The sequence below is a fragment of the Pyrus communis genome, chromosome 7 (genome assembly GCF_041283825.1).
Source record: "Pyrus communis isolate YQ-2024b chromosome 7, ASM4128382v1, whole genome shotgun sequence".
Classification (NCBI taxonomy): Eukaryota; Viridiplantae; Streptophyta; class Magnoliopsida; order Rosales; family Rosaceae; genus Pyrus; species Pyrus communis.
The window spans coordinates 4480336-4624514 of record NC_142571.1 but is presented as its reverse complement, the minus strand read 5'-3'; the positions used below and the strand labels follow the sequence as shown (position 1 = coordinate 4624514).

The window sequence follows — 144179 nt, the reverse complement described above, 5'->3', positions numbered from 1 at the left end:
AACAATTATGTCACAGAATTGTTGAAGAGTATCAAGGCATGTAGACTCAGACATACCATAGGTTTCATCCATCGAATCAGCTGGGGAGCCATAGGCTATCATTCGAAGTGCAACAGTAACCTTCTGATGAAGTGAGAAACCAGGGCGGCCTTCTCTGTCCCGCTTCTGTCGAAAGTATAGATTGAATTGCTGGACGCTCCAAGACGTGACGCCTCATCCAGAAGCGACGTCTGAAATCCTCTTCTGTGTACACCGAGTTGGGGTTAAAGTAGTTGTTCATCAGATTGGCATGCGACATCGCTTTGTTTCGTGGTTTGTAAGAGCGACCAGCAATAGAGCCACCCCATTGAGGTTGTTCCTCAGTTGGCTGACACACTATGGTTGCAGCCATGGCTGCTGCTATGTTTTGTTTGTTGCGCTTTACTTGAACTTCTTCATCAAACTCCTCATCTTCTCATCTCATTTGTGCCCATTTTGCTTCCAATTTAGAATTGGATGAGGACCCCCAGTTGGAATCCAAAAAGGATCCAAAGTTGGAATTCATTGCAAACTTGAATTGAAAAATATTGAATTGAAACAGATTGAATTCAAAGTTGTGTGAATTATAGCCCAATATCCACCCTATTTATAGCAAAAGAAAAATTCAAATCCAACGGCTAGCTGACATCAGCATGATGTCAGCTACCAACGACTAGCTGACGTCACTTAGTCGTTGGATTTGAATTTAAGTTGTAGTTTTTAAATAATAAATTATGTTTGGCCCTTTGGTCCTCGGTTGGAGACGAAGGCAAATATGGCCATGTACTGTTCATTAAAATATTAATATCTTGGAGAATCTTAGAGGGCCAGAGGGCTAAAACGAGCCCTCTGGCCAGCCCTCGGTTGGAGATGGCCTAAATTCCAGAGCATATCCTCTTCCATGTTTTTGGTGTCAGCTAACTATGGAGGTCATTCACACCCTAAGTTCCAGGTTAGCTAGCTATAGAAGACCTTCCCTCCATGTTCTAAGTGTCAGCCATCTATGGAGGCGCTTCACCCCCATGCTCCAAGTGTCAGCAAGCTATGAAGGCCCTTCACTCCATACTTTCCGGTTTTAACCAGGTTTGGTGCCTCCAGACTAGTAGAATTACGTGTCAACAATTTCTAGTGTCTGCATTGGCGGAGCCTATCGTGAAAAAGATATAATCTTATATAATCCGAGATAGTTATGGTGAAAAAAAAAAAATTTACACATAATTTTCATTAATTTTTTAATGTAATCTACCATATACGTAGACACTAAGCCTAATTATCTTAGTTTAATTATATAAGATTATATCTTACAATTCATAAGCCATCTTTTTTTCTTACTTTTTTTCTCATTGCTTCTCTGCATATTTGTTTCAACTCGTTTAAATTTTAATACGTATTTTTTTTTGGTAAACAAATGCGGCTAAATGTCAAATAAAGAAAAACTAAAACAAAGCATCACAAGGTTTAGAAATTTCAACAGTATCTGACACCAAAAGATGTCGACAAGAGGCAGGATTTAGTGAAATACATTGGACCAAAAGAATACGACAAACTCAAGTTAGTCAATTGCTCAGCCACAAAATGCATCTCATCATAAACGTGACCAAGTTCACAATTCCAATCTTTGTTTAACAGTTCACCGCAAGCCTGCACCAACTCACCAAGAGGATGGTTCTCACTCACACCTTGAAGAACCATATGGACAACGATTGAAGAACTAAATGGACAATGAGAACAAAATCAAATTCCAATTTTACACGTATTTGTTTAATAATGAAATTTTTTTGCTCACCATGTGAAAATTTTATTATGCTAGCTGATAATGTAAAAAAATATTGTATGTTTGTGCATTTATAAAAATTTAAATATTTAAGTAGCCCACTCGGTAAAGTCTCTACCCTTATTCACCGTCATGTGACCTTTTTTGTCCAATAATGCATTGCCATGTGCAAAGTATTCTTCACATGACATTATATTATTAAATCTAAACGTTACGTTACAATAAACCAATTATATGTAAGTTGTTCTCGAAAATCATGTTAGTGAAGAGCTGATCGTGCCGCATACGCTTAGGCAAGTGGCTCTATTATTTGCCTTGTACTAGTCATCAAATTCCAATCTATTAGAAATCAACTTATTTATTTAAAAGAAAAAAAAAAGAAGGGGTTGACTGATTTATTTTTGGCTTTTTTTATTAACACCTTACATAATATTGAATGCACCCTACATTAAAAATTAATTTTAAATGACTTATGTAACCTCCTATGCAATGACAATTTCGACCCTATAAATGACTTATGTAACCTACTATGCAATGACAATTTCGACCCTATGAGGTTTAAAGAAAATAAGAAATTTCTAAATACACCCCAAATTACTTGTAACGTATTATTTATCTTCTTCAACTATCAAAACCCCCCTCATCCTCCATTCCATTGTTGAATATAATTCTAACTATTGAAACTATAAACACGTTGATTGAGAAAAAAAATTAACGAATGGAACACGATACCAATATTTTGGAATCTTCACATGAGGCAAAATTTCATATTTGTCATTTTTTTAATTATTCAACGACATCGGTAATTATTTAAGCATGCTTTTGCTTTCCATACCACCCAATTTCATAGAAGGCCAACCCATCAACGCCTTTTCCGTTCTTATTCATCTTCTGGGGTTTACTTTTGATCTGTTAGGTTTCTCCCAATTGCCATTTTTAGCAGAAATCCTTTTGTTAGCAAAAGGTTTAAAGAGACAAAGAAAAGGAGATTGGCTGTGATGACCCAATGAAATTTAAGCTTAATAGACCAGATTGTAGACTTCTCATTTTAGAGAATGTTACGCTTTTAATCGTAAGTCAATTTAATTTATAAAAATTGAAAATGAGTATTATAAGATTTGAAGAATTAATGTGGGTTGTATGTGGAAAATATTAGGTGTATGAGAATGTGGGGTATAAGGGTATTATGAGAAAGAATGTGGGGTGTATTAAGATAATTTTTAATTGAAAAAGTAAATATGGGGTTTAATTAACAATACGTGGGATGTTAATAGAATAAGCCTTTATTTATTTATTTATTTTTTGTTCATGCATACTTTATGGGTCATTTTGATGGGAAACTAGGATGGGATAGTGATGGTAGCACCTCTTCCAGGTCAATGGTAGAGTCCACTTCACTTGAACGTCTTGAATCGTTCAACTAATGAACACTTTGAAGCGAAACCTCATGGAAAGTTAGGGAAGACCTACGATAGTCTTTGAAGAAAGTTCTATGGTTTCCCTTCCACCCCACCCACACCCCCCCCCCCCCAAAAAAAAAAACAAACCCACCCTTCTGTTTTTTATTTTTTAATTATAGAAAACAATTATTGACATTTTAAAATTTTAATTGTATACTTTTCGTAAGAGTATTATTTCTTTTTATAAGAAACTATTATTGTTACTCTAATTCAGCAATAGCTTCTAACTGAATGTTTAGATTTCTTGCAGGCAGAGTTGTAATAGCTTCTAACTGAATGGCAGGCATGTAATCATCACTTCTCATGGCATTGAGCGAAAGAAACATTCGGGACAAATATTGTGATGATATATGGATTGTCTGATTTTAGCACCAATAATCTGAAACATATTCGTTTGTTTCTATAGCACTCGCGTGACTAATGTTATAACACTGTTTAGGTGACTAATGTTATAAAGATATAACTATATGAAATGACAAATTTGCTCATGGAGTCCAATAATGTCATAGACACAACAAGATATAACTAGATGAAACAATAAGGGCTCGTTTGGTATCCTACCCAAAAACTTTGATTGTTCCTAAAAATAATTTTCAAATAACATTGCTAAAAACAGTTTTCTTTTAAATCTCAAAATTTCAAAAATCTGTTTGGTTGAGTTTTTAAAAATAGATTTTATAGTTTAAATTCAAACTACCTTGAGCAAAAATTGGAGGAGAGAAAGACAGGGAAAGGGCGAGGAGGTGAGGGAGAGAGCAAAAAATTACGGTGAGAAAGTGAGGAGTGAGAAGAAAGAAAGGGTGATGAGACAAAGGTTGAGGAGAGAGAGAGAGAGAGAGAAGACAGGGTGACATGGGGAGAGAGGAAAGAGAGGGTTAGGAGAGAAGAAAGAGAGGGTTAGGAGAGGAAAAAGAAAAGGTTAAGAGAGAGAGCAAAAAAAAGATGTTGAGGAGAAAGTAGAAAAAACTCTAAAAACTCACTTTTAGTGTTTTTAAGAAATAGCCTATATTTTTAAGTTAGTTTTGAATTCAATTTTTAAAAAGAATCCTACCAAACAAGAATTCAACGCCTAAAACTCAAAAAGTGTTTTTCAGTTAAAAAAGTTGAACTCAAGTAGGATACCAAACAAGCTCTAAATTTTCTCATGGCCGGGTTCAATATAGGAGAAGAATTTATATGGAATGAGTTCACTATTATTTGCAGAGTGACATAAAGAGTACCATGGGATAAAGCCTAGGTTGCTTTTAGTGAAAAAAGAAAATTTTACATGTAATTTTCATTGATTTCCAAATGTAGCGCACAATATATACTTGGCCACTAAGCCTAATTATTTAGTTTGATTATATATAAAATTATATATTACAATTCATTAACCATCTCTATTTCTTACACCTTTTTTCTCATCGTTTCTCGTACATATTTGTATCAAGTTTGGCCTTGTTTAAATTTTAGCATGTATTTTTTTATTTTTTGGGTAAACAAACAGGGTAAAACGCCCATAAGAGAAAACTAAAGCAAAACATCACGAAGTCTAGAGATTCCAGCAATGTCCGACACCAAGATATGTCGACAAGAGGCAAGAGCTTGATCGAATAAACTGGACCAAGAGAATATGACAAACTCAAGTTAGTCTTTCCATCAACCAAAAAATTCATCTCACGATAAACATGACAGAGTTCACAATTTCAATCTCTCTCTAACAGCTCACTACAAGCCTACACTAATTCACCAAGAGGATGATTTTCACTCCCACCTTGCATAATCACATGAACAACGAGAGCATAATCAAATTACAATTTTAGCACATATTTGTTTAATAATGGAAAATTTCTAGCTTGCCCACTGAAAAATTTCTTAGACTAAAGAATAATGTATATTTCTTCGTTTATAAAAATTTAAGTCTTTAAGCTAGCCCACCTAATGAACATTTAAATATTTATGTTTACATTTATGGTCATTTAAGTTGTAACCGCAAGTCATTGGCTATTTGCTTCTTGTGTAGAGGAGGTTTAATAGTGATAGTATCTGCCGCTTTCACATGAGAATGTATTAGTACAGCAAGAAACCCTTATTTAATGCAAAAAAAAACCATCATTCAATGCCAAAAGTCCATTATTTTTTTTTAATAAATGATATTATCGACATTAAGGACGAGGAGGTGAGCTTAGCCTCACAATAGGCTAGTAATAATATGGTTCAAACTCGTATTTGGCAAGAATCGAACTTAAAACTTCTCACTTACAAATGAAGAGGAATACCACTAGACCGTACTACTAAACGGCTAAAAGTCCATAATTTTAAGACCACACACACACACACAAGGAGGAGCTATATTTGTACGCAAAACTCTATAAAGTTTCTTGTAGGTGTTGTTCCTTTCCAACCATGAATGTGAATGGAAAGCACTCAATCATAAGGCTCGCCAAAAGTAAGAAAATGTTGAAAAAAAATCAAAACTATTGGAAATTAAGGTGAACCTCCTCCATCCCAAGAAGATGCATTTGTATGGGATTCCAAAATAGTTCATTGAATTTAAAAGAAAAAGAAAAAGCATTGGAGTGGGATTCTAATCCCATGGAAAAGGCTTTTCTGAAATTCGAAAGGAAACGGAAAGTAGAAGCCAACAAGAACTCGTTGGTCCCTCCCCAACTGTCAAAGTTGTCTCCTAAGTTGCTAGAGGATACTTTGAGCTCAGTCCAAATATCAAAACTGTGGTTGCTCAAGGACAGGGAACATGCCGTGTTAAAACCTTTAATCATGAAGGAAAAGATGTCTTCATTTCGTAGTAATTACATGTCAGGTAATGGATGAAGATGACGAACTACAGTGCTATTTATAGACGTGAATGAAGGCAAGCATTCTGAACTCTGAAGTTGCAAAGAAGCAGCCAAACGGCTCCACCTCCTCCCTAAGTCAAGTCAATTGTCAGCTCCTATCTACGGAGTCATCGTATGGTTAATTCACACGGACAAGAGTCCCATTCCAGGAAGTGACGAACCGCAAGAAAAAGGGAGAAGGGGCCCAAAACTCAAAGTTTAATTAGTGGTTTATCAAAAATATCCATCAATTTTATTTAACGATGAGGTGGTATAAAACAGCTAAATCCCACACACACACATATCCCCTCTTTTATATCCGATCACAGGCAAAGAAAAATTTAAACGAGGAATGCAATGGATTAAACCCATGGTCCTATCAAATCATGTTATGGTGACAGAGGTTTCGAAAGCAAAGGCATACAACGCAAATGCCCATTAGTTGTATTTGAAGGATAATAGTGGTACAAAACCACGAAAGCTTTTGGTCAAACTCTCATAAAAGACTTTGGGCAAACCAAATCACCCATGAACTACGAGTGGCTTGATCCCTCGCAAAGGGTACGTGGGCAATCTAGGGCACGACCTAGGTGCAGCCGCAAAATCAAACAAGCATCCAAATCTCCAAATTACGATTTATTCATATTGGAATTAAAGGGTATTTCTTGGTTAACGAATGATTGTAATTAATAGATGCATAGTCTAGACATGATCGAACTCAAATTAATAAAACCCTCTTCGAAAAAACAAACGAGTGTGAAATCGTGTTGAGTAATTTATTTGTATACATCTTGTGTACAGTTTTTTTCTTTTCTTTTCAACATGGTAGATGGTGGAAAAACAATGGGACCCTACTAATCATGATACACATTTCATATTTGAAAAGTTTCACACACTAAGGTGTGGAACCCTTACCACTAGTCTATAAAAAAAACCTCTCCCACAACTTCACCATCATGCTAATATCGAAGAGTGCAGAACAAAACACAATGGGATTCAGCCGATGCTTGTTTGTGTCCAATACGTGTTATATACTTTTAAAAGTTGTGTTGTTTCATCTCATTGTTGTTTCATCAGTTTCCTCATTGCAGCAATCGTGTCACGACGAGGAGAGGTCTGCCTTGCTGCAATTGAAGGGAAGTTTCATCATTGACAGATCTGCCTCGTTTTCTCATGACGCTTATCCAAAGATTTTGCAATGGAAACTAGCTGAGGGATGAAATGGCAACTGCTGTGCATGGGATGGCATTGTGTGCGATGAGAGGACGGGTCATGTGATTGGCCTTAATGCTCTATCAACTCCAACAGCAGCCTTTCCCGGCTTGTTCAACTTCAATTGCTGAACCTAGCTGACAACAACTTCAGCTCCTCTCGAATTCCTACTAGCATTAGCTTAGCTCTCTCTCTCTTCCTTCCCTTTTCCTCTCTATCCTTTGTGTTACTTGCAAGTTGATTAAGGGCTTAGAGATTTGGATCTTATCAATAGTATGATCCTTCTCGAATCCTGGTTTCCCTCCTGTGCATGCCCACCCAACTCGTCTTCCTACCATGGATGAATCCCAATATCAGCAAGTTTCAAAACAAGTGTATCATTTAGTGGTTTCAAAGCACTAGTTGACATCTCATGAAGAGCTTGCACGATATAGGTCATTGAGTTATCATCCAGTGGTACAACAATGCCATCAAGCAACTGAACCTTGGTGCTTTTCTCAAGCAAATTCTCTACAGCACCCTTCACTAGCAATGACTCCTCCCCTGAAACAGAGTTGACAATTACACCCGTGGATTTCTTATCACGATCGAACTCAAGGGTTGCAATTCGACATTCAAATTCACTCCACTTCTGGCAACAACCAAGCAAATCCCTTCCATTTGATGATTCCGCACCCTTGGACTCTTCGGAAAGGGACCATCTTCTCAACTAAAAACTTTGGAAAGGGAATGGCAGTGCTCAACCTATGATATTCAAGTAGCAAATGTGTCGATTGGAGCTTATGATAAAACAGGGACCATGACTACAAACCAGATGGTAGTGGCAAAACTTGTAGCTTTGCGTCCTAGGCCTATTATACTACTAAAGTTTAGGGTGGATGGAATTACATACAATCCACTTGATGGTGAAATTCTTAACTGGCTAACTGGTCAAATGGATGCTAATCTTCAAATGGTCGCAAAGGTAGCTGATGTCTACAATAATGCTAGCATTGCATAAGCAGAATAGAAGTATGTTGACCATGGAATGCTGAGGCAGCTCCAAAGTTTTTAGTTGAGAAGATGGTCGTTTCTGAAGAGTCCAAGGGTGTGGAATCATCTAATGGAAGGGATTTGCTTGGTTGTTGCCAAAAGTGGAGTGAATTTGAATGCCTAATTGCAACCCTTGAGTTCGATCATGATAAGAAATCCATAGGTGTAATTGTCAACTCTGTTTCAAGAGAGGATTCATTGCTAGTGAAGGGTGCTGTAGAAAATTTGCTTGAGAAAAGCACTAAGGTTCAGTTGCTTGATGACACTGTTGTACCACTAGATGATAGCTCAAGGACCTATATCGTGCAAGCTCTTCATGAGATGTCAACTAGTGCTTTGAAACCACTAATGATGTGCCTGTTTTGAAACTTGCTAATATTGGGATTACAATGGGCATATCTGGAATTGAGAACATGACCATCACAAAGGAATGTGTTGTTGCTTTGAAACAAGTTCCCACATCCAAATTTTTTTAGCCTTGTGGACAAGGCTAATTTTCAAGGGGGGAGTATTGTTATGACCCAAATTATTACTGAGGTTTTATGCTTTATTACTGTGAGGAATTGTTAATATGTCAGCTAGCATTTCAAAGTGTAAAGGTTGTATAAAAGGAGCCCAACTCCCTCAAATGTGGTAGATCAAAATTTACACAAAAGAAATATAAACAAAAACAATTTAAGAGCGCAGCTCTCTCTCTTCCTTCCCTTTCCCTCTCTATCCTCTGTGTTACTTGCAGGTTAATTAAAGGCTTAGAGATTTGGATCTTATCATACCGATCAAATTCCTTATCTAGGAAATCTCATCCACCTCACAGAACTTGATCTGTCTTTTAATCAGTTAACCACTCTAATTCCTTCTCTACGAAATCTCACCCACCTCACAGAACTTGATCTATCTTGAAATCAGTTAACTGGTCCAATTCCTTATCTAGGAAATCTCATCCACCTCACAGAACTTGATCTGTCTTCGAATCAGTTAGCTGGTCCAATTCATTTTCTAGGAAATCTCACACACCTCATAGAACTTGATCTATCTGGGAATTAATTAACCGGTCATTCCTTCTCTAGAAAATCTCATCCACCTCACAAAACTTTCTCTGTCATCGAATCAATTAACCGGTCTAATTCCTTCTCTAGGAAATCTCATCCACGTCACAAAACTTGATATGTCTTCGAATCAATTAACCAATCCAATTCATTCTCTAGGAAATCTCACCCACCTCACAAAACTTTCTATGTATACGAATCAGTTAACCAGTCTAATTCGTTTTTTAGGAAATCTCACCCACATCACAAAACTTGATCTGTTTGGGAATAAGTTAACCGGTCAAATTCCTTCTCTAGGAAATCTCATCCACCCCACAAAACTTGATCTGTCTTTGAATCAATTTACCAATCCAATTCATTCTCTAGGAACCCACCTCACAAAACTTTCTCTGTTTGTGAATCAGTTAATTTGTCCAATTCGTTTTCTAGGAAATCTCACCTACCTCACAAAACTTGATATGTCTTTGAATCAGTTAACCGGTCCAATTTCTTTCTAGGAAATCTCATCCACCTCATAGAACTTGATATGTCTTCGAACCAGTTAACCGGTCCAATTCCTTCTTTACAAAATCTCACCCACCTCGCAATATTGTCTCTGTTTTGGAATTAGTTAACCGGTCCAATTCCTTTTCTAGGAAATCTCATCCACCTCACACTACTTGATCTATCTTTGAATTAGTTAACCGGTCCAATCCCTTCTCTAGGAAATCTCACCCACCTCACAAAACTTTCTCTGTATTCGAACCAGTTAACCAGTCCAATTCCTAATTCCTTATCCAATCTCATCAATCTCGAGGTATATGATCTACATGATAATAATCTGATTGGTGCAGTGGAGTTCCACATGCTGTTTCACAGTCACTAGGGCTCACCAAATTAGAACTATCTCGTAACAGTGAATTTTTTATTACAGAAAGTATGAATGCAAGCCTACTTCCAAAGTTAAACTTTCTAGGATTGGGTTTGTGCAACATAAGAGAGTTCCCAAGTTTCCTACAGTATCAAGAAACATTGGTGTACTTGGACCTTAGTACCAAAATGGATCTTGAACACAAGCACAAAGACTTTGAAGTACATGGACATTTCTCTCAACTTCCCTTCAAGCATTGTCCAGCCTTCAGATGCCTTTCCTTGGGTTAACCTACAAGTTTTATTGCTCAGGAACAACATGCTACATGGAGCAATTTCACCGTTGATCTACAATCTGACTTCTCTTCAGTTCCTTGATCTTTCCAACAACAATATGTGTGGAATAATTCCCCCGTCTCGGAAACTTCAGCGTTGATCTGCAAGTTTTATATCTTGGAAACAACTCTTTCAGCGGCTTTATTCCTGAAATATACACCAACAGAAGCAATCTGACGTTGATTGATGTTAGTCATAACCAATTGCGAAGGCAACTACCAAGGTCGTTGGGGAACTGCATGAAACTTGAGTTTATTGATCTGTCATACAATAAATTCAGCGATGTTTTTCCCTTTTGGTTGGGGGCTCTTCCAAAATTAAAATTTTTGGCAATGCACCACAACGCGTTCTACGGTCCAATTGAGGAACCTGATCAGGACAATGTTGAATATTTTCCTGAGTTGTGAATTCTGGATCTATCTTTTAATCGTTTCAGAGGCAAGTTTCCATCTCAAAACATCTTTTCCGGGAATGTCATGAGGGTGCCAACATATATGAAGGTAGACAGAACTATGGAGACTCCTAGTCTTGAGCTAATCTTTTATGAGTACTACTCAATCGCGATAACTAGCAAAGGTGTGAAGAGATATTATCCGAAGATTCAAGAAGCCCTTGTAGCGATTGACATCTCAAGCAACAAATTTGAAGGGAGTATTCTTGAATTTATTGGGAACCTAGAGGGGTTGGTGTCATTCAATATGTCTGGTAACCTCCTAACTTGTCCCATCCCATCATCTTTCGGGAATTTAAGAAGGCTTGAATCACTGGACCTTTCACACAACGAGCTTTCAGGACAAATCCCTCAAAGCCTCACGTAGCTTACATTGCTTGAAATACTCATTGTCTCTGACAACAGTTTGACAGGTCCAATACCACATGGAACCCAACTTATTTCATTCGGTAGCAGTTCATATGAAGGAAACCCTGGATTGTGTGGAGATCCTTTGCCGAAGAAATGTGGAGATCCTAAGGCTCCTCGCCTGTCGACTTCAAAAACCGAAGAAAATTATTCAAGCTCGTTTGAATTTGATTGGAAATTTGTTTTGGCTGGTCTCGGAAGTGGGTTGGTATTGGGAGTTTTTCTTTCTGATGTGGTGATCACCAAGAAGCATGAATGGTTTGTTGAGATTGTTAAAACCATCAAGCTGATGATAGGAAATTCGTAAGTCCACTATAAGGTTATGCATTTGGTGTTGTTTTTTGCTTGTTTTATATTATTTCTTTGTACTCCTTTTTAATGTTATGTCTTCCTTTTGTTTTATATTGTTTTTTGCTTGTATATTAGTTCCACAAAAGGTACAAACCCAGCTGAGAGGCGGCATTGTTCTGTAAGATGAAGTGAAACTGGTACCGGGCAGGATCGTTTGATATGTATGGAATAATAGAACAAGAATTCATAATTCTATCAAAAGTAAACCCAAATTTAACAACAGATAGATATTAGAAACAGTTTAACTGCCAAATATGCTAGTCAAGCAAAAACACAGCAACTCACATATGAAATATCTGAGTTATCTAATATGTATTATGTGCCACTAATTCACATATTTTCTTATGTGCCATTAATTCATTACAATATATTTAAGTACGGACATTTCACTATACTAACTCAATAAATTATGATACAAACGTTTAAGTACACTAATTAGAAGAAGTTAAACAAAATTAAAAAATGTATAATAATAAATTTGAAATTTATGTGACGACATTAAATAAGATATCTATTAAATATTAAAAAAAATATAATATAAATTTGAATTATGTACCCAATAAAGGACTAAAATGTATATGTACTCTAACACCAAATTTTTATTAAAGTTTAATCTTTTTTTAAGAATTAAAGTTCAAAAACCCCTAATTTGTTTTTCCAGAAGTTTGGGGGTAAAATTGGAAGAAGAGTGAGCCAAAGAAGGGTAATGAGAATGAAGAGAAGAACAGCAGCAATGAAGGAATACTTACCAGCAGCAACAAGTATAGCCAATGCAATGGACAGCACCTGCACACTCGCAGCCCAGTCAATCCGACAGCCAAGACGTTGTTAGGATCTGGGTCCAATAGGAGATCACCCCATCTCGTGTTGCCGAATAAAGGCTGTTGATTCTTCCCCAAATCATCGACATTGCCACCACCGTCGAATCCAGTTCATTCATCTTTTCCTTTCTTTTCTACCCTCTCCTTGGAATTCGAAACCTGCTCCAACCGTTGTCATTGTTCGCAAATACCACAAATCTTTTGGGCATTTTTGGGATTTGGGTTTTTGAGGGGCGAATCATAAGAGAAATTGAGATGGGTCTGCGTGTGAGAGCAGCCCTAAACATGTTTTCCCGCACATCCAAATTTTCTAGGAAAACTGGGAAACCGAGAAAGGGCCTTTCCTATTTCCCCACAATATTTTTCAATTTTTGTAGGTTGGGTTTTGGGTTGTATGTGAATTGGGCTGAAGAATTTGGACTCAATTAAAAGTAGAGATTGTGGACTTTGGACTTGGTTGCAAACTTGCAAGAGCTTTCCGCTTTATTAGCATTTTCCATGTCGGACTTGGACCAGAAATCGAATATTAAGTATGAAACATGAAGTGATCGCGTTTTCTAAGGTGAACTTTGGTCTGACAGCTACTAAACTTGAAGTTACGAATTCAATCGAACTGTGAAATTAATTTATGTGTGTGAAGAAGTACTTAGTTGGATTATCTTTGCTTGCATGGAAGTCATACCCAAGACAACTGGATCTACAAATGTCATATAAACAACAAATAAGGGCATGTTTTCAATCCCGTTGTTGGATGAATGCCTGTCTTTTTTTTTTTCTTTTTGAACAAACGACACTATTTACACTCTTATTTTGACTCGGGAACTAAGATATATATATATATATATATATATATATATATATATATATATATTTGGATTGGGAGAGGCCACATCACCTTTGCTACGAGGCCACAGACATGACCTTCTTTGAGAAATAGGCTGCCTTACATATGTAAGGACTAAAACTATTGTAATACACACATAAATACTAATACACCACAGTGGATGTAGCTCAATTACAGGTGAACCAATCTATCTCTTAGGATATGGTTCATCTGACCCCCTTCAACTACTTGTGTCCACACAAGTTCTTTGATGACTAACCATTTTCTAGCATCAATAGCAATAGCCAACTATTTTTTTTTTTTAAAAGATTTTCTTTTTGCTCTTGAACAACTTATGTCACGCTATATTATAATTAATGATTTATATATGAAAGCATCTTAAACCTTTAGGAGTTCCTATTTACAAAAGCTCAGGGAGTTTTGTAATAAAAAACAATGAATGTTTTGTGGAAAAAAACAATGAATGTGAGCGGTTATGTGAAATCTATGTGATTAACTATAAGAAATTTGTGGATAATTTTTTAATGATATAATCCATTTTTGGATGAAATTTTCACGGAGTGGGCTTCATGGAAACAATATGAAACTTCAAGGGGTATTATTATAAACCACAAGGGATTTGTGTGAGCATGGAAAAGGTAATGGTAAGGAGAGTAAATTTGTAGATAAAATTTTAGAAACTAAATGACATAGAAGTTGATGATTGATTTATTACTTAAGAGTTAATAAATGTGCTCATTCCTATTGGTGACATATCATTTAGTTTACAAATTTAGTCTCCCTAACATTATTCATAGAGAAAGCATCAAGGGATGCTAGTGTAATCAAATAAAAATTGTGAGGTATAGTTAGGGTTAATATTGTCACAAACCTGCCATTTTACGCTATGAAGATGATTTGTGGACTAAAGTTTCGGCGCATATCTAGTGAGACAAGCTTTTTCTTTTGGTAATTTGATCCAACGACTAAAACTGTTATAAATTTTAAAGTGGGCTCCTGTTTGTAGCCGTTTGATCAAATTTTAAAAGCTCGGATTTATGGCCGTGGTGGACTTGTTGGAAGGGATCCTGAGAGGATCCCTTTCCAATAAAGAATACATTAATAAATTAATAAGCTATCGATTATTGACAGAGAGAAAAAAACTATTAATTAATTGATTATTTAATATGCACTAAATTAATAGATTTTTCTTGTTCTAAACACCATTTAATTTAGGGAGTTTTAACGAAAAGCCTATGATACTATTCACTTTAACGAAAAACCACATTTTTACACTAAAAAGTCAATCTTGGTACTATTCACTTTACCATTTATTTTGTCCTTATCATTAAAACTCAAAGTTTTCAAGTCATTTTCATTAGTTTTCATTTTAACTTACGGAGGGTTTGATTGTATTTGAGATCAATTGATTATTTCATGCCGTAATACAATTTGAGTGGTATTTTTCTTTCTACAAAGCTTGATTGCTTAAAAAAAATGCAGGAGTTCCTGCTCTTACTCAATAACAACTTGACAAATATTTAAGTTGTCTTTTCGAGTTTTAATTTTTCAATTTTTTTTAACACTTGTCAAATGTTATTGGTTGAGACTTGAGAGTAGCAGCTCCAACATTTTATTAAACAACTAATCTTTGGTTTTTTTTTTTTTTTAACTCGTAAATGAGAAGTATTGAATTTGATATAGCGGTACAAACAAACAAACGAACAAACTAGAAAAGTACAAACGAACAAACTATATAGGGTAAATTACACTTTTATACCTCAGGTTTGTGGTCTATTTCAATTTCTTACAACATCTTCAAAACATTTTACTTTCATACCTTAAATACTATTTTATTTCAAAATAATACATTCGTTACATTTTCTATCCATTAATCCGTTAAGTACTGACATGGCTGCCACATATATGCCACGTAGCTGCCAAACCGAACCCACACAGACCATGACCCCCCCCCCCCCCCCCGACCTCCATATTTTTGAGGTTCTCAATGCGGGTAAGTTTCGAAAATACTTTGAGATGGGGAGTTTGAATTTGAGATGATTGTTGGACTGATTTTGTGGTAGATCCAACTAATCTCGGTTTGGATTTTTAGGGGTGGGTGATGGGGGATGGAAGAAAGGGGTGGCCCGGGTGGGATTTTGGGATGGGTGATGATGGATGGGAGAAGGGGGTGGGTCAGGGAAGACAATTTTTGGGTTTTATTTTTATTTTTATTTTCCTCCTCTTCTTCTTCGTAGGTTTTTGGGGTTGGCCTTTTTTTTTTCTCTTTCTCTCCTTGTTGTTGTTGTTGCAGGTTTAGGGATGTGGGGGTGGATGCGGGGAGATGGGATGGGATGGGATGGGTTTCAATTTTTTTTTTTTTTTTTTTTCTTCTTCTTCTTCTTGCAGGGGGTGCAGGTTTACGGATGGGTTTCAAATATTATTATTTTTTTTTTAAAGAAAATTCAGGTTTTTTAAAAGAAAATTAAAAAAATATTTTTTTGCCGGGATTTGGCAGTCACGTGGCATATATGTAACAGCCACTTCAGTTTTTAACGGAACAATGAATAAAAAATATAACGGGGGTATTATTTTGAAATAAAATAGTACTTAAGTTATGAAAGTGAAATATTTTAAAAATGTTATAAGAAATTGAAATAGATCTCAAACCTAAAATATAAAAGTGTAATTTACCCAACTATACAAGTATAAGTTGCTCTGTTACTAATTTTCTAGTAGCAGTAGAAACAAACAAACGAACAAACTAGAAAGCAAAATGCGATGGCGGCAATGAGATCCGGTGGGAGCCTGGCGGTGCTAACTCGAGCGTTGATCACTCGCTCCATGGAGTCGTCTCGGGGAGCCACTCGCTACTTGAGCGCAGGCAAAGGAAAAATCCTCAGCGAGGAGGAGCGCGCCGCGGAGAATGTCTACATCCAGGTACGCAACCCCAAGCTCTCTCTCCTCTCTTTTAATTTTTTTTTATTTTTTTTCAAAACTTTGTTTTATAATACTAATTTTTCAATCAGATTTGAATCTGTGTTTATGTTATTATTATGTTTTGTCCGATCAGAAATGATATTTTGAATTACTGTGATCGAATCAACTTGTTCTAGCTTTTTTTTTTTTTTTTTTTTTTTTTTTTTTGGTGAAGAGAAGGGAGAGGGAGAGATTGGAGAAGCAGAAGGCTGAGAAGGTAAAGGCCGAGAAAGCGAAAGAAAATGCTGATAAGGTACGGATTAATTCTTTATTGGGGATATGTGGATTTTGCACTGAATGAGACTGGCACAAATTTACAGAGATCTGTGATTTCTTGCGGTGTCTGCGTAATTACGAGATAGTTGAAAACTGTTGTTGCGTAATTACAAGAAATGTGTGGTTTCTTGCTGTATGTCGTGGTGAATTGTGCATTTTAGTAAGCAAGAACGCACACGCATATAAAAATGACATTTGGAAAGTGTTCAATTTCAGAAAGTGAGGCGTAGCATCGCGATGTTTGATCACTCGAGTTAGTGTTATAATATAATGTGCTCGGACATTACTGGAGGAAAGGACACGGTATTGAGTAAATGCATAATAAGAGAGTTCTGTCTGAGTGATCAAAATGATGAGGTTGGGATTGGAGGACTGGTATTAATTTATGCCGGCTTGAGGTTTAATTGAATAGTATCAATTGGTTGTCTAGAATAGACTGACTAGCTTATCAAGCTTTTCAAGGTTGTCTTATTTTTGGTCTCCTTGGCCCATTGGCACGGATGACCATGACCTACATCACAGTTTTGTCAATCTGTTTTTCATAACCAACTTTGAGACTTAGGCTTACCAGTGAGAACGTCTATACTTACCATTGAGGTTTCCTGCAATCTGATCTTAAAATGTCATTATTGAGGTACATGGCATCCATTAGGGAAAGCTACATTTTTCTCTGCATCTAGTTGCTTATTTATGAATGGGTTCAATCACTTAAAAAAGAATAATAAAAAGAAAGATAGATTGCAGCTCCTTCAACAAGCGCTTTCGATAACTTCAAATTGGTTGCTTATTCTAGATGAATGAGAGAGAATTGCTGGCTCTTGGGTTCTATGTTAGTCTTACAGATGACCTCAAGGGCAAAAAGTTACGGAACATAGGTTTATAGTGAAAAGTCTGCATTTTTTTGAAAACTAGATCATTTGTTTTATTACAAAGTGTAGAGTATCCTTGGGAGGCAGTCCTTTGCATAAACCTATGTGGCCTGTTTGATGGCCTATCGATTCTGCTTGAATACTAACAAATTACACAACATGTCCTTTTCACTTGATGTGGTAGAATATTTTGTTGTTGCATCTATCACAAAATTTTAACCACAAATGCTAGAGTAAAATGCATTTGTTTTTTAAAATAGAGATGTATGCATGTAATATCATTTACAGTTACTTTTATGTATGGGCCATGCTATAATGAGGTTTCTCTGATACATGTCTGGATATGAGATAAACTGTTACGTATGAGTTCATATAATACTTTTTTTACTCATGCATCTTCTTTAAATTTTTCATGAATATGGAGCATTTTAAAATCTGCCTTGATGATGTCTTGTTCTCCAGTTCTTGTTTTCGGGGAAGCTTTTGTTTCAATTCTTGCATTGAATCTGCAGTGATGAAGTCTTGGAACGAGTCTGTTATGTTTTCTTGTCCTTGACTCCCTTTACAATTTGTGAAGATGATAGCGTATCTGTTGGATTGATTGTGTATCACCTAATGTTAAAGTCTGTGTAATGTAATTGAAGTTTCTACTTCCCCATTTCAACTGAAGAATATCTTCTAATTCATAAAATGTTACTTCAAGCAGATACTTGTGCTAGGGATGAGTTTTGACTGGTTTATTCTAATTTTAATCAGTTATTACTTCTAAGACATTCTTCCTATAGTATGACTGGATTTCATTCATTATTTCAATTCCGCATACACGGTCGATTCTCTTTTGCAGAAGGCTGATGGGACACATTAAAAGCTGAAATGGTGATGGGCACTTTGGCAGTACTTGAAAAGTTTTTCCTTTGGAAGTAATCATGAATAATAACGGTGTATATAACTTCTATGAGAATCGCTCTGCGTTGAGTATCGGTGTTCTTCATGGCATCTTTTCTTAAACATTAATGGGATAACTTGGATTTTCTATGATCTTCCTGTCTTTTATGTGATTGTTTTTACTCAGTTCCATTGAGTCTGTTGAGAGTGTCATTTTCTGCTCGTATCGTGTTCGTGTTGTACTTTGGTTCATAAAGTTCCACATTTATGATGAAACTTACATATGTTATGCTGCGGGTAACGGAAATAGGATCTCATTCAAAATTCAGCTTGCATCGCATACTGTTTCTTAGTGATTTGTTTGTTTGCTTTTGGTTGATTTGCTTATTTTCTGCTGGAATGAATATTGACGAATTGCCTAATTGTTTCGTATGTAATAAAACGTTTTAAGCCTGCTAAGTTTTGGATAGTTTTGACTAAACGTAGTTGATCCTTGTGAATTTTATGTGTTACTGGTGCTATGGTTGAATTAGGTATAGTGATATCAATGTTTTAAAAAACTCGCCTCGGGGCGCGCCTAGGCGCCCTTGGAGGCGGGGCTTCACCATTTTCGCCTCTGTTTTGTGGGAGTGGGCGAAATACTCGCTTAGGCTCGTCGGGGCGTGTCTAGGCACCTGAGGCGTCAACTGGGTGCCCCTTTTTCTTTTTTAGGTTGCAGAAATCTGAATTTCTTTTAGTTGTAGGGCTGTTTTTGAGTTGCAGACCAAGAAACTAGCGAAGGAGATGGAGATGGAGATGAAGACAGTGGCTAGGGTTTTTTTAGGCTGAGTTTGTTTTTTAATTTTTGTCTTTAAATACCCTATAAATACTCCACTCAACTCTTTATTTTCGTCATTTATTTCATTTTAAATATCTTATAAATACTCTAGCCCATTTATTTCATTTTAAATACCCTATAAATACTCTACTCAACCCTTTATTTTCCTCAAATTCCCATAATTATTGCTTTATATCATTTTAAATACCCTATAACTACTTCACTCAGCCTTTATTTCCTTTTAAATTACTTATAATTGCAATATTAAGCCTTTATTTTGCTTGAAATTTTCCTATAATTGTGACCACGCATCCTTATTTTTCTTGAAGTTCTCTGTAATTGCTTACAATAAAATAAATAATTATAACATTTTGAGACTATATGACATAGTTTCCAAGTACAACTAGATTTAGTAATAAAGAAGATGATATTATCTTTGATTTAGTTATAGTTATATTTGTTTTTACAAAGTATTATATTGTTATAAATATATTTGCATATAATATATATTTAAATTTTAGGTTCCATAAGGCTTCGCCTCACGCCTCACGCTTTTAATACATTGAGTGATATACATGTCCTGTGTTTGGGGTTTTGTGTTGATAGTGGGTGTCGGTTTTTGTGAAATGATTAAAATTGGGAAACAATTTTCACACGCTCGTATCCTTCTGCGCAGCCGGTTTATTTATGTCCATTGATTCTACGGTTAGAAATAAACATAGTTGTGTAACGGAAGAAAAATTGTATGTGAAAATCACTTCTCTTAAACTTTATGGATGAATTGTTTGTCTTGGTATTGAACTCCTAATCAAATTTTTATTGTGGTTTCTGCATGAAGCTTTCAATTTTTAGGATAATTTTGTTCCCGAAGCAATGGTACCTGAACTCTAGCTTAATCAGAGCTTTAGTTCCTGAACTAACAATATGTGAGGTAATGTGAAGCAATGATTCGTTTTGGTAACTATGTTAGAACTTCCATTCAAAATAAAGGGTTTAGAGGGACAAAAAATGAATGAAGTTCTAACGGAGTTAGCCAAAATGATCATCGTTTCACATTATAATAAATTCAGGAATCAATACTCACGAGTTTTTAATTTGGGGACTATTGCTTCAATTTTTTCCTATTGAGTACCTTCATTAGTTCATTTAAGAAGTTTTTATTTATATATCAAGTGGAAATGATATTTTAATAGGAAGTTAGAAGGAATGTACTCAAGATCTTGTAGGAAAACATCCTGAACGATATTTGGAGGGTCCTCGTCTCAAAGTACATTTTTTCAACGAGCACCCTTCTGATATCGTTTAGGATGTTAAGGCTACTCCGTTGCAATGACGTGACACATGGGCAAATTCCACCTCCTGCATACGGAAAACCCAAACTTTTCTTGCACATGAGCTGCTGAATACTTCAGATTTAATTATGGGACCTCTATATATCTTCCTATTAAACGTTTCCTAATTGATTCCGCATATCCGGTGACTCCTAACATATGAGAAAAACGTTCAAGGTACATGTACACAAGTATTTATCAAATATAGCAAAAAATCGACTTGTAATTTTAAAAATATTTGTTTTTATAAAAAAATATCATATGTAGCCAAAAAGTCATTTCAATTGACACAAATATCCTTTAGTATAAAAGCAATGTTTTGGTTATATATGAGTCTTCAGTTGTAAATGATTTCATTGATATTTGGGTATTTTTACGGAAATAGAATAGTTTGATTTCTTCTTGTTTTGATATACATTTCGTCACACCAGTAAAAAAACAAGTAAAATAAAATACGAGACAAGCAAACAAAAAACAGCAACGGAAAGGCAGGTTACGTTTATCCCTATATGTTGTAAACAACTGATTAATTTAAGGAGTCATATTTCTACATGCGGTATGAACTCTACAACCAAACTATCGCAACCACAATCGGGTTACATTTTAACTCTATATACTGTCTCGTATCTCTTTTGCAGAGTGAGGCCTGATATTGAAAAACATTTCCTTTGTTTAGTAATCATGAATAATGATATTGTACATAACTTTGTGTGAATCGCTTTGCTTAGATTATTGGTGTTCTTCGTGACATGTTTTTTTAGACACTGATGGATAAATTTGAATTCCATTTAGTCTGTCTGAATGTGCGTCATTTTTTGCTCATATTATGTCTGTGCTGCCTTTTTTCACTGATCATTAATTTCCATATTTATGAATGAAGCTTTTATATGTAAACGTGTGAAAAACGCAAATAGTATCTCAACCAAATTGCTTCTTGTAGATCCGTTCTTGCAACGCATAGCGCGGTTCTTATTGATTTGTTGCTATGGTTTTGGTTTGCTTATTTGCTACTGGGAATCATATCGACGAATGCCCTAGTTGTCTTGTATACAATAGAGGATTTAGCCTGATACGTAGTATTATGTCTATTTCCTTTGTTCCGGGTTTTTGTGCAGATGGTAGGAGTGACTTTGTGTGAAATGGTTGTACTTGTTTAAATATGAAATTTTCCTTTCATCTGTGTTTAAGTTATCTCAGACTATGGTGATATTTGGCTATCACCCCAAACCTCTTACAACATTAGTCAGACATTGAAGTGTCATTGAACTGGTTCAAACCAATATGAATTTATGGGACTCATGGAGTTACGTAACAGAGGAAATCTTAATCTGGTGTATGACCTCTAGATCGGCCACACACGCAAATCCCCCTTCCAATTTTGCATCACCAAGGCCCACTCTCGTAGAAAAAGTGTGAAGTGTCGTAGGTCAAACACAAGAATCTCTATCGCTTACAAAGTAAGCCTACTTTCTTTGTCCTAATTGTGTGAAAATTGCATTATTCCAACTTGGAACCTACCACTCTTATTCCTTAAAGACTTAAAAAGTAAACTGTATGGTTTTTCCTCTATTTTAGGTCATGTGTCAATCAGTAACCCACCATTTAGACAACCCTTTTTCTAATTGTTACATTTTTTTTTGCTAATTGTAAATGAATGTCTCACTCCATAACTTCAAGACCGTTCTTCAAATCAACGTAACACATCAATCAAGATCCTCATATATATAAATAGTTGATTTTTCAAAATTGTTGAAATTTGATTAGTTCAACTTTCTCATCTTTGGAAATTTCTATGGAAGAATAATCCTCCGAATGCCAAAAAATCTTTTGGTATAGCCAACTAATACGACAATCTTCATTCCTAACTTATATTGTATGCGTGTTGACTGTTGAGTATCTCACATCCAACCAAATTGCTTCTCGTAGTTGTAAATCCGTTCTTGCGACGCATAGTGCGGTTCTTATTGATTTGTTGCTGTGGTTTTGGTTTGCTTATTTGCTACTGGGAATCATGTCGACGAATGCCCTAGTTGTCTTGTATACAATAGAGGATTTAGCCTGATACGTAGTATTATGTCTATTTCCTTTGTTCCGGGTTGATGGTAGGAGTGACTTTGTGTGAAATGGTTGTACTTGTTTAAATATGAAATTTTCCTTTCATCTGTGTTTAAGTTATCTCAGATTATGGTGATATTTGGCTATCACCCCAAACCTCTTACAACATTAGTCAGACGTTGAAGTGTCATTGAACTGGTTCAAACCAATATGAATTTATGGGACTCATGGAGTTACGTAACGGAGGAAATCTTAATCTGGTGTATGACCTCTAGATTGGCCACACACGCAAATCCCCCTTCCAATTTTGCATCACCAAGGCCCACTCTCGTAGAAAAAGTGTGAAGTGTCGTAGATCAAACACAAGAATCTCTATCGCTTACAAAGTAAGCCTACTTTCTTTGTCCTAATTGTGTGAAAATTGCATTATTCCAACTTGGAACCTACCACTCTTATTCCTTAAAGACTTAAAAAGTAAACTGTATGGTTTTTCCTCTATTTTAGGTCATGTGTTAATGAGTAACCCACCATTTAGACAACCCTTTTTCTAATTGTTACATTTTTTTCGCTAATTGTAAATGAATGTCTCACTCCATAACTTCAAGACCGTTCTTCAAATCAACGTAACACATCAATCAAGATCCTCATATATATAAATAGTTGATTTTTCAAAATTGTTGAAATTTGATTAGTTCAACTTTCTCATCTTTGGAAATTTCTATGGAAGAATAATCCTCCGGATGCTAAAAAATCTTTTGGTATAGCCAACTAATACGACAATCTTCATGCCTAACTTATATTGTATGCGTGTTGACTGTTGAGTATCTCACATCCAACCAAATTGCTTCTCGTAGTTGTAAATCCGTTCTTGCGACGCATAGTGCGGTTCTTATTGATTTGTTGCTGTGGTTTTGGTTTGCTTATTTGCTACTGGGAATCATGTCGACGAATGCCCTAGTTGTCTTGTATACAATAACACTATGTTTGGAGGAACAAATTTAAGATTCTTATAAGGAATTTTAAAATGATGGAAATTGAAATGACGGGATTTTATTTTCTAGAATTTGGGAATTTTCTTGTTGGTTAACCTAAAAGAAGAATGAAATTGAATACAAAATTTTTTATTTTTAAACTCTCAATCATAGAAATTGAGAAATGATACTTATTTACATGGAATTTAAACTTGGGAATTGGAGGTCCCAAATTCAAGTTTTTTTTTCTTTTCCAATTGGAAATTCTAAATTTCTATGTTTATGAATCCAAACAAGAGAATTGTTGTATGTCAATTTATAAATTCTTAATTTTACCCAAATTCCAAGTTTATTTCACTCATCCAAACATAGTGTAAAGGATTTAGCCTGATACATAGTATTATATATATTTCCTCTGTTCCGGGTTTTTGTGCAGATGGTAGGAGTGACTCTGTGAAATGGTTGTATTTATTTAAATATGAAAAACTTCTTTAATCTGTGTTTAAGTTATCTCATACTATGGTGATATTTGGCTGTCGCCCCAAACCTCTTACAACATTAGTCAGACATTGAAGTGTCATTGAACCGGTTCAAACCAATATGAATTTATGGGACTCATGGAGTTACATAATGGAGGAAATCTTAATCTGGTGTATGACCTCTAGATCGGCCACACACACAAATCCCCCTTGTAATTTTATATCACCAAGGCCCATTCTCGTAGAAAAAGTGTGGGGTGTAAGTCATACGCAAGAATCTCTATCGCTTACAAAGTAAGACTTCTTTCTTTGTCCTAACTGTGTGAAAATTGCATTATTCTAACTTGGAACCTGCCACTCTTGTTCCTTAAAGACTTAAACTGCATGATTTTTCCTCTATTTTAGGTCATGTGTCAATGAGTACCCCACCATTTAGACAACCATTTTTCTAATTATTACATTTTTTTTGCTAATTTTAAATGAATGTCACTCTCCGTAACTTCAAGACCGTTCTTCAAATCAACGTAGCACATCAATCAGGTTCCTCATATATGTAAATAGTTGATTTTTCAAACTTGTTGAAATTTGATTTTCTCATCTTTGGAAATTTCCATGGAAGAATAATCCTCTGGATGCCAAAAAATCTTTTGGTATAGCTAACTGATATGACAGTCTTCATTCCTAACTTATATTGTATTGTATGTGTGTTGACTGTTGGGTATCCCAGATCCATGAAGTTTCTTGATTCACCAAGCACCCATTCACGTCCAACTACATCCCAAACTATTGTGTTTAGTTTATGATTCATATTGTTTCATCTGACTAACATTCGAAACAGGGCCGGCCCTGAGAATTTGGGGGCCCTAGGCGAGCCTTCGAAGTGGGGCCCTAAAATTCTCTAATCTCCGGTTCTTTGTATAAAAAAAAAATCGCTAAATACATAAAAAGTTCTATTTTCACATCAAATATCATTAAAAATTAATATTAAAAAAAAGATAAATATACAAACATTACATGATTCATGTTTTTAGACACAAATGTACTAAATGTTTGCAGTCAAGAGTTTAAGATTGAGAGTGAAGAATAATAAAACTTGATAATTAAGAGAGTAAATAACAATAAAACTTGATTGATGAGTATAATAAATTCAACGCCAATTGTTTCTCTTGTGTTTTTTTTTTCTTTTAAAATCAACATCACACTAACGAATTGAATATTAAAATAATCCATTGAATAAAAAGTTATTGAAAAGAAAAATATAAAATTCAAAGTTTTGATTACCTTAAAGTACAATCTTTAAGACCATATGATAGTTGGTTTAAACATTCAATAGAAATGGAGAGAATGGGAAGTTAGTTAACTTTATATGCATTTGGACAGATGGATTGGCAGTAAATTTGAAAAAGAAGAAAAATCAAGAAAAATCTAGTGACTAAAAAAGGCAGCTTGGTGTTTCAAACTCAACACCCCAAAGAAAAATGAAGCCAACATTTCCACTGCACTAACAAATAAATTATGATATTTTTTTTTTTGTATTTATATGTTAATTACAGGATATAAAATTTTTATTGGGGCCCTTCCGAAGTGGGGGCCCTAGTCGGGTGCCTACTTGGGCTACCTCAGGGCCCGCCCTGGGAGGAGGATCCCTTTACTACCATTTGTACCAATATTCAAATTAATGCAATATACAAACTAACTTTTGGTGAAAAAAGAAAATTTTACATATATTTTTCATTAATTTTTTAATGTAGTGTACTATATACTTAGCCACTAAGTCTAATTATCTTAGTTTAATTATATAAGATTATATCTTACAAGGTAATTCTTATTAGCACTTTAAAAATTTTATTTTGAACTCTAAACTTTCTATAATTAGAAAGACAATACATATGTGAGGAGTTTAGAATGTGATTTTTGAGTGCTAATAACAATTCTCATCTTACAATTCATAAGCCATCTCTTTTTCTTACACTCTTTTTCTAATCGCTTCTCGGACATATTTGTTTCAAGTTTGCCGTCGTTTAAATTTTAATACGTATTTTTTTTTTGGTAAACAAATGGGGCTAACACCTAACAAAGAGAAACTAAAGCAAAACATCACAAGGTATAGAGATTTTAACAACATCTGACACCAAGAGATGACAAGAGGTAGGAGTTTGAGCGAAATAAACTGGACCAAGAGAATTCAAGTTAGCTAATTCCTCAACCACAAAATGCATCTCATCATAAATATGACCAAGTTCACAATTCGAATCTTTGTTTAACAGCTCACGGCAAGCCTCCAATTCACCAAGAGGATGGTTCTCACTCACACCTTGAAGAACTACATGGCCAATGAGAACAAAATTAGATTCCAATTTTACATGTACTTGTTTAATAATGAAAATTTTTGGCTCACCATGTGAAAATTTTCTTAGGTTAGCTGATAATGTGAAATTTTTTTTGTATGTTTCTTTATTTATAAAAATTTAAATCTTTAAGCTAGCACATTCGGTAAAGGCTCCGTCCTTGTTCACCATCACGTGACATTTCTTATCCAAAACTGCATTGTTATGTGTAATGTATTATTAAATATGAATGTCACGTGATAATGACCGGTTATTAAAAAATATATAAAAAAATTAAAATAAAAACAAATTGTGTTGACCGTGCCGCATACTCTTAGGCAAGTGGTTCTATTATTTGCCTTGAACTAGCCATCAAATTCGAGTCTACTAGAAATTGAGTTATTTATTTGAATAAAAGGAAGAAGGGGTTGACTGATTTATTTTTTATTTATTTTTTGTTGACATGCATACTGTAAGGGGTCATTTTGATGGGAAACTTGGATGGGATAGTGATGGTAGCACCTCTTGCAGGTCAATGGTAGAGTGCACTTCACTTGGACTTCTTCAATCATTCAACTAATAAAACACGTTGAAGCGAAAGCTCATGGAAAGTTAGGGAAGTCCTACTTTGAAGAAAATTCTTTGGTTTCCTTCTTTTTTTCTTTTTTTTTTAATAATAAAAAATTATTATTAGCATTTTAAAATTTTAATTGTACACTTTTCATAACAGGATTATTTCTTTTTATAAGAAATTATTGTTGTTACTCTAATTCAGCAATAGCTTTTAACTCAATGTTTAGATTTCTTGCAGGCGGAGTTGTAATAGCTTCTAATTGAATGATAGGGCATGTAATCATCACTTCTCTTGGCATTGAGCAAAAGAAACATTCGGGACAAATATTGGGATGATATATGGACTGTCTGCTTTTAGCACCAATAATTTGAAACATATTCGTCTGTTCCTACAACACTCGGGTGACTAATGTTATAACACTGTTTAGATGACTAATGTTATTAAAGATATAACTAGATGAAACGAAAATTTGCTCATGGGGTCCAATAATGCCATAGACACAACAAGATATAACTAAATGAAACGATAAATTTGCTTATGGCTAGGTTCAATATAGAAGAAAAACTTATATGGAACGAGTTCACTATCATTTGCAGAGCCACATAAAAAGTACCATGGCTTAAAGCCTAGGTAGCTTTTAGTGTAAAAAAATAATTTTGCATGTAATTTTCATTAATTTTCAAATGTTGCGCACAATATGTACTTGGCCACTAAGCCTAATTATTTAGTTTAATTATATATAAGATTATATATTACAATTCATTAACCATCTCTATTTCTTACACCCTTTTTCTCATCGCTTCGTGTACATATTTGTATCAAGTTTGGCCTTGTTTAAATTTTAGCATGTATTTGTTTTTTGGTAAGCAAACGAGGTTAAACACCCATAAGAGAAAACTAAAGTAACCCATCACAAAGTCTAGATATTCCAGCAGTGTTCGACCCTAAGATATGTCGACAAGAGGCAGGAGCTTGTTCGAATAAACTGGACCAAGAAAATATGACAAACTCAAGTTAATTAGTTTGTTCATCAACCACAAAATTCAATTCATGATAAACATGATAGAGTTCACAATTTCACTCTCTCTCTAACAGCTCATGACAAGCCTGTACTAATTCACCAAGAGGATGGTTTTCACTCGCACCTTGCAGAATCACATGAACAAGGAGAGCAGAATCAAATTACAATTTTAGCATGTATTTGTTTAATAATGGAAAATTTCTAGCATGCCCTGTGAAAACTTTCTTAGGCTGAAAAATATTGTATATTTCTTTGTTTATAAAAATTTAAATCTTTAAGTTAGTTCATCTGGTGAAAATTTAAATATTTATGTTTACATTTATGGTCAATTAGGCTATTTGCTTCTTGTGTAGGAGAAGTTTAACAGGGATGGTACGTGCCACTTTCACATGAGGATGTATCACTACAACACGTAACCCTTTCACATGATAATGACCGGTTATTAAAATAAAAAATATAAAAATATAAAAAAGTGCTGACTGTGCCGCAAACGCTTGGGCAAGTGGTTCTATTATTTGCCTCGAACTAGCCATCAAATTCGAGTCTACTAGAAATTGAGTTATTTATTTGAATAAATTGAGTAATTTATTGGAACATTTTTTCATTCTCAACAATTCATGAAAGAATAAATTGAGAAAAAACTTATGAATATATTGACTACAAGAAAGACCTCACGATAGTCAATATGGAACCCCACCACCAATCAATGATGGTGTTCTTGGACAAATCATTACTCTAGATGGTGAAGATGTAATTGAATGTGAACTGATATTGGATTATTTCCACCGAAAAATATAAAAAAAATTGCAAAAAAAATTGAATAATTGTACAATATTTACCTTATGTAACACGATCACTTTGTTTTCAATTGTGTGACTTGGCTCATGAGTGTCATGAGTTGGTGTTGACTGACTAATAGAGTCTCATTTTCACAAGTTCTTTTTGTGTGGCTTTCATGTCCATATTAATAACATGCATATGGTCTGTGCGAAAAGTCTGTGCGAAACCCATTTTTCTAGCTACTTTCCACCCTGAGTTGTCAGCACTGGTGGCTCTTCCTAGGTTCCTTTGTCCTATTTTTTCTTTTATGGCTATCATGATAAATGATAATAATATTTAAGGCTGTCCACCGTACATAAACATTACCGTTAAATCACTTTAATATTTTATAATTTTTTAATAAAAATAATAAGATAAAAAGTAAGCGTATGAGAAAAGAAGAAAGAAGAGAATATGAATGAGAAGAGAGAGAATCCCACTTTGTATGTTCTGGCGGCCAACTATGGAGACCTTTCACACCATGTTTTAGGTGTCGGCTAACTATGGAGGTCATTCACACCCTAAGTTCCAGGACAGCCAGCTATGGAGGACCTTCACTCCATGTTCCAAGTGTTAGCCATGTATGGAGGCGCGCCACCCCATGCTCCAAGTGTCAGCAATCTATGGAGGCCCTTCACTCTATAATTTCAGGTTTTAACCAGCTTTGGTGCTTCCAGTCTGGCAGAATTACGTATCAACCATTTGTACTGTCTGTAGCCACGTTAAAAGCTACCACGGGCTAAATGTTGAATGAAAAGAAATCACACGATTTGATTGAGAGTGATTCTAGCTTCTGAAATTATCAATTTTTGGGATAAAGTGATTGTGGAATGTAAATGTAATTAGCTTTATTATAGGTTCTATTTACTTAGAATAGCACATAGGTTTTGTATAAGATCTTACGTTGTGGGAAAGGAATCATTTTCGAATCCCTTCTTTTTAATCCACCAAATCAGAAGACTCGTATTGTTGAAATTTGATCAAACGACTACAAATAAGGGTCTACTTTAAAAGTTATAATAACTTAGGCCGTTAAATCAAGTTTCAACGATATGAATTCCTTAATTTAGTGGATTACAAGGAAGGGATCCAGAGAGGATCCCTTTCCTATCATTTGTACCAATATTCAAATTAATGCAATATACAAATTAACTTTTGGTGGAAAAAGAAAATTTTACATATATTTTTCATTAATTTTTTCTTGTAGTGTACTATATACTTAGCCACTAAGTCTAATTATCTTAGTTTAATTATATAAGATTATATCTTACAATGTAATTCTTATTAGCACTTTAAAAATCTTATTTTGAACTCTAAACTTTCTATAATTAGAAAGAAAATACATATGTGGGGAGTGTAGAATGAGATTTTTGAGTGCTAATAACAATTCTCATCTTACAATTCATAAGCCATCTCTTTTTCTTACACTCTTTTTCTAATCACTTCTCGGACATATTTGCTTCAAGTTTGGCGTCGTTTAAAATTTAATACGTATTTTTCTTGGTAAACAAATGGGGCTAACACCTAACAAAGAGAAACTAAAGCAAAACATCACAATATATAAAGATTTTAGCAACAATTGACACCAAGAGATGACAAGAGGTAGGAGTTTGAGCGAAATAAACTAGACCAAGAGAATTCAAGTTAGCTAATTCCTCAACCACAAAATGCCTCTCATCGTAAATATGACCAAGTTCACAATTCCAATCTTTGTTTAATAGCTCACGGCAAGCCTCCAATTCACCAAGAGGATAGTTCTCACTCACACCTTGGAGAACTATATGGCCAATGAGAACAAAATTAGATTCTAATTTTAAATGTATTTGTTTAATAATGAAAATTTTTTGCTCACCATGTGAAAATTTTCTTAGGTTTGCTGATAATGTGAAAAAAAATATTGTATGTTTCTTCATTTATAATAATTTAAATCTTTCAGCTAGCACACTCGATAAAGGCTTCATCCTTGTTCACCATCACGTGACATTTCTTGTCCAATACTGCATTATTATGCGTAAAGCATTCTTCATATGATAATGTATTATTAAATATGAATGCCGCGTGATAATGACAGGTTATTAAAAAAAATTAAAAAACTTAAAATAAAAAAAAATGTGCTGACCGTGCCGCATACGCTTAGGTAAGTGGTTCTATTATTTGCCTTGAACTAGCCATCAAATTCAAGTCTACTAGAAATTGAGTTGCTATTTTTAAAATGACCTCAATGCCCATGGTCAATCTCCATGTTCAACAATGTGTTGTGAGGAAGTTGTCCTCCAGTCGCGTATGAAATCAATAGAACCGTGACATCATTTGTCAAAATAGTGTCACGTTCACAAAGTAAAATGGAAAACGATTTCGCAACATGTTAAGAGAGGTGCAGAAAGGATGTGGAGTGATGTTTTTGTTTCCTCCAAACTCGTTGAGCACTTGGTAGGAAGGGTTGTAAGATTGTTTGATGAAGCGGCGCTCGTTCCATCACGATGGCGTGCATCATCCTTCACAACATGATTGTGCAAGATAATTGACTATTTATTTCATAGAAGTTTACGGAAAATTCTAGAAAAACGCTAACAATTACTTTCTTATTTGTTACAGAAAAATAAAATATGTTATAAATAATTATTTAATTGGTTGGATATTCAGGAGTCAAAAACTCATTAATTTATGAATGCATTATGAATTATTTGATTTATTAGATTTTGAATTTTAATGAACATTTTTTCATTCTCAACAATTCATGAAAGAATAAATTGAGAAAAAACTTATGAATATATTGACTACAAGAAAGACCTCACGATAGTCAATATGGAACCCCACCACCCATCAATGATGGTGTTCTTGGACAAATCATTACTCTAGATGGTGAAGATGTAATTGAATGTGAACTGATATTGAATTATTTCCACCGAAAAATAAAAAAAAAATTGCAAAAAAATTGAATAATTGTACAATATTTACCTTATGTAACACGGTCACTTTGTTTTCAATTGTGCGACTTGGCTCATGAGTGTCATGAGTTGGTGTTGACTGACTAATAGAGTCTCATTTTCACAAGTTCTTTTTGTGTGGCTTTCATGTCCATATTAATAACATGCATACGGTCTGTGCGAAAAGTCTGTGCGAAACCCATTTTTCTAGCTACTTTCCACCCTGAGTTGTCAGCACTGGTGGCTCTTCCTAGGTTCCTTTGTCCTATTTTTTCTTTTACGGCTGTCATGATAATAATATTTAAGGTTGTCCACCGTACATAAACATTATCGTTAAATCACGTTAATATTTTATAATTTTTTAATAAAAATAATAAGATAAAAAGTAAGCGTGTGAGAAAAGGAGAAAGAAGAGAATATGAATGAGAAGAGAGAGAACCCCACTTCATATGTTCTGGCGGCCAACTATGGAGACCTTTCACACCATGTTTTAGGTGTCAGCTAACCATGGAGGTCATTCACACCCTAAGTTCAAGGACAGCAAGCTATGGAGGACCTTCACTCCATGTTCCAAGTGTTAGCCATGTATGGAGGCGCGCCACCCCATGCTCCAAGTGTCAGCAATCTATGGAGGCCCTTCACTCCATAATTTCAGGTTTTAACCAGCTTTGGTGCTTCCAGTCTGGCAGAATTACGTATCAACCATTTGTACTGTTTGTAGCCACGTTAAAAGCTACCACGGGCTAAATGTTGAAGGAAAAGAAATCACACGATTTGATTGAGAGTGATTGTAGCTTCTGAAATTATCAATTTTTGGGATAAATTGATTGTGGGATGTAAATGTAATTAGCTTTATTATAGGTTCTATTTACATAGAATAGCACATAGGTTTTGTATAAGATCTTACGTTGTGGTAAAGGAATCATTTTCGAATCCCTTCTTTCTAATCCACCAAATCAGAAGACTCGTACTGTTGAAATTTGATTAAATGACTACAAATAAGGGTCTACTTTAAAAGTTATAATAACTTCGGCCGTTAAATCAATTTTCAACGATATGAATTCCTTAATTTAGTGGATTAGAAGGAAGGGATCCAGAGAGGATCCCTTTCCTATCATTTGTACCAATATTCAAATTAATGCAATATACAAATTAAGTTTTGGTGAAAAAAGAAAATTTTACATATATTTTTCATTAATTTTTTAATGTAGTGTACTATATACTTAGCCACTAAGTCTAATTATCTTAGTTTAATTATATAAGATTATATCTTACAATGTAATTCTTATTAGCACTTTAAAAATCTTATTTTGAACTCTAAACTTTCTATAATTAGAAAGAAAATACATATGTGGGAAGTGTAGAATGAGATTTTTGAGTGCTAATAACAATTCTCATCTAACAATTCATAAGCCATCTCTTTTTCTTACACTCTTTTTCTAATCACTTCTCGGACATATTTGTTTCAAGTTTGGCATCGTTTAAATTTTAATACGTATTAGAGAAACTAAAGCAAAACATCACAAGGTATAAAGATTTTAGCAACATCTGACACCAAGAGATGACAAGAGGCAGGAGTTTGAGCGAAATAAACTAGACCAAGAGAATTCAAGTTAGCTAATTCCTCAACCACAAAATGCATCTCATCGTAAATATGACCAAGTTCACAATTCCAATCTTTGTTTAACAGCTCACAGCAAGCCTCCAATTCACCAAGAGGATAGTTCTCACTCACACCTTGAAGAACTATATGGCCAATGAGAACAAAATTAGATTCCAATTTTACATGTATTTGTTTAATAATGAAAATTTTTGGCTCACCATGTGAAAATTTTCTTAGGTTAGCTGATAATGTGAAAAAAAATATTGTATGTTTCTTCATTTATAAAAATTTAAATCTTTAAGCTAGCACACTCGATAAAGGCTTCGTCCTTGTTCACCATCACGTGACATTTCTTGTCCAATACTGCATTATTATGTGTAAAGCATTCTTCATATGATAATGTATTATTAAATATGACTGCCACATGATAATGACAGGTTATTAAAAAAAATTTAAAAATTTAAAAAAAAATGTGTTGACCGTGCCGCATACGCTTAGGCAAGTGGCTCTATTATTTGCCTTGAACTAGCCATCAAATTCGAGCTACTAGAAATTGAGTTATTTATTTGAATAAAAGGAAGAGGGGGTTTATTTTGTATTTATATTTGTTGGAGTAGGATTCTGTTCTCTTTTTTTTTCTCTTTCTTTCCCTCTCCTCCTATTTGAACGGTCACGTCAACATCTTATATTAATTTTTTATAACAAGAAAAAGATAAAATAAAAAATTATGAGAGGATGAGATGAAAAGAGATGGGAAGAGAAGTCTTTTTTATTGACATGCATACTGTAAGGGGTCATTTTTTGATGGGAAACTTGGATGGGATAGTGATGGTAGCACCTCTTGCTGGTGAATGGTAGAGTCCACTTCACCTTGACTTCTTGAATCGTTCAACTAATAAACACGTTGAAGCGAAAGCTCATGGAAAGTTAGGGAAGTCCTACTTTGAAGAAAATTCTTTTTTTTTTTAATAAAAAACTATTATTAGTACTTTAAAATTTTAATTGTACACTTTTTATAAGAAACTATCATTGTTACTCTAATTCAGCAATAGCTTCTAACTCAATGTTTAGATTTCTCGCAGGTGGAGTTGTAATAACTTCTAACTGAATGATAGGCATGTAATCATCACTTCTCTTAGCATTGAGCGAAAGAAACATTCGAGACAAATATTGGGATGATATATGGACTGTCTAATTTTAGCACCAATAATTTGAAACATATTCATCTATTTCTACAACTCTCAGGTGACTAATGTTATAACATTGTTTTGGTGACTAATGTTATAACATTGTTTAGGTGACTAATGTTATTAAAGATATAACTAAAGCAAAGGAGGTTAAACACCCATAAGAGAAAACTAAAGCAAACCATCACAAAGTCTAGATATTCCAGCAGTGTCCGACACTAAGATATGTCGACAAGAGGCAGGAGCTTGTTCGAAAAAACTGGACCAAGAAAATACGACAAACTCAAGTTAATTAGTCTGTTCATCAACCACAAAATTCAATTCATGATAAACATGAGAGAGTTCACAATTTCAATATCTCTCTAACAGCTCACAACAAGCCTGTACTAATTCACCAAGAGGATGGTTTTCACTCCCACCTTGCAGAATCACATGAACAAGGAGAGCATAATCAAATTACAGTTTTAGCATGTATTTGTTTAATAATGGAAAATTTCTAGCATGCCCTGTGAAAACTTTCTTAGGCTGAAAAATATTGTATATTTCTTCAGTTATAAAAATTTAAATCTTTAAGTTAGTTCATCCGGTGAAAATTTAAATATTTATGTTTACATTTATGGTCAATTAGGCTATTTGCTTCTTGTGTAGGAGAAGTTTAACAAGAATTGTACGTGCCACTTTCGCATGAGGATGTATCACTACAGCATGTAATCTTTTCACATGATAATGATCGGTTATTAAAAAAAATAAAAAACAAAAAAAAGTGCTGACAGTGCCGCAAATGCTTGGACAAGTGGTTCTATTATTTGCCTCGAACTAGCCATTAAATTCGAGTTTACTAGAAATTGAGTTATTTATTTGAATAAAAGAAAAAAGGGGTTGCTGATTTATTCTGTATTTACTTTTTGCTGACATGCTGTATGGGGCCATTTTGATGGGAAACTTGGATGGGATATTAGAAAAGTTTTACACACTAACTTGCGGAACCCCTGCGACCGGTCTATAAAAAAACCTCTCTCACAACCTCACTCTCATGCTAATATCGAAGAGTGCAGAACAAAACACAATGGGATTCCGCCGGTGCTTGTTTGTTTCCAATATGTGTTATACACTTTCAAAAGTTGTGTTGCTTCATCTCGTGGTTGTTAGCTCATCAGTTTCCTCATTGCAGCAATCTTGTCATGACGAGGAGAGGTCTGCCTTGCTGCAATTCAAGGAAAGCTTCATCATTAACAGATCTGCCTCGTATTCTGATGATGCTTATCCAAAGATTTTGCAATGGAAACTAGCTGAGGGACGAAACGTCAGCTGCTGTGCATGGGATGGCATTGTGTGTGATGAGAGGACGGGTCATGTTATTGGCCTTGATCTTAGTAGCAGCTGTCTCCTGGGCTCTATCAACTCCAACAGCAGCCTTTTCCGGCTTGTTCATCTTCAAGTGCTGAACCTCGCTGACAACAACTTCAACTCCTCTCGAATTCCTACTAGCATTGGGAATTTCCCTGGGCTCATGCATCTTAATCTCTCTGGTTCTTCCTTTTCTGGCCAAATCCCTTCCCAAATTTCACAGCTGGCCAACTTGTCGTCCCTTGATTTGTCTTGCAGGACTCTCGCTTCACCGTATTTTGAATCCACTAGCTTATTCGGAAATTTGCCTTCTTCAATCGAAAAGCTTGATTTATTAAACACGCTGGATTTGGCATACTGCAATTTCTCGGGTTTGGTTCCATCTTCACTTGGTAATCTTAGGCAGCTCATACATTTAGACCTTTCACGAAATAACTTTAACGGTCCAGTCCCTAGTTCATTGGCAAACCTCACCCAACTGAAGGAGCTCCATCTTGGAATAAATGATTTTAGTGGCTCCATTCCCTCGGCTCTCAGTAGTCTCAACAAGCTCGAAGTCCTGTCACTTTTCTTTAGTCAGTTAACCGGTCCAATTCCTTCTCTAGGAAACCTCACCCACCTCACAGAACTTGATCTGTCTTTCAATCAGTTAACCGGTCAAATTCCTTCTCTAGGAAATCTCACCCACCTCACATATCTTTATTTGGATTCGAATCAGTTAACCGGTCCAATTCCTTCTCTAGGAAATCTCATCCACCTCACATCTCTTTATCTGGATTCGAATCATTTAACCGGTCCAATTCCTTCTTTAGGAAATCTCATCCACCTCATATCTCTTGGTCTGTCTTCCAATCAGTTAACCGGTCCAATTCCTTCTCTAAAAAATCTCACCCACCTCATACAACTTTCTCTGTCTTCGAATCAGTTAACCGGTCCATTACCTAATTCCTTATCCAATCTCATCAATCTCGAGATATTTGATGCATCTGATAATAATCTGACTGGTACAGTGGAGTTCCGCACGGTGTTTCATAAGTTACAAGGGCTCATCGATTTACAATTATCTCGTACCAATTTGAAAATTTTCACAGAAACAGAAAGTACGAATGCAAGCCTACTTCCAAAGTTAGAATTTCTGGGATTGAGTTCGTGCAACATAAGAGAGTTCCCAAGTTTCCTGCAGTATCAAGAAACATTGGTGTCCTTGGACCTTTCCTCCAACAATTTGCATGAAGTACCAAAATGGATGTTGAACACAAGCACAGAGACTTTGGCTGTGATGGACATTTCTGACAACTTCCTTTCAAGCATTGTCCAGCCTTCAGATGCCTTTCCTTGGGTTAACCTACAAGTTTTAGTGCTCAAGAATAACAATCTAAATGGAGCAATTTCACCATTGATCTGCAATCTGACTTCTCTTAAGTTCCTTGACCTCTCCAACAACAATATGAGTGGAATGCTTCCCCCCTGTCTCGGAAACTTCAGCGATGATCTGCTAGGTTTATATCTTGGAAACAACTCTTTCAGCGGCTTTCTTCCTGAAATATACACCAACACAAGCAGTCTGACGGTGATTGATGTTAGTCATAACCAATTGCGAGGGGAACTACCAAGGTCGTTGGGGAACTGCACGACACTTGAGTTTATTGATCTGTCATACAATAAATTCAGCGATGTTTTTCCCTTTTGGTTGGGAGCTCTTCTGGAGTTAAAAGTTTTGAAAATGCACCAGAACGCGTTCTACGGTCTGATGGAGGAACCTCATCAGGACAATGTTGAATATTTCCCTGAGTTACGAATTCTGGATCTATCTTTTAATAGTTTCAGAGGCAAATTTCCATCTCAAAAGATCTTTTCCGGGAATGTCATGAGGGGTGTCACTCGAAACCAGTCAACATATATGAAGGTAGATTTATATATCGATTCTAATCAGAATGTTAGTAAATCATTTGAGGAATATTACTCAATCACGATAACTAGCAAAGGTGTGGAGAGATATTATCCGAAGATTCAAGAAGCCCTTGTAGCGATTGACATCTCAAGCAACAAATTTGAAGGGAGGATTCCTGAATTTATTGGGAACCTAAAAGGGTTGATGTCATTCAATATATCTGGTAACCTCCTAACTGGTCCCATCCCATCATCTTTCGGGAATTTAACGTGGCTTGAATCACTGGACCTTTCACAAAACAAGCTTTCAGGACAAATCCCTCAAAGCCTTGCGCAGCTGACATTCCTTGAAGCATTCATTGTCACTAACAACAGCTTGACAGGTCCAATACCGCATGGAACCCAACTTATTTCAATGGGTAGCAGTTCATATGAAGGAAACCCTGGATTGTGTGGAGATCCTTTGCCAAAGAAATGCGGAGATCCTAAGGCTCCTCGCCAGTCGCCTTCAAAAACCGAAGAAAATGATTCAGGCTCGTTTGAATTTGATTGGAAATTTGTTTTGGCTGGTCTCGGAAGTGGGTTGGTGGTGGGAGTTGTTCTTTCTGATGTGGTGATCACAAAGAAGCGTGAATGGTTTGTTGAGATTGTTAAAACCATCAAGCTGATGATAGGAAATTCATAAGTCCGCTATAAGGTTATGCATTTGGTGTTGTTTTTTGCTTGTTTTATATTATTTCTTTGTACTCCTTTTTAATGTTATGTCTTCCTGTTGTAATATGGTATATTAGTTCCACAAAAGGTACAAACCCAGCTGAGAGGCGGCATTGTACTGTATGATCGTTTGCTATGTATGGAATAATAGAACAAGAATTCATAATTCTATCGAAAGTAAACCCAAATTTAACAACAGATAGATATTAGAAACAGTTTTAACTGCCAAAATTCTAATATGTAGTAGATGCAATCCAAGGTTCAAACAATCATACATGAAGTTCGTTCACACAACAATAAATAAGGGTCCATAAAAACAAAATTCACACACGAGTTTGTGCCCGAAAACCCCTATTTAACTGGGTAAAAAACCGGAAGAATTTCCAGGAGCAAGTTCATACAGAGTTATACGCATACGCTGGCTCAAATCCTAAATCTTTGTGTAAAGGAGCAACTCGTACTTTTGCTCTACTTTGAAATTCTTCAAGCCTAGGAAATGATTTGATAATAAAAGAACATTATTTTAATCCCTAAATAAGATAATTTTTGCAATAATACTGTATATAAGATTAAAAACTAAAAATAATCATCCATGTCATGTCACATTTAGTCTTTTTTTTTTATAAATTCTACAAACTTACAAATTCAATTCGAGAAGATTTGGGTGTTGGATTTTCAATTTGTAAATTTCTAAGGTTCTCAAATGATACCTAGAACAACAAATTATAATTCATAATGATGGAACAGTCAGATCTTCGTCTACTACAAAGGTCAATAATCTATAATTTCCTTCAATCCAGAAAATCTGTATATCAAATTTCCGATCCATAGATTCCTAAGGTCCTTAACTAATATGTACAATAACATACCAAAATTTGATGACGATCCAACAGTCGGATTATCGACTACCATAAAAGAGTCCACAATCTAATATTCTTCAATGCAAAAGATTCGTACATCAGATTTTCGATCCGTAAGTCTCTATGGTCCTCATATACCACGCATTATAACATATTAAAATTTTATAGCGATCCAACGGTTGGATTGCCATCAACTATGAAATTCAAATGGCGGTATGATTTCCTTTAAATCAAAGTAATCGAACCATTGTATAATGATCAACAAACGAATCTTGGAACCAGATCCAGAACATCGAGGACGTCTTGTTGTCCAAAAATCCATTTCGCAAAAGTCCCCCACACACCGCCACGTACTACAGTTTTGGTGAACAGAAACCTGAGTTTCCGACTATGTCTGATCATCCCCAAATTGCACAAGCCATTTGAACTTGGACGCAAAGGGCGGGTATTATGCCTTCGCCAACTGGCATAACCCAGCATTAGCTCAACAACTAAACATTTTCTGTAGTGACTGAGTGGCATGATAACATCATTTCAAATTAGAATAGTTCAAAACTATTAAAGATACCATAAATTGTGAATTATTATGTTCAGCACTAGAAGTAATCAAATAAATAATTGCTTTTCTGGACAAATTTGCATTCATCTTTCTTCAGCAGCACGAATTGCATTTATACAACACTAAAAAACCCTATATTTTTCATTTTTGATACACGGTTCGCATATAGAATAACATTCTTAACTGCTTAAGTTACAACAATCTCGACCTTTTAATTGACTAAAACAATAAATAACAGAGTATAAAATACTAGATTTTAATCCTTAAATAAGATGAAGTTTAGAAAAATATCTTATACAAGATTAAAAATTGATTTTAGTCCTTAGATTATATTTAATCTAGCATATGCATTTAATGTCTCCTTTTTTTTTTTTTTTTTTTTTTTTAAATTTTATGGTGTCCAGAATTACATTTTATGTAAAATATTGTAAATTTTAATATCATTTGAAATTCAAATCAATTAGCTTTATTTGTTGGCATTTACCATCACCAAATTTTTATAAGTATCTTATACAATAAAGAAAATATTTTGGTAAACTTATGTTTTTGCATATTTTCTTATATACATAGGGATGACAACAGTTCGGTTTGGGGATGGAAATGCTGAATCCATCCTCATAACCACGAAAATTAACCATATCCATAATTACAAATTAACCATCGAGGATTATCCATAACCATATCCACCGGGTAACGGATTTCTCATTGGTTAACCGTTATATCCATCTTCGTCAAAAACAAAAATTTATATTCATCCAATTGATGCACAATAATTTAATAGATACTAATTTTGTCATTAAATAGTCACATCCAATAATACAAAACATAACAATAAATGAATTTTGTAGAGTATAAAAATAAGAGTATTGAATAAAATATTGATGATGTTGGTTGTTGATATCTCCTATAAACATAATGTTTGATGTATAATGAATATAGTATAGGGTTCCGTGAATACTATGATATTATACTAAATATATTATGCTGTGAATAATGAATATGTAACAATAGTATAGGCTAACACAAATATAAATAAATAAATAAATATATATATGTATGTATGTATGTACACACACACACACACACATACAACCATATCCAAAACCATAACCATATAAAGTTCATGGTTTTTCCCCATATCCATAATATACCCGAATTTTCATTCCCAAATATGCTCCATTAAAACGGTTATCCACAATTATTGAGTTTAACAGTTTGAATTGCCATCTCTATATGCACAGATATTTCGATACACTAGTTTGGTGTAATATGTTTAAGTACGGACATTTTTGTACATTAGTTTGGTATAATATATTTAGTTATGGATATTTCGGTACACTAGTATAATTATATGTTTTTGCGTATTTTCTTATGTGGCATTAATTCATTACAATATATTCAAGTACGGACATTTCAGTATACTAATTCAGTAAATTATGATAAAAATTAAAATTTGTATAATAATAAATTTGAAATTTATGTGACGACATTAAATAAAATATCTATTAAATATTAAAAAAATACAATATAAATTTAAATTATGTACTTATTAAAGAACTAAAATGAATATGTAATTTAACACTAGATTTTTATCAAAGTTTAATCTTTTTTAAGAATTAAAGTCCAAAAACCCCTAATTTGTTTTTAGAGAAGTTTGGGGGTAAAATTGGAAGAAGAGTGAGCCGAAGAAGGGTAACGAGAATGAAGAGAAGAACAGCAGCCATGAAGGAATACTTACCAGCAGCAACAAGTATAGCCAATGCGATGGACAACATCTGCACATTCAACTCCTTTTTCAACCCTGTATCCAATTACACAAATAAGAATGCAGCATTTTTATTAAAGCATGTAATTCTCCTCTTCCTATATTCTTCCCCTTTCTCTAACCAAATAAAAATTTCCAAAACTATATACAAATTTTTTTATAAAAAAAACAATACATAATTCAAGCAAACAAAGTAAAAAAACGAAAACTCTTTTGTGAGATTGTATTACTTTGTTAGCAACCAGGAGCAAAATGTTTCATCTTCTCACCAATTAATAAGTCGGTAAACAAATGACTAAACTTTCTTAATCACAAAGGCTAAAAGCAAAAAACAAAAATCACTCACCTTAATGATAAAAGCACTTTGAACAGTCGCATCATCTCATTGTTTAGAAACTGAAAATCTGTAAAGTGTTAACATTTAAACATATATCAAAAATGGCATCATCACTTGGATTAATTCTTTAAGAAAATCAATGACAACTATAACATAAACATCCAAACACCAAATTAAATGCAGAAACATGGCAACCCATAACATAAACTGAATTCCAGATGAATTGAAAACAATATTACAACAAAAAACTCCAAACATAAAAAAATCCCAAACCAATTGAAAAAAAATAACCAAAACCAAAACAGACCAACTCAGGGTCATTGACACCATTATTTCAAGAAAGCTTCCCAATACTGAAGAAGCGACACTTCTCCCTTGCCTTGGAGCAGTCTTTTACTCTCAGCTTCAACCAATGAGTATATTCAACCAATAACTGAGTTTGGAAATATACAACATAGATAATAATTTTCTCTAACCAAAAACAAACCATAATTTTAAAAACTACAAACATGCAAAACCCAAATCAAATCTTCAAGTCATTTCAGATTTTATCAATAACTCACCAACCCAATACACACAAAAGAGTAAATTACCTGAGATCACGGCTGCTTAAGTAGTTTCTAACGACATACAGATGGTGCAACAGTGCAAACACATACGGAGACGGAGAGGGAGAGAGAAGTGGGTTCGACTCTTTGAGGATTAATGACGAACATGTGGTGAGTGCTCTAACGTCGGCAGATTGGGAGGCGTGGAGGTGCCTCATGCCCTTAAGTTTCAAGGTTTTTACTATGGAATCGAAGCAAAACCCAGATCAGATTCTAAGTGGGTTTATCAAAAATAATAATTTATTCAGGAATTAATACTGAAAATAAATCAGAAATTAACACTGAAAATAAATTAAGAATCCAAAAAAATTGAAATTTTCATACCTCTAAGTTTCTGGGTTTTACTGTGGAATCCAATTGAGAACCACCTAAAAAACGAAATCACGTACGCTAAAAAAATGCAAAAATCACCCGAACACGTTAGACTACGCAAGCAAAAAACAGATTTCAATCAAATTGAAAAAGGCAGAAATCTGTAGCCCCACCACCGTTCATGAATCGAGCAATTTTCCGGAAGAAAAACGAAGGTGAATAATCGGACGGAGAAACTTGCAAAGGGTGGACACCAAGAACAACACCAGCGTGGAAGAGAAAACGTTAGACAATTTGCAGAAGCTGAGGATGGAGTGAGAGAAGCGAACGGAAAGAAAAAGCAACGAAGAAATCGAAGGAGAAGGATCAGAGATGATAGACGCGTGGCCACTGAGGGCAATGTCGCCATTTTACTAGCCAAAAAGTGGAAAACCCGGACAACCAAGAGCAATTTTGGGGCTTCTGGGGAGTTCACTGTTAATGAACATTGTTAGGGAAACTGAGTTTTAGTATACACTAGTAAGAGTGCCCGCGCGGTGCTGCGGGTTTTCAAACTGTACAAAACATGTAGAAAGTTTTAAATGTATATATGATATGTCATACTATTTATATACATGTGGAAAATGTACTTACAACACTATCTACAATAAGGAACAATAAGTAGGATTGGACTTCCTTAATCTGATGGGCTTGTTTTCATTTTGCTTAGCATCGTTGACTGAAATTATGAGAGAAATAGAAAAAGAATTTTAGAAATTGTTTATGAAGGAAACAAATTCAGTCCATATTATATATAATAGATGATCTATTACCTATAAGGAAAAAGACTTGGTAAAACCATTTTCCCACATCAGGAAACGTTTGTTTATGGGTTGTAATTCATTGCAACAAATTTATTTCCATCACCAATGCTTCGTACTTGAATGATCTAAATTAAAAAAATAATAGCTATAGCCTATAAATGGACATTCATCACTAAAAATGAAAATCATAGAACCTAAAACATCCAACATGGTGAAAAATATAAACATTGCGAAATTGGAATAGAAATCAATTCTGAAAAGAAACTGAGCAGAGGGATTACACTACATGGAAACCGTAAACATAAATTGAAACAATTCTTATAGAATGAGTCAATCGAACGTACAACGTAGTGAGGAGTGCAATCTTGCTGCCAATTTGCTAAACCAAGACTACCTACACCAAATCAGAACATTTTAATCCTTGAATAAGTTATATTGGATGACACTAAGCATGCATGCTTAAATTAGACAATGACTTGGAACATCTACTTAAAACTCAAAAGCACATCACTTCAATTAAGAATATCTCGAGACTATCTCTAATCTTTGGTTAAACCATGACTTGGAACATGTCTAAAAAGCCCCGAATTTTAATTGGTACAACAGGACAAAGAGCTTATAGCTCCAACCAGTAATCAAACTCTACTGAAATCAGCTAGAATAATAACTGAAATGAAAAAGAAACAAAAATACAGGAATACCATATTAATTTTCAAATCTTATTAAAGAATGCACTGTATTCATTACCAAAGTGCTAACCTGGTGAAAGTATAAAATATTATGGATTTACACAGCCAAATTCTACACTTGTTAATTCCGAAATTTTTCGTTTTTTGGCATATTGAAACAAAAGTATAAGGCGTGATCTAATCAATTTGAAAAATCTCAAGAATTCACATATTATTACAAAACCAAATTCATTGTCAAGATTAAGAGCAACGGAATAACACAATAACAAAACGGAAAAAAAAAAAAAAAAAAATTAACTACCTTTGTCAAACCTCTTGGGATTCAAGTCGACTGACTCCAGCCCCATACTAAGTGGTGCCCCAGAAATTCTTGCAACTTTAGTAGCCTTGATCATGCATGTATAAGTATAAATACATAAAAAAAGATAAATGCAATTTATTAGACTAAAGAATTTGGGATCAATAAACTTACAGTGAGGCCAATAAACAGCGACTGAAGATAATTTTTCGTGTTGCTACATTGAGAGAGGCACCCAAACCTGATATTAAAAAACTAAATATTTAGTATAATGTAAACAATTCAATATGTAGTATCAGTTTAGGATGCATAATTCAAGGCTCTAAAACCCGCAAAATCACAGAAAAAAAATATCACATCACATTGTAAAAAAGAAAGAACCGACTTAATCATAGTATAAAAGACATAAATACAAATACAACTTTAACACATGATGATATTTGATATACATAAATTTTTAAAAGGTGATACAAATACCAGAACATATTTATATATATGTACAAACAGTTATCAACATGATTAACAAAAATTTGTAAATTCTAAAGTTTACACTACTTGTCAATCACTTACACTTTTTTTTTCTTTCCAATTTGAGCGAAAGCACTGTGTAGCTTATATAAATTGTTGTGCCAATAATCTGCAATAGATAACATAGTATAAATAAGTTATACAAAACAACAGCATTGTAAAAATCCATTTTTTTTTTATTTAAAGCAATAATTATCAATACGATTAGTAAAAATTTATAAATTGTGAACTTAACACTACTTAGTAAGTTGGCTAATTCCCCTAAAGAGAAAGGCTTCGAAGTTGGCTACTTAGTAAGTTGAGCATAAACGGCTTCGAAGTTGCACATAGAAGCCCCAAAAAACGAAGAGCAAAGTGTCATGAAACAAAAAAAGAGATGCAAATCATACAACCAAACGACAGTTCCAAGGATATAAACAAAACACCAAAAACTACAAAAACTAAATTCCAAAAAACATAGAGCATCGTGTTCTGAAACGAAAAACACAAACAAATCATACACCCAGACATCAGATCTAACGATATAAAGAAAACACCCAGAATTAGAAGGAAAAAAAAATTCATACAAAAATCCCACTTGAACATGGAAAACTACAAAAATAAAAATTAAAACAGCAATACTTTAAAGGTTAAAAAAACTCACCAGCAAACAGAGGTGAACCTTGGAGGTAACAAATCCACCCTGATAAAATCCAAAAACCAACAAAATCAGTACTAACCCAGGGATTTTAAACGGAGGATGCAACAACTATTTATTTTTCCAAAGGGTTTTAAACGCAAGAAATTTGCACAGATGATTTGGCAGAGAAAAATGAGAAAGATGAGAAGATCGGAAACCAAAGGTTGAGAAAAGGAAAGCAACTGGAAACTGAAGGAGGTTTGGAGAGATGCAATTGAAGAGAACTTATCCACGATGATCGACGCGTGGCAAAACAGTGGAGAACGCATGGGAAGGCTGTGCAAAGGAAGAAAAGCAACGGGCAAGCTGGCATCAAACAGGGCAAACATGTTCCAGATTTTTGTTTTTTTAATTATATTTTGGTGGCAAGCCATGCATCATTGCTGCGAGATGTGATGGGGTAAGGTTTTTTAATTATTTTCTGGTGGCAAGCCATGCATCATTGCTGCAAGATGTGATGGGGTAAGGTTTTTTAATTATTTTTTGGTGGAAAGGCATGTACCATTGCTGTCAGTGTGGATTAGGTAAGAATAAAATGCTGGAATCGAAGAGAGAGCCGGATGGTTACACAAAAAGTAAAATAGAAGAGGGAGTCAGAATGGAAAAAAAAGATAGTCAGGATGATCAACACGTGGCCAAAGAGTGAAAGAATCCCGAAGAAAAGAAGGATAACAATAAGGGTCTCTCCAACCCACGAAGCAAGGGAGAGAAACGGAAGAAAGCAAAGAAGCCAGGGGCAGATCCGTCCAGACACTATTGCTGAACAGTGCCAGAAACCAACTAGGTTTTAGTAGATATAATAACTAGCAAAAGTGCCCGCGTGTTGTTGCGAATGTTTAAAATATTTTGATAATATGTACATACAGAAAACAAAATTAATTAAAATTAGATTTACATACCTAAGATAGAGATTGGCAGTGTGCAATTCCTCACTGTTCTAATGATAGAGATGCTATGAAGGCTATATTCATGTACAGAAGTTCATAATATCAAAATCGTTCAAATACGAAAAATATTCATGTCCATATCAGAAGCTTGGCACCACACATCTGCTCAGTGTTTATGATTTTTCCTGGTCAATCTTTTGGTCTTGCTTGTTTGGGAATGACCATCTTTTTCTTGGTCATCATGTTATTTTTTGCTTTGTCCAGAATTTTTCTCTTGCTATATATTAAGAATTGGAATCAGTAAGAATTGAATATAAAAAAATTAAATTTTTTCAATCTATTTAACCAATGAATTGATGGAAGAGTGAAAAAGAGAAACAAAGAAAGGCCATTATTCAATTATATGGAGAATTACTTGATACGTACAAAAGGTTTGAAAATTAAACTAACATTAAAAAAAAAAAAGAGATGAGATGGAGTGGAAATCACATACCAACATCAAGCTTAAAATTGTAGTGCTCATTTGTAGTGCTATCTGCAATTAGTCCAATCAGGAGCTTCTGCACTGGTTGATGTCTCGGTCTTTTCCTTTGCTGTATGTACATTGTAGACTTGGGTAGATGAGAAGCAAAAGAAAATAAAAATATAAGTTAAAGTTACAACTTAACTATCTATGTTGATTCATGTCCAACACACAATAAGAATAGCGAATCATTTTTCATCTTGTGCACTGGTTTGTCATTGTCACTCGAATTCACATATTCATTTACTCCGAATTTCTTAGTTATGGCCAGGGAAAGAATGTTTAAGCAAAAATATGTTTCTATGTTTTCCCACTAAACTACCTGTTAAACCAAAGCTAAACGTCAAAAATAAAAAATAAAAGATAAATACCTTCGTCAAACCTCTTGGGCTTCAAGTCCACCGACTCCACCCCAATACTCTAGCACCTCAGAAATTTTTCCACCTTTAGTAGCCTAGATCATCCATGTATCAGTATAAATACGGAAAAAAAAAAGTAAATGCAATTTATTAGAACAAAGAATTTGGGATCAACAAAGTTTGTCCAAAATGCAATTTATTAGAACAAAGAATTTGGGATCAACAAAGTTTGTCCAAACTTACAACGAGGCCAATAAACAACTGAGGATAATTTTTCGTTTTGCTACATTGAGAGGGGAACCCAAACCTGATGGTAAAAAACAAAATATTCAGTAATAATGCAAACGATTCAATATGTAGTATTAGTTGAGGATGCATAATTCAAGGCTCTAATGCATTGAGTATGACACCAAACCTGTTGGTATGGCACAACTAAGGATGCAAACTTTGTCCAACTGAGCATGGGGCTTGATTTTGGAAAGACGGCCAAAATGAACAACAATGTATTCACTCGAAGTAAATGTGCCTGGAAAACTCTACTCATAGTTTACAAATCTGCAATTCTCAAAGCTTAATCATATAAAATCATATATATATATATATATATATATCATGTATATTATATGTATGTAGTAGATATTATTGCAGACCTTCGGCAAAAGTAGAGTTCAATGTGATAAACTGAGGTATATTTGACCTTTATCCTCATTTCCATGGCCTTAGGTGGAGCAACCTTCACCCTCTCCATCACCAACAGCTTCCCTGCTTCCCATGCAACCACTGTTGCAAAATCTACAACACAGAAATCCCAAATTGAGGAGTATTAAATCTCTATAAAGACATGAACAATGGACCTAGCGGGCAAAGAAGCTGATTGGTGTTCATAAAAAAGATATTTTAGTTTTAATTACCTGATATCATGAATAAAATAAGGATAGATTGTGTTTACCCATTTTTTTGTGCAGGAAAGAAGGCTGGTTTTGCATGATTTGGGATGACCTTTTTTCTTTTATACGATGTGATCAAATTTTTGCACGTTTGTCTTTTGGAATGTACATTAGCTAAAATTTTGATTGACCATATGAAAAAGATAATGTTTTAGTATGGTGTAAATACAAAATTACAGGTGTGTATTAGTTGGGATAGCAAAAGCTTTACAAATGAGATTATAATTGAGGGTTAAACTGCTCAGTCATCATATGCATTCACAGAATGTAGACTGATTGGTATGTTTAAGCAGTAACGACAACACTTTTGGTTTAGGATAGTTAGCAATATGTGTAGTACATGTATGACTCTAATTGTTTCTTAATTATTAACTATTATAAGACTAAAATCTCTTCTCAAGCTTGTAAAGAAGCTTGAGTTTAAATTGATTTTTCTAATTCGAACAAAACTCTACTCGGATACTTCAAATAACGGAAATCATACAAAAAGCAATCATCCTGGTAGCTAGTTAGTACATGAAATCGTGTTATTGTTAATAAGTTAAACATATGAGAGATAATTTTATCAAAATAAATAAAAGATAGTGGAAGAATGGTGTACCTTCATATGAATGATGATTGGAGGCCATGCTATACAGAAAAGCTGGTTATGCTGTAAAATAACAATAAGCAGCAATAAATTTGTATGCATCTAATTGTTTTCAGAACTGGAAAAGTCAGGAATATTGCTAACTACTTGCTGGGAGAATTTTTTAGGTGTTTTTGTTTAAAACTGGCTCTACAAACATGCATCAAATAAAGTATATAATTCTACAAATAAAGAGCACGTATGTAATTTATCAATCTGCCCAGTTTTCATAGATTTCATAATTTATCAACCTACAAACATGCTCTTCATAAACCGACGATGGCAAGATGAGAACAAAACGCTGGCCAACAAAAGGGTTCGCCACCGGAGAAGACCGGAAACAAAACACCCAATAAAATCAAACAAAGGGTTGCACACCGGAGAAGACCCGAAACCAAATCCAAAATAAAATTAAAGTCAGGATCTCTTGTAACGACTATTCTGCGAAGAAAGAGCAAAGATTTGGCAGCAAAAGAGGGAACGATGAAGAGGGAGAAAATCGCACAGCAAGGAAGGTGAAAAACAAAGAGGAAAGGTGAAGTAGAAAAACAAAGATGAAAGACGCGTGACCGGGAAGGGCAAAACCGACTTTTTACTGTATAAAAAAATGAAACTAGCGATCCAAAGAAGAAACTCGAGGGCATTTCCGCCCTTTCACTGTTCAGTGAAAAACAGTGCCTACGAAACTGGGTTTTAGTATATGTATAATTTGATAAATAAAAGAACATTATTTTAATCCCTAAATAAGATAATTTTTGCAATAATACGTAAGATTAAAAACTAAAAATAGTCCTCCATGTCACATTTAGTCTTTTTTTTATTTTTTTATAAATTCGACAAACTTACAAATTCAATTTGGGAAGATCCGGAGGTTGGATTTTCAATTTGTAAATTTCTAAGGTTCTCAAATGATACCTACAACAACATATGGTAATTGATAATGATCGAACAGTCAGATCTTCGTCTACTACAAAGGTAAATAATCTACAATTTCCTTCAATCCGGAAAATCCGTATATCGGATTTCCGATCCGTAGATTCCTAAGGTCCTTAACTAATACGTACAATAACCACATCACCTTTGCTATGAGGCCACAAACATGACCTTCCTTGAGAAATAGGCTGCCCTACGTATGTAAGGACTCAAAACTATTGTAATACACACACAAATCTCAATACACCATAGTGGATGTAGCTCGATTACAGGTGAACCAACCTATCTCTTAGGATATGATTCATCTGACCTGTTTCAACTACTTGTGTCCACACAAGTTCTTTGATGACCAACCATTTTCTAGCATCAATAGCAATAGCTAAAAGTTTTTGTTTTTGTTTTTTTTTTTTTCACTTTAAAAGATTTTCTTTTTGCTCTTGAACAACTTATGTCACGCTATATTATAATTAATGATTTATATATGAAAGCATCTTAAAACTGTAGGAGTTCTTATTTACAAAAGCTTAGGGAGTTTTGTGAAAAAAACAATGAATGTGAGGGGTTATGTGAAATCTATGTGATTAACTATAAGAAATTTGTGGAGAATTTTTTTAAGATATAATCCATTTTGGGATGAAATTTTCATGGAATGGGCTCCATGGAAACAATATGAAACTTCAAGGGGTATTTTTATAAACCTCAAGGGATTTGTGTGAACACGGAAAGGGTAATGGTAGGGAGACTAAATTTGTAGACAAAATTTTGGAAACTAAATGACATAGAAGTTGATGATTGGTTGATTTATTACTTAAGCGTTAATAAATGTACTCATTCCTATTGGTGACATATCATTTAGTTTACAAATTTAGTCTTTCTAACATTACTCGCAGAGAAAACATCAAGGGATGCTAGTGTAATCAAATAAAAATTGTGCGGTATAGTTAGGGTTAATATTGTCACAAACCTGCCATTTTACGCTATGGAGATGATTTGTGGACTAAAGTTTCAGCGCATATCTAGTGAGACAAGCTTATTCTTTTGGTAATTTGATCCAACGGCTAAAATTATTATAAATTTTAAAGTGAGCTCCTATTTGTAACTGTTTGATCAAATTTTAAAAGCTCGGATTTGTGGCCTTGGTGGACTTATTTCTACGGCTAGAAATAAACATAGTTGTGCAACGGAAGAAAAATTGTGTGAAAATCACTTACCTTAAATTTTATAGATGAATTATTTGTCTTGGTATTGAACTCCTAATCAATTTTTTATTGTGGTTTTTGCATAAAGTTTTGAATTTTTGGGATGATTTTGTTTAGTGAGGTAACTGAAGCAGTGGTTCTTGAACTTTAGCTTAATCAAAGCTTTAGTTCCTAAACTAACAATCCGTGTGGTGATGTGAAGCAATGATTCTTTTTGCTAACTATGTTAGAACTTCCATTCAAAATAAAAGGTTTAGAGGGACTGTTAAAATGATTATTGTTCCACATTATAGTAAGTTTAGAAATCAATACTCACAAGTTTTGAGTTCGGGGATTATTGCTTCAATTTTCTCCTGTTGAGTGCCTTCATCGGTTCATTTAAGAAGTTTTTATTTTTTTATTAAGTGGAAATGATAATAGGAACTTAGAAGGAATATACTCAAGATCTTGTAGGAAAACATCCTGAATGATATTTGGAGAGTCCTCGTCTCAAAATACATATTTTCAACGAGTACCCTTATGATGTCGTTCAGGATGTTAAGGCTACTCCATTGCAATGACGGGACACATGGGCAAATTCCACCTCCTGCACATGGAGCTGCTCAATACTTCAGAATTAATTATGGGACCTCTATATCTTCCTAATTAAACGTTTCCTAATTGATTCCAGCATATCCGGTAACTCCCAACATATGAGAAAGACGTTCATGGCACATGTACGCAAGTATTTATCAAATATGACAAAAAATTGACCCATAATTTTAAAAATATCAGTTTTTATAAAAAAAAAAAAAATTATCATATGTAGCCAAAAAGTCAGTTCAATCAACACATACCTTTTAGTATAAAAGCAATGCTTTGGTTATGAGTCTTCGATTGCAATTGATTTCATTCATATTAGGGTATTTTTACAGAAATAGAATAGTTTGATTTGTTTTGACATACATTTCGTCATACCAGTAAAAAAGTAAAATAAAATATGAAAAATTTCTTTCATCTGTGTTTTATCTCAGACTAAGGTGATATTTGGCTGTTGCAAACCTCTTACAACATTAGTCAGACGTTGAAGTGTCATTGAACTGGTTCAAACCATTATGAGTTTATGGGACTCATGGAGTTACGTAACAGGGGAAATCCTAATCTGGTGTATGACCTCTAGATCGGCTACACACACAAATCCCCCTTGTAATTTTGTATCACCAAGGCCCACTCTCGCAGAAAAAGTGTGGGATGTCGTAAGTCATACGCAAGAATCTCTATCGCTTACAAGGTAAGACTTCTTTCTTTGTCCTAATTGTGTGAAGATTGCATTATTCCAACTTGGAACCTGCTACTCTTGTTCCTTAAAGACTTAAAAAGTAAAGGTACCCCACCATTTAGACAACCATTTTTCTAATGTTACATTCTTTTGCTAATTTTAAATGAATGTCTCACTCCATAACTTCAAAACCGTTCTTCAAATCAACGTAACACATTAATCAAGATCTTCTTATATATAAATAGTTGATTTTAAATGAATGTCTCACTCCATAACTTCAAGACCGTTCTTCAAATCAACGTAACACATCAATCAGGATCCTCTTATATATAAATAGTTGATTTTTCAAACTTGTTAAAATTTGATTAGTTCAACTTTCTCATCTTTGGAATTTTCTATGTAAGAATAATCCTCCAGATGCCAAAAACTCTTTTGGTATAGCCAACTGATACGACAGTCTTCATTCCTAACTTATATTGTATGCATGTTGACCGTGGGGTATCCCAGATCCATGAAGTTTCTTGATTCACCAAGCACCCACGCATGTCCAACTACATCCAAAACTATTGTATTTAGTTTATGATTCATATTGTTTCTTCTAACTAGCATTCGAAGTAAAGTTCGGCCGAATAATTAGTTTTGCTTATGAATTAATTGGCTTTGTTAGGCAAGTTTTGGTATACCATACTAAATGCGAAGAGAAAAACTTGGGTGGGGATGACATGCTATACAACAAGATAAGTGATACATATATATAGTTTCCAGGTAAAAAATATAATGTTACAAAATTCAGCCTCACAAAACATGTTACAGTAAAATAGATAAAACTAGTAGACCTTTTCAACAATGGCAGTGCAATGTATAGTCGTTAAGGCCTAAAGTCGTATAAATATGAAGTGAAATCTAACGATTGGTGTCTGAAAATGAGTTACAGAGGAGGAAGAGAAAGATGGTTAATTATAACCACATTATGGTGTATTCAAACGAAACCAAGTGATCGCCCTTCGATGTACAAAGTCATCGAAATGCTTGGAAGAGATGTTGAATGTCTGCAATTGCTTCTCAGGCCTTCTCTGTGCCCACAAGAGGCGTCTGTGACTGTATGTGATATTAAAGAAAATAAACCGAACCCAATGTGTTCTAACATCGAGCTAACATGTTCATCATCAACTAGGTGAATATCAAATTGTTAAGAAAGTGCAATAATGTTATAATAATTAAATTCTCACTTTAAAGTGATTTAATTAGTAAAGAACTGTCGGCTGTAAATGTTATTGAAGTTTGGATGTGTGTGTGTACAAAAAACTGAAAGAATGAAGAACAGTCACTGAAGAATTTGAGAGAATGATGAATAGTTCTCTCTGCAAAATACACAAAGGGATATACTTCTATTTCTCTCTCTTGCACACGAAATCGTGCACTGCATAACACTTAGACCTGGTTTGGTATTGAGGTGATTCTGAAAAAAACTGGTATCAAAAAAAGCTGGGAGTTGTTTTTGTGTTTGGTAAACATTCAACTTCAGCTTTTTTTCACAGTTTTGGGTGAAAAAAAGCCAAAAACAAGAAGCTGCAAAACCCAGCTTTGAAAAATCGTCTTTTTTTCACATTTGTTTTACATAAAAGTTTACCAAACACTATAATACTATTTTTTTTTTCAAAAGCACTTTTACAAAAAAGTTTACCAAACACTCTACTGCTTTATTTCACAGCCGCTTATTCTCACAGCACAGCAGAATCAGTTTTTTTTCAAAGCACAGCAATACCAAACCAGTCCTTAGTTATGCAGCTGGATTCTCACCATTACACCAATGAGATCTCAGCCACACATCTAGCTAGATTCTAGGATTCAAATACATGTCACTAGACATCGACAATTACAATACATGTCACTACACTTGGTAATTTATAACTCAAGTGATTACACAATTAAATACAAGACATTACTACTAATGTAATCAGCTCATGGCTTATACACTAACAAATGTTTGTGCTTGAATTCATCTATGAACTACTAGTTGGTGGTATACATCTACATGTTTACTCTAATTTAGCAATTGCTTCTAACTCTAGGAGGTGCTGCCTGCCTGTGATGTTTGTGTAAGACCTGCAGAAACAAAAGGATTAGGAGGCATCCTCAAGTTTTCTCCTCCTCCTAGCATCTGAACAACCGTTTTCATGGAAGGATGATCCACCGGGTACCACTGGATGCACCAGAGCCCTACAATTGCAAGTTGCTTTGGAATGGAATCTTACCATCCCCTTCTTCCCCGATATGGATTCGTAGGTCATCTCCTTCCTCTAGAACGTTATAAATCCATTCTGGATAGAAATTTCATTGGTCGTGTCCTCTATGGTTGAACCAATATTCTTCTTTCCTCCTATCATCTCAAGCAGCAGAATTCCAAAACTGTAAACATCTGCCTTGTAAGACACATTTCCAAAATTCCTAGAAAGCACTTCGGGTGCAATGTAGCCCATGGTCCCCCTCGCTGTAGTCATTGACACTATGCTTTGATCCTTGGAACATAACTTGGCCAGACCAAAATCAGAGATTTTTGGTGTGAAGTTTTGGTCTAGCAAAATATTGTGGGGTTTGATATCGAAATGGAGGATTCGTAGGTCACACATATAATTGCTTTTGCAGCACAAATTGCATTTATATAACACTAAACAAACCTATATTTTTCCTTTTTAATACTTGGTTTGATTACAGAATAACGCTTTTTGCTTGAGCTACAACAAACTCTACATCTTTCTCCATTCTAAAATTGAGGAGAGCTGCAGTCAACCTTTGCCACTCGATTTCACGCTACTTACAATAAAACCGATTAGATTTGGGCTCGGTTGGAAAGGTAATTCTTAAAAGTTAGGAGGGTAATTTTGTCCGTAAGTTTGGTTGCCCTCCTATGCACGTGTTGGCCGACCATGAGATGGGTTGCATTCGATGGGGACGACGGCTGTGTGGAGAGTCGAGGAAGATGGAAAGTGCGTGGAAAGGAAAGCAGATGGTTACCCTACTGACTCCTGTTTGCGCTCTCCTCCCTCTCAGTTCCTCTTTCTCCTCTACTGAAACCATAATCTTCCTCTCCTCGGCGCGCTCCCATGTCTCTCGCCATGGAGCCCACAAACCAAGAAAGTAGTGACGGTCACAAGACTCAAACATGGCGGATGCGTACTGGAGGTATAATGACGGCTAGCAACCGCCGCCGTCGGCGATGAATATAGCCGTCGGAAAGCGTCCTCGCTCCGGTTACGGTATGTTGGATTCCTTGAATATCCCTTTTTTTTCCTCTTTCATTTTTGCGTTGGTTTGGGGTGGGATCTGGGTTTTCTCTACATTGCTTAAATTTTGCATTTTTTTTTTCTGGATTTCAATTAAGAAATGGATAAATTTGGGAGTTTCTGATGACTTTGTTCCTTATCACCTGCCAATACCAGTGCCAGAGATGGATCTACGGCCACCACCGCCAACCACGCCGCTGGGAAGATCTTAGATTCAATTTTTACACATGCATCAGCTATGGCTCAATGGTTTAAAAATTAAATACCAGAAAGATGGTTATTCTAGCTTTCTAACCAGGTTTGTATCTATTTTTATTTTTATTTTTTGCAATGCTCTTCTGCACTACAAGGTCTCTCTCTCTCTCTCTCTCTCTCTCTCTCTCTCTCAAAAGATTCAATTTTTGTTTCTGGGTCTTTGTTTTCTCATTGTTTCACTGGTGGGTTTTTGGTTTTTTTTTTTTTTTTTGTTACGTTGGTGGGTTTTTGTTTTTTTAATTGTTACATTGACCGGTTTTTGTTAATTTCTTTGTCCATTTGCAAGAATGTGTAATTTTGTTAATGAGGTGGAGTTGCAATAAGAATTGCATTGCATTTGGTTGCAGTGTGTTTGTTTCCACCGCGTTATCAAAGGCTTTATGATACAAGGTGGAGACATTTCGGCTGGAAATGGCAGTGGGGGAGAGTCAATTTACGGGTTGAAGTTTGAAGATGAAAACTTTGACATAAAGCATGAGAGAAAAGGAATGTTGTCTATGGCTAATAAAGGCCTTGACACCAATGGCTCTCAGTTTTTCATTACCACCACTTGGACTTCTCATCTGGATGGGAATTGCGTTTGGGAAGGTGATCAAGGGCATGGGTGTGGTTTGCTCAGTTGAGAATGTGAACACGAAGGGTGGAGACTTGCCTATCCAAGAATTTATTGTGGATTGTGGGCAGCTTCTTGAGGGAGCAGATGATGGGGTGTGTAACTTCTTCAAAGATGGTGAGGTTTATCTTGATTGGCCTGTTGATCTTGATACAAAACTAGAGAACATTTCTTGGTGGGTCACGACTGTGGATGCTATTAAGGCCATTGGAAATGAACAGTTCAAGGTAATGAGTTATTTCATTTAATATCACAACTATGGTAATTATGTCATACATTTCATTCACGAATGCCAATAGTATGTTTTTTAATCTTTATACAGAAGCAAGACTACAAGATGGCCCTCAGAAAGTATCGCAAGGTTTTGTGGTATGTGGATATATGCTGCGAGCTGGAAGAATTAGATGAAGGTAAACCAGTTGCTTTGCACTACAGAGTGTCCCTTGCTTTCTTTGATCATCTTATGACATTATCTTTGTGATTAAACAGAGACGACCTCCTCTTTGCAGCAGACAAAAGTCCAAGATATTTACTAATAGCTCAGTAAGAATTTTCATTTATCAAATTTGAAAGCACTGGATGTTAAATGAATTCTCTTGGAAACCCTCTTGGAATGAAAGCAAACGTACTGTCTGGATAAGTAAACCAATTTCAGTTAAGCAGTGTAATTGTCTGGATAAGTAAACCAATTTCGTTTACCAATTTCAGTTGAACTATGGTTATTGCAGAAAGTGTACATTTATAAGTGGCAGTGATTGACATCGAAATTGTATGATAGTAACTTAATCATACTTAAATTAAGCCTGTTAGACAAAATGAAAATTACTGTTGGTTCTGAGTTGCTATGAAGAATCCTTGAAATGAGTGAAACCAAAAAGACGACTATGAATATAGTAATCAGGCCTCGCTTTAATACTTCTCTGAAGGCTAACTTGAATATGTTCATGAGTATTCTGTATTCTTTTGTGGTACATTGATTTTAATGTCATCAACTAAAAGGAAATACATTTCCCTTTATCCACTTGATTGATAGGTGAGTTTTCTGTTCAGGCCTGCAGGTTGAAATTAGGAGACCTAGAAGGAGCATTGTTGGGACACAGACCTTGCATTGCGTGATTGGGATGCTAATGTGAAGGCCTTGTTTCGCCAAGGCCAGGTAATAATCTTTAATTGGCAAGAATTCATAGAGCCTTCTGGTTGCTGTTTATTAAATTTTTTAATTAAAGTAGTTGTGTCCTTTTTTTTTTTTTGCATGGGATAGAAACTGACTCAAATGTGGGTAAGAACCGTGAATCTCTAATCCTCTTCCTCTTTTCAGTGTCTTTTAATGTAGCTCCCAATTGATCATTTTCTGTGGTTATTGTTTTCTGGGTTTTTTCGGTTGTCTACAGGGTCCTTTGGTCCGAAAGAGTTTCAGCAGCTAGGCAGTTGCAACACACGTTAAGTACTTCCATGTGCCTCCTTATGCTGGGATTTTGTTAGACAGGTATGTATTTTATCTTCATATACTTCATAGTTTTATTTAGTTTTGATATATAATCAACTAGAAACGCATTCAGTTGAGTGAATTCTGCATTGTGACATACATGACACTGGAGTTATGCTCTGTTTGTGATTAAGGATGGTTATGTTTTCTCATATTTACATTAATACTGTGAAATGTTGAGTAAAAATCAAGTTAGGGGAACTATATACTGCTAGAGATGTGCATATTAATCCCGCCTAAAGTAAAATTTAGAAATCTGGCATAGTGAAGATCCAATAGAGAATATGAGAAACCCAACTTAATTTTATGAATTTGTTTTGGTGCCTACAAATGAAATCCGGCATAGTGAAAGTTTGTGTACCGAAATTATGACAAATTTTCCTTCATCTTTAGATTTTCATTCAATTCAATTCATATGCAATTTAGTGTGATTCAATTCATAAGTGATCAAATGCTGTTTTTAATTTCCTTATTCTTTTGATTTTCAGTTCAACTTTGTCGTACAAAACGAAGGAGACGTCATTAACAGAGTTACAGATTTGGGTGTCTTTAGTGAAACAAAACTGGATTGTTTTAACTTTGTATAGTTGTGAACATAAAACAATCTCTGGGATAGAGCCATAGCTTTTGAAAGACAATCCTTAAGGATGGCATACAAACATTCCCAATTTTTTCCATGTAATATATGAACGTAAATAGCACTTCCTTAACACATGGATGTAATATATGTATATAAATACCACTCTATGGCACATATATTTTTCAAGACATCTACATATTCAATAATGTTTTCAAACTCCACAGCAACGCACAGGTACTCTTTGGTAGTTTTGTACAAAACATCATTTTATGCAAATCTGTTGTATCAACTTCATTGCTCAAATTAAGAATAAGTTGAGAACGTGGCTTCTAAGAAAGGAAAATGATAAAACACATACTATTTTTTTCCTCTTATACACCTATCTTTAATCATGTTCATTGTTTTTATTGATTTATTCAACTCATTGTTTAGAAATAAAGAAGGATGTGTGATAGGCTAATTAAAAAATGTGTGTGAAGTTCAGTTTCCTTCAGAAACAAAGAGAAATGTAGGAAAGCGAGACACTTTACAGTTTCATGCCGTGCTCTATTAAAAAAGGAATAAAAAAATGGTTTTTTAGTCAAAATGGTCTTGAAATTTGTATAACGTTTCATTTTAGTTTTTGAGATTTAAAATCAATAGAAATGGTTTCTGAGATTGTTCATCATTCATCATTTTAGTTTAAAAAACTTTGTTAAGTTGAGAGTATTTTTGTCAAATCAAATTCTCCACTTGCTTTTTCACATTTTCTCTCATTTTCCTAAAAAAAATTACCCATATGTTGCTGATTTTGGCAGTGAAATCAAATCTTCATCCATTATTAAAAATGATTTGGCGCCAAATTCAAGTAAATCATCGCAAACGGTCCCTGACTTTTTCCCTTATGTTAATATTTGGAAAAAACTTGTACATTTTGCACTTTTAAATATGAATGAAATGGATGGTTCAAAGTGTGATATATCTGCAGACAAGGCTAAATCATTAGAATTACCAAAAAGAGATACCATGTTCCATTACATGAGATTTTCAACATGATCAGCATTATAACTTGCAAAATATTCAAATGTTCAACATCAAAAAACAATATCCACATGTTTAACAACAAGATCAAACTCTAAATGTTCAACTGCAAAATCAATGTCCAACTGTTCTAATTCACAAAAAAGAAGAAAAGAGATGGTTGTAGCTTGTTTTCTTCCATTTGTGCAGTGTCATCCAAACTACAAACTCCCTCCATACTCAAGGCTTCCAGGACTTGTCTCTCTTTGCAGGTGATTTATATCTTTTGTTGGTAGATTGTGATTGTGGTGGCACCACTTGGGAAGTGACACCAATGCAGCCTTGTACCTGTTAAAAACCAAATGATAGCAGCTTACGCTTGGTCACCCTATAAAATCCAAATCAGACTCCTTCTATCACAATTTACACAAATTATTGTTGAAAAAAGAGAGTAAAGACTAAAGAATAAACAATACAAAAACTAAAGGACTGTTGATTGTACCATTTAAACTTGTGGAGTGGGCCGTGAGCTAGATACTACTATTCTCATGCCTCTTCCTTTTCCCATGCCCCTGCCCTTTCCTACCTACATTATCAACCAATTTATGAACTTCACTTTCATTATCAAAAACTACATTTGAAAAAAAAAAATACAATATAAAACAAATTATACCTCTCGTATAGATGTGTTAACAACCGAATGATTTGGCTCTTGAGTGGCTTGAGTTCCTATTTTTAAAATGACCTCAATGCTCACGGTCAATCTCCATGTTCAACAATGTGTTGTGAGGAAGTTCTCCTCAAGTCACGTATGAAATCAATAGAACTGTGACATCATTTGTCAAAATAGTGTCACATTCACAAAGTCAAAAAGGAAAACGACTTTGCAAAATGTTAAGAGAGATGCAGGAAGGATGTGGAGTGATGTTTTTGTTTCCTCCAAACTCGTTGAGCAATTGGTAGGAAGGGCTGTATGATTGTTTGATGAAGTGGCGCTCGATCCATCATGATGACGTGCATTAGCCTTCACAACATGATTGTAGAAGATAATTGACTATTTATTTCATAAAAGTTTTTGTAAAATTCTAGAAAAACGCTAACAATTACTATCTTATTTGTTAAAGAAAAATAGAATATGTTATAAATAATTATTTAATTGGTTGGATATTCAGGAGTCAAAAACTCATTTATTTATGAATGCATTATGAATTATTTGATTTATTAGATCTTGAATTTTAATGAACATTTTTTCATTTTCAACAATTCATGAAAGTATAAATTGAGAAAAAAACTTACGAACATATTGACTACAAGAAAGACCTCATGATAGTCAATATGGGACCCCACCACCCATCAATGACGGTGTTCTTGGACAAATCATTACTCTAGATGGTGAAGATGTAATTGAATGTGAACTGATATTGGATTATTTACACCGAAAAATAAAATAAAATAGCAAAAAAACTGAATAATTGTACAATATTTACCATATGTAACACGATCACTATGTTTGCAATTGTGCGACTTGGCTCATGAGTGTCATGAGTTGGTGTTGACTGACTTGTAGAGTCTCATTTTCACAAGTTCTTTTTGTGTGGCTTTCATGTCCATATTAATCACATGCATACGGTCTATGCGAAAAGTCTCTGCGAAACCCATTTTTCTAGCTACTTTCCACCCTGATTGTACACTATTGGTGGCTCTTTCGCAGGTTCTTTTGTCCTATTTTTCCTTTTACAGCTGTCATGATAAATGATAATAATATTTAAGGCTATCCACCTAGGGGGTGGGATTATCTTCTTTTCTAATTTCTCTCTTATTTTCTTCCCTCGTACGTGAACATTACCGTTAAATCACGTTAATATTTTATAATTTTTTTAATAAAAATAATAAGATAAAAAAGTAAGCGTGTGAGAAAAGGAGAAAGAAGAGAATATGAATGAGAAGAGAGAATCCCACTTCGTACGTTCTGGCGGCCAACTATGGAGACCTTTCACACCATGTTTTAGGTGTCAACTGACTATGGAGGTCATTCACACCCTAAGTTCCAGGACAGGCAACTATGGAGGACCTTCACTCCATGTTCCAAGTGTCAACCATGTATGGAGGCACGCCACCCCATGCTCCAAGTGTCAGCAACCTATGGAGGCCCTTCACTTCGTAATTTCAGGTTTTAACCAGCTTTGGTGCTTCCAGTCTGGCAGAATTACGTATCAACCATTTGTAGTGTCTATAGCCACGTTAAAAGCTACCACGGGCTAAATGTTGAAGGAAAAGAAATCACATGATCTGATTGAGAATGATTGTAGCTTTTGAAATTATCAATTTTTGGGATAAAGTGATTGTGGGATGTAAATGTAATTAGCTTTATTATATGTTCTATTTACTTAGAATAGCACATAGGTTTTGTATAAGATCTTACCTTATGGGAAAGGAATAATTTTCGAATCCCTTCTTTCTAATCCACCAAATCAGAAGACTTGTACAGTTGAAATTTAATCAAACGACTACAAATAAGGGTCTACTTTAAAAATTATAATAACTTCAGCCGTTAAATCAATTTTCAACGACATGAATTCCTTAATTTAGTGGATTACGAGGAATGGATCTAGAGGGGATCCCTTTCCTACCATTTGTACCAATATTCAAATTAATTCAATATACAAATTAACTTTTGGTGAAAAAAGAAAATTTTACATATAATTTTCATTAATTTTTTAATGTAGTTTACTATATACTTAGCCACTAAGTCTAATTATCTTAGTTTAATTATATAAGATTATATCTTACAATGTAATTCTTATTGGCACTTTAAAAATCTTATTTTGAACTCTAAACTTTCTATAATTAGAAAGAAAATACATATATAAGGAGTGTAGAATGAGATTTTTGAGTGCTAATAACAATTCTCATCTTACGATTCATAAGCCATCTCTTTTTCTTACACTCTTTTTCTAATCACTTCTCAGACATATTTGTTTCAAGTTTGGCGTCGTTTAAATTTTAATACGTATTTTTCTTGGTAAACAAATGGGGCTAACACCTAACAAAGAGAAACTAAAGCAAAACATCACAAGGTATAAAAATTTTAGCAACATCTGACACCAAGAGATGACAAGAGGCAGGAGTTTGAGCGAAATAGACTAGACCAAGAGAATTCAAGTTAGCTAATTCCTCAACCACAAAATGCATCTCATCGTAAATATGACCAAGTTCACAATTCCAATCTTTGTTTAACAGCTCACGGCAAACCTCCAATTCACCAAGAGGATAGTTCTCACTCACACCTTGAAGAACGATATGGCCAATGAGAACAAAATTAGATTCCAATTTTACATGTATTTGTTTAATAATGAAAATTTTGGCTCATCATGTGGAAATTTTCTTAGGTTAGCTGATAATGTGAAAAAAAATATTGTATGTTTCTTCATTTATAAAAATTTAAATCTTTAAGCTAGCACACTCGGTAAAGGCTTCGTCCTTGTTCACCATCATGTGACATTTCTTGTCCAATATTGCATTATTATGTGTAAAGCATTCTTCATATGATAATGTATTATTAAATATGAATGCCGCGTGATAATGACAGGTTATTAAAAAAAAATTAAAAAAATATAAAATAAAAAAAAATCTGCTGACCGTGCCGCATACGCTTAGGCAAGTGGTTCTATTATTTGCCTTGAACTAGCCATCAAATTCGAGTCTACTAGAAATTGAGTTATTTATTTGAATAAAAGGAAGAGGGGGTTTATTTTGTATTTATATTTTGTTGGAGTAGGATTCTCTTCTCTCTTTCCCTCTTCTCTTATTTGAACGATCACGTCAACATCTTATATTAATTTTTTATAACAAGAAAAAGACAAAATAAAAAAATGTGAGCGGGAGAGATGAAAATGGATGGGAAGAGAATCCTTTTCTTTTTTTATCGACATGCATACTGTAAGGGGTCGGTTTGATGGGAAACTTGGATGGGACAGCGATGGTAGCACCTCTTGCGGGTCAATGGTAGAGTTAGGGAAAGCTCATGGAAAGTTAGGGAGGTCCTATTTTGAAGAAATTTTTTTTTTTTTCTTTTTTTTTTTAATAAAAAACTATTAGTAGCACTTTAAATTTTTAATTGTACACTTTTTATAACAGGATTATTTCTTTTTATAAGAAACTATCATTGTTACTCTAATTCAGCAATAGCTTCTAGCTCAATGTTTAGATTTCTCGCAAGCGGAGTTGTAATAGCTTCTAATTGAATGATAGGCATGTAATCATCACTTCTCTTGGCACTGAGCGAAAGAAACATTCGGGACAAATATTGGGATGATATATGGACTGTCTGATTTTAGCACCAATAATTTGAAACATATTCGTCTATTTCTACAACACTTGGGTGACTAATGTTATAACATTGTTTAGGTGACTAATGTTATTAAAGATATAACTAAAGCAAACGAGGTTAAACGCCCATAAGAGAAAACTAAAGCAAACCATCACAAAGTCTAGATATTCCAGCAGTGTCCGACACTAAGATATGTCGACAAGAGGCAGGAGCTTGTTCGAATAAACTGAACCAAGAAAATATGACAAACTCAAGTTAATTAGTTTGTTCATCAACCAAAAAATTCAATTTATGATAAACATGACAGAGTTCACAATTTCAATCTCTCTCTAACAGCTCACGACAAGCCTGTACTAATTCACCAAGAGGATGGTTTTCACTCGCACCTTGCAGAATCACATGAACAAGGAGAGCATAATCACATTACAATTTTAGCATGTATTTGTTTAATAATGGAAAATTTCTAGCATGCCCTGTGAAAACTTTCTTAGGTTGAAAAATATTGTATATTTCTTCGTTTATAAAAATTTAAATCTTTAAGTTAGTTCATCTGGTGAAAATTTAAATATTTATGTTTACATTTATGGTCAATTAGGCTATTTGCTTCTTGTGTAAGAGAAGTTTAACAGGAATACGTGTCACTTTCGCATGAGGATGTATCACTACAGCACGTAACTCTTTCACATGATAATGAGCGGTTATTATAAAAAATAAAAAATAAAAAAAAGTGCTAACCGCCGCAAACGCTTGGGCAAGTGGTTCTATTATTTGCCTCGAACTAACCATCAAATTCGAATCTACTAGAAATTGAGTTATTGAATTGAATAAAACGAAAAAGGAGCTGCTGATTTATTTTGTATATACTTTTTGCTGACATGCTGTGTGGGGTCATTTTGATGGGAAACTTGGATGGGATATTAGAAAAGTTTTACACACTAACTTGCGGAAGTGGACCAAGAAAATACGACAAACTGGACCAAGAAAGTTTTACACACTAAACTGGACGAAGAAAATACGACAAACTCAAGTTAATTAGTCTGTTCATCAACCACAAAATTCAATTCATGATAAACATGAGAGAGTTCACAATTTCAATATCTCTCTAACAGCTCACAACAAGCCTGTACTAATTCACCAAGAGGATGGTTTTCACTCCCACCTTGCAGAATCACATGAACAAGGAGAGCATAATCAAATTACAGTTTTAGCATGTATTTGTTTAATAATGGAAAATTTCTAGCATGCCCTGTGAAAACTTTCTTAGGCTGAAAAATATTGTATATTTCTTCAGTTATAAAAATTTAAATCTTTAAGTTAGTTCATCCGGTGAAAATTTAAATATTTATGTTTACATTTATGGTCAATTAGGCTATTTGCTTCTTGTGTAGGAGAAGTTTAACAAGAATTGTACGTGCCACTTTCGCATGAGGATGTATCACTACAGCATGTAATCTTTTCACATGATAATGATCGGTTATTAAAAAAAATAAAAAACAAAAAAAAGTGCTGACAGTGCCGCAAATGCTTGGACAAGTGGTTCTATTATTTGCCTCGAACTAGCCATTAAATTCGAGTTTACTAGAAATTGAGTTATTTATTTGAATAAAAGAAAAAAGGGGTTGCTGATTTATTCTGTATTTACTTTTTGCTGACATGCTGTATGGGGCCATTTTGATGGGAAACTTGGATGGGATATTAGAAAAGTTTTACACACTAACTTGCGGAACCCCTGCGACCGGTCTATAAAAAAACCTCTCTCACAACCTCACTCTCATGCTAATATCGAAGAGTGCAGAACAAAACACAATGGGATTCCGCCGGTGCTTGTTTGTTTCCAATATGTGTTATACACTTTCAAAAGTTGTGTTGCTTCATCTCGTGGTTGTTAGCTCATCAGTTTCCTCATTGCAGCAATCTTGTCATGACGAGGAGAGGTCTGCCTTGCTGCAATTCAAGGAAAGCTTCATCATTAACAGATCTGCCTCGTATTCTGATGATGCTTATCCAAAGATTTTGCAATGGAAACTAGCTGAGGGACGAAACGTCAGCTGCTGTGCATGGGATGGCATTGTGTGTGATGAGAGGACGGGTCATGTTATTGGCCTTGATCTTAGTAGCAGCTGTCTCCTGGGCTCTATCAACTCCAACAGCAGCCTTTTCCGGCTTGTTCATCTTCAAGTGCTGAACCTCGCTGACAACAACTTCAACTCCTCTCGAATTCCTACTAGCATTGGGAATTTCCCTGGGCTCATGCATCTTAATCTCTCTGGTTCTTCCTTTTCTGGCCAAATCCCTTCCCAAATTTCACAGCTGGCCAACTTGTCGTCCCTTGATTTGTCTTGCAGGACTCTCGCTTCACCGTATTTTGAATCCACTAGCTTATTCGGAAATTTGCCTTCTTCAATCGAAAAGCTTGATTTATTAAACACGCTGGATTTGGCATACTGCAATTTCTCGGGTTTGGTTCCATCTTCACTTGGTAATCTTAGGCAGCTCATACATTTAGACCTTTCACGAAATAACTTTAACGGTCCAGTCCCTAGTTCATTGGCAAACCTCACCCAACTGAAGGAGCTCCATCTTGGAATAAATGATTTTAGTGGCTCCATTCCCTCGGCTCTCAGTAGTCTCAACAAGCTCGAAGTCCTGTCACTTTTCTTTAGTCAGTTAACCGGTCCAATTCCTTCTCTAGGAAACCTCACCCACCTCACAGAACTTGATCTGTCTTTCAATCAGTTAACCGGTCAAATTCCTTCTCTAGGAAATCTCACCCACCTCACATATCTTTATTTGGATTCGAATCAGTTAACCGGTCCAATTCCTTCTCTAGGAAATCTCATCCACCTCACATCTCTTTATCTGGATTCGAATCATTTAACCGGTCCAATTCCTTCTTTAGGAAATCTCATCCACCTCATATCTCTTGGTCTGTCTTCCAATCAGTTAACCGGTCCAATTCCTTCTCTAAAAAATCTCACCCACCTCATACAACTTTCTCTGTCTTCGAATCAGTTAACCGGTCCATTACCTAATTCCTTATCCAATCTCATCAATCTCGAGATATTTGATGCATCTGATAATAATCTGACTGGTACAGTGGAGTTCCGCACGGTGTTTCATAAGTTACAAGGGCTCATCGATTTACAATTATCTCGTACCAATTTGAAATTTTTCACAGAAACAGAAAGTACGAATGCAAGCCTACTTCCAAAGTTAGAATCTCTAGAATTGAGTTCGTGCAACATAAGAGAGTTCCCAAGTTTCCTGCAGTATCAAGAAACACTGGTGTTCTTGAACCTTTCCTCCAACAATTTGCATGAAGTACCAAAATGGATGTTGAACACAAGCACAGAGACTTTGGCGGAGATGGACATTTCTGACAACTTCCTTTCAAGCATTGTCCAGCCTTCAGATGCCTTTCCTTGGGTTAACCTACAAGTTTTAGTGCTCAAGAATAACAATCTAAATGGAGCAATTTCACCGTTGATCTGCAGTCTGACTTCTCTTCGGTTCCTTGACCTCTCCAACAACAATATGAGTGGAATGCTTCCCCCCTGTCTCGGAAACTTCAGCGATGATCTGCTAGGTTTAAATCTTGGAAACAACTCTTTCAGCGGCTTTCTTCCTGAAATATACACCAGCACATGCAGTCTGAGGGTGATTGATGTTGGTCATAACCAATTGCGAGGGCAACTACCAAGGTCGTTGGGGAACTGCACGACACTTGAGTTTATTGATCTGTCATACAATAAATTCAGCGATGTTTTTCCCTTTTGGTTGGGAGCTCTTCCGGTGTTAAAAGTTTTGAAAATGCACCAGAACGCGTTCTACGGTCTGATGGAGGAACCTCATCAGGACAATGTTGAATATTTCCCTGAGTTACAAATTCTAGATTTATCTTGTAATAGTTTCAGAGGCAAATTTCCATCTCAAAAGATCTTTTCCGGGAATGTCATGAGGGGTGTCACTCGAAACCAGTCAACATATATGAAGGTAGACTCAGAAATCCATTTTAATCAGAGTATTAATAAATTAATTGAGGAATATTACTCGATCACGATAACTAGCAAAGGTGTGGAGAGATATTATCCGAAGATTCTAGAAGCCCTTGTAACGATTGACATCTCAAGCAACAAATTTGAAGGGAGGATTCCTGAATTTATTGGGAACCTAAAGGGGCTGATATTGTTCAATATATCTGGTAACCTTCTAACTGGTCCCATCCCATCATCTTTCGGGAATTTAACGTGGCTTGAATCACTGGACCTTTCACAAAACAAGCTTTCAGGACAAATCCCTCAAAGCCTCACGCAGCTTACATTCCTTGGAACATTCGTTGTCTCTAACAACAGCTTGACAGGTCCAATACCGCATGGAACCCAACTTATTTCATTCGGTAGCAGTTCATATGAAGGAAACCCTGGATTGTGTGGAGATCCTTTGCCAAAGAAATGCGGAGATCCTAAGGCTCCTCGCCTGTCGCCTTCAAAAACCGAAGAAAATGATTCAGGCTCGTTTGAATTTGATTGGAAATTTGTTTTGGCTGGTCTCGGAAGTGGGTTGGTGGTGGGAGCTGTTCTTTCTGATGTGGTGATCACAAAGAAGCGTGAATGGTTTGTTGAGATTGTTAAAACCATCAAGCTGATGATAGGAAATTCATAAGTCCGCTATAAGGTTATGCATTTGGTGTTGTTTTTTGCTTGTTTTATATTATTTCTTTGTACTCCTTTTTAATGTTATGTCTTCCTGTTGTAATATGGTATATTAGTTCCACAAAAGGTACAAACCCAGCTGAGAGGCGGCATTGTACTGTATGATCGTTTGCTATGTATGGAATAATAGAACAAGAATTCATAATTCTATCGAAAGTAAACCCAAATTTAACAACAGATAGATATTAGAAACAATTTTAACTGCCAAAGATGCTAGTCAAGCAAAAACACAGCAACTCACATATGAAATATCTGAGTCATCTAATATGTAGTAGATGCAATCCAAGGTTCAAACAATCATACATGAAGTTCGTTCACACAACAATAAATAAGGGTCCATAAAAACAAAATTCACACACAAGTTTGTGCCCGAAAACCCCTATTTAACTGGGTAAAAAACCGGAAGAATTTCCAGGAGCAAGTTCATACAGAGTCATACGCATACGCTGGCTCAAATCCTAAATCTTTGTCTAAAGGAGCAACTCGTACTTTTGCTCAACTTTGAAATTCTTCAAGCCTAGGAAATGAGTAGCAATAGTGCTCGCGCGATGTTGCGGATTTTAAAACTGTATAAAACATGCAGAAAATTCTAAATACACACAATATGCAATACTATTTATATACAAATAGAAATCTATTTACAACGATATGGATTGGCAGTTCTATTGCCATTGTTCTAATATTCACATCTTTTACAAATTTACATACAAAAGATAATATTTGATGTGTATTTACATACTATTTACACACAAAAGATTGGGTAGATAGTCCCTATTGATATCCTCATGAAATAGGCAGATAATCAGCTTATTTTACCCAATCATAACCAAACTCTGTGGTTGCAACTGACTTTAAGTTGTTAATGCAACAAAGTAGCTGAAGTCGAAGATAAACCTGGTGAATGTAGAAATCTTCAAGCCCTAAACAAATTGGCCTCGCTTTTTGCAACAAAACAATCCTTTTATGACAGAAAATTACAGGAAAAACTTTTAGAAGTGGAAATAAAATTAAGTCAAATGATTAGGGAACCAGAAGTTTACTGGACCATACACAGAAATAAAATTTAAATTTAAAAAAAAAATTCCCAAATACACCCAACAGAATCATCAGAGCAAATAATGGCATGAAATTAAAAACTCATTAACAATTTATTAAGCATATATAGGTACACCCAACAGATAATCTTATTTAATCACACCATTTTAATTTATCAAACTGATTATTTAATACTGTCATGCACAACAATATTTTACGATAATGAACTCTTACAATACTCTCTCATCCCAATCGCATTTTTTTGTTAAAATTTTGTTTGCTTTACTTCCATCCATAAGTTTAATATCTTTTCACTGTTTTTCAAATCTTGACGAAACTATGAAGACACAAACAACAGCACTCAACTCCTTTTTCAACCCTGTATCCAATTACACAAATAAGAATGCAGCATTTTTATTAAAGCATGTAATTCTCCTCTTCCTATATTCTTCCCCTTTCTCTAACCAAATAAAAAAATCCAAAACTATATACGAATTTTTTTATAAAAAAACAATACATAATTCAAGCAAACAAAGAAAAAAAACGAAAACTCTTTCGTGAGATTGTATTACTTTGTTAGCAACCAGCAGCAAAATGTTTCATCTTCTCACCAATTAATAAGTCGGTAAACAAATGATCAAACTTTCTTAATTTAAACATATATAAAAAATGGCATCATCACTTGGATTAATTCTTTAAGAAAATCGATGACAACTATAAGATAAACATCCAAACACCAAATTAAATGCAGAAACATGGCAACCCATAACATAAACTGAATTCCAGATGAATTGAAAACAATATTACAACAAAAAACTCCAAACATAAAAAAATCCCAAACCAATTGAAAAAAAAAAAAAACCAAAACCAAAACCAATAATACAAAACATAACAATAAATGAATTTTGTAGAGTATAAAAATAAGAGTATTGAATAAAATATTGATGATGTTGGTTGTTGATATCTCCTATAAACATAATGTTTGATGTATAATGAATATAGTATAGGGTTCCGTGAATACTATGATATTATACTAAATATATTATGCTGTGAATAATGAATATGTAACAATAGTATAGGCTAACTCAAATATAAATAAATAAATAAATATATATATGTATGTATGTATGTACACACACACACACACACATACAACCATATCCAAAACCATAACCATATAAAGTTCATGGTTTTTCCCCATATCCATAATATACCCGAATTTTCATTCCCAAATATGCTCCATTAAAACGGTTATCCACAATTATTGAGTTTAACAGTTTGAATTGCCATCTCTATATGCACAGATATTTCGATACACTAGTTTGGTGTAATATGTTTAAGTACGGACATTTTTGTACATTAGTTTGGTATAATATATTTAGTTATGGATATTTCGGTACACTAGTATAATTATATGTTTTTGCGTATTTTCTTATGTGGCATTAATTCATTACAATATATTCAAGTACGGACATTTCAGTATACTAATTCAGTAAATTATGATAAAAATTAAAATTTGTATAATAATAAATTTGAAATTTATGTGACGACATTAAATAAAATATCTATTAAATATTAAAAAAATACAATATAAATTTAAATTATGTACTTATTAAAGAACTAAAATGAATATGTAATTTAACACTAGATTTTTATCAAAGTTTAATCTTTTTTAAGAATTAAAGTCCAAAAACCCCTAATTTGTTTTTAGAGAAGTTTGGGGGTAAAATTGGAAGAAGAGTGAGCCGAAGAAGGGTAACGAGAATGAAGAGAAGAACAGCAGCCATGAAGGAATACTTACCAGCAGCAACAAGTATAGCCAATGCGATGGACAACATCTGCACATTCAACTCCTTTTTCAACCCTGTATCCAATTACACAAATAAGAATGCAGCATTTTTATTAAAGCATGTAATTCTCCTCTTCCTATATTCTTCCCCTTTCTCTAACCAAATAAAAATTTCCAAAACTATATACAAATTTTTTTATAAAAAAAACAATACATAATTCAAGCAAACAAAGTAAAAAAACGAAAACTCTTTTGTGAGATTGTATTACTTTGTTAGCAACCAGGAGCAAAATGTTTCATCTTCTCACCAATTAATAAGTCGGTAAACAAATGACTAAACTTTCTTAATCACAAAGGCTAAAAGCAAAAAACAAAAATCACTCACCTTAATGATAAAAGCACTTTGAACAGTCGCATCATCTCATTGTTTAGAAACTGAAAATCTGTAAAGTGTTAACATTTAAACATATATCAAAAATGGCATCATCACTTGGATTAATTCTTTAAGAAAATCAATGACAACTATAACATAAACATCCAAACACCAAATTAAATGCAGAAACATGGCAACCCATAACATAAACTGAATTCCAGATGAATTGAAAACAATATTACAACAAAAAACTCCAAACATAAAAAAATCCCAAACCAATTGAAAAAAAAAACCAAAACCAAAACAGACCAACTCAGGGTCATTGACACCATTATTTCAAGAAAGCTTCCCAATACTGAAGAAGCGACACTTCTCCCTTGCCTTGGAGCAGTCTTTTACTTTCAGCTTCAACCAATAACTGAGTTTGGAAATATACAACATAGATAATAATTTTCCTGAATTAAACTCAAATCATATATATATGAAATTTTTTAAATCATGTCTAATCCAAATTCCAGTCCCAAAAACAAACCATAATTTTAAAACAACAAACACGCAAAACCCAAATCAAATCTTCAAGTCATTTCAGATTTTATCAATAACTCACCAACCCAATACACACAAAAGAGTAAATAACCTGAGATCACGGCTGCTTAAGTATTTCTAACGACATACAGATGGTGCAACAGTGCAAACACATACGGAGACGGAGACGGAGAGAGAAGTGGGTTCGACTCTTTGAGGATTAATGACGAACATGTGGTGAGCGCTCTAACGTCGGCAGATTGGGAGGCGTGGAGGTGCCTCATGCCTTTAAGTTTCAAGGTTTTTACTATGGAATCGAAGCAAAACCCAGATCAGATTCTAAGTGGGTTTATCAAAAATAATAATTTATTCAGGAATTAATACTGAAAATAAATCAGAAATTAACACTGAAAATAAATTAAGAATCCAAAAAAATTGAAATTTTCATACCTCTAAGTTTCTGGGTTTTACTGTGGAATCCAATTGACAACCACCTAAAAAACGAAATCACGTACGCTAAAAAAAATGCAAAAATCACCCGAACACGTTAGACTACGCAAGCAAAAAACAGATTTCAATCGAATTGAAAAAGGCAGAAATCTGTAGCCCCTCCACCGTTCATGAATCGAGCAATTTTCCGAAAGAAAAACGAAGGTGAATAATCGGACGGAGAAACTTGCAAAGGGTGGACACCAAGAACAACACCAGCGTGGAAGAGAAAACGTTAGACAATTTGCAGAAGCTGAGGATGGAGTGAGAGAAGCGAACGGAAAGAAAAAGCAACGAAGAAATCGAAGGAGAAGGATCAGCGATGATAGACGCGTGGCCACCGAGGGCAATGTCACCATTTGACTAGCCAAAAAGTGGAAAACCCGGACAACCAAGAGCAATTTTGGGGCTTCTGGGGAGTTCACTGTTAATGAACATTGTTAGGGAAACTGAGTTTTAGTATATATAACTAGCAAAAGTGCCCGCGTGTTGTTGCAAATGTTTAAAATATTTTGATAATATGTACATACAGAAAACAAAATTTATTGAAATTAGATTTATATACCTAAGATAGAGATTGGCACTGTGCAATTCCTCACTGTTCTAAAGATAGAGATGCTATGAAGGCTATATTCATGTACAGAAGTTCATAATATCAAAATCGTTCAAATACGAAAAATATTCATGTCCATATCAGAAGCTTGGCACCACACATCTGCTCAGTGTTTATGATTTTTCCTGGTCAATCTTTTGGTCTTGCTTGTTTGGGAATGACCATCTTTTTCTTGGTCATCATGTTATTTTTTGCTTTGTCCAGAATTTTTCTCTTGCTATATATTAAGAATTGGAATCAGGAAGAATTGAATATAAAAAAACTAAATTTTTTCAATCTATCTAACCAATGAATTGATGGAAGAGTGAAAAAGAGAAACAAAGAAAGGCCATTATTCAATTATATGGAGAATTACTTGATACGTACAAAAGGTTTGAAAATTAAACTAACATATAAAATCATATAAAATCTGCAATTCTCAAAGCTTAATCATATAAAATCATATATATAAATATATATATATATATATTATGTATATTATATGTATGTAGTAGATATTATTGCAGACCTTCGGCAGAAGTAGAGTTCAATGTGATAAACTGAGGTATATTTGACCTTTATCCTCATTTCCATGGCCTTAGGTGGAGCAACCTTCACCCTCTCCATCACCAACAGCTTCCCTGCTTCCCATGCAACCGCTGTTGCAAAATCTACAACACAGAAATCCCAAATTGAGGAGTAATAAATCTCTATAAAGACATGAACAATGGACCTAGCGGGCAAAGAAGCTGATTGGTGTTCATAAAAAGATATTTTAGTTTTAATTACCTAATATCATGAATAAAATAAGGATAGATTGTGTTTACCCATTTTTTTGTGCAGGAAAGAAGGCTGGTTTTGCATGATTTGGGAATGACCTTTTTTCTGGCAATTTTATACGATGTGATCAAATTTTTGCACGTTTGTCTTTTGGAATGTACATCAGATAAAATTTTGATTGACTATATGAAAAAGATAATGTTTTAGTATGGTGTAAATACAAAATTACAGGTGTGTATTAGTTGGGATAGCAAAAGCTTTACAAATGAGATTATAATTGAGGGTTAAACTGCTCAGTCATCATATGCATTCACATAATGTAGACTGATTGGTACGTTTAAGCAGTAACGACAACACTTTTGGTTTAGGATAGTTAGCAATATGTGTAGTACATGTATGACTCTAATTGTTTCTTAATTATTAACTATTATAAGACTAAAATCTCTTCTCAAGCTTGTAAAGAAGCTTGAGTTTAAATTGATTTTTCTAATTCGAACAAAACTCTACTCAGATACTTCAAATAATGGAAATCATACAAAAAGCAATCATCCTGGTAGCTAGTTAGTACATGAAATCGTGTTATTGTTAATAAGTTAAACATATGAGAGATAATTTTATAAAAATAAATAAAAGATAGTGGAAGAATGGTGTACCTTCAAATGAATGATGATTGGAGGCCATGCTATACAGAAAAGCTGGTTATGCTGTAAAATAACAATAAGCAGGAATAAATTTGTATGCATCTAATTGTTTTCAGAACTGGAAAAGTCAGGAATATTGCTAACTACTTGCTGGGAGAATTTTTTAGGTGTTTTTGTTTAAAACTGGCTCTACAAACATGCATCAAATAAAGTATATAATTCTACAAATAAAGAGCACGTATGTAATTTATCAATCTGCCCAGTTTTCATAGATTTCATAATTTATCAACCTACAAACATGCTCTTCATAAACCGACGATGGCAAGATGAGAACAAAACGCTGGCCAACAAAGGGTCCGTCACCGGAGAAGACCGGAAACAAAACACCCAATAAAATCAAACAAAGGGTTGCACACCGGAGAAGACCCGAAACCAAATCCAAAATAAAATTAAAGTCAGGATCTCTTCTAACAACTATTCTGCGAAGAAAGAGCAAAGATTTGGCAGCAAAAGAGGGAACGATGAAGAGGGAGAAAATCGCACAGCAAGGAAGGTGAAAAACAAAGAGGAAAGGTAAAGTAGAAAAACAAAGATGAAAGACGCGTGACCGGGAAGGGCAAAAGAGACTTTTTACTGTATAAAAAATGAAACTAGCGATCCAAACAAGAAACTCGAGGGCAGTTCCGCCCTTTCACTGTTCAGTGAAAAACAGTGCCTACGAAACTGGGTTTTAGTATATGTATAATTTGATAAATAAAAGAACATTATTTTAATCCCTAAATAAGATAATTTTTGCAATAATACGTAAGATTAAAAACTAAAAATAGTCCTCCATGTCACATTTAGTCTTTTTTTATTTTTTTATAAATTCGACAAACTTACAAATTCAATTTGGGAAGATCCGGAGGTTGGATTTTCAATTTGTAAATTTCTAAGGTTCTCAAATGATACCTACAACAACATATGGTAATTGATAATGATCGAACAGTCAGATCTTCGTCTACTACAAAGGTAAATAATCTACAATTTCCTTCAATCCGGAAAATCCGTATATCGGATTTCTGATCCGTAGATTCCTAAGGTCCTTAACTAATACGTACAATAACATACTAAAATTTTTTGGATTGGAAGAGGCCACATCACCTTTGCTATGAGGCCACAAACATGACCTTCCTTGAGAAATAGGCTGCCCTACGTATGTAAGGACTCAAAACTATTGTAATACACACACAAATCTCAATACACCATAGTGGATGTAGCTCGATTACAGGTGAACCAACCTATCTCTTAGGATATGATTCATCTGACCTATTTCAACTACTTGTGTCCACACAAGTTCTTTGATGACCAACCATTTTCTAGCATCAATAGCAATAGCTAAAAGTTTTTGTTTTTGTTTTTTTTTTTTCACTTTAAAAGATTTTCTTTTTGCTCTTGAACAACTTATGTCACGCTATATTATAATTAATGATTTATATATGAAAGCATCTTAAAACTGTAGGAGTTCTTATTTACAAAAGCTTAGGGAGTTTTGTGAAAAAAACAATGAATGTGAGGGGTTATGTGAAATCTATGTGATTAACTATAAGAAATTTGTGGAGAATTTTTTTAAGATATAATCCATTTTGGGATGAAATTTTCATGGAATGGGCTCCATGGAAACAATATGAAACTTCAATGGGTATTTTTATAAACCTCAAGGGATTTGTGTGAACATGGAAAGGGTAATGGTAGGGAGACTAAATTTGTAGACAAAATTTTGGAAACTAAATGACATAGAAGTTGATGATTGGTTGATTTATTACTTAAGCGTTAATAAATGTACTCATTCCTATTGGTGACATATCATTTAGTTTACAAATTTAGTCTTTCTAACATTACTCGCAGAGAAAACATCAAGGGATGCTAGTGTAATCAAATAAAAATTGTGCGGTATAGTTAGGGTTAATATTGTCACAAACCTGCCATTTTACGCTATGGAGATGATTTGTGGACTAAAGTTTCAGCGCATATCTAGTGAGACAAGCTTATTCTTTTGGTAATTTGATCCAACGTCTAAAATTATTATAAATTTTAAAGTGAGCTCCTATTTGTAACTGTTTGATCAAATTTTAAAAGCTCGGATTTGTGGCCTTGGTGGACTTATTTCTATGGCTAGAAATAAACATAGTTGTGCAACGGAAGAAAAATTGTGTGAAAATCACTTACCTTAAATTTTATAGATGAATTATTTGTCTTGGTATTGAACTCCTAATCAATTTTTTATTGTGGTTTTTGCATAAAGTTTTGAATTTTTGGGATGATTTTGTTTAGTGAGGTAACTGAAGCAATGGTTCTTGAACTTTAGCTTAATCAAAGCTTTAGTTCCTAAACTAACAATCCGTGTGGTGATGTGAAGCAATGATTCTTTTTGCTAACTATGTTAGAACTTCCATTCAAAATAAAGGGTTTAGAGGGACTGTTAAAATGATTATTGTTCCACATTATAGTAAGTTTACAAATCAATACTCACAAGTTTTGAGTTCGGGGATTATTGCTTCAATTTTCTCCTGTTAAGTGCCTTCATCGGTTCATTTAAGAAGTTTTTATTTTTTTATTAAGTGGAAATGATAATAGGAACTTAGAAGGAATATACTCAAGATCTTGTAGGAAAACATCCTGAACGATATTTGGAGAGTCCTCGTCTCAAAATACATATTTTCAACGAGTACCCTTATGATGTCGTTCAGGATGTTAAGGCTACTCCATTGCAATGACGGGACACATGGGCAAATTCCACCTCCTGCACATGGAGCTGCTCAATACTTCAGAATTAATTATGGGACCTCTATATCTTCCTAATTAAACGTTTCCTAATTGATTCCAGCATATCCGGTAACTCCCAACATATGAGAAAGACGTTCATGGCACATGTACGCAAGTATTTATCAAATATGACAAAAAATTGACCCATAATTTTAAAAATATCAGTTTTTATAAAAAAAAAAAATTATCATATGTAGCCAAAAAGTCAGTTTAATCGACACATACCTTTTAGTATAAAAGCAATGCTTTGGTTATGAGTCTTCGATTGCAATTGATTTCATTCATATTAGGGTATTTTTACAGAAATAGAATAGTTTGATTTGTTTTGACATACATTTCGTCATACCAGTAAAAAAGTAAAATAAAATATGAAAAATTTCTTTCATCTGTGTTTTATCTCAGACTAAGGTGATATTTGGCTGTTGCAAACCTCTTACAACATTAGTCAGACGTTGAAGTGTCATTGAACTGGTTCAAACCATTATGAGTTTATGGGACTCATGGAGTTACGTAACAGAGGAAATCCTAATCTGGTGTATGACCTCTAGATTGGCTACACACACAAATCCCCCTTGTAATTTTGTATCACCAAGGCCTACTCTCGCAGAAAAAGTGTGGGATGTCGTAAGTCATACGCAAGAATCTCTATCGCTTACAAGGTAAGACTTCTTTCTTTGTCCTAATTGTGTGAAGATTGCATTATTCCAACTTGGAACCTGCTACTCTTGTTCCTTAAAGACTTAAAAAGTAAAGGTACCCCACCATTTAGACAACCATTTTTCTAATGTTACATTCTTTTGCTAATTTTAAATGAATGTCTCACTCCATAACTTCAAAACCGTTCTTCAAATCAACGTAACACATTAATCAAGATCTTCTTATATATAAATAGTTGATTTTAAATGAATGTCTCACTCCATAACTTCAAGACTGTTCTTCAAATCAACGTAACACATCAATCAGGATCCTCTTATATATAAATAGTTGATTTTTCAAACTTGTTAAAATTTGATTAGTTCAACTTTCTCATCTTTGGAATTTTCTATGTAAGAATAATCCTCCAGATGCCAAAAACTCTTTTGGTATAGCCAACTGATACAACAGTCTTCATTCCTAACTTATATTGTATGCATGTTGACCGTGGGGTATCCCAGATCCATGAAGTTTCTTGATTCACCAAGCACCCATGCATGTCCAACTACATCCAAAACTATTGTATTTAGTTTACGATTCATATTGTTTCATCTAACTAGCATTCGAAGTAAAGTTCGGCCGAATAATTAGTTTTGCTTATGAATTAATTGGCTTTGTTAGGCAAGTTTTGGTATACCATACTAAATGCGAAGAGAAAAACTTGGGTGGGGATGACATGCTATACAACAAGATAAGTGATACATATATATAGTTTCCAGGTAAAAAATATAGTGTTACAGAATTCAGCCTCACAAAACATGTTACAGTAAAATAGATAAAACTAGTAGACCTTTTCAACAATGGCAGTGCAATATATAGTCGTTAAGGCCTAAAGTCGTATAAATATGAAGTGAAATCTAACGATTGGTGTCTGAAAATGAGTTACAGAGGAGGAAGAGAAAGATGGTTAATTATAACCACATTATGGTGTATTCAAACGAAACCAAGTGATCGCCCTTCGATGTACAAAGTCATCGAAATGCTTGGAAGAGATGTTGAATGTCTGCAATTGCTTCTCAGGCCTTCTTTGTGCCCACAAGAGGCGTCTGTGACTGTATGTGATATTAAAGAAAATAAATCGAACCCAATGTGTTCTAACATCGAGCTAACATGTTCATCATCAACTAGGTGAATATCAAATTGTTAAGAAAGTGCAATAATGTTATAATAATTAAATTCTCACTTTAAAGTGATTTAATTAGTAAAGAACTGTCGGCTGTAAATGTTATTGAAGTTTGGATGTGTGTGTGTACAAAAAACTGAAAGAATGAAGAACAGTCACTGAAGAATTTGAGAGAATGATGGATAGTTCTCTCTGCAAAATACACAGAGGGATATACTTCTATTTCTCTCTCTTGCACACGAAATCGTGCACTGCATAACACTTAGACCTGATTTGGTATTGAGGTGATTCTGAAAAAAACTGGTATAAAAAAAGCTGGGAGTTGTTTTTGTGTTTGGTAAACATTCAACTTCAGCTTTTTTTCACAGTTTTGGGTGAAAAAAAGCCAAAAACAAGAAGCTGCAAAACCCAGCTTTGAAAAATCGTCTTTTTTTCACATTTGTTTTACATAAAAGTTTACCAAACACTATAATACTATTTTTTTTTCCAAAAGCACTTTTACAAAAAAGTTTACCAAACACTCTACTGCTTTATTTCACAGCCGCTTATTCTCACAGCACAGCAGAATCAGTTTTTTTTCAAAGCACAGCAATACCAAACCAGCCCTTAGTTATGCAGCTGGATTCTCACCATTACACCAATGAGATCTCAGCCACACATCTAGCTAGATTCTAGGATTCAAATACATGTCACTAGACATTGACAATTACAATACATGTCACTACACTTGGTAATTTATAACTCAAGTGATTACACAACTAAATACAAGACATTACTACTAATGTAATCAGCTCATGGCTTATACACTAACAAATGTTTGTGCTTGAATTCATCTATGAACTACTAGTTGGTGGTATACATCTACATGTTTACTCTAATTTAGCAATTGCTTCTAACTCTAGGAGGTGCTGCCTGCCTGTGATGTTTGTGTAAGACCTGCAGAAACAAAAGGATTAGGAGGCATCCTCAAGTTTTCTCCTCCTCCTAGCATCTGAACAACCGTTTTCATGGAAGGATGATCCACCGGGTACCACTGGATGTACCAGAGCCCTACAATTGCAAGTTGCTTTGGAATCTTACCATCCCCTTCTTCCCCGATATGGATTCATAGGTCATCTCCTTCCTCTAGAACGTTATAAATCCATTATGGATAGAAATTTCATTGGTCGTGTCCTCTATGGTTGAACCAATATTCTTCTTTCCTCCTATCATCTCAAGCAGCAGAATTCCAAAACTGTAAACATCTGCCTTGTAAGACACATTTCCAAAATTCCTAGAAAGCACTTCGGGTGCAATGTAGCCCATGGTCCCCCTCGCTGTAGTCATTGACACTATGCTTTGATCCTTGGAACATAACTTGGCCAGACCAAAATCAGAGATTTTTGGTGTGAAGTTTTGGTCTAGCAAAATATTGTGAGGTTTGATATCGAAATGGAGGATTCGTAGGTCACACATATAATTGCTTTTGCAGCACAAATTGCATTTATATAACACTAAACAAACCTATATTTTTCCTTTTTAATACTTGGTTTGATTACAGAATAACGCTTTTTGCTTGAGCTACAACAAACTCTACATCTTTCTCCATTCTAAAATTGAGGAGAGCTGCAGTCAACCTTTGCCACTCGATTTCACGCTAGTTACAATAAAAACGATTAGATTTGGGCTCGGTTGGAAAGGTAATTCTTAAAAGTTAGGAGGGTAATTTTGTCCGTAAGTTTGGTTGCCCTCCTATGCACGTGTTGGCCGACCATGAGATGGGTTGCATTCGATGGGGACGACGGCTGTGTGGAGAGTCGAGGAAGATGAAAAGTGCGTGGAAAGGAAAGCAGATGGTTACCCTACTGACTCCTGTTTGCGCTCTCCTCCCTCTCAGTTCCTCTTTCTCCTCTACTGAAACCATAATCTTCCTCTCCTCGGCGCGCTCCCATGTCTCTCGCCATGGAGCCCACAAACCAAGAAAGTAGTGACGGTCACAAGACTCAAACATGGCGGATGCGTACTGGAGGTATAATGACGGCTAGCAACCGCCGCCGTCGGCGATGAATATAGCCGTCGGAAAGCGTCCTCGCTCCGGTTACGGAATGTTGGATTCCTTGAATATCCCTTTTTTTTCCTCTTTCATTTTTGCGTTGGTTTGGGGTGGGATCTGGGTTTTCTCTACATTGCTTAAATTTTGCATTTTTTTTTTTCTGGATTTCAATTAAGAAATGGATAAATTTGGGAGTTTCTGATGACTTTGTTCCTTATCACCTGCCAATACCAGTGCCAGAGATGGATCTACGGCCACCACCGCCAACCACGCCGCTGGGAAGATCTTAGATTCAATTTTTACACATGCATCAGCTATGGCTCAATGGTTTAAAAATTAAATACCAGAAAGATGGTTATTCTAGCTTTCTAACCAGGTTTGTATCTATTTTTATTTTTATTTTTTGCAATGCTCTTCTGCACTACAAGGTCTCTCTCTCTCTCTCTCTCTCTCTCTCTCTCAAAGGGTCTTTGTTTTCTCATTGTTTCACTGGTGGGTTTTTGGTTTTTTTTTTTTTTGTTACGTTGGTGGGTTTTTGTTTTTTTAATTGTTACATTGACCGGTTTTTGTTAATTTCTTTGTCCATTTGCAAGAATGTGTAATTTTGTTAATGAGGTGGAGTTGCAATAAGAATTGCATTGCATTTGGTTGCAGTGTGTTTGTTTCCACCGCGTTATCAAAGGCTTTATGATACAAGGTGGAGACATTTCGGCTGGAAATGGCAGTGGGGGAGAGTCAATTTACGGGTTGAAGTTTGAAGATGAAAACTTTGACATAAAGCATGAGAGAAAAGGAATGTTGTCTATGGCTAATAAAGGCCTTGACACCAATGGCTCTCAGTTTTTCATTACCACCACTTGGACTTCTCATCTGGATGGGAATTGCGTTTGGGAAGGTGATCAAGGGCATGGGTGTGGTTTGCTCAGTTGAGAATGTGAACACGAAGGGCGGAGACTTGCCTATCCAAGAATTTATTGTGGATTGTGGGCAGCTTCTTGAGGGAGCAGATGATGGGGTGTGTAACTTCTTCAAAGATGGTGAGGTTTATCTTGATTGGCCTGTTGATCTTGATACAAAACTAGAGAACATTTCTTGGTGGGTCACGACTGTGGACGCTATTAAGGCCATTGGAAATGAACAGTTCAAGGTAATGAGTTATTTCATTTAATATCACAACTATCGTAATTATGTCATACATTTCATTCACGAATGCCAATAGTATGTTTTTTAATCTTTATACAGAAGCAAGACTACAAGATGGCCCTCAGAAAGTATCGCAAGGTTTTGTGGTATGTGGATATATGCTGCGAGCTGGAAGAAATAGATGAAGGTAAACCAGTTGCTTTGCACTACAGAGTGTCCCTTGCTTTCTTTGATCATCTTATGACATTATCTTTGTGATTAAACAGAGACGACCTCCTCTTTGCAGAAGACAAAAGTCCAAGATATTTACTAATAGCTCAGTAAGAATTTTCATTTATCAAATTTGAAAGCACTGGATGTTAAATGAATTCTCTTGGAAACCCTCTTGAAATGAAAGCAAACGTACTGTCTGGATAAGTAAATCAATTTCAGTTAAGCAGTGTAATTGTCTGGATAAGTAAACCAATTTCGTTTACCAATATCAGTTGAACTATGTTTATTGCAGAAAGTGTACATTTATAAGTGGCAGTGATTGACATCGAAATTGTATGATAGTAACTTAATCATACTTAAATTAAGCCTGTTAGACAAAATGAAAATTACTGTTGGTTCTGAGTTGCTATGAAGAATCCTTGAAATGAGTGAAACCAAAAAGACAACTATGAATATAGTAATCAGGCCTCGCTTTAATACTTCTCTGAAGGCTAACTTGAATATGTTCATGAGTATTCTGTATTCTTTTGTGGGACGTTGATTTTAATGTCATCAACTAAAAAGAAATACATTTCCCTTTATACACTTGATTGATAGCTGAGTTTTCTGTTCAGGCCTGCAGGTTGAAATTAGGAGACCTAGAAGGAGCATTGTTGGACAGAGACTTTGCATTGCGTGATTGGGAAGCTAATGCGAAGGCTTTGTTTCGCCAAGGCCAGGTAATAATCTTTAATTGGCAAGAATTCATAGAGCCTTCTGGTTGCTGTTTATTACATTTTTTTAATTAAAGTAGTTGTGTCCTTTTTTTTTTGCATGGGATAGAAACTGACTCAAATGTGGGTAAGAACCATGAATCTCTAATCCTGTTCCTCTTTTCTGTGTCTTTTAATGTAGCTCCCAATTGATCATTTTCTGTGGTTTTTGTTTTCTGGGTTTTTTTGTTTGTCTAGAAAATGCCGTAAACGAAGGAAAGTTTGAAGCATTTTTGTTTTATTTTGGGTTGTACGATTAAGTTCTTTGTATTTGTAGAGGACGTGCTTACTTCGTCTAAGCTAAACATTAAGAAGAGATTTAGTTGTTGAATGTTTGAACAACTATATGTAAATAGCTTTGTCAACAACTACTATATATTATGCAAATACTTATTTTACATCTACGCACAATGCTTCAACACATTTAGTCCCTTATCCCAACACTAATTGTACTTAAAATTCATTTGCCATTCCCATGGCAACGCGCGGGCTAAAACTGCTAGTAATTGACTAAAACAATAAATGGCAAGAGTATAGAATTTGTTTTCCCAGAAAAATGGGGGTAAAACTGGAAGAAGAGTGAGTCAAAGAAGGGTAATGAGAATGAAGAGAAGAACAGAAGCAATGAAGGGGATACTTTACAGCAGCAACAAGGACCCTGTGTGTGTCACGCATGGTCTCTTTGATAAAAGTAAACACATTCGAAGGATAATATGCAGATTAGTTTTTGGTTGTACAAAAAGGTGAGGTTTGTTTTTTTAGAGAATGACAGTTTGGTCCTTTCACGGTTTCACTTGGTGAACATATGGGTGGGCATGGTTCGATTTCGTCTGGTTTAAAATAAAAAACAAAAACCAGACCAAAGAATATGCATGGTTTGATTTGGTGTGGTTTGGTTTGGTCGATTTATGCATGGTACATGCCGCAACATCTGAACTAATCAATACCTATTTTAGTGAGAGAGAGAGAGAGAGAGAGAGAGCTCTACTTTATGTAAGACCCATTTTGAACATAAATATTAACTGATTCCACAACAATTGTAAAATGTTTATTAAATTAAACCAAATATATATTCTAAAATATTCAAACTAAACATTCACTAGTTGAAACACTTGTCAAAGAGAATTTACAAATAAAAAGAAACAAAAGCAAAAATATGTTAAATTTTATAATTCTTCAACATGTCAATGCATTAAGATTAAAATCAGTCCTACAAATTTTATTGTATCTAAAATTAAACCCAGGCTTTGGATGTCGTTTTTTCCTTGCTAAAAGATTCGGACATTCACTTTGTAGTAGTGGGACGTCGTTCATTAGAGCTGCTTTTCTTTTCATTGGCTGATGAGGAGCTCGTTTCCTTGTTGTTTTCTGTTTTACTACTCTTTGCTTTTTCACTGCTTCTTCTCTTAGGTCCGTTGTCAAATGTATACAAGGACACAATTTCAGGAATTTCCCCTGGAATGTTGTAATTCGATTTTGACGCCATTGTTCTAGCAAAAATTTCCACTCCTTGGAATTACGATTGTATTCGACAAACTAATTGCGAAATCCTTAAAGGTGAAAAGACAATGATGTGGTACTGGCTAAAAACCCTCCGATAGTCAAAGTAAACTCGTACAATTGAATTCGACTTAGAGCTCAAAGTATTGCGTGCCTTGTATTGTTCATGAAGGAGGTATTTATACTAGTGAGATGGACTCCTGACTCCTTGTTTAAGTAGGAGTATGTAAACTTACTCGTTTGCATTCCAGTATCAATGAGGACATTGAGGAGGAGGAAACAAGATAGATTATTTCCTTTCTTTTTTCATCTGCTTCCATTGATATCTTTCCCCCTAGCAGACAGATTCTCTAGCATAGATATTAAAATTAAAATAAATTTCAAATTTACAATTAAGTTTACAAAAGTTGAAATATCGCAAGGTAAATTGTAAGTTAACTGTTTACTTACCAAGAATAAGAGTTAGAACTATAGTGATTCTTTACTGATTTTCGTTAATTAAAACATCGGTATTGAAACTTTTCTTGTTTAGCACATATGGAAAGGTAAAAAGTGTGAGTTCCTTGAAAAATTAGGGATGAGATAAACTGTGGAACTAGTTGATCACATTCACATTCTTTTTTTTTCCTAAAACTTGATTCACGACTTCTCCTATTCAAAGTAAGTAAACATGTCTAATACTCCTTCTAATTCTCGCTTGTATTAAAATAAAAATAAAAAACTGGAAGCATGTTCTGTTCTCCAACTTCTCTATGTTTTTCTTTTTGTGCTAACAATTGCTTTACCTTGTGTGTAAAGGAAGCACGACAGGGTACCTGTGCAGTCTAAATGCCAGTCTATGATTAATCTTAACGTGTACGAAAAATGGTTGAAGTAATATTACAAACTAAAATAAAATAAAAGATAGTAGCAGATGCAAAGGACTGGTTGAGGACACAAAGCAGAAAACCACTCGTTTTTTGCTGTTCTAAAAAAGCAACTCCAAACATTCTGTGAGTTTATTATAAGCAAGGTTATGCATTTCCTCAACAACAGTCCTGTGCAAGGTAGTGATGAAAAACAAAGCTGAGGAAAAGAACCATCTTTGTATATTAGAAAATGAGTTTGAATTGTTTACAAGCTCTCTTGCTATCTTTGAAGAAGAAAGGAACGGTAGACCTAAACCCCGAATCGTAAAGAGTGAAACATTAGTATTTATATAATGATAGTTGATCTCGAGGTGCTTTGCTCTTGCGTGAAAAATAGGATTGACACCAAGAGCAAGAGCACTTAGATTGTCAAATAAGAGCGGCGGTGGATTATGGAGATAGAAGTGAAGGTCATTGAGGAGGTAGCAAATCCATGATACTTCAGCAGCTGTTTGGGCTAGAAAATGGTATTCACTTTCGGTTGAAGACCGAGCAACAATTGGTTGCTTCTTCAAACTCCATGAAATAAGATTGTTTCAAAAGAATATGCGAAACCCAAATGTAGAAAGACTATCAATGGGACAACCAGCCTAGTTGGCATCGAAAAAGCAGTGATATTTGGAGAGCCTTTGGTGAGAAGAAGTCCATGATCTGGAGTCCCCTTAAGATAACGGAGAATCCGCTTGAGGGCTGTGAAATGAGTTGTTCTAGGATCTGAAGACGTTGACAAACTTGATTAATGAAAAAGGTGATGTCAGGCCTTGTCCATGTAAGGTGTTGCAAAACACCATCCAATGATCTGTACACGATAGGGCCTTGAAGGAGCAAGTTTAGAAGCATGAAGGCGATGCACATGGTTTGGAATCTAGCATGTTGGCTTTTGTTAGGAGGTCCTGTCCATGTAAGGTCTTGCAAAACACCATCCAATGATGTACATGATAGGGCCTTGAAGGAGCAAGTTTAGAAGCATGAAGGCGATGCACATGGTTTGGAATCTAGCATGTTGGCTTTTGTTAGGAGGTCCTGGACATACTTGGTTTGAACCAAGAAGAGCGCGTCCGCTGTTCAATGAGTTTGAATACCAAGAAAAAAGTGCAACAGACCAAGATTCTTCATAGCAAACTGAGTATTGAGCTTGTTGATAAAAAATTCACAATGAGAAGAAGAGTTACCTGTAATCAGAATACCATCAGCATAAACAAGTATAAAAGTGAGTGAGTGATCAACCTTGACAAAGAGTGAAGGATCTGCTATAGAGGAACGGAATCCGAGAGCTACAAGACTACGATAGAGCTCCTCGTACCAAGCTCGCGTCGCTTGTTTGAGACCATATATAGACTCGTGAAGCTTGCACACACAATGAGGTCTGAGAGGATCTATAATCTTTGAGGTTGAGCTACATACAAATCTTCATGAAGTGTACCATGAAGGAAGGCATTGGAGACATCCAATTGAGTAATCAACAAATTGAACTGGGGCGCTAGAGATAAAATGAGTCAGATAGTTGCTGATTTAGCGATCAGACTGAATGTTTCATGGTAGTCAATACCATGTTGTTGAAGAAACCCTTTACCAACAAGTCGTGCTTTATATCGATCCAAACTGCCATATGCCTTGTATTTAACTTGATACACCCATTTAGATCCAGTAATGTTGTGAGAATGAGGTGGCAGAACAAGTGTCCAGGTGTGTGTATTCTTTCTCCAATGACTAATCAAGGAATTTTACTAGGAATAGTTTTAATGACTAGGAGCGTACGAGAAATTATATGTAACAGAAAATTTCAAAAAAATTGCGAGAGCCTTCTTCTAGTATTTGAATCAAGCTCTCAATGAAACCAACAATTTGTGGTAGTGAAAATCCGCCGTCTTCAGTCTTGACGAATTTGTATCGACAAAACAATCAACACTTTTGATCAAAGACCAAAACCTCACGTCTCACGAGGTTGGGGGGGGGGGTTGGCTAGTAGATCTTCAATGCCTAAGTCAGTTTCTCTAAAAATAATAAGTGTTTAGGACTTGTATGCTTAACAAAAAGCTTACTAAAATTTTTATCTAAGAGTTGAAGATGGTCTAACAGTAGTGTTTTTTTTTTTTTTTTTTTAATTTATTATTATTATTATTATTTTTTGTTTTTGTTTTTTTGTTTTACCAAAAATAAAGCTATTCTCCTAAGAAACCTCATCGAATCTCGTGATTTCACGAACGAACCAGGATCCTCGCCAAATTCATTCCTTAAGGATCACGCAATCGTGTCCGTTCATCGTATATCATGCGGTCAGAAATCATTTAAAATTTAAAATTTAAAATTCAAATATAAATAATACCTAACAAAAAATGACCGCACGATATATAAATGAACACGATTACTTGATCCTAGAGAATGGATCCGGCGAGGATCCTGGTTGAAGAACCACCAGCTTCTCGAAATTTCACAAACCTCTACCATTTCCGCTAACTTCTCTAACCTAAATCAAGCGTGCTGCTTCATCCAAGAACACGAAGTTGCTGACTTTTGTAATCGGAATCGCCGACGATTCCTGTGATGTCTGGCCTCGATGTTGGTCTCAAATGACTCACCATCATCCGAGATACCTTCTAGGCCCATTGCATGTGAAGATCTTATTCAAATTTGTGATTTAATACGATTGAATTTTAGTAAATTTTTCATGATTTTGTAAAAAAAAAATTCGTTTAAATTTCTGAGCTTTGGAGGGTTCTTCATTAAACTTATGGAGTTTTTTGGCGTTTTTATTTGAGATTTAGTATTTTTCTTTCTAGATTTTGTAGAATACTTGGATTAAATTTGGGAGTTTGGTAGTGGTGTTTTTTCTGTGCATTTTTGGTGAACTTGGTTGTGGGTTTTGATGTTTGTCTGCAGCAGGGAACCAAGTGCTCCAACAGTTCCAGACTCTGATTGTGCACCGCCAACTCGCGAACCAAGTGCTATTTCAGCACCTGCACGAGATGAACGAAGCGAGATGGTATAGTTTTCTGTAATTTTCACTATTGCTGTCTGTAAATGACCAGATCGAAATGTCCTTGATCTCCTTACAAATTCAGTTTCCTGACTTATTTTCCTTTTTTCAATTTGAATGCAACTTTGTGTAATCGTATTTTCTTATATGGTTAGCTTCAGAAACCACTACTCCACAATTCTAGAAAAGTTAAAATTGCCATCTGCATCGAATATATGTAATTTAGTTGTGATGCGGAAGCTTGAGAGGTCATCTAGAAATGCAGCACTATCTAATTTAGTTGATTCAATCAAAGCATAAAAGCAAACAACTCACATACAGAAATTGTATCAAGCAACCGGTTATTCAATCAAAAGTTAACACAGCAAAATGTTAACCCAAAACCCTCACTTATATGGCTACATTGATGTCAACAACCTTTTAGTTTGTTATCTTCACCGGTTCGGTGGCATCTTTGTAATGGTCTTCCTTATGAACCCGGTCTTCTCTCCAGAGGGTCTGCTAAGTTCCGAATATTTCTACCTCTATATATATATATATACATGTATGGATAGCTGCTTCGATGTTCACTTGGTGTACATATTTTACACACAAAGCACTTTTGAAAGTTTACTGTTATTGATGTGAGTTAGTTTGTTGTTTTTAACCATGAAACTAATTTGTGGACCCTAATTTCTACGAGAGTATCTCATTATCATGGGAAAAAAGAAAACACAATAAATCATAAAATTATAGAGGAGGGCTTGATCATGACTGAATTTGATAATTAATTCATAACTCTTTAATTTACATGAACAACCTTTACATTTCTGCTAAATATTAATTGGTGTTGGACGTCTTATTACACATAACACGCGGTATTCTTTTTGTTTGCTAAAAAGAAAGTGATTCATTATATATGCAAGGTGTGTGTGAGTTACTACAGAGCTAATAGGTGAATCTACATAGAAGAGCATTTACATACCTGCTGCTTGATGTGGAATTTTGCTTTTTTATTTTTTTATTTTTATTTTTTATTTTTTTATTTTTATAGCAATAACACATACGATCTTGGATTCTATTTCAATGAAAGCAGATCAAGTTTCAGAGTGAAAATTTTCATTGATTTTGTAGTTTTATTAGTGTGAATTATCCAGCACACACACCATGATGTCTTTGCTAATGAGTAGTCTACAGGGTCCTTTGGTCCGAAGGAGTTTCAGCAGCTAGGCAGTTGCAACACACATTAAGTACTTCCATGTGCCTCCTTATGCTGGGATTTTGTTAGACAGGTATCCCAGGTATGTATTTTATCTTCATATACTTCATAGTTTTATTTAGTTTTGATATATAATCAACTAGAAACGCATTCAGTTGAGTGAATTCTGCATTGTGACATACATGACACTGGAGTTATGCTCTGTTTGTGATTAAGGATGGTTATGTTTTCTCATATTTACATTAATACTGTGAAATGTTGAGTAAAAATCTATTTAGGGGAACTATATACTGCTAGAGATGTGCATATTAATCCCGCCTAAAGTAAAATTTAGAAATCTGGCATAGTGAAAGTTTGTGTACCGAAATTATCACAAATTTTCCTTCATCTTTAGATTTTCATTCAATTCAATTCATATGCAATTTAGTGTGATTCAATTCATAAGTGATCAAATGCTGTTTTTAATTTCCTTCTTCTTTTGATTTTCGGTTCAACCTTGTTGTACAAAATGAATGAGACGTCATTAACGGAGTTACAGATTTGGGTGTCTTTAGTGGAAACAAAACTGGATTGTTTTAACTTTGTATAGTTGTAAACATAAAACAATCTCTGGGATAGAGCCATAGCTTTTGAAAGACAATCCTTTAGTTGTGAGTATTTTTGTCAAATCAAATTCTCCACTTGCTTTTTCACCTTTTCTCTCATTTTCCTAAAAAAAAAAAAAAAAAAAAAAAACTCATATGTTGTTGATTTTGGCAGTGAAATCAAATCTTCATCCATTATTAAAAACAATTTGGCGCCACATTCAAGTAAATCATCACAAACGGTCCCTGACTTTTTCCCTTCCGTTAATTTTTGGAAAGAAACTGTACATCTTGCACTTTTGAATATAAATGAAATGGATGGTTCAAAGTATGATATATCTACAGACAAGGCTAAATCAATAGAATTACCAAAAAGAGATACCATGTTCCATTACATGAGATTTTCAACATGATCAGCATTATAACTTGCAAAATATTCAAATGTTCAACATCAAAAAACAATATCCACATGTTTAAAAACAAGATCAAACTCTAAATGTTCAACTACAAAATCAATGTCCAACTGTTCTAATTCACAAAAAAGAAGAAAAGAGATGGTTGTAGCTTGTTTTCTTCCATTTGTGCAGTGACATCCAAACTACAAACTCCCTCCATACTCAAGGCTTCCAGGACTTGTCTCTCTTTGCAGGTGATTTGTATCTTTTGCTGGTAGACTGTGATTGTGGTGGCACTACTTGGGAAGTGACACTAATGCAGCCTTGTACCTATTAAAAACCAAATGATAGCAGCGTACACTTAGCCACCCTATAAAATCCAAATCATACTCCTTTCATCACAATTTACACAATTATTGGCTGAAAAAAGAGTAAAGAATAAACAATACAAAAACTAAAGGACTATTGATTGTACCATTTAAACTTGTAGAGTGGGCTGTGAGCTAGATACTACTATTCTCATGCCTCTCCCTCTTCCCATTCCCCTGCCCTTTCCCACCTACATTATCAACCAATTTAATGAACTTCACTTTCATTATCAAAAACTACAATTGAAAAACAAAAATACAATATAAAACAGATTATACCTCTCGTATAGATGTGTTAACAACCGAATGATTTGGCTCTTGAGTCGCTTGAGTTGCTATTTTTAAAATGACCTCAATGCCCACGGTCAATCTCCATGTTCAACAATGTGTTGTGAGGAAGTTCTCCTCAAGTCACATATGAAATCAATAGAACCGTGACATCATTTGTCAAAATAGTGTCACGTTCACAAAGTAAAAAGGAAAACGACTTCACAAGATGTTAAGAGAGGTGCAGAAAGTATGTGGAGTGATGTTTTTGTTTCCTCCAAACTCGTTGAGCAATTGGTAGGAAGGGTTGTAAGATTGTTTGATGAAGTGGCGCTTGATCCATCATGATGACGTGCATCATCTTTCACAACATGAGTGTAGAAGATAATTGACTATTTATTTCATAAAAGTTTACGTAAAATTCAAGAAAAACGCTAACAATTACTGTCTTATTTGTTAAAGAAAAATAGAATATGTTATAAATAATTATTTAATTGGTTGGATATTCAGGAGTAAAAAACTCATTAATTTATGAATGCATTATGAATTATTTGATTTATTAGATCTTGAATTTTAGTGAACATTTTTTCATTTTCAACAATTCATGATAGAATAAATTAAGAAAACACTTATGAATGACTACAAGAAAGACCTCATGATAGTCAATATGGGACCCCACCACCCATGAATGATGGTGTTCTTGGCAAAAAAAATCAAATAATTGTACAATATTTACCTTATGTAACACGATCACTTTGTTTGCAATTGTGCGACCACTTTGTTTGCAATTGTGCGACTGACTAGTAGAGTCATGAGTGTCATGAGTTGGTGTTGACTGACTAATAGAGTCTCATTTTCACAAGTTCTTTTTGTGTGGCTTTCATGTCCATATTAATAACATGCATACGATCTGTGCGAAAAGTCTGTGTGAAACCCATTTTCCTAGCTACTTTCCACCCTGAGTTGTCAGTACTGGTGGCTCTACCTAGGTTCCTTTGTCCTATTTATTCTTTTACGGCAGTTATGATAAATGATAATAATATTTAAGGTTGTCCACCTAGGGAGGAGGATTATCTTCTTTTCTAATTTCTTTCTCATTTTCTTCCCTCGTACATGAACATTACCGTTAATTCACGTTAATATTTTATAATTTTTTTAATATAAATAATAAGATAAAAAGTAAGCATGTCAGAAAAGGAGAAAGAAGAGAATATGAACGAGAAGAGAAAGAATCCCACTTCGTACGTTCTGGCGGCCAACTATGGAGACCTTTCACACCATGTTTTAGATGTCAGCTAACTATGGAGGTCATTCACACCCTAAGTTCTAGGACAGACAGCTATGGAGGATCTTCACTCCATGTTCCAAGTGTCAGCCATGTATGGAGGCACGCCACCGCATGCTCCAAGTGTCAGCAATCTATAGAGGCCCTTCACTCCATAATTTCAGGTTTTAACCAGCTTTGGTGCTTCCAGTCTGGCAGAATTACGTATCAACCATTTGTACTGTCTGTAGCCACGTTAAAAGCTACCACGGGCTAAATGTTGAAGGAAAAGAAATCACCCAATCTAATTGAGAGTGACTGTAGCTTCTGAAATTATCAATTTTCGGGATAAAGTGATTGTGGGATGTAAATGTAATTAGCTTTATTATAGGTTCTATTTACTTAGAATAGCACATAGGTTTTGTATAAGATCTTACCTTGTGGGAAAGGAATCATTTTCGAATTTCTTCTTTCTAATCCACCAAATCAGAAGACTCGTACTGTTGAAATTTGATCAAACAACTACAAATAAGGGTCTACTTTAAAAGTTATAATAACTTCAGCTGTTAAATCAATTTTCAACGACATGAATTCCTTAATTTAATGGATTACAAGGAAGGGATCCAGAGAGGATCTCTTTCCTATCATTTGTACCAATATTCAAATTAATGCAAAATACAAATTAACTTTTGGTGAAAAAAGAAAATTTTACATATATTTTTCATTAATTTTTGAATGTAGTGTACTATATACTTAGCCACTAAGTCTAATTATCTTAGTTTAATTATATAAGATTATATCTTACAATGTAATTCTTATTAGCACTTTAAAAATCTTATTTTGAACTCTAAATTTTCTATAATTAGAAAGAAAATACATATGTGAGGAGTTTAGAATGAGATTTTTGAGTGTTAATAACAATTCTCATCTTACAATTCATAAGCCATCTCTTTTTCTTACACTCTTTTTCTAATCGCTTCTCAGACATATTTGTTTCAAGTTTGGCGTCGTTTAAATTTTAATATGTATTTTTTTGGTAACCAAATGGGGCTAACACCTAACAAAGAGAAACTAAAGCAAAACATCACAACGTATAGAGATTTTAGCAACATCTGACATCAAGAGATATTAAGAGGCAGGAGCTTGAGCGAAATAAACTGAACCAAGTGAATTCAAGTTAGCTAATTCCTCAACCACAAAATGCATCTCATCATAAATATGACCAAGTTCACAATTCCAATCTTTGTTTAACAGCTCACGGCATGCCTCCAATTCACCAAGAGGATGGTTCTCACTCGCACCTTGAAGAATTATATGGCCAATGAGAACAAAATTAGATTCCAATTTTACATGTATTTGTTTAATAATGAAAAATTTTGGCTCACCATGTGAAAATTTTCTTAGGTTAGCTGATAATGTGAAAAAAATATTTTATGTTTCTTCATTTATAAAAATTTAAATCTTTAAGCTAGCACACTCGGTAAAGGCTCTGTCCTTGTTCACCATCACGTGACATTTCTTGTCCAATACTGCATTGTTATGTGTAATGTATTATTAAATATGAATGCCACGTAATAATGATCGGTTATGAAAAAAATATAAAAAAAATTATAAAAAAGAATTGTGCTGACCGTGCCGCATACGCTTAGGCAAGTGGTTCTATTATTTGCCTTGAACTAGCCATCAAATTCAAGTCTACTAGAAATTGAGTTATATATTTGAATAAAACTGATTTATTTTGTATTTATTTTTTGTTGGAGTAGGATTTTCTTTCATCTTTTTTTCTCTTCCTCTCACTCTCCTTCTATGTGAACGGTCACGGTTAAACCACGTCAACATTTTACATTAATTTTTTATAGTAAGAAAAAGACAAAATAAAATAATATAAGAAGAGGGAATGGAAGGGGATGGAAAGAAGAGGGGAAAGAGTCCCAATCTTTTTTTTGTTGACATGCATACTGTAAGAGGTCATTTTGATGGGAAACTTGGATGGGATAGTGATGGTAGCACCTCTTGCGGGTCAATGGTAGAGTCCACTTCACTTGGACTTCTTGAATCGTTCAACTGATAAAACACGTTGAAGCGAAAGCTCATGGAAAGTTAGGGAAGTCCTACTTTGAAGAAAATTCTTTGGTTTCCTTCTTTTCTTTTTTTTAAATAATAAAAACTATTATTAGCATTTTAAAATTTTAATTATACACTTTTCATAACAGGATTATTTATTTTATAAGAAAATATTATTGTTACTCTAATTCAACAATAGCTTCTAACTCAATGTGTAGATTTCTTGCAGGCGGAGTTGTAATAGCTTCTAACTGAATGATAGGCATGTAATCATCGCTTCTCTTGGCATTGAGCAAAAGAAACGTTCGGGACAAATATTGGGATGATATATGGACTGTCTGATTTTAGCACCAATAATTTGCAACATATTCGTCTGTTTCTACAACACTTGGGTGACTAACGTTATAAAAGATATAACTAGATGAAACAACAAATTTGCTCATGGAGTCCAATAATGCCATAGACACAAAAAGATATAACTAGATGAAACGATAAATTTGCTTATGGCCAAGTTCAATATAGGAGAAGAACTTATATGGAACGAGTTCACTGCCACTTGCAAAGCCACGTAAAGAGTACCATGGCTTAAAGCCTAGGTAGCTTTTAATAAAAAATAAAAATAAAATTTGCATGTAATTTTCATTAATTTTCAAATGTAGCGCACAATATATACTTGGCCACTAAGCCTAATTATTTAGTTTAATTATATATAAGATTATATATTACAATTCATTAACCATCTCTATTTCTTACACCCTTTTTCTCATCGCTTCGTGTACATATTTGCATCAAGTTTTGCCTTCTTTAAATTTTAGCATGTATTTGTTTTTTGGTAAGCAAACGAGATTAAACACCCATAAGAGAAAACTAAAGCAAACCATCACAAAGTCTAGATATTCCAGCAGTGTTCCACCCTAAGATATGTCGACAAGAGGCAGGAGCTTGTTTGAATAAACTGGACCAAGAAAATACAACAAACTCAAGTTAATTTGTTTGTTCATCAACCACAAAATTCAATTCATGATAAACATGACAGAGTTCACAATTTCACTCTCTCTCTAACAGCTCACGACAAGCCTGTACTAATTCACCAAGGGGATGGTTTTCACTCGCACCTTGCAGAATCACATGAACAAGGAGAGCAGAATCAAATTACAATTTTAGCATGTATTTGTTTAATAATGGAAAATTTCTAGCATGCCCTGTGAAAACTTTCTTAGGCTGAAAAATATTGTATATTTCTTCGTTTATAAAAATTTAAATCTTTAAGTTAGTTCATCCGGTGAAAATTTAAATATTTATGTTTACATTTATGGTCAATTAGGCTATTTGCTTCTTGTGTAGGAGAAGTTTAACAGGGATAGTACGTGCCACTTTCACATGAGGATGTATCACTACAGCACGTAACCCTTTCACATGATAATGACCGGTTATTAAAAAAAAAAATAAAAAAATTAAAAAAAGTGCTGATCGTGCCGCAAACGCTTGGGCAAGTGGTTCTATTATTTGCCTCGAACTAGCCATCAAATTCGAGTCTACTAGAAATTGAGTTATTTATTTGAATAAATTGAGTTATTTACTTGAACATTTTTTCATTCTCAACAATTCATGAAAGAAAAAATTGAGAAAAAACTTATGAATATATTGACTACAAGAAAGACCTCACGATAGTCAATATGGAACCCCACCACCAATCAATGATGGTGTTCTTGGACAAATCATTACTCTAGATGATGAAGATGTAATTGAATGTGAACTGATATTAGATTATTTCCACCGAAAAATATAAAAAAATTGCCAAAAAATTGAATAATTGTACAATATTTACCTTATGTAACACGGTCACTTTGTTTTCAATTGTGCGACTTGGCTCATGAGTGTCATGAGTTGGTATTGACTGACTAATAGAGTCTCATTTTCACAAGTTCTTTTTGTGTGGCTTTCATGTCCATATTAATAACATGCATACGGTCTGTGCGAAAAGTCTGTGCGAAACCCATTTTTCCAGCTACTTTCCACCCTAAGTTATCAGTAGTGGTGGCTCTTCCTAGGTTCCTTTGTCCTATTTTTTCTTTTACGGTTGTCATGATAAATGATAATAATATTTAAGGTTGTCCACCATACATAAGCATTACCGTTAAATCACGTTAATATTTTATAATTTTTTAATAAAAATAATAAGATAAAAAGTAAGTGTATGAGAAAAGAAGAAAGAAGAGAATATGAATGAGAAGAGAGAGAATCCCACTTCGTATGTTCTGGCGGCCAACTATGGAGACCTTTCACACCATGTTTTAGGTGTCAGCTAACTATGGAGGTCATTCACACCCTAAGTTCCAGGATAGCCAGCTATGGAGGACCTTCACTCCATGTTCCAAGTGTTAGCCATGTATGGAGGCGCGCCACCCCATGCTCCAAGTGTCAGCAATCTATGGAGGCCCTTCACTCCATAATTTCAGGTTTTAACCAGCTTTGGTGCTTCCAGTCTGGCAGAATTACGTATCAACCATTTGTACTGTCTGTAGCCACATTGAAAGCTACCACGGGCTAAATGTTGAAGGAAAAGAAATCACACGATTTGATTGAGAGTGATTGTAGCTTCTGAAATTATCAATTTTTTGGATAAAGTGATTGTGAGATGTAAATGTAATTAGCTTTATTATAGGTTCTATTTACTTAGAATAGCACATAGGTTTTGTATAAGATCTTACCTTGTGGGAAAGGAATCATTTTCGAATCCCTTCTTTTTAATCCACCACATCAAAAGACTCGTACTGTTGAAATTTGATCAAACGACTACAAATAAGGGTCTACTTTAAAAGTTATAATAACTTCGGCCGTTAATTCAATTTTCAACGATATGAATTCCTTAATTTAGTAGATTACAAGGAAGGGATCCAGAGAGGATCCCTTTCCTATCATTTGTACCAATATTCAAATTAATGCAATATACAAATTAACTTTTGGTGAAAAAGAAAATTTTACATATATTTTTCATTAATTTTTTAATGTAGCGTACTATATACTTAGCCACTAAGTCTAATTATCTTAGTTTAATTATATAAGATTATATCTTACAATGTAATTCTTATAAGCACTTTAAAAATCTTATTTTGAACTCTAAACTTTCTATAATTAGAAAGAAAATACATACATGGGGAGTGTAGAATGAGATTTTTGAGTGCTAATAACAATTCTCATCTTACAATTCGTAAGCCATCTCTTTTTCTTACACTCTTTTTCTAATCACTTCTCGGACATATTTGTTTCAAGTTTGGCGTCGTTTAAATTTTAATACGTATTTTTCTTGGTAAACAAATGGGGCTAACACCTAACAAAGAGAAACTAAAGCAAAACATCCCAAGGTATAAAGATTTTAGCAACATATGACACCAAGAGATGACAAGATGTAGGAGTTTGAGCGAAATAAACTAGACCAAGAGAATTCAAGTTAGCTAATTCCTCAACCACAAAATGCATCTCATCGTAAATATGACCAAGTTCACAATTCCAATCTTTGTTTAACAGCTCACGGCAAGCCTCCAATTCACCAAGAGGATAGTTCTCACTCACACCTTGGAGAACTATATGGCCAATGAGAACAAAATTAGATTCCAATTTTACATGTATTTGTTTAATAATGAAAATTTTTGGCTCACCATGTGAAAATTTTCTTAGGTTAGCTGATAATATGAAAAAAAATATTGTATTTTTCTTCATTTATAAAAATTTAAATCTTTAAGTTAGCACACTCGGTAAAGGCTTCGTCCTTGTTCACCATCACATGACATTTCTTGTCCAATACTGCATTATTATGCGTAAAGCATTCTTCATATGATAATGTATTATTAAATATGAATATCGCGTGATAATGACAGGTTATTAAAAAAAATTAAAAAAAAAAATTAAAAAAAAAAAAAAAGTGCTGACCGTGCCCCATACGTTTAGGCAAGTGGTTCTATTATTTGCCTTGAACTAGCCATCAAATTCGAATCTACTAGAAATTGAGTTATTTATTTGAATAAAAGGAAGAGGGGGTTTATTTTGTATTTATATTTTGTTGGAGTAGGATTCTTTTTTTTTTTTTTTTTTTCTTCTCTCTTTCCCTCTTCTCTTATTTACGTTAACATCTTATATTAATTTTTTATAATAAGAAATAGACAAAATAAAAAATTGTGAGAGGATGAGATGAAAAGAAATGGGAAGAGAATCCTAGTCTTTTTTAGAAACTGTAAGGGGTCATTTTGATGGGAAACTTGGATGGGATAGCGATGGTAGCACGTCTTGCGGGTCAATGGTAGAGTCCACTTCACTTGGACTTCTTGAATCGTTCAACTAATAATAAACACGTTGAAGCGAAAGCTCATGGAAAGTTAGGGAAGTCCTATTTTGAAGAAAATTCTTTTTTTTTCTTTTTTTTTTTATAATAAAAAACTATTATTTGCACTTTAAAATTTTAATTGTACACTTTTCATAACAGGATTATTTCTTTTTATAAGAAACTATCATTGTTACTCTAATTCAGCAATAGCTTCTAACTCAATGTTTAGATTTCTTGCAGGCGGAGTTGTAATAGCTTCTAAGTGAATGATAAACATGTAATCATCACTTCTCTTTGCATTGAGTGAAAGAAACATTTGGGACAAATATTGGGATGATATATGGACTGTCTAATTTTAGCACCAATAATTTGAAACATATTCGTCTGTTTCTACAACACTCGGACTCGGGTGACTAATGTTATTAAAGATATAACTAAAGAAAACGAGGTTAAACGCCCATAAGAGAAAACTAAAGCAAACCATCACAAAGTCTAGATATTCCAGCAGTGTCCGACACTAAGATATGTCGACAAGAGGCAGGAGCTTGTTCGAATAAACTGGACCAAGAAAATACGACAAACTCAAGTTAATTAGTTTGTTCATCAACCACAAAATTCAATTCATGAAAAACATGACAGAGTTCACAATTTCAATCTCTCTCTAACAGGTCACGACAAGCCTGTACTAATTCACCAAGAGGATGGTTTTCACTCGCACCTTGAAGAATCACATGAACAAGGAGAGCATAATCAAATTACAATTTTAGCATGTATTTGTTTAATAATGGAAAATTTCTAGCATGCCCTGTGAAAACTTTCATAGGCTGAAAAATATTGTATATTTCTTCGTTTATAAAAATTTAAATCTTTAAGTTAGTTCATCCGGTGAAAATTTAAATATTTATGTTTACATTTATGGTCAATTAGGCTATTTGCTTCTTGTGTAGGAGAAGTTTAACAGGGATAGTACATGCCACTTTCACATGAAGATGTATAACTACAGCACGTAACCCTTTCACATGATAATGACCGGATATTAAAAAAAATAAAAAAAATAAAAAAAAGTGCTGACCGTGCCGCTTGGGCAAGTGGTTCTATTATTTGCCTCGAACTAACCATCAAATTCGAGTCTACTAGAAATTCAGTTATTTATTTGAATAAAAGGAAAAAGGGGTTGCTGATTTATTTTGTATTTACTTTTTGCTGACATGCTGTATGGGGCCATTTTGATGGGAAACTTGGATGGGATATTAGAAAAGTTTTACACACTAACTTGCGGAACCCCTACGACCGGTCTATAAAAAAAACCTCTCTCACAACCTCACTTTCATGCTAATATCGAAGAGTGCAGAACAAAACACAATGGGATTCCGCCGGTGCTTGTTTGTTTCCAATATGTGTTATACACTTTCAAAAGTTGTGTTGCTTCATCTCGTGGTTGTTAGCTCATCAGTTTCCTCATTGCAGCAATCTTGTCATGACGAGGAGAGGTCTGCCTTGCTGCAATTCAAGGAAAGCTTCATCATTAACAGATCTGCCTCGTATTCTGATGATGCTTATCCAAAGATTTTGCAATGGAAACTAGCTGAGGGACGAAACGTCAGCTGCTGTGCATGGGATGGCATTGTGTGTGATGAGAGGACGGGTCATGTTATTGGCCTTGATCTTAGTAGCAGCTGTCTCCTGGGCTCTATCAACTCCAACAGCAGCCTTTTCCGGCTTGTTCATCTTCAAGTGCTGAACCTTGCTGACAACAACTTCAATTCCTCTCGAATTCCTACTAGCATTGGGAATTTCCCTGGGCTCATGCATCTTAATCTCTCTGGTTCTTCCTTTTCTGGCCAAATCCCTTCCCAAATTTCACAGCTGGCCAACTTGTCGTCCCTTGATTTGTCTTGCAGTACTCTCACTTCACTTGATTTGTCTGACTCCACTAGCTTATTCGGAAATTTGCCTTCGTCAATCGAAAAGCTTGATTTATTAAACACGCTGGATTTGGCATACTGCAATTTCTCGGGTTTGGTTCCATCTTCACTTGGTAATCTTAGGCAGCTCATACATTTAGACCTTTCAGGAAATTACTTTAGCGGTCCAGTCCCTAGTTCATTGGCAAACCTCACCCAACTGAAGGAGCTCGATCTTGAAATGAATGCTTTTAGTGGCTCCATTCCCTCGGCTCTCAGTAGTCTCAACAAGCTCGAAGTCCTGTCACTTTTCCTTAATCAGTTTAGCGGTTACATCCCGGCTTCACTAGGAAACCTCACCCACCTCACACAACTTATTCTATTTGAGAATCAGTTAACCGGTTCAATTCCTTCTCTAGAAAATCTCACCCACCTCACATACCTTGATCTGTCTTCGAATCAGTTAACCGGTCCAACTCCTTCTCTAAGAAATCTCATCCACCTCACAGAAATTTCTCTGTCTTCGAATCAATTAACCGGTCCAATTCCTTCTCTAGGAAACCTCACCCACCTCACAGGACTTTCTCTGTATTCGAATCAGTTAACTGGTCCAATTCCTTCTCTAGGAAACCTCACCCACCTCACAGGACTTTCTCTGTATTCGAATCAGTTAACCGGTCCAATTCCTTCTCTAGGAAATCTCACCCACCTCACATACCTTGATCTGTCTTCGAATCAGTTAACCGGTCCAACTCCTTCTCTAAGAAATCTCATCCACCTCACAGAACTTTTTCTGTCTTCGAATCAGTTAACCGGTCCAATTCCTTCTCTAGGAAACCTCACCCACCTCACAGCACTTTATCTGTCTTCGAATCAGTTAACCGGTCCAATTCCTTATCTAGGAAATCTCACCCACCTCACAATTCTTAATCTGTCTGCTAATCAGTTAACCGGTCCATTGCCTAATTCCTTATCCAATCTCATCAATCTCGAGTTATTTCATGCATCTGATAATAATCTGACTGGTACAGTGGAGTTCCGCATGGTGTTTCATAAGTTACAAGGGCTCACCAATTTACAATTATCTCGTACCAATTTGAAAATTTTCACAGAAACAGAAAGTACGAATGCAAGCCTAATTCCAAAGTTAAAATATCTGGGATTGAGTTCGTGCAACATAAGAGAGTTCCCAAGTTTCCTGCAGTATCAAGAAACATTGGTGTCCTTGGACCTTTCCTCCAACAATTTGCATGAAGTACCAAAATGGATGTTGAACACAAGCACAAAGACTTTGGCGGAGATGGACATTTCTGACAACTTCCTTTCAAGCATTGTCCAGCCTTCAGATGCCTTTCGTTGGGTTAACCTTCTAGTTTTAGTGCTCAAGAATAACAATCTAAATGGAGCAATTTCACCGTTGATCTGCAGTCTGACTTCTCTTCAGTTCCTTGACCTCTCCAACAACAATATGAGTGGAATGCTTCCCCCCTGTCTCTTCAGCGATGGTCTGCTAGGTTTATATCTTGGAAACAACTCTTTCAGCGGCTTTCTTCCTGAAATATACACCAGCACAAGCAGTCTGAGGGTGATTGATGTTAGTCATAACCAATTGCGAGGGCAACTACCAAGGTCGTTGGGGAACTGCACGACACTTGAGTTTATTGATCTGTCATACAATAAATTCAGCGATGTTTTTCCCTTTTGGTTGGGAGCTCTTCCGGAGTTAAAAGTTTTGAAAATGCACCAGAACGCGTTCTACGGTCTCATGGAGGAACCTCATCAGGACAATGTTGAATATTTCCCTGAGTTACGAATTCTGGATCTATCTTTTAATAGTTTCAGAGGCAAATTTCCATCTCAAAAGATCTTTTCCGGGAATGTCATGAGGGGTGTCACTCGAAACCAGTCAACATATATGAAGGTAGATTCATATACCTTTTCTTATCACCATGTGATGAATCATTGGAGGGGTGGCATCATGGCTGAATCATTTGAGGAATATTACTCAATCACGATAACAAGCAAAGGTGTGGAGAGATATTATCCGAAGATTCAATCAGCCCTTGTAGCGATTGACATCTCAAGCAACAGATTTGAAGGGAGGATTCCTGAATTTATTGGGAACCTAAAGGGGCTGATGTCATTCAATATATCTGGTAACCTCCTAACTGGTCCCATCCCATCATCTTTCGGGAATTTAACGTGGCTTGAATCACTGGACCTTTCACAAAACAAGCTTTCAGGACAAATCCCTCAAAGCCTCATGCAGCTTACATTCCTTGGAACATTCGTTGTCTCTAACAACAGCTTGACAGGTCCAATACCGCATGGAACCCAACTTATTTCATTCGGTAGCAGTTCATATGAAGGAAACCCTGGATTGTGTGGAGATCCTTTGCCAAAGAAATGCGGAGATCCTAAGGCTCCTCGCCTGTCGCCTTCAAAAACCGAAGAAAATGATTCAGGCTCGTTTGAATTTGATTGGAAATTTGTTTTGGCTGGTCTCGGAAGTGGGTTGGTGGTGGGAGTTGTTCTTTCTGATGTGGTGATCACAAGGAAGCGTGAATGGTTTGTTGAGATTGTTAAAACCATCAAGCTGATGATAGGGAATTCATAAGTCCGCTATAAGGTTATGCATTTGGTGCTGTTTTTTGCTTGTTTTATATTATTTCTTTGTACTCCTTTTTAATGTTATGTCTTCCTTTTGTAATATGGTGTATTAGTTCCATAAAAGGTACTGTAAGATGAAGTGAAACTGGTACCGGGCAGAATCGTTTGCTATGTATGGAATAATAGAACAAGAATTCATAATTCTATGGAAAGTAAACCCAAATTTAACAACAGATAGATATTAGAAACAGTTTTAACTGCCAAAGATGCTAGTCAAGCAAAAACACAGCAACTCACATATGAAATATCTGAGTTATCTAATATGTAGTAGATGCAATCCAAGGTTCAAACAATCATACATGAAGTTCGTTCACACAACAATAAATAAGGGTCCATAAAAACAAAATTCACACACAAGTTTGTGCCCGAAAGCCCCTATTTAACTGGGTAAAAAACCATAAGAATTTCCAGGAGCAAGTTCATACAGAGTCATACGCATACACTGGCTCAAATCCTAAATCTTTGTCTAAAGGAGCAACTCGTACTTTTGCTCAACTTTGAAATTCTTCAAGCCTAGGAAATGAGTAGCAATAGTGCCCGCACGATGCTGCGGATTTTAAAACTATATAAAACATGCAGAAAATTCTAAATACACACGATATGCAATACTATTTATATACATACAGAAATCTATTTACAACGATATGAATTGGCAGTTCTATTGCCATCGTTCTAATATTCACATCTTTTACAAATTTACATACAAAAGATAATATTTGATGTGTATTTACATACTATTTACACACAAAAGATTGGGTAGATAGTCCCTATTGATATCCTCATGAAATAGGCAGATAATCAGCTTATTTTACCCAATCATAACCAAACTGTGTGGTTGCAGCTGACTTTAAGTTGTTAATGGAACAAAGTACCTGAAGTCGAAGATAAACCTGGTGAATGTAGAAATCTTCAAGCCCTAAACAAATTGGCCTTGCTTTTTGCAACAAAACAATCCTTTTATGACAGAAAATTACAGGAAAAACTTTTAGAAGTGGAAATAAAATTAAGTCAAATGATTAGGGAACCAGAAGTTTACTGGACCATACACAGAAATAAAATTTAAATTAAAAAAAAAAAAATTCTCAAATACATAGAGCATGACAATTTTAAACATACAAAACCGAAACAAAATCATCGGAGCAAATAATAACATGAAATTGAAAACTCATTAACAATTTATTAAGCATATATAGGTACACCCAACAGATAATCTTATTTAATCACACCATTTTAATTTATCAAACTGATTATTTAATACTGTCATGCACAACAATATTTTACCATAATGAACTCTTACAATACTCTCTCATCCCAGTCGCATTTTTTGTTAAAATTTTGTTTGCTTTACTTCCATCCATAAGTTTAATATCTTTTCAGTGTTTTTCAAATCTTGACGAAACTATGAAGACACAAACAACAGCACTCAACTCCTTTTTCAACCCTGTATCCAATTACACAAATAAGAATGCAGCATTTTTATTAAAGCATGTAATTCTCCTCTTCCTATATTCTTCCCCTTTCTCTAACCAAATAAAAATTTCCAAAACTATATACGATTTTTTTTATAAAAAAACAATACATAATTCAAGCAAACAAAGAAAAAAAACGAAAACTCTTTTGTGAGATTGTATTACTTTGTTAGCAACCAGCAGCAAAATGTTTCATCTTCTCACCAATTAATAAGTCGGTAAACAAATGACTAAACTTTCTTAATCACAAAAGGCTAAAAGCAAAAAACAAAAATCACTCACCTTAATGACAAAAGCACTTTGAACAGTCGCATCATCACTTGGATTAATTCTTTAAGAAAATCATCTCATTGTTTAGAAACTGAAAATCTGTAAAGTGTTAACATTTAAACATATATCAAAAATGGCATCATCACTTGGATTAATTCTTTAAGAAAATCAATGACCTGTTTCAACTACTTGTGTCCACACAAGTTCTTTGATGACTAACCATTTTCTAGCATCAATAGCAATAGCTAAAAGTTTTTTTTTTTTTGTTTTCACTTTAAAAGATTTTCTTTAAAGTGAAAATCTGAAAATCTGTAAAGTGTTAACATTTAAACATATATCAAAAATGGCATCATCACTTGGATTAATTCTTTAAGAAAATCGATGACAACTATAACATAAACATCCAAACACCAAATTAAATGCAGAAACATGGCAACCCATAACATAAACTGAATTCCAGATGAATTGAAAACAATATTACAACAAAAAACTCCAAACATAAAAAAATCCCAAACCAATTGAAAAAAAATAACCAAAACCAAAACAGACCAACTCAGGGTCATTGACACCATTATTTAAAGAAAGCTTCCCAACACTGAAGAAGCGACACTTCTCCCTTGCCTTGGAGCAGTCTTTTACTTTCAGGCTTCAACCAATGAGTGTATTCAACCAATAACTGAGTTTCGAAATATACAACATAGATAATAATTTTCCCGAATTAAACTCAAATCAGATATATATGAAATTTTTTTAAATCATGTATAATCCAAATTCCAGTCCCAAAAACAAACCATAATTTTAAAAACTACAAACATGCAAAACCCAAATCAAATCTAAGTCATTTCAGATTTTATCAATAACTCACCAACCCAATACACACAAAAGAGTAAATCACCTGAGATCACGGCTGCTCAAGTAGTTTCTAACGACATACAGATTGTGCGACAGTGCAAACGCATACGGAGAGAAGTGGGTTCAACTGTTTGAGGATTAATGACGAACATGTGGTGAGCGCTCTAACGTCGGCAGATTGGGAGGCGTGGAGGTGCCTCATGCCTTTAAGTTTCAAGGTTTTTACTATGGAATCGAAGCAAAACCCAGATCAGATTCTAACTGGGTTTATCAAAAATAATAATTTATTCAGGAATTAATACTGAAAATAAATCAAAAATTAACACTGAAAATAAATTAAGAATCCAAAAAAATTGAAATTTTCATACCTCTAAGTTTCTGGGTTTTACTGTGGAATCCAATTGAGAACCACCTAAAAAACGAAATCACATACGCTAAAAAAAATGCAAAAATCACCCGAACACGTTAGACTACGCAAGCAAAAAACAGATTTCAATCGAATTGAAAAAGGCAGAAATCTGTAGCCCCTCCACCATTCATGAATCGAGCAATTTTCCGGAAGAAAAACAAAGGTGAATAATCGGACAGAGAAACTTGCAAAGGGTGGACACCAAGAACAACACCAGCGTGGAAGAGAAAAAACATTAGACAATTTGCAGAAGCTGAGGATGGAGAGAGAGAAGCGAATGGAAAGAAAAAGCAACGAAGAAATCTAAGGAGAAGGATCAGCGATGATAGACGCCATTTCACAGGCCAAAAAGTGGAAAACCCGGACAACCAAGAGCAATTTTGGGGCATTCTGTGGAGTTCACTGTTAATGAACAGTGTTAGGGAACTGAGTTTTAGTATATATAACTAGCTATTAGTACCCGCGCGTTGTTGCGGGTTTCTAAACCATATAAAACACGTAGAAAGTTATGATGTATATACATGATACACATTATTTACACACGTGAAAAACCAATTACAACCTTAGAAAGGTTTTTACTTCAAGATAACAAAAACATTTTGCACGAATTTTAGTAAGAACTAACTAAAATATATCAAGGGATTCCCTCTAATGTACAATTTGCACAACTCAAGAATTTCCAAACTTGGAAGGGTGATTGAAATAGTTTGCTCAAAAAGAAATAACATAGCAAGAAGTGAAAAATGGAAAACCTAACTTATGTAAAAATAACATTATTTCTAGACATATTTGAAATGCCGAATATGGGAACATACTTATTAGTCATCGGATTACAAACCTTAGCAAGAACAAACAGCAATTTCTGCACCATTGTTTTCTAGCTTCATCGTTCGCATAGTCGGAGCTATGTCACAAATCTCTCCACGTCTTTTGAGACTTTTTGGAGCAATCCATGATACCATGTGACACTGTTGGCAAACATTTCATTTTGAAATCATCAGGAAATCCAAGAATAATATATTGGTGCAAAGATTCTCTATATTCGAGAAAATTATTAAATAAAACCAACCAAATACTTGAGACGAAAAAGGGAGAAACTACATGCATATAGAACTGAAGGAGAAAATTTACATATAGAAAATACAATGCTCTAAGCACAAACCCAGAAGCACAAAACACATAATTGATATTCAAATTAATCAGCTATACCAGAATCACTAACCAAGAAAGACCTGATATTAAACAATTTTAGTTATGTACCGAGTTTGCATCTGCTGCAAGTCTGCAAGTACTTTTGCGGGGACTGCAGTGAAGGGAAGGGAAAAAGAATTAGACTCTAACATAAAGTATTTTATAAATATCATACATTCTCATGAATAACATGTATTTTGAAATTATAGATACAATTTATACATGAATAGAGTAGACAACGGGAACTGCTAAAGCATTAATATAAAAAACAAAAAGTTTTTGTGGACATAAAGCCTATGATAAACGTCAAGTAATTGACATTAAGTTAAAAAGATATCTGCGAAAGTGTAATTAACCCGACCTAGTTTAATTCATGAACTCAACTCGATTATCCCATCATATTCTTAATAACTATCCAAACCATGAATGAGATATTGTTGGATCATCATCCAAGAACTGATTCAGATGATTCCCATCGTCAAATAGATTTTCCCTGGTGTAACATAAAAGCATTGTTGAGAACCACTGGAAGAAAATATATATGTTAACAACAGAACCATATATGTGAGGCAAGTTGATTTGACATGAAAACAAAAGGTGAAATTGTCCGCTTAAAAGTCACGCATTATTGTTTAAGAAATATGTCAGGGCGTCCATTCTTCTAAGATAACGATGAATCATGGCCAGCTGATACCTCATTTTCAAAGATCTCCTCTTATAAATCAAATGTGATTTTTCTTGAAGGTAAATCTTTGGTAATAACCCATAACCGAGAACAATGTTTAAAAGCCAATTTATACACTGAAAACTACATAACTTTAAGTCTCTTCTAGAAGCTAACTTTTTGTTCTAATCCATAACCTAGAACAATGTTCAAAACCCCAATCTGAAATTTTATCTGGGTACTAACTTCTATAATTTCCAAATCACAAAATTCCAGTAAGGGTATGCCGAAACACAAAATCAAAAATTCAATTTCTTTGTGTACAGGACAACATAAAGATTGAGACTTTTTTTCTTTTTTTTTTTATTTCTACAACTCTACACACTTTCGAGCCTTACATTTTTCCGAACACAAACAGAAAGTGAAAGAAGTCGTACCTGGTTCGAAAGAGCGGACGCTATTGGCGAGTTTGGTGGAACAGTGATGGCAGAGATCTTTGGTGAGAAGGCCAATAAGACGGACCAAACCATTGAACCAAAAAACCCAGATTTTAAAAATTAAAATCCCAAAAATTTGAAAAAAAAAAGAGAACCCAAAAACGAAACCGAAACAAATATGTCCGAGAACTCACCAGGAAACCCAAGCTTTCTGGGTTTAAAATTTCTTCAAATCAGAATGGAGGCAAGCTTTCCTGGGTATGGCAGAGTGGAATTGGACTTGGATGAGGCGAATTCAAGGAATTTTGGTTTTGTTGTGAGGAGAACAACATGAACAACCCTTGAGGAATTTCTTCGAATCGGAACAGATAGAGAGCATATGTTCTGGTTCGTGCAAAATAGGGAGAGAGAACTGGAGTTCGTGTAGCAAATGGAGGACGACCGGAAGCAAATGAAAAGCCCAGCCTTGTGAGAGAAATAAGTGGAAACGGAAGGAGCAGTCGACGATGATCGACGCGTGGGCAGCATGGACAAATAAGTAAATCCACTGTGCCAAGGAGGAAAAACAAAGGAGAACGGAGAAGAGAATAAGGGCGTTTCCGACATTTCACTTTTATTAACAGTGCAAAACAGTACCGAAAAACTAGGGTTTAGTATATGTACTAGAAAGTGCTACCCGCGCGATGCTGCGGGATTATGATATGTTATAGTAAAAACATATGAAAGATCATGTATCTAATGGTCGTGGACCTAATAATCATGCACTTAACACTGAACACCTAAATGTCATCAAACCAATGTAAACTTTTATTTAACTAAGTTCTTAGCAGTTCAGTTCAATCTTAAGTTAAAAAGAGTGGTTCAATTGACTAAAATTACACAAAGGAAGGGAGAAAGACAAACAAACAGTTGCAGAAAAGTGTATAATGACATTGATCCTGCAAGTTAAATATGAAAAATGTTCAAAAGAATGTAAAAGCTCAAATTATCCCCAGCATGAGTAGATTAACGATGAAAAAACCAAATTTGTATTAAGTTTATATTGCTTGATGCTTAACACTTCAGCGAGAAAAAATGGAAAGAAAAAAATATTGTTAAATATCCGGTGATTAGGTGAATGACAGTGAACATTATACTTAGTATAACATGAATATGCATGTGCATAGTTAATACTAAGCAAGAATATGCATAGGTAAGTAATACCCATCAATTAACCATTTTAATTAACACTTCAAAAAAATTGTTTACGTATAAAAAATCTAATTCCCTTGTAATAACAAATTGTTGGTCAAAATACTACACTTCGAAAATATATAATAAAAGAAAAATAGGAAAACGATGCTTACCAATATGGACATATGGATTGCTTCTGAAAGGATGTTATATGCAAGGCTATTATCCCAATGACTTTGTCTGTAATAAGAAGAGTAACTGACTTAAAAAGCATCATCATTGCTACTTGCTACTCTTCCTACGTAATCTAAGAATATAATTAATCAAATAGATACGGAATCATATTGACCATAAACTATTACATGTAATTAAAAAAAATAAAGAGAAGAGAGAGAGAGAGAATGGTGAAATAACTCGAAAACCCTAGCCCAAAAAACTAATTGTTACGCAATTAGATATCTTTTAATAATTGCACATGTAAAGTTTTTTCTTGATAAGTTAGACGTCATAAACATGATATTCCACACTTATTAATTTGATTGTTTCATTTTGAAAGGAAGAAAATAAAAGTAGATGTCTTACTTTTCTCAACAGCAAATCTATTGGTTTTGAGCATCTCTGCAATTGTGACAACTGTGGTAATAGCTGCAGTGGTACAATGAGATATTAATCCTTGCATCAGCTTTAATACTAAACGAATCAAATCTAGAATGAAGAACGGTAATATGCATGATAAAAAAAATTATTCTAAATGTTGGGAAAAGGGAATGAGAAGGTTACATTCGACTGGATTCATAATGCCCTAGTAAGGGGAGTTGGTATCATGAGACATCATCTGATAATTTAATTTTTTTCAAGAAATGGACAGATGTAATCATCAACTTACACTTTTAAAATGTAATAGTTTATAAAATTCAAGGCTTGAAAATAAAAAGGAATTACTCTGTTGAATAGAGAGGAATCAGCATTTAGAGATAGGAAAAGGTTGATCTTTTGACCTGCTAGTCTACATCTTGTATTCAAAGGTCAATTATTTTTCTAATAGAAAACTGTATGTTACATAAATTTATTGAATTAGAATCAAACTAATGAGATTAAAGCGAAAATTTAAAACTAATGCACAAAATGGATTTGAGAGGCTAAATTTTTTTAAAAGTAAATAGGAAAAATTAAGGTAAAATTGTCGAGACATTTTATTATACTAAAGCCCTTGGATAGCTTGAAAATCTTACCCTTATTCATTCTTCACTCTCACTCTATTTTGCTATACATTAACACAATAAAATATAATCAGTCGCATAATTATTAATCTACAAAACAATAAGAAATTAATATAAATAAAAAATGACAAACCTATTACTTTGCATTCTCATTATTGCGGATACCCGATAATTCCTATCACCAGACTCCTACTTCATATAAGCCATATGTAACGTGCAAGAAAGTAATAAGAAATTAACTAAACTATCACTCAAGAAGAAGTTAGACAGAAGTGTGGAGAATACAAAACAGATATCTACTTCTAGTCTATCAATATGTTAAGATTGTATCAGGTTCAATGCCTAAATGAAGAGTAGAAATAAATTCATCCACGAAATAAGGTGTTATTTTTAAGTATTGTAACACAAATGTACACCCAAGGTAAACTACACATACTGGCATAACTCTTACACCCTAAGAAACGTGTTATTAAAATATTAGTCTCAATACATCATATTTGCTACTATCATTTTCAGGAGTCATGTGGTTTTCCATGAATTGTGAAGCATTTATATACAAAGTGAGATTTGCCAATACCTCCAGATATTTCCAGTGTGCGTTAGTGTATTTTTTCCTTTGAAACATGCAGTTTTTTTTTTTACCTGTATTATTCCCACCATTAACCAAAAAGGAAGGAAAATTTGACAAAAGAAGCTATCTTAATACCTTTCAAAAAAATTATCAACCACAAAATAAGCACTGCATTTTGAGCCTATGAAAAGAAGAATAACCCAAAATACATTCACGATTATTACCTGACGCTTTCTAACTTTCTCTAAAACTTTCTGCTTTGTCAATCCCTTTTCTCTTGCCTGCCTAAATATAAAAATAAATAAATCACTTTCTTGCGAAAATTCAATAATTATGTAAGAGAGCATCTGATTATTTTGAAAGCAGTTGAGATGGGTTCTATAGCAAGGAATAACTTGAAGCATATCAAAGTTAATAAGTTCTAAGAGGGGTGAAAAAAAACTTAGCAAAGAGAAAAGGTATTGAATGACCAATAATAAGAATTTGGTTACCTTATTTGATCAATGCCAATCATCCTGAAGTGAGTGTCAAGTACATTTAAATTTGCATAGAACAAAGCTTGAGAAACACACATCTGTGAATGATAAGAATAATTAATGTTGGACTTTTTTTTTTCTGCTAAATGGAATGGTGATCATTTGATTCAGTAATTACAAATATCAACACATTTGTAAGTAAAACAATTTAAGAGTGTAGACAAAGCGTTTAAAATTTATTGAAATACAATGTGAATTCAGTGTACTTATAAAGAATGTAATGACTGACAGAACAATAAACATAATCAGAATTTTGGAAAGGAAATTATCAAACAGCCAAAATTAAGTCCACAAATGGTGTACTACGCAAAAGAAGAAAGCTTTACCAAATACCCAAAAGTTAAAAAACAAACACACAGGGAAAAAAGAAGAAGAAGAAGGTGAAAATACCTTTTATAAGATCTTGAGCTCCTTACACGCGTTCCACTTCATCTTCTTGATGGCATAGAAATCTCCATTAATGAAACCTTTATACACAGACCCCTTAATCAAGCTACTCTCTCTGAACCCATCTGTGGCCTCTCCCAACTTTTCAATCCCAAACACCCTGTACTTGTCCAAGCAATCCATTATAAATTGTCATAACAAAACATCGATTCCATGAAAAATTAAAAAATTCCTACTTTTAAACAGAACAATCATCACCCACAGCTTCAAAGGTGTTTTGTAAACCTCTCAGCATATCTTTCCAAATTGGATTTCTCACCTCCATCCTCTGCTACCTAACCTGAGCAATCCATGTTATATATACAAATAAGGAATTTCAAAATATTATAGCAGAAAATCAATTACATACAACTTTTCTTTAAACACTCTTTAAATGAAGAAAAGAAAACTAACCTCTTGTAGAAGTGATGAGAAGGAATGAAAAACCAAAACACCACCTGTTCAAAAATACAAAAATGAAAAATCAAAATGAAGAACAAAAAAAAAACAGCAATCTTCACAACTATGCAAAATAGCGAATTTGTGTTATCATCATACTATCCTCACCATTACCAGTATCACTACCACCTGCAATTCCTTGCTCGCCGATTTCAAATCACTCTAATTCTCATCCCATTTAACGGGTTTTGAAGTGCTACTAACTTCTACGATTCTCAAATCACAAAATTCCAATAAGGGCATATGCCGAAACACAAAAAAAATCCATAATTCAAACTTTAAAATGCAGAACAGACAAAGAAAACCCAAAAGTTAATCATGGCCATTTTTCTTCTTTTAAATTCCGGACAAAAATCAAACCACAGATAATCAGAACAACCAAACCCAAAAATTTGCCCAAAAAAAAACCTGAACAACAATAAAATTAATTAGTCTAAACCTTAAACCGCAGCCATATCCCTTCCTCAACAATTTTAAAATTTTAATTAAAACACAAAAATTATTAAAAAAAGGTTAAAGATAAATTATATAACCGTAGCCATATCCATTCGTCGGCAATCTTTCAATTTTAGTTAAAACGCAAAAATTATTTTTAAAAAAATGCTTAAAGATAAGTTATATACCAGATCTAGAAAGCGTTTGCAAACTCCCACAACAAAACCCTAAAATTGGAACATATAGGTTTGCGGCACCCAAAAACGAAATCAGAAAAAAGATCCACATGCAAATCAGCAAAAAAAAAAATAAAGAGAACACTTAGCATGAATCAAATTTTACAACAACCAATTGAAAATTTTTCTTACCAACCAAAGCAGCCAAACCATTGCGATTCCTCCGCCGAAATCAGCGGGAAAAAAACAGTCCAACCACCCCTCTAAACGATCGGATCCCGATGAAAACAGCGTGACACACACAGAAACACAGACAAACACGAAGAGAAACGGAAAAGCAGAGAGAAGAAAAGAAGAGGAAAGAGAGAAATGAAAGATGCTTCCAGCATCTTCCCTAGATAAGCCGATATCCACGCACGCGCACCACGTATCATGAAGGGCAAAATGGACAATTTATTGCACAATCCCACTAAAGCCGAAAAACCATGAAGAAAATGAGGGACGAAACCGGAACGGCACTGTTAATGAACAGTGTCAATCCGCTGAGCTTTAGTATATATAGAATATAATTTGATAAATTCAACAAACTTACAAATTCAATTTGGAAAGATACGGATGTTGGATTTTCGATTTGTAAATTTCTAAGGTTCTTAAATGATACCTACAACAACATATGATAATTCATAATGATCGAACAGGCAGATCTTCGTCTACTGCAAAGGTAAATAATCTACAATTTCCTTCAATCTGAAAAATCCGTATATCGGATTTCCGATCCGTAGATTCCTAAGGTCCTTAACTAATACGTACAATAACATACTAAAATTTGATGACAATCGAATAGTTGGATTATCGACTATCGTACAAGAGTCTACAATCTAAGATTTTTCAATGCGAAAGATTCGTACATCAGATTTTCGATCTGTAAGTCTCTACAGTCCTCATATACTACGCATGATAACATATAAAATTTCATACCGATCCAACGGTTGGATTGCCATCAACTAAATTCGAATGCTAGTACAATTTCCTTTAAATCAAAGTAATCGAACCGTTGTATCATGTTCAACAAATGGACCTTGGAACCAGATCCAGAACATTGAGGACATCTCATTGTCCAAAAATCCAATTGGCAAAAGTCCCCCACGCACCACCACATGCTCTAGTTTCAATGAACGGAAACCTGAGTTTCCGACTATCTCCGATCATCCCCAAATTGCACAGGCTATTTGAACTTGGACACAAAGGATGGATACCATGCCTTCGCCAACTGGCATAACCCAGCATTAGCTCAACAACTAAACATTTTATGCGGTGACTAAGTGGCATGATAACGTCATTTCAAATTAGAATATTTCAAAACTATTAAAGATACCAGAAATTGTGAATTATTACGTTCAGCACTAGAAGTAATCAAATAAATAATTGCTTTTCGGCACAAATTTGCATTCATCTTTCTTCAGCAGCACAAATTGCATTTATACAACACTAAAAAACCCTATATTTTTCTTTTTTGATACACAGTTTGCATATAGAATAACGTTATTAATTACTCGAGTTACAACAACCTCAACCTTTTAATTGACTAAAACAATAAATGTCGGAGTATATAATTTTTTTAGAAAACTAGATTTTAATCTTTAAAGAAGATAAAGTTTAGAAAAATGTCTTATACAAGATCAAAAGTTGATTTTAATCCTTAGATTATATTTAATCTAGCATATGCATTTAATGTCCCTTTCTTTTTAAATTTTATGGTGTCCAGAATTACATTTTAGGTAAAATATTGTAAATTTTAATATCATTTGAAATTCAAATCAATTGGCTTTAGTTGGAGGTATTTACCATCACCAATTTTTTATAAGTATCTCATACAATAAAGACAATATTTTGGTAAACATTTTAGTACACTTATGTTTTTGTATATTTTCTTATATACATAGGGATGACAACGATTCGATTTGGGGATGAAAATGCTGTAACCTTCCTCATAACCAAGAAAATTAACCGTATCCATAATTACAAATTAACCATCGAGAATTATCCATAACCATATCCACCGGATAACGGATTTCCCATCGATTATGACACACCCCGACCCGGAATGTCCACTAGAACCCCAAATCGAGCTGTGTTGGCCGAGATCTGGAAGGTGACGAAGCCATAAAGTGTGATAGTGTATAAAATGTGTATAAATTTGAATCTAACAGTGTCTAAATACCAGAGTGCACTACGAGTGGGAGCGAACCCATTTCACACGCGATGTCAGAGCATAAGTAAAGTTCAGTAATGTGGGTAAGAATCATACCCTTAAAAGTAGCCACCAATACTAAGATTAGCCATATATCCTCGTCGATACGAACTCAGCAGTTAAAACCTGAAGGGGGTACAAAACAAAAAGTGTGAGTAAACAGTAAAACCAAGCTTCCCAAAACTATTACCTTTCTATCAGTAATAACCCTTCACTGTAATTCCCTTATCATTTTCTATAGGACAATACAACATATATATATATATATATATATATATATATATATATATATCCAACTATGCTCAAAAATGGCCAAAACCACGAGTATGCCATGTTCATAGACTCACCTAACGTGACCCGTACGATTGTACTCATATCTCATCAATCAATACTAACATATAAGTCGGGAGTCATCTCTAGTGACCTATACGACTTATCCATATCTCATCAAGTATCCCTGCACACGAGTCGGAACCACCTCTAGTGGTCTGTACGACAAGACTGGGTGTAAATAAGTACGCTTAAGTGCTGCGATCACGTGAAGACTGGGCGAATAATCGCGGGTCACCTACGAGTCGGAACCATCTATAGTGGTCTGTACGACAGACATGTGCACCTACCTTGAGTCCAAGGTGAGCGTAAGGTGCGGAAGGTGAACATCACGTGAAGAACTGTGCCCTGACCACGGGCGGGAGCACTAACATTGGGGTGCAGGTATCCATATCTCATCAATCAATACTAGCATACAAGTCGAGAGTCACCTATAGTGACCTGAACGACTTAATCTATAGCTCATCAAACATCCCTGCACACGAGTTGGAACCACCTCTAGTGGTATGTACGACAGGACTGGGTGTAAATAAGTATGCTCAAGTGCTACGATCACGTGAAGACTGGGCGAATAATCGTGGGTCACCTACGAGTCGGAACCACCTATAGTGGTCTGTATGACAAGCCTGTGCACCTACCTTGAGTCTAAGGTGAGCGTAAGGTGCGAGAGGTGAACATCACGTGAAGGACTGTGCCCTGGCCACAGGCGGGAGCACTAACACCGGGGTGCAGGTTTATGAGCTTTCAATGCATCTCAATATAACATGTGTAACTCATGGCAACCAGTACGACAATATCGGAGTTGCCTAACACATAAATGTAGTCATGCTATAACGCAATTGATTCAACTAATATCATAAACTCACCTGAACTTACCTAGGTGTCCTGTGTTCACCTTTGCACTTGAAAGTATTCCCAATAATTATATGCAAGTAATATACATATGGATATACCATGATGCAATCTAATACTCAACCATGTCGTAACATTTTCAATTATAAACAATACGGTGTGAAATGTACAATCAATAACGCCCTACTCCCGAACTACTTATTTTCAGGGATAATTATCCATGACAACCCAATTAACACTAATTTAACTAACTAATTCACAAAACTAAAACTTGTCTTTACCAATTTCCTTCACGTTACTCAATTTCCCAAATAAGGCTTTTGTCTCAAATATATTATGGCTGCATCTAACGTCTCGTTAGACTGCCTATGTACCCTAAACAGGGATCAAGCCATTCGTATTTCATATAGTACTTCAAGCATTCACAATAATTATATATGAAGGTAATATACCTAATCAATTTAAAAGTGTCAATAGAACTCTCAATAATATGTACGATAAAAAAGAAAAGATCCACTCATTGGAGTCCACGCTATGATTCTCTAGCGCACGCATCGAGACGTCCTGAATGATTGGTCCCTGTGACCAATTATCAAATCACATCTCAGAACTCTTATCCGTAAAATACGTAATTCACATAAAACACAACCTTAAGGGCATTCTAAAATAGTTTGAGATCCATTGACCACAAGTCAACAGTCGATCAAAGATCGACGGTAAGGTCTACACCCCTGTATAACTCGACCCGGAAGATCCGCATATCAGATTTCCAATCCGCAACCCCCAATGATCCACAATATGTTTCTAGAATAACATATTAAAATTTCATTACGATCCAACAGTCAGATCTCCGCCAATTGCCTAAAACAAGTGGCCGTGAACATTTATTTTACTAACTTACAAATCCAATTCAGGAAGATCCATAAGTCAGATTCTCGATCCATAAATTCCTATGATCTTTAAATATTACATATTATAATGTATCCAATTTTGGTGACGATCCAACGGTCGGATTGTCGATTCACATTTTTATCAAGCAACGTATCGTAACGAATTTAGATTCCAACGATCAACCTACGTCATTCAAATGACAAAACTGAATTCAAGACATTCGAAATAGCCTAAAAATAGCATTGGCGACCCACTAGCCATGCGCCTCCGCACGCGCCGCTGCGGGTGGCAGTCGGCCTCATCGACTCGCCGGAAAATCCAACTATTTCTAAAAATTCTCAAACTTCACAGAAATGAAGATCTCAGTGAGTAGAGCAACTTTCATACCTGCCACGAAGTCCAAAAGTGGACGGAAGATGGTCAATTTTTCCCACAAAGCCGGCGGGTGCCTAAAACTTCCCGGTGTCGATTCGTCTTCTACAGTGGTCCAACGGGGTCAAGGTTGGTTGGGTTTTGCTCCTGGGATGATGGGCTACAAAGCCCAAGTGGTGGCATCGGCCATCACTTTACCGATTTGCCGGAAAATAAAAAAGGGTGCTCGGAGCACCGTGAGAACCGCCAACTTTTGTGGCCATCAAACCGCCACATACCGTGGTTAATCAAGGTGGTTCTTGGGTGGCTTTTGTAGAGGGGAATGAGAGCTTCAAGATGGTGGTGGTGGCGTCGAAAAATTCCATCGGAGTTGGCCGGAATCGGCCTTGGAAAATGGGTGGTCACACAGGTCGGGCACGGGTGCACGGGAAGCTTTCCCATTTTTTATTTATTTTTTCTTCTTTCTTTCTGATTGGCTGCAGGCTTTCCTCCCCTCTTCTAATTGGTTCCTTGTCCCTTTAATTTAATTGGTCCACTAATCCCACAAGGTGGGAATTCAAATATTTAAATAACCAATTTCAAACGTTCATAACTATACCGTTATAATCCGAACTCACAAACGGCTTTCGCCTATGCGTTCACACCAACAAGTACTATGAGAATATATTAAAAGAATAAGTCATACGTCTCTCTAGATGATGGTCAACATAAGTCAAAATCTTTATCTCTATGGCATTTTCGTAAATACACGCTTTTAAAATAAAATAAAAACGTAAAATTTGGAACGGGTTGTCACAGGTTAACCGTTATATCTATCTTCGTAAAAATCAAAAATTTATAATCATCCAATTGATGCACAATAATTTAATAAATACTAGTTTTGTCATTAAATAACCACATCCAATAATACAAAATATAACAACAATTGAATTTTGTAGAGTACAAAAATAAGAGTATTGAATAAAATATTGATGATGTTGGTTGTTGATATACCCTATAAACATGATGTTTGGTGTATAATAAATATCGTATAGGGTTCGGTGAATACTATTATACTGTACTAAATATATTATGTTGTGAATAATGAATATGTAATAATGGTATATGTTAACTCAAATATAAATAATATATATATGTGTGTGTGTGTGTGTATATATATATTATAATACTATATATTATTTATAAATTATATTATATAAATATATATAAGGAAAACTAATGAAAATGGCTTGAAAACTTTAAGTTTTAATAATAAGGACAAAATAAAGGGTAAAGTAAATAGTGCTAAGATTGACTTTTTAGTGTAAAAATGTGGTTTTTCGGTTGCAAACTTGCAAGGGCTTTCCGCTTTCTTTATCATTTGTCTTGTCGGACTTGGACTAGAAATCGGATATGAAGTATGAAGCATGAAGTGATCGCGTTTTTATCTTTGCTTGCATGGAAATCATACCCAGGACAACTAGATTTACATGTCATATAAACAAATAAAGGGGTGTTTTCAATTCCATCGTTATATGAATGCCTGTCTTTTTTTTTTCTTTTTAAACAAACGACAGTATTTATATTCGTATTTTGACTCGGGTACTAAGATATATAAATATATATTTTTTGGATTGGAAGAGGCCACAACACCTTTGCTATGAGGCCACGAACATGACCTCCCTTGAGAAATAGGCTGCCCTACATATGTAATGACTCAAAACTATTGTAATACACACACAAATATCAATACACCACAATGGATGTAGCTTGATTCCAGGTGAACCAATCTATATCTTAGGATATGGTTCATCTTACCCGTTTCAACTGCCTGTGTCCACACAAGTTCTTTGATGACTAACCATTTTCTAGCATCAATAGCAATAGCTAAAAGTTTTTTTTTTTTTTTTTTCACTTTAAAAGATTTTGTTTTAGCTCTTGAACAACTTATGCTATGTTATATTATAATTAATGATTTATATATGAAAGCATCTTAAAACTTTAGGAGTTCTTATTTACAAAAGCTCAGGGAGTTTTGTGGAAAAAAAACAATGAATGTGAGGAGTTATGTGAAATCTATGTGATTAACTATAAGAAATTTGTGGAGAATTTTTAATGATATAATCCATTTTTGGATGAAATTTTCACAGAAGGGGCTTCATGGAAACAATATGAAACTTCAAGGGGTATTATTATAAACCTCAAGGGATTTGTGTGAACACGGAAAGGATAATACTAGAAAGATTAAATTTATAGACAAAATTTTGGAAACTAAAAGGCATGGAAGTTGATGATTGATTTAATATTTAAACGTTAATAAATGTGCTCATTACGATTGGTGACATATTATTTAGTTTACAAATTTAGTCTCCCTAACATTACCCACACGGAAAACATCAAGGGATGCTAATGTAATCAAATAAAAATTGTGAGGTATGGTTAGGGTTAATATTGTCACAAACCTACCATTTTACGCTATGGAGATGATTTGTGGACTAAAGTTTTGTAGCATCATATCTAGTGAGACAAGCTTATTCTTTTGGTAATTTGCTTGCATTTACAAAATGTTTTCATCTTTTTATTATTTTTTTTTTCTCTTTAAAAACAACTAGTGTCAAGCCACGGTTATCCAAAATATTTTCATTTTTTATTAAGAATACAAAATATTTTCAATATTAGGATTAGGTCAATTGTATTTATTAACTTTAGTTTTTTCTTTTTGTTTTTCTGTCTGAAGATAAATTCGATTGAATAAACTCATAAACGTGTCATTACATTGATGCCAGCAGCTAGAAAGCTAAAATGGCTCAAAGCGATCCCAATAAAAACTCAAAGGCCACAATAATATGATGATGAGAAGCCAAAACAGGAAGTTGAAGAAGAAATTAGATGCCTAAACATGAAATTATTTATTAATTTAAATAAGAACTCCTTATCTTTTGGGAACTTATGCATTAATTAAAATAATAGAGATGAAAGATTATTGTTGGAACTACTGCCTCAAATATTGTTTAGAACTAAATTACTGTTATAAAGATAAGAAATAAAGAGGCCTATGTTTTCTTCCCTTTGGGATCATATATGGTAAACCAATATTTGATCAAAGACGTACGTATAAAAGCTGAAATGATTGATGGTGATGTCCAGCTGTGAAAGGAGCACCCACAATCCCTTTGTGGTAAAGTCAAATATCGAATATTGCTCGCAAGTATCCATCCGCCTTCAAAAAACCACTTTTGGTTGATTTGTTCAAATGTGGAGTCTGATTCAAATATTCGCTTGGAAAAGCTTTGCCATGTGAGCCGAAAAGATGGTTGTTCCTACTCCTAACTGATACAAGGTTGGGAGGCAAAATAGGATGTAAATTATAGATTTTAGAGTGCTTGGTCAGTTTGCCGAATTTGAGCTGTTATACGATGTAATTCATGTTAGTATTTGTAGGTTTAAACCTTTGAATCTGGGAATTGTTTCAAAGGGAATGAAGAGAGAGAGAGAGAGAGGCTAAACCTAAAAGTCTAAACCTAACAAACAAGTCAAACAACACCATAAAGTTAGGAGGAAAAAAAAAAGTGAGATGAACATGGATGCCGACATGCATATTAATTTGAGAAGCGTAAGCCAGACAAGCCAATATAGTTTAAAAACAAAATAGCACAAGCTGCTATCGGAGTAGAATCATGCCATGTTAAAGATGGAGAAGACAAGCCCATGTAAGCAAAATTGTCCGCAACAAGATTTCCTTCGCGATATATGTGAGATGCGTAGAAAGTCATTTTCTGAATGTGATCCAAACAAATAGACCATTGCGTACGGAGAGGCCAAGGAGGATCAAAATTAGACGATTGAAGAGCAGAAATAATACTAGAACTGTCACTTTCCAACCAAAGACAATGGCAACCCCGCTGAAATGCAAACTCTACACCAATAATAATTGTTGATAATTCTACAAAAAAAAGAGTTGTGATGACTAATCCAACCGTCTAAGCAAGATGATTGGTAAACAAATAGAGAAGGAAACAAGGGGACAATGTATTTAAGCACATAACCCACCGTTGATCATGTATACAATGTTATTATGACTCACCTATTTTAAAGAGTATGTCCAAGTCAGATGGTATTACTAAAACAAGACACATTAAGGTTTGAGATTTTAAGTGAAAATGGAAGACCTAGTGGTGTTAAGAATGAATTCTATGTTGATGAGATGAGGGATTATGCAAAGGCTTAAAGAGGTTTGGCTACTCTCGATATTACCAAGTGATTTTATGGTGAAACCTCAACCTTTTTCATAGTATCAGAGGAGATTGTCTCATGTGTGAAGTTAAACAGTCACACGCGCTTCACGTCACCCCATTGTGTTGTTCTCATATTAAGCTTGAAAATTCACCACAAGTGAGGGGGCACGTTGAGTATGAATCTCACATTGATGAGAGGGGAGACCATGCAATGGCTTACAAGAAATTGGGACACTTCCTATATTGCTAATTGATTTTACGGTGAAAACTCAATTTTCTTCGCCTGGTGCTCGAAGGCACTGCTCTCAGCACTAAACTAAGGTGGTGCAGATGGCTAATTGACTAGACAGAAGTTAGAACCCTAGAAGGGTAAAACCGTAAAGATGGGTGGATGGCCAGTCAAATACTGAAAAGGTAAAAACCACACACGGGTGGCACTGTTCGCAATCCCATGGTACAGAACAGGATTTTCATGCTCTCTCATGGAATGCTTTTCCATCTGTCATTACGTATTCTCCTTATAATTTTTTTCTCACATCCACAGAGTGACAGTGATGCAAGAGTGACGAAAGTTGCGTTAGACTCGGATCCTGTCTCCAATGGTAAAAGCTTACATTCTGCAATGCACACAGAAATCTTGGTCCCCCTCTCCCTCCCTTCTCTCTCCTCTATTCTAAAAAGCAAAAGCTCTTTCGCCAATGAATAACTGCGACTGTTAATTACTGCTAGCCAAATTCCCCCCCCCCCCCTCTCTCTCTATCTAGGGATATGGATGACTATGGACCTCCAGATCTCCGGCATCTGATGGCCTCAAAAACCCAGTTTTGTAAGCCCTTACAATTCCCAGAGCAATTTTCAGTACACCACAATCTCACGCCTCCACCGCCACCGCCGCCCCATTATCATCACCACCCCATATTGGTAGGCAGTGAGATTGTTGCAGCTGCTGGCTTGCTCGACCATCATCGTTATACTAGTATGATCACTACAGCTGCTTGTCATCCTAGTATTACTATTAGTAGTAATGCTTCTGCTGCTGCTGCGATGTATGGGATAGAGTTGGAGCATGGATGGAATAATATTGATGGAGCAAATAATAATAATAGTAGGTGGCCAAGACAAGAAACTCTTACTCTTTTAGAGATTAGATCTGCTCTTGATTCCAAGTTCAAGGAGACTAATCAGAAAGGACCCCTGTGGGATGAAGTCTCTAGGTATATCCTATTGCTTCTGTTCTTAATTTGTATATACTAACTTCTTTCTCAATTCTTTTCATCAACACAAAATATATGGAGAATGAGGTCACTACAACCAGCTGAGGTGTTTTCTTCTTTCTAATTTCTTGTAATATTTGTCATTTTTTTTTTCATTAAGTAAGATGGATGTTCATTTTTATTTCAACATAAACAGAAGAGAAAGAAATTGAAAGTGTGAAATTTCATTTATTTTACTTCTGAAATCGTAGCTAGCCTACTTATTGTTTCATATAGTAATGTTATTTTCTTAGATACTGTCAGGCTTTTTGATGAATTAATGTTTGATCTTCTGAGATAATTTAGTGCATGAAAATGACAAAGTATTTGAGTTAACTAGAGATCGACCCAGGTCTTCTTTTTTTATTCTTTTTCTGGCTTTGGTATGCAAATTGACTGTTCCAAGACCGAGAGTAGTTTTCTCGTTGAGAGGCCTTCTTGTTCAATTAGGGCAATGGAATCTGCTTAACACCTAAAAAAGGCCATACATTTCATACGACATCGATGTAAGGTGGAATACTGTTATTAATTTACACCTTAATTAACTGAAATTCTTAAACTGAAAATTCTAGCTGAATATATAGTAATCTCAATGACTTATAGTCTATATAAAGGAAGGAATGGTGCGGCTATCTTGATAATATAACAATATATAATTTCTACACGATCCTATCTTAATTTAATATTTTGAGGATATGAGAAATTAAGTACATGAATATTTTGTCTATAATTTAATTAAAATTTGTTCCTGTTGTTCTATTTTCTTGATGTATAGGATAATGGCTGAGGAACATGGATTCCAGAGAACTGGGAAGAAATGCAAAGAAAAGTTTGAGAACTTGTACAAGTACTACAAGAAAACCAAGGAAGGGAAATCTGGGAGGCAAGATGGGAAGCACTATAGGTTCTTTCGTCAGCTTGAAGCAATTTATGGAGATCATCATCAAAGTAGCAATCAGTCCTCCATTTACGATAGATCAAACCCTCTTCTTTGTCACACTACTCCAAGTGGCAGTCTTGACCGAGATCAAAACCAAGAAGAAGTAGTTGTGCAAGACCAAAAGATTATAAGCTGCGAGAGCCTTAGTTCCAATAACTCAACTGAATTTGATCAAAACCCACCCTCGGAGAACAACGACGACAATGAGTCACTTTCAGCTATTGGTTATTTCATGATGAATCAGTCGATGGAGAGCCTTAAGAACGAGAATAAAAGTTATGCGACCCAGGTAAAGAAGAAATGGAAAGCAAAGGTGGAGGAGTTTGTGAGCTCACAAATGGGGAAGGTAATAAAGACCCAGGAGGAATTGATGGAGAAGATGGTAAAGAGTATTGAAGATAGTGCGGATGAGAGGATAGCTAAGGAAGAAGAATGGAGGAAGCAAGAGGCGGCCATGTATGAGCGAGAAGTGCATGAGTTTTGGGCTAAGGAGAGAGCATGGGTTGAAACTCGAGATGCGGCGATAATGGAGGCTCTAAGCAAATATACAGGCCAAGGAGCTTACAACAACAATGGCAAGGACGATATTGCAAAAGAAACTGGTAATGATAACAGAAAGAATTATCCTAGATGGACTGAACATGAAGTTGCAAGTTTAATACAGCTGAGGACTAGCTCGGAACTCACATCCCAAGAAAGTGAGTATCTGAAGGAGGAGGGAGTGTGGAAGGAGATAGCTGCAAAAATGGGTAGTTTGGGCTACACAAGGAGTGGAGGGGAGTGTAAAGAGAAATGGGAGAATATAAGTGTTTGTTTTAGAATGCCAACAGAATGGAACAAGATGCACAAACAAGAAACGAAGACTAATAACATGTACTTTAGTCAGATGTCTTGTTATGAAGAAGGCCAGGAAGTTTGGAATCAAAGACAGGATGGGATGGGAGTTCAACAAATGGATGAGGGACTTTCACCATTGTGTTCTAATATGGATGTGAACTCTAGCTCGTTGCACATTCCATTTAATGGAGGAGAAAACCTGTGGGATGAGAGATATTCTCATGCAACCAACTCACCACGTGACAACCGTTAATTGGACAGGTGATGCATTTTTTGAACACGTGACACACATCTATTATACTGGTGAAAAAGAACCAGTATGGAACTGCAAGGGGAAAAGAACCAGTACTAAGTTTAGAGCAAGGTAATTAATTAATTAAAGAGACTATTTGAGTTCTCTCTATGAGTAAATATGTGACTTAATTCTTATCGTAGAGTTTTGCCAATGTGTTTTGTTTCTGGAGAAAGTGCTTTTCTAATTTGTCCAGGTAAAAAGCATTGATTGGGGGGCCTTTTATTAAAAGTTTAAAGTGTAGGATTATTTCCTCATGGTCTTTGTTGATTAATTTGCTTCCTGAATGGATGTGTTCCTAATCAAGCAAGTAAGGTTCCTTAACCCAAAAAAAAAAAAAGTCACTTTGACTACATATCATGTTGTATAGCGTGATTAATTACAGCCGGGGAGAAAAATGAGAATTACACAAGCAGCTGTCTAAAAAAGTACTTTTCATGGTTCAGACTGCAGGTTTGTGAATTCTAATTGATACTATATATGTCTTCCAACTGAAGAGTCTGAAGACCCTTTTGTTTTTAGCCTTGTTTGGGAGTGTTTTGACAGTACCAAAAGTGCTTCAACTATTTGTGTTTTGAACTGCAAAACTCCTTCAAGATATATAATTAATGTTTTCTATAGCATTTGTACAAATAGATAATTAAGTATTCTAGAACATCATGTACATACGTGGTTGCTTCTTCACAAGCATTAATTCTAAAATGGATATGTAAGAGCACTAGGGGTTTAGTTAGTTACACACACACACACACACACTCTTAACATAAGAACCACTATGCAAGAAGGACGTACTTGGGGTTTTTATGAAAATTTGATTATGTTACTAATAAAAAAAACTACTGCGTTGCACTCGAGTTTTTAATGAAATTGATACTGCGTTGCACTTGGATTCTTAATGAAGTTTGTACATAGTTATAAACAAATTCCTACTCATACGTATTTGTAAAAGTTTTTGATATAGAATCATCAGGATTTATAGCATATATATACTATCATTTCGAAAAAAGTACAAGCTCCTTATTTTGGGTTTGTTATTTTTATTGTTTTAGAGCGTGTACTTCTGATTTAGATTCTAAAGTTTTGGGAATAGATTGCTTAATAACGATTACCAATTACGTTGATTAGTACTTAATTAGTACATTGTCAATATTTTTGTCAATATTTTTGTTTGTATTTATTTATATTTGATTGCTTTTTAGTAATATCGATAAAAAAACTAATGATAATCTCATGTGTCGGTATCTCACTGCTTTAATTGCATGCACCACGAGTATTTGGTTTAACCTGATTATTTCCTTAGGAATTTTTATGGTTTGTTGCCAAAAACAAATTGATCAACATCCACAAACCTAGGGCTACCAAAGGTCATGGATTAAACATCGAACAAGAAACCACAATATTTTGAAAACTCATGGAGAAAGTGAGAAAAGAACCGATAAACCCATTATGTAAAAAAATATTATCAACAGAGTCAGCTTCTCAGAACATATGTTCAATACCTTAATTAAGGTTTCTTGCAATTGCATGCATGTACCCAATTAATTGCTCATATTCACAATTTACATCTTACAGTTGAATAGTAGAGACACATGGGTCATCAGACACTGAGTTACTGACAGTAAAGTCATGCATGGATTCATGGCAGCACGTACCTTCACACCATTTGTAAGTAAATAAATTTTGTTTATTTATTGGGTAACCGAAGCCATACGTTACCCGGGCAGGGGAACACCAACGGTAAAAAGCGTCCTTTCATGGAGATCAGCAGCTCGCCCAGGCTGGGTCAGCCGCATGAACCCTTTGATATGTATGTACGTAACGCAGATACCAAGAATTCTGCAGAATTTTTCTATTACCATTAGAATCCGAGGTAGTAATAAAATAAGCTTTAGATTTATCTTACCAGGAGGCAGGAGCTAAAGGGGATTCTTCACATATTTTAGACCAATTTGAACTCTGCAATGTGTTATGCGTTTGTTTGATTTTTATTATAGAGAAAGTCTCTTTAAAAATTAAAAAGAAAAAAAATAGAGAAAAGGAAGAAGAAGATCCAACCTGAATAATCATGAGTTTAATTATTAAGAACATCTTCAAAGAAAATATCAAATTTTAAACATAAAATTTAAATTTAATAGCCTATATTATAATTTGACATATTTTAAAATTTTAGTCTCCACTCCATATGTTAAATTGAACTATTATTTTATTACATTATTTTCTTTTTATATTTATATTTTACAAATATCAATAACTTCCACAATCACAGCCCCTTCCGCTTCTTCTTCCCTGTTGACCCAAACCCCAACCCTTCGCGATATTCCAAACCTCACCCCACCTCTTTGGAGGCCCCCAAATCCCATCTTGACGGTGGAGACGACCTTGACCGGTCGACACTGTAAGTCATCGAGCGGAGGTGCAGAGAGAAAAGACGACGACGAAGAGGGAGAAAGGGCGATGAGAAGGGTTTTGGGGGGATCTTTGTGAACAACATGTTCGTGGGCTGGAATGGTGGTTGAAAAACCTCAATTGGTGAGAGGAGATGGCTACGGGTTTGGGCAGAGAGAGTGGAAGAGTAGCTTCCATAGCTTCTATTTAAATGGGGGAATCGAATCGACCGATCGGAAAGATGAAATTGTCGCGTTGGTTCTGTTTCTGGTTCGGCAGGATGCAGAGATAGAAGAAAGGATGCAGAGATGAAGAAGATGATTTTTTTTTTTTTTTTTTTTTTTTTTTTTTGTGCTTCTCAGTTTGCTATGAAAAAGGTGGATAGGCCACAGGGAAAAGTGTTTAATAAGACCATCTCCTCAAATATACCAAATAAAATTAAAAAACATTTAGATGTTCTCTAATGAATATATCATATATGATGTGACATATAAGTAATTTGACTCCTTGCATTTTAGCTACCTTTTTTTTACAATAAACAAATAAGAAGTCAAATATATTTAATAAATTTTTTAATACATGGATCCCAATAGAATAAAAACTACCATTAATTTTGATTATTTTTTTTAATAGTTAATGTAACTCTAGTGTGACATCCCGTCCTGGGATTATTAAACGCACGTGTGAAATTACCTTTTTGCCCTTAGTTCGTTTTTTTTGTCACGTTGTGGGTTGTTTTGGTGTGGTGTGGCATGTGTTGGACCACACACACACTCCCACAGACAGACACTGTCTCTCTCTCTCTCCTTCTGTCTTCTCTCTGTCTCTCCCGTGCTCTCTTCCTCCCTTCTCCTTAGAAACGGTACGGACAACCCCCAAAACCCCTCAAATCTTAGTAGATCGAGGGAGCCAAGTACACCTTCAAGCTCGTGAAGTTGAGAGGAGTCTAGTGGTACCATTTTCAGGTAAGAAAACTACCATTTTCACGTCGTTTCGAAGTGGTCCGAATTGTGTACTGTTCATGCAAAGTTTGTACATTAAGTTTTTGGGTTTTCTGAACTCGTAGTTGTGTTTGTGAGGTTCCCAGGAGTGTCGGAGTAGCTCGTTGGACGATTTTGGACGTCGGGAAGGCCTGGTTCGAAGTTGGCCGAACTTGGAGTTTTTGGGCAGGTATAATCTCTTAGTTTTAGCCCTTAAAACTTGTTGGGACTTGTTCTTCTAGTCTAGGGCTTTCATTTGGTCCAAAAATCACGAAAAACGGTTGAAAAATGAGTGAGAAAACCTGAGTTGCAGGTTTTCCCAGTTTCCGGCGCCGGCGACGTTGCCGACGATCGAAGGAAGAAGGCGACGGAATATTCCGTCAATTCTGACGGAATATTCCTAACGCCGTTAACGGAACCAGTTAGATTTAACGGAATATTCCGTCAGTTTGACGGAATATTCCTGACGGCATCTGTTGACACCGTCAGTGTGCCTGGCACGTGGCCGCGCGTGGGTGGCGCGTAGGTCCGTGCCTGTGCTGGCGCGTGGGGGCGCGTGCGGGGTCCAAAATTTTTTCTAAAAATATGGTTGTGACCCTGAGGTTGTGTAGAGCACGTGGGTATATTCATTTGTCCATTTTGAGCATTGTATGAGAAGTTATTACGAGAAACGGGTTATGTGCTTTAAAGTTAACGTTTTTATAGTTGTTTCGCATCTAGGTGACACGTACCCAGAGGACGAGCGTGCACATGCGAGACAGGGGGGCTACGACCCTTCTACATACCAGTGAGTGGGCTTTTGTTTTCCGTATATACCTATATACATTTATATTCCCAGAAATTGATTTAAAAGGGTTATTTGCCTTATGCCATGCACTTTATCATTTATCGTTTATGCATCTTTGCATGCATTATTTGTGGCATACATATACATATGCATATGTTATATATATTTGTATGTGGGTGCTGTGGAGGCATAGGTAAGTGCCAGGTAAGCGTTAGTTAACGATTGCATTACATAGTGTTTAGAGATGCTTAGAGAGCTCATAACCTGCACCCCCGGTGTTAGTGCTCCCGCCCAGAGTAGGGCACAGTCCTTCACGTGTTGTTCACCTCCCGCACCATACGCTCAGCTTGGATCCAAGCTAGGTGCATAGGCCTGTCGTACAGACCACAGTAGGTGGTTCCGACTCGTAGGTGACCCGCGATTACTCGCACAGCCTTCACGTGATCGTAGCACTAGAGCGTATATACATGTTACACCCAGGCCTGTCGTACAGACCCCTTTAGGTGGTTCCGACTCGTGGGCAGGTTTAGCTATTGAGATTGAGATTTGAGCTCTATATACAGCCGTACAGGTCACGTTAGGTGACTCCGGCTGCCAGAGGATTATGTGATTGATACGACTCATACCTGAGCACTTGCATATCATTATGAGATTTTGACATAGCATATATATTGAGCATGATTGGCATACCCTTGAGCATGATTGGGCATATCTATACATACGTACATATGTTATTTTTCTGGGAAGTATACAGGTTTTACGGCGAGGGGTTAGGTTGTGTTTTGCTAAATGGTTTTCAAAGAGCTTTGTTTTTGCCCACTCACGCTTTTGTTTTGCGCCCCTCCAGGTTCTAGTTGCTTAGCCGTTGCGGTGGTTTCCCTTGAGAGTTTTTCGGCGTTCTGACAGACACTCCACATTGTAGGGTCGCCTTCGGGCGTACTACTGTTGTTGTTTTATTTGGACTGCTATAGACCTGCTCTGAATTTGTATCGCACTAACTAGCACTTATTCTAGTACTTGTATGCTAGTTTTTAATTATTCGTACTTTTATATTACTACTCTATTAGCTTCCGCACGTGCACATGGCTACGTCGCCTTTGTGTGACGGCCAGCACGCTCCGATCTCGGTCGGGGTGTGTCAGTTTGGTATCAGAGCCTAGGTTTGGTAGTCCTGTGTCCTTGTGAGTATTCTAATAATTTTGGTGTCTTCTGTCAGAACTATGCCGCCTCGTCGGGAACCCCGTCGCTCTTCTGAGCCTATGTTCCCCGATATTACTCAGTTGGGGGAAGCTTTTGCTACAGCCCTTCAGGCAGTGATGCGCCCTCCCCAGAGGACTCCTCTGGAGACTATGTACAACTTGAAGCTGGATAAGTTTAAGGGCAGTGAGGGACCCGAGAGCGCTGAGCGCTGGCTAGAACACATAGAGAAGACTTTCCGGGTGCTACATAATCAGGGGAACTTGCCTATGGAGAGATGGGTTGAGACGACCGCTTGGTTTCTTGATACGGAGTCGGCAGCTTGGTGGGAGCAGGAGCTTCGTAGGTTGACTCCGGATCAGAGGATCGATTGGAATGTTTTTACGGGGTTGTTTAGGAGAAGGTATGTGCCCCCTGAGTACATTGACCGTAAGAAACAGGAGTTTTCCGAACTGAAACAGCGGAAGATGTCAGCGAATGAGTACTACCGTAAGTTTACGGACTTATCCCGTTATCACCCTGATGTCGCTGGTAATCCGGCGGAGATGCTTCGTCTTTTCCGTCTGGGCACCAGGAAGAAGTGGCGTTCTATGGCGTCTACGGTCCACAGCGAGACTTACCGGGACTTCTATGAGATACTGTTGAGGATCGAGGACTCCGAGAATATGTCGAGCGATACTGATGAAGAGAAGGACGACAACCAGAAGAAAGATGACAAAGGCAAAGGTCAGGTATCGCTCGGGCCCCGACAGACTCAGAACTTCAAGAGAGGTGGAGCTAGTTCTAGTTCTTCGAGTGGTGGCTTCAGTGCCACTGGGCAGGGTCGTGGAGGTAGATTTTCTGGTGGCGCTAGAGGCCAGAGGCAGGGCGATGGTGGGCGAGGCAGAGCCCCTATTTGCCGCAGGTGTAACAACCGACATTTCGGTGAGTGTAGACGTGGTAGCAACGGTTGCTTCACATGTGGACAGGTGGGACATAGAGCGGCAAATTGTCCCCAGGGTCAGCAGCAGCAGAAACCGCAGCAGACCTTTATGCCACCACCTGCACCGCTCCAGCAGATTCAGGGTACTAGTAGCTACGGCCAGACGGGTCGAGGTGGTGCTTACCACTATCAGGGTGATGCTGTCCCTTATGCTCCTGGGCAGTATCAGTACCCTCAGGATCCCTATCCCCAAGGTGGCTATCCCCAGTATTCAGGCGGCTATATGCCGTATCCTTCAGCTCCAGCGGGTGGTTCTTAGTGGTATCAGGGAGGACAGTATCAGCAGGGAGAGATTGCCACTAGCAGTGCAGGATCTTCGAGACAGGCAGGCCAGCCCAGTCAGGGGCGTGGTGCTCAGGGACGTGGCGTTCAGGCGGGCAGAGGCCGCGGCGGGCGTCAGCAGGGACAGGGGCGTCTTCACAATATTTCTCTGCAGGACGCTCAGAACAACCCAGACTTGATTATGGGTACGTTGAACATTCTTGGTTGTTTTGCTAGAGTCTTAATTGATTGTGGAGCTACACATTCCGTAATTTCTCATACATTTGCTCAAGCGACGCAACCTCGCCCCACACCCCTAGGGTATGATTTAGAGTTTGTTATGCCTAGGGGAGAGAGTTGCGTTGTAGATTGTGTGTACCCAGGGTGTCCAGTGATCGTAGAGGGTGTTGCTTTGTCAGCCGATCTTATCCCGTTAGATATTGTGGACTTTGATGTGATTTTGGGCACGGATTGGTTGCACTTCTATCGTGCCAACATTGACTGTTATGGAAAAGTGGTTACGTTTCACCGACCTGGACTACCTGTGGTTACCTTCGTGGGTGAGCAGAGTGGGGTGAGATATGGCGTTATTTCGGCGCTACGAGCGAAAAAGTTGTTAACTAAGGGTTGTCAGGGGTATCTGGCTCATGTGGTGCTGGATGAGGTTGTTACTAGCAGAATAGAGGATGTGAGAGTGGTCAGACACTTCCCTGATGTATTTCCTGAGGATTTACCCGAGTTACCCCCAGATCGAGACGTAGAGTTCACCATTGAGTTGATTCCAGGTACCAATCCTATTTCTTTAACTCCTTATCGTATGGCTCCTGCGGAGTTAAGGGAATTGAAAGTTCAGCTGCAAGAGTTAGTAGATAAGGGATTTATCCAGCCTAGTACTTCACCTTGGGGCGCTCCAGTGTTGTTTGTGAGGAAGAAGGATGGAACTTTGAGGCTGTGCATCGACTACAGGCAACTCAATCGGGTGACGATTAAAAACCGTTATCCCTTGCCTCGTATCGATGATTTGTTTGATCAGCTGAGAGGTGCTTGCGTGTTCTCTAAGATAGACTTGAGGTCTGGTTACTATCAGCTGAAGATCAGTAGGGATGATGTCCCTAAGACGGCGTTCAGGACCCGTTACGGTCATTACGAGTTTCTGGTTATGCCATTTGGGTTGACGAATGCACCAGCCGCCTTTATGGATTTGATGAACCGAGTATTCCAGCCTTACTTGGATAGATTTGTCATTGTCTTCATTGACGATATTCTGGTGTATTCTAAGTCGAAAGCGGAGCATGTTCGACATCTTACTTTGGTGTTGAAAAGGTTGAGGGAACACCAGTTATATGCTAAGTTTAGCAAGTGCCAGTTCTGGTTAGACCAAGTTGCGTTCTTGGGGCACGTCATTTCTGCTCAGGGTATTTTGGTTGACCCTCAGAAGGTTGCAGCGGTAGAGAGTTGGGAGCAACCGCGAACCGTCACCGAAGTGAGAAGTTTCCTTGGTTTGGCAGGGTATTATCGGAGATTCGTTAAGGATTTTTCGGTGATTGCCTTGCCGTTGACGAGGTTAACGAGGAAGGATGTTAAATTTGAGTGGGATGATAGGTGTGAGCAGAGTTTCCAACGGTTGAAGCATTGTCTCACTCATGCACCTGTTTTGGCACTCCCAGACGATAGCGGTGATTTCGAGGTTTATAGCGATGCTTCCTTGAATGGTTTGGGATGTGTATTGATGCAGCATGGTAGGGTGATTGCTTATGCTTCACGACAGTTGAAACCTCATGAGATGAATTACCCTACACATGATTTGGAGTTGGCTGCTATCATTTTTGCGTTGAAGTTGTGGATGCACTATCTTTACGGAGAAAAGTGCAGGATCTTTACGGATCACAAGAGTCTCCAGTATCTCTTTACTCAGAAGGAACTCAATCTTCGTCAGCGGAGGTGGTTGGAGTTGCTCAGCGATTACGATTGCACGATTGATTATCATCCTGGTCGTGCGAACGTAGTGGCTGATGCACTTAGCAGGAAGTCACAGGGCCGTATTAATGCGTTGTACGCTAGTCGTGCTCCTCTTTTGGTGGACTTGCGTACTACGGGAGTAAGGCTAGAAGCCGAAGATCGAGATGTGGCATTACTTGCTAATTTCCAAGTTAGGCCGATACTTGTTGATCGGGTGCTTGAAGCCCAAGTAGCTGATCAGGAGACTCAAGAACTTATTCAAGCTCGAGAGCAAGGAAGGAGGCGAGACCTCAGAGTTCGTGATTCGGATGACATGTTGATGCTAGAAGGTAGAATGTTCGTGCCTAAGAGTGTGGAGTTGAAGAAAGAAATTCTCGATGAAGCACATACCTCGGCTTATGCCATGCATCCAGGAGCTACGAAAATGTATCATACCATTCGACCATTTTATTATTGGCCGGGTATGAAGAGGGAGATAGCCGAGTATGTGAGCAGATGTGCTGTTTGTCAGCAAGTTAAAGCAGAAAGGAAGAAGCCGTTTGGGTTGTTGCAGCCGCTTCCCGTCCCCGAGTGGAAATGGGAAAATATCACCATGGATTTTGTGTACAAGCTCCCGCGTACACATAATGGCTTTGACGGCATTTGGGTGATCGTCGATCGACTCACTAAGTCGGCTCATTTTATTCCTGTGAGAGAGAAGTATTCTCTGAGCCGTTTAGCGGAGTTGTTCATTTCGAATGTTGTGAAGTACCACGGTGTCCCAGTGAGTATTGTCTCGGATCGTGATCCACGATTCACATCGAAATTTTGGGTAGCTTTCCAGGAAGCTTTGGGCACGAGATTACTTTATAGTACGGCATATCATCCACAGACCGACGGGCAGTCAGAGAGAACTATTCAGACTTTGGAGGATATGCTGCGAGCTTCGGTGTTGCAGTTTGGTGACGCTTGGCACCAGCGGTTGGATTTGATGTAATTTGCTTACAACAACAGTTTTCATTCGAGCATTGGCATGGCGCCATTTGCGGCCTTGTATGGCAGAGCTTGTCGCACACCGTTGTGTTGGTCAGAGGTTGGAGAAAGAGTTTTAGTGGGTCCAGAGATTGTCGAGGAGACTACTCAGAATGTTCAGGTGATTAAGTCTAACCTGAAAGCAGCTCAGGACAGGCAGAAGAGTCTAGCGGATCGGCGTGCTACGGACAGAACATATGAGGTCGGAGATTGGGTATTTCTGAAGCTTTCACCGTGGAGAGGTGTTGTGCGGTTCGGAAAGAAGGGGAAACTGAGTCCTAGGTACATCGGACCATACGCGGTCACAGAACGAGTTGGTGAGGTAGCTTACAGGTTGGAGTTGCCTCCGGAGTTGGCTAGAGTGCATAATGTTTTTCACGTGTCTATGCTCCGACACTATGTTGCTGATCCATCTCATGTGATACCTCCTCAACCGCTTGAGATTAACCCAGATTTGACATACGACGAGGAGCCGGTGACGATACTAGATTGGAAAGCAAAGGTCCTGAGGAACAAGACAGTGAATTTAGTGAAGGTTTTGTGGAGGAATCATTCCGTTGAGGAAGCTACGTGGGAGACAGAAGATCGAATGAGGGATTTGTACCCTCGTTTGTTCTTTGGCCACTAGGGGCTGCTGTTTGGTTGTTTTGAATTTCGGGACGAAATTCTATTAAGGTGGGAAGGTTGTGACATCCCGTCCCGGGATTATTAAACGCACGTGTGAAATTACCTTTTTGCCCTTAGTTCGTTTTTTTTGTCACGTTGTGGGTTGTTTTGGTGTGGTGTGGCATGTGTTGGACCACACACACACTCCCACAGACAGACACTGTCTCTCTCTCTCCTTCTGTCTTCTCTCTGTCTCTCCCGTGCTCTCTTCCTCCCTTCTCTTTAGAAACGGTACGGACAACCCCCAAAACCCCTCAAATCTTAGTAGATCGAGGGAGCCAAGTACACCTTCAAGCTCGTGAAGTTGAGAGGAGTCTAGTGGTACCATTTTCAGGTAAGAAAACTACCATTTTCACGTCGTTTCGAAGTGGTCCGAATTGTGTACTGTTCATGCAAAGTTTGTACATTAAGTTTTTGGGTTTTCTGAACTCGTAGTTGTGTTTGTGAGGTTCCCAGGAGTGTCGGAGTAGCTCGTTGGACGATTTTGGACGTCGGGAAGGCCTGGTTCGAAGTTGGCCGAACTTGGAGTTTTTGGGCAGGTATAATCTCTTAGTTTTAGCCCTTAAAACTTGTTGGGACTTGTTCTTCTAGTCTAGGGCTTTCATTTGGTCCAAAAATCACGAAAAACGGTTGAAAAATGAGTGAGAAAACCTGAGTTGCAGGTTTTCCCAGTTTCCGGCGCCGGCGACGTTGCCGGCGATCGAAGGAAGAAGGCGACGGAATATTCCGTCAATTCTGACGGAATATTCCGTCAATTCTGACGGAATATTCCTAACGCCGTTAACGGAACCAGTTAGATTTAACGGAATATTCCGTCAGTTTGACGGAATATTCCTGACGGCGTCTGTTGACACCGTCAGTGTGCCTGGCACGTGGCCGCGCGTGGGTGGCGCGTAGGTCCGTGCCTGTGCTGGCGCGTGGGGGCGCGTGCGGGGTCCAAATTTTTTTCTAAAAATATGGTTGTGACCCTGAGGTTGTGTAGAGCACGTGGGTATATTCATTTGTCCATTTTGAGCATTGTATGAGAAGTTATTACGAGAAACGGGTTATGTGCTTTAAAGTTAACGTTTTTATAGTTGTTTCGCATCTAGGTGACACGTACCCAGAGGACGAGCGTGCACATGCGAGACAGGGGGGCTACGACCCTTCTACATACCAGTGAGTGGGCTTTTGTTTTCCGTATATACCTATATACATTTATATTCCCAGAAATTGATTTAAAAGGGTTATTTGCCTTATGCCATGCACTTTATCATTTATCGTTTATGCATCTTTGCATGCATTATTTGTGGCATACATATACATATGCATATGTTATATATATTTGTATGTGGGTGCTGTGGAGGCATAGGTAAGTGCCAGGTAAGCGTTAGTTAACGATTGCATTACATAGTGTTTAGAGATGCTTAGAGAGCTCATAACCTGCACCCCCGGTGTTAGTGCTCCCGCCCAGAGTAGGGCACAGTCCTTCACGTGTTGTTCACCTCCCGCACCATACGCTCAGCTTGGATCCAAGCTAGGTGCATAGGCCTGTCGTACAGACCACAGTAGGTGGTTCCGACTCGTAGGTGACCCGCGATTACTCGCACAGCCTTCACGTGATCGTAGCACTAGAGCGTATATACATGTTACACCCAGGCCTGTCGTACAGACCCCTTTAGGTGGTTCCGACTCGTGGGCAGGTTTAGCTATTGAGATTGAGATTTGAGCTCTATATACAGCCGTACAGGTCACGTTAGGTGACTCCGGCTGCCAGAGGATTATGTGATTGATACGACTCATACCTGAGCACTTGCATATCATTATGAGATTTTGACATAGCATATATATTGAGCATGATTGGCATACCCTTGAGCATGATTGGGCATATCTATACATACGTACATATGTTATTTTTCTGGGAAGTATACAGGTTTTACGGCGAGGGGTTAGGTTGTGTTTTGCTAAATGGTTTTCAAAGAGCTTTGTTTTTGCCCACTCACGCTTTTGTTTTGCGCCCCTCCAGGTTCTAGTTGCTTAGCCGTTGCGGTGGTTTCCCTTGAGAGTTTTTCGGCGTTCTGACAGACACTCCACATTGTAGGGTCGCCTTCGGGCGTACTACTGTTGTTGTTTTATTTGGACTGCTATAGACCTGCTCTGAATTTGTATCGCACTAACTAGCACTTATTCTAGTACTTGTATGCTAGTTTTTAATTATTCGTACTTTTATATTACTACTCTATTAGCTTCCGCACGTGCACATGGCTACGTCGCCTTTGTGTGACGGCCAGCACGCTCCGATCTCGGTCGGGGTGTGTCATCTAGGCCCAATAAAATAATAAAATAAATATTTGACACATCTATTGGAAAAGAAGAAAATTTGGCACTTGTATTCAATTTGCTACATCAGCCTCCAAATAAAATTTTGACATATTATATTTGACATCTCCTTTGGAGATGCTCTAATGAATTAAAAATATTTGACGTTGCTGTCAAATTTGACAGCAAGGGTGTGGGTTGTTATTCCATGTCATGTCATATCAGATTTAGCTTATCGGTTGGAAAATTTTGTTTCTGCCTTTTATGATTGTTAAAGCTAATTTGGACATTTTGACAACTCCTTTGAAGATGGTCTAAAAGGGCAGTTGATAACTTGATATATTCATTTAATGTTCAGTTTTTATTTTACTTAAAAAAAAAAAAAAAAAACAAACAAAACAAAACAAATAAAATAAAAAAAATTAAAAAAAAAAAAACTCAAAACTTGCTCTTTGGATCATATGAGTAAAAGGAAGAGCATGTGATTGTGTTTTAGGGAATAAAACTGGTGTTGGTGATTTGAATTGTGTCAAGTGCTAAATTAGGAATTGAGACTGCATGCTTTTGTACCATTTTGGTTGTAAACTATATGTTATTGTTTGTCATTTCACAAGTTTCATAGCTTATCAGGTATTTTGTGTAACACGATCCACTTCCCCATAATGTAGCAGTCTTTCTTGCAAAGTTTTAGATCAGGGGTTCGAGCTGAGGGATTGAGAGTAGTTTAGCATGCTGGCAGTGACACCTAAGAGTAGGGTTTGTTACCTTTTATTATTATATTTAGATTAATGCCTCAATTCATTGTTGAACTAGTGTTTATTGTAACTGTCGTTAATTCTCTGATATAATGTATGTATGAGTTTTAATAAACTCTTCGTACTTATTGTACCGTTACATCTTTATGTCGCGCATTAATTTTGTACGTATCTTGAGATTCGGCGTAACATCTTTCAATCCTTTTCAAAAAGAAGAAAATGAATGTCATTTACATCACATATTCATGTGCACAACAATGCCATAATCGTCTCCTCTGGTCTCCTCTCTATTCTCTCCTTCTCATCGCCACCAGGACTGTTGTTTGGAGATCAATTGCAAGCTTTGAGAATGGGTTCGTAATACTGTCCTCCCCTTTTTGCTTCACCTAAATCATCCGAAAAACTCAACTCTATCGATTTCTTCCGGTCGACCAAATCGGTTAACTAAAAATGGGTAAACTGACTTGGCCGTGTCAGTGCCGGTTGCGATTTACTCGTCCCTACGAGTGTTCGTTGGTTTGTGATTTCGCCTTACATTTCAGTTACCTATTCGATTCCACCACTAGCCACACATGTCTTGTGACACTATGAATGGGGCACAACGAATTGTGCCGAATTTGCAGCGGCCCATTTGTCGCGTTAGATAAGACTTGGACTTATAGAATGGGATCGCAGGTTTTAAATTATAGAGGCCTATTTGATTAAATGGCCCAATATTCGAAGAAGCAGTATGAAAGTGTTTTTAAAAACAGAATAGGATTATCTCCTCTCTTTTTTTCTCTCATCTTCCCTCTCTTCCTATTTGAATAATTAAATGTTAAGCCATGTCAACGTCTTATATTAATTTTTTATAGAAGGAGAAAAACAAAATAGAGAATGTGAAAGGAGGGGAGAGAATCATTGTCCTTTAAAAACAATTGACAGTATTTTTAGATTATAAAAAGCAATTTTGACAATATTTAGCCGAAAAAGTTAAGTACTCATTTAGAAGTGTAAGTGTTTTTGGTGATAGAATAATGCTAGGGAGACTAAATTTATAAATTAAAATTGCAAACTAAATAATGTACCATTAATAAGAAATGAGCACGTTTATCAACTTTTAAGTAATAATTCAATTATCAACTTCCATATCATTTAGTTTACAAAACTTAGTCTACAAATTCAGTCTCCCTAGCATTACTCTGGGTGATATTTAGTAAAAATTCAAGTGGATTTTAGAAAAACACTTTAAATGACATGTAAGAAAAACAAATATGATACTTCATCCAAAAAAACATTTAATGTTGTAAAAACTATGGGAATTGAATACCCACATGGTTTAACCAAAAGTGAAAAATAAAAAGGACTAGAAATAGTAGTATTGTCATAATTTGTTGTTGTATGGCATTTTTTCAAGATGTATTAATTTTCCTTGTAGACTTTTGCACTTAAATTGCTCTATATAAAGAGCATGCAATGTATGATCAAACAATACATAATATCAAGATCGAAAGCAATAATACCAATATCCCTTTCCCATCTGATGAGTCGATATTATACTATATATTTTACCCTAATCTTAGTTATAGTTTATTAGTTATTTTGGTAGAATTTTGATACTTTGTTATATATTTTCAATATAGGACATTCGACTTCCTCTGGTGCAAAAAGTAACCAAACAGATGAATTTTGGAGTGATTCCAATTGGATTATGTTCATGAGTCTTTCAAGATGATTGTGTCAAAGTATCAGAATTTTCTACCAAGCCTTTTGACCGTGGCGATGAAATAAAGGTCCAGCGCCTAGCTTTCCCAGATTGATATTTTTGGACGTTTTGAGTATTTTGAAGGTCAAGATGGCATATTTTGAGAAAGATTCCCTTTGAGGATTTGTTGAGGACATCTTTAGCTTTAAAAAAAGACCTTTTGAGACCAAATCGGAGTTTATTTGGTTGTCAAAAGATTAATTTTCAGAGAACTCTGAATTTTAGTTCAAATAGGAGACCTTTTATTTTCTGTTTTATTATTTTATTATGTTTCCTAGTTTTATTCTAAGTCCTTTTATAGGAAGAATCTTATTTTGTAGTAGTATAAATAAGGCTTTTTAGCCATTAGGGAGATAAGGGGGAGAGAACGCATTACTTTGTATTCTCAAGGTGCTTTCTATCCATGTTTTTAATAATATTTTGTTTTATGGTTGTTAGTAACTAGTTTCGTTTGCTAGGGCGAGGCCACGAGCCTTAGCAAGAATATGTAGTTTATTTTCAATTTGCTTATGATATTATGCACGCAAATTTTGAATTATTAATCATTGTGCTTTAAACTATCTAATTGTCTTGATGATTGGCCACCATTAGGATATTTAGAAAAGTAATTTGATGCAATTTTGGTGGAGGGCTGCCCCTGAATTTGCTGATGGCTTCTTGTGGTTAATATGTGTAACTTCTTAAGATGGACGACATGTCTTAAGGGTTGTATGGTTTTTCAAAAGGTTTTCACAAAACTTAATGAGTCTTGCATGTTCATATTCGATCTAGACGCCACGGACAGGTGCATGTTAGATATACATTCTATGTTAGAGGTTCCAAGTAGGGCATACTTTAGGAAATCTAACCTTCAAAATATGTATGTGTAATTCATAAGTAATTGGAAGAACTATGTATGATTGTTAAGGTTACGGCGAAACCCTAGTACTTAAATAGATTGCAAAACTATTTTCTTTTGGTTTTCTTTACTTTCTCAATTTATTTAATTGTTTTTAATTAAATTCGTTTTTAATATTTTAGGTCATTAAATCACCTTTTTCTAAACTTTGTTTTCAAATAATTAATTAAGATTTGGTTTTAACATAAATTATTCATTCAATCTCTGCGGAAAACAACCTTGCTTGAGCCGCTATACTACGATAACTTTGTACTCTTGCAAGTATTTTTAAGTATTTTTATCTCTACTTTTGCAAGTGGTAAAATCCCTATCACCATCTTTACCCGCATCATTTGTGTGAGACAATTACGAAAAATAAACAGTGTGATACATTGCATCCATTCCACTTCTATCTCTAGTAAAAGTTATCTCTTTCTCACTTTTCCCTATTTATAACACTTAAATTAAAGCGCTCTTAGTTATTTTAAAAGCACTTCCCAACGAACTTTAAAAGTACTTCTGAAATTTTTTTTCTTTTTAAACATTTAAAGATGTTTCTAGAAGATGTGGTAGAGTCAAGTTTCACATAAACAACACTGAATTGCAAATCAAAATCCAACCCACAAGTTACTCAAAAGAGTAATACTAGGGAGATCAAATTTTTTAAAATTAAATTTGCAAACTAAATATTGTGGTTGTAGGTAATTGGATTATTAATTAAATGTCGATTAACGTGTTTGTTTCTTATTAATAACACATCATTTGGTTTACAATTTAGTTTAAAAAAATTGATTTTTCTAACATTACTCTACTCAAAACTAGCAACTGCAAGGATACACAACACACAAACTTACCCTTAACCAACAAATAGTTAGCGGATTTAAGGAAACCCACAGACTTGACCGATTCTGCTCCATAAATTTGTGTCCATCCCCATCCCCATCCCCATCCCATCCATAATATAGCACCACTCACTCAACCATTTGTCATCACCAATTTATTACTCTTATTTATTCATGTCCATTTCGTTTTCCCAACAAATTCCTTTGCTATGTCTCATAAACAATCCCAATATAGTTTGTGACGTATTGATCTTCGACGAATTCTATTACCAAACTTAGTAAAAGTAAATTATAAACTAGAGTAATATTAAGAAGATTAAATTTTTAAACTAAATTTTGTAAACAAGATGATATAATTGTTATGATTAGATTATTATCTACATGCTGAGTAACGTGTTTATTTCTTATTGTTAACTCATCATTTGATTTAATATTTTGATCTATTTATCATTACCGATAAACTATTGTAGGAGGAAAGTTACCAAACCAAACACGATATTGACCATAATTATGCGCCGATTAAAGCAAAACCATCAGCAGACATGCTGAACTTCTCTGAAATGTGATTAATCATGTAATTGAGAATTGTCTCGTGTGAACCGTTGAAAAAG

At 35.6% G+C, this 144179-nt stretch overlaps 9 protein-coding genes, 2 long non-coding RNA genes and 2 pseudogenes across 24 annotated transcripts in view; 8 read left to right on the top strand and 5 right to left on the bottom strand.

The window, feature by feature from the left end:
- LOC148695487 (uncharacterized) overlaps positions 1-298 on the bottom strand; it is a 451-nt gene extending 153 nt beyond the window's left edge. The window contains exons 1-2 of the mRNA XM_088697198.1: positions 254-298; positions 1-165 (exon numbers count right to left, since the gene is read on the bottom strand). The exon at positions 1-165 is cut by the window's left edge and continues 153 nt beyond it. Coding sequence (XP_088553324.1) covers positions 1-165; positions 254-298 — 210 coding nt within the window. The remainder of the gene's footprint in view (positions 166-253) is intronic.
- An 8044-nt stretch (positions 299-8342) lies between these two features.
- On the top strand, positions 8343-11790 carry LOC148695486 (receptor like protein 22-like; annotated as a pseudogene).
- A 4324-nt stretch (positions 11791-16114) lies between these two features.
- LOC148695485 (uncharacterized) lies at positions 16115-27428 on the top strand. Of its 5 annotated transcripts, XM_088696258.1 has the most exons (4): positions 16116-16337; positions 16552-16629; positions 18228-18256; positions 18366-18592. In XM_088696258.1, coding segments are annotated over exons 1-4 (267 nt in total). In that variant the 5' UTR covers positions 16116-16178; the 3' UTR covers positions 18367-18592. The 5 variants fall into 5 exon arrangements, with proteins under 5 accessions (XP_088552383.1, XP_088552382.1, XP_088552384.1 ...); XM_088696257.1 differs by lacking the exons at positions 18228-18256; positions 18366-18592 and adding an exon at positions 27187-27428 and having other exon boundaries at positions 16115-16337; XM_088696256.1 differs by lacking the exons at positions 18228-18256; positions 18366-18592 and adding an exon at positions 17984-18226 and having other exon boundaries at positions 16115-16337.
- Positions 27429-35480: 8052 nt separating this feature from the next.
- On the top strand, positions 35481-38634 carry LOC137733152 (receptor-like protein 6). The gene has a single exon (XM_088697712.1). The coding sequence runs from the start codon at positions 35551-35553 to the stop codon at positions 38437-38439; it is 2889 nt and encodes a 962-aa protein (XP_088553838.1). The 5' UTR covers positions 35481-35550; the 3' UTR covers positions 38440-38634.
- A 3180-nt stretch (positions 38635-41814) lies between these two features.
- LOC137733150 (uncharacterized) lies at positions 41815-75740 on the bottom strand. Of its 4 annotated transcripts, XM_088697714.1 has the most exons (11): positions 75418-75740; positions 75136-75186; positions 74530-74587; positions 74232-74373; positions 47919-47982; positions 47699-47770; positions 47287-47386; positions 43083-43383; positions 42922-42965; positions 42583-42778; positions 41815-42056 (listed from the first exon to the last, which is right to left on the bottom strand). In XM_088697714.1, the coding sequence occupies exons 1-11, from the start codon at positions 75430-75432 to the stop codon at positions 42035-42037; spliced, it is 1065 nt and encodes a 354-aa protein (XP_088553840.1). In that variant the 5' UTR covers positions 75433-75740; the 3' UTR covers positions 41815-42034. The 4 variants fall into 4 exon arrangements, with proteins under 4 accessions (XP_088553840.1, XP_088553842.1, XP_088553841.1 ...); XM_088697716.1 differs by lacking the exon at positions 74530-74587; XM_088697715.1 differs by lacking the exon at positions 74530-74587 and having other exon boundaries at positions 75414-75739.
- LOC148695484 (uncharacterized) lies at positions 43478-44432 on the bottom strand. Its single transcript, XR_015964578.1, has 3 exons — positions 44414-44432; positions 44057-44106; positions 43478-43627 (listed from the first exon to the last, which is right to left on the bottom strand). It is a non-coding gene; the product is annotated as an uncharacterized LOC148695484 (long non-coding RNA).
- On the bottom strand, positions 44432-45863 carry LOC148695483 (uncharacterized). The gene is made up of 4 exons (XR_015964579.1): positions 45468-45863; positions 45270-45336; positions 44874-44940; positions 44432-44787 (listed from the first exon to the last, which is right to left on the bottom strand). It is a non-coding gene; the product is annotated as an uncharacterized LOC148695483 (long non-coding RNA).
- On the top strand, positions 55858-59079 carry LOC137733618 (peptidyl-prolyl cis-trans isomerase CYP40-like; annotated as a pseudogene). Its single transcript, XR_015964341.1, has 7 exons — positions 55858-55897; positions 56504-57019; positions 57115-57202; positions 57282-57335; positions 57843-57948; positions 58184-58278; positions 58767-59079. The product of XR_015964341.1 is annotated as a peptidyl-prolyl cis-trans isomerase CYP40-like (transcript).
- On the top strand, positions 65859-104445 carry LOC148695482 (receptor-like protein 6). The gene is made up of 2 exons (XM_088697711.1): positions 65859-68993; positions 104369-104445. The coding sequence occupies exon 1, from the start codon at positions 65961-65963 to the stop codon at positions 68847-68849; it is 2889 nt and encodes a 962-aa protein (XP_088553837.1). The 5' UTR covers positions 65859-65960; the 3' UTR covers positions 68850-68993; positions 104369-104445.
- Positions 69505-115157, bottom strand: LOC148695481 (lysM domain receptor-like kinase 4). 6 transcript variants are annotated; one of them, XM_088697718.1, is made up of 15 exons: positions 114785-115092; positions 113937-113980; positions 113803-113823; positions 113487-113643; positions 113052-113134; positions 112785-112829; positions 112123-112178; positions 112002-112033; positions 111352-111414; positions 110943-111009; positions 110260-110534; positions 107264-107750; positions 106939-107120; positions 72109-72166; positions 69505-69857 (listed from the first exon to the last, which is right to left on the bottom strand). In XM_088697718.1, exons 1-4 carry the CDS (start codon positions 114803-114805, stop codon positions 113490-113492), a joined length of 240 nt encoding a protein of 79 aa, XP_088553844.1. In that variant the 5' UTR covers positions 114806-115092; the 3' UTR covers positions 69505-69857; positions 72109-72166; positions 106939-107120; positions 107264-107750; positions 110260-110534; positions 110943-111009; positions 111352-111414; positions 112002-112033; positions 112123-112178; positions 112785-112829; positions 113052-113134; positions 113487-113489. The 6 variants fall into 6 exon arrangements, with proteins under 6 accessions (XP_088553844.1, XP_088553848.1, XP_088553845.1 ...); XM_088697722.1 differs by lacking the exons at positions 69505-69857; positions 72109-72166; positions 106939-107120; positions 107264-107750; positions 112123-112178 and having other exon boundaries at positions 110381-110534; positions 113746-113823; positions 114090-115157; XM_088697719.1 differs by lacking the exons at positions 69505-69857; positions 72109-72166; positions 106939-107120; positions 107264-107750; positions 112123-112178 and having other exon boundaries at positions 110381-110534; positions 113720-113823; positions 114785-115104.
- On the top strand, positions 81674-85813 carry LOC137733149 (peptidyl-prolyl cis-trans isomerase CYP40). The gene is given in 9 exon segments (XM_088697197.1): positions 81674-81752; positions 82408-82654; positions 82656-82923; positions 83019-83106; positions 83186-83211; positions 83213-83239; positions 83747-83851; positions 84027-84053; positions 84779-85813. Coding segments are annotated over 9 exon segments (999 nt in total). The 3' UTR covers positions 84911-85813.
- LOC137733153 (uncharacterized) lies at positions 101050-104445 on the top strand. Its single transcript, XM_088697710.1, has one exon. The coding sequence runs from the start codon at positions 101060-101062 to the stop codon at positions 104249-104251; it is 3192 nt and encodes a 1063-aa protein (XP_088553836.1). The 5' UTR covers positions 101050-101059; the 3' UTR covers positions 104252-104445.
- Positions 115158-124047: 8890 nt separating the features above from the next.
- Positions 124048-127131, top strand: LOC137733134 (trihelix transcription factor PTL-like). The gene is made up of 2 exons (XM_068472293.2): positions 124048-124716; positions 125531-127131. The coding sequence occupies exons 1-2, from the start codon at positions 124271-124273 to the stop codon at positions 126783-126785; spliced, it is 1701 nt and encodes a 566-aa protein (XP_068328394.2). The 5' UTR covers positions 124048-124270; the 3' UTR covers positions 126786-127131.
- The last annotated feature ends 17048 nt before the right edge of the window (positions 127132-144179 follow it).

Excerpts from the sequence above, each read along its gene's own strand:
- LOC148695485 (XM_088696256.1), top strand. The coding sequence starts at position 16,179 with ATGGCGGCAATGAGATCCGGTGGGAGCCTGGCGGTGCTAACTCGAGCG. Across the intron at positions 16,338-16,551 it reads CGGAGAATGTCTACATCCAG|AGAAGGGAGAGGGAGAGATT; the intron begins GTACGCAACCCC and ends TTTTTGGTGAAG. Across the intron at positions 16,630-17,983 it reads CGAAAGAAAATGCTGATAAG|TTCTTGTTTTCGGGGAAGCT; the intron begins GTACGGATTAAT and ends CTTGTTCTCCAG.
- LOC137733152 (XM_088697712.1), top strand. The coding sequence starts at position 35,551 with ATGCTAATATCGAAGAGTGCAGAACAAAACACAATGGGATTCCGCCGG.
- LOC148695482 (XM_088697711.1), top strand. The coding sequence starts at position 65,961 with ATGCTAATATCGAAGAGTGCAGAACAAAACACAATGGGATTCCGCCGG.
- LOC137733150 (XM_088697714.1), bottom strand. Across the intron at positions 47,387-47,698 it reads GTGGACTTGAAGCCCAAGAG|CAAAGGAAAAGACCGAGACA; the intron begins GTTTGACGAAGG and ends ATGTACATACAG. Across the intron at positions 42,966-43,082 it reads TGCTCGATTCATGAACGGTG|GTGGTTCTCAATTGGATTCC; the intron begins GTGGGGCTACAG and ends TTCGTTTTTTAG.
- LOC137733153 (XM_088697710.1), top strand. The coding sequence starts at position 101,060 with ATGCTAATATCGAAGAGTGCAGAACAAAACACAATGGGATTCCGCCGG.
- LOC148695481 (XM_088697718.1), bottom strand. The coding sequence starts at position 114,805 with ATGGTTTGGCTGCTTTGGTTG. Across the intron at positions 113,981-114,784 it reads TGGTTTGGCTGCTTTGGTTG|GTGGTGTTTTGGTTTTTCAT; the intron begins GTAAGAAAAATT and ends ATTTTTGAACAG. Across the intron at positions 113,824-113,936 it reads TCTCATCACTTCTACAAGAG|GTTAGGTAGCAGAGGATGGA; the intron begins GTTAGTTTTCTT and ends TGGATTGCTCAG.
- LOC137733134 (XM_068472293.2), top strand. The coding sequence starts at position 124,271 with ATGGATGACTATGGACCTCCAGATCTCCGGCATCTGATGGCCTCAAAA. Across the intron at positions 124,717-125,530 it reads CTGTGGGATGAAGTCTCTAG|GATAATGGCTGAGGAACATG; the intron begins GTATATCCTATT and ends CTTGATGTATAG.